The sequence below is a fragment of the Pseudonaja textilis genome, chromosome 2 (assembly GCF_049901715.1).
Source record: "Pseudonaja textilis isolate UNSWEBS1 chromosome 2, rPseTex1.2, whole genome shotgun sequence".
Taxonomy (NCBI): domain Eukaryota; kingdom Metazoa; phylum Chordata; class Lepidosauria; order Squamata; family Elapidae; genus Pseudonaja; species Pseudonaja textilis.
Genome location: NC_141991.1, coordinates 181,843,040 through 181,952,040, shown reverse-complemented (window position 1 = coordinate 181,952,040; position 109,001 = coordinate 181,843,040). Strand labels below are relative to the sequence as shown.

General features: G+C 40.2%; 2 long non-coding RNA genes across 2 annotated transcripts; one reads left to right on the top strand and one right to left on the bottom strand.

The window, feature by feature from the left end:
- Nucleotides 1-11,686: 11,686 nt before the first annotated feature.
- Nucleotides 11,687-91,727, top strand: LOC148127264 (uncharacterized). Its single transcript, XR_015742145.1, has 3 exons — nt 11,687-11,830; nt 28,747-28,907; nt 89,558-91,727. It is a non-coding gene; the product is annotated as an uncharacterized LOC148127264 (long non-coding RNA).
- LOC148127265 (uncharacterized) lies at nt 31,765-48,403 on the bottom strand. Its single transcript, XR_015741481.1, has 3 exons — nt 48,293-48,403; nt 32,600-32,717; nt 31,765-31,986 (listed from the first exon to the last, which is right to left on the bottom strand). It is a non-coding gene; the product is annotated as an uncharacterized LOC148127265 (long non-coding RNA).
- Nucleotides 91,728-109,001: the final 17,274 nt, after the last annotated feature.

Genomic DNA, 109,001 nt, shown 5'->3' with positions numbered 1-109,001 from the left:
GGGGGGGGGGGGGGGGGGGGGGGGGGGGGGGGGGGGGGGGGGGGGGGGGGGGGGGGGGGGGGGGGGGGGGGGGGGGGGGGGGGGGGGGGGGGGGGGGGGGGGGGGGGGGGGGGGGGGGGGGGGGGGGGGGGGGGGGGGGGGGGGGGGGGGGGGGGGGGGGGGGGGGGGGGGGGGGGGGGGGGGGGGGGGGGGGGGGGGGGGGGGGGGGGGGGGGGGGGGGGGGGGGGGGGGGGGGGGGGGGGGGGGGGGGGGGGGGGGGGGGGGGGGGGGGGGGGGGGGGGGGGGGGGGGGGGGGGGGGGGGGGGGGGGGGGGGGGGGGGGGGGGGGGGGGGGGGGGGGGGGGGGGGGGGGGGGGGGGGGGGGGGGGGGGGGGGGGGGGGGGGGGGGGGGGGGGGGGGGGGGGGGGGGGGGGGGGGGGGGGGGGGGGGGGGGCCGGGGGGGCGGCCCCCCCCGGGGGGGGGGGCGCCCCCCCCCCGCGGGGGGGGGGGGGGGGGGGGGGGGGGGGGGGGGGGGGGGGGGGGGGGGGGGGGGGGGGGGGGGGGGGGGGGGGGGGGGGGGGGGGGGGGGGGGGGGGGGGGGGGGGGGGGCGGGGGGGGGGGGGGGAGAAACAAAAATTTTTTGGCCGTTGGGCTCCTCCAAAAGCATCTTCATGAACAGTGTTCCAAGTTTTGGTTTGGCCAAGCATGACCTGTCCAGAATGGTTTGGCTGAACTTCTAAGAACTTGTTTGGTTTCAGTTTTGAAACAAAATGTTTATGTTTTAAATGAATATTAAAAAACAATCATAATTAAACATAAATAAAGCAATTGTCATTGCTTGCTTATAAGAGGCTAAGTAGAAGGATCTAGCCTGAATTCTGTTACAGATGCTAGTAGCCATGGTCTGTATTTACATGACATGTTGAACCACATTTTAACCTAGTGTGTTGTGTGAACCTAGCCTGTGAACTAAGAAAAATGAAATAGTAAATATATGGGTCATGGGGATGCTGGTACTAAATAGGCCTTTGTTTATGCCACTACTAAATGTGCTTCTAAGAGGGCATGGAGGCTCAGTGGTTAAAGATGCTAAGCTTACCATCTGGAAAGCTGATAGCCCAGTTTGAGACCCGAGCACTCACAATGGGGCGAGCTCCCAGTTCCTGCCCATTTAACCATTTGAAACCATGCAAACGTGAGTAGATAAACAGGTACCACTTTGGTGGGACAATAAGAGCCTTTCATGCATCTTTGACATATAGTCATGCTGGCCACGTGACCTCTTTGGACAATGTTGGCTCCCTTCGTTAAGAAACAGAGATGAGAACCACCCCCTAAAGTCAGACACAACTAGACAGGGGAAATCTTTATCTTTAGATGTGCTTCCAATAGCAAGACTGAGCTAAGAATATCTCCCAAAGGCCTTAAAAGACCAGGTAGGTTTATTTGAGAGAATGCTATTGTTCAGAGAGTCTGATCTTGTGATGTATGTGACGCCAAACAAGATACAAAAAACAAAACAAAACAAAAAATCCTAACGGACAATGTAGCAGCATGTGCTGTGTTGCGATTTAACATCATGCCCTATGTGGGGTGTTTTGCTTATCCCTGAAAAAGTGATCCCAATGCCTTTGACTCAGTGTTCCCTCCTGAGAATACACGCAGGGGTGGGCTTCAAAATTTTTAGCAAAGGGTTCTCTGCCTGGTTGCTGGGTGGGCGTGGCCATGGTGGGCGTGGCCTAGTCAGCCTCCTGCATGGCCATGGCGGTGGGGGGGGCATTTTTGCCCTCTCCTGGCTCCAGAGGCTTTCCTCGAGCCTCCGGGAGGGTGAAAACGGCCTCCCCAAGCTCCGGAAGCTCTCTGGAAGCCAGAAATGGGCCCGTTTCCGGCCTCCCCAAACTTCCAGGAGGCCCGTTTTTCATCCTCCCCGAGCCTCCACGTGCACCCTGCACTTACTTGCATCCAAAACGGGCTACGTGGGGACTCCTAGGAGGCACGGGGTGGGGTGGGCAGGGGCAGCCAGAAGTGGGATTTTGGGGGTTCTCTGAACTGCACAGGATCTTAGCTAGGGGCTCTCCCGAACCCTTGAGAATCCCCAGAAGAATCCACCCCTGACTGCATGTCCATTTCCTTTGATTCGGCATAAAAAGATAATAAAACTGTGACAATTGCTACACCTTCTATGTCGGTTCTGTCAAGCAACAGCTCACTTACCTTTTGAAGGACTAGTTTTGAAGGACAGGCAGGGAGAGGGGTATTTCTTGCTTCTACCCGAGTGTCCCTGGTTCTATGAGTGGTGACAGGGAAAGATGTGTGCCAGTTCACATCTGATTCATGAGTAGCGCAGAGAGCTATTTGATACCTTCTAGGATGAGGTGCCCATTGTGGGGGAAGGAGTGCTGTCAGGTTGGTGTTTTCAGTTACGTAATTGTCATCTGATGCCTTTAAGTGTGGAAATTCCCCTGGCACTGGTTTCGATCTCTGAAACTTTCAATCCTTGAACTTTTGAACTTGAGAACAACCAGATTGACATCATCCTGAGCAATTAGCAGGAAACTGTATTTAATTTGGTGCCATAAAAAGTCCTGCAGCTGATCTGGCAGCTATAAAATATGTTTAAAGGTCCAGTTTAGGACACTATGTGTACATGTGAAGATGGTATTTAGAATCTGAAAATTCTTATAGTGCATGGTGAATGGGTATTGCCCTGATACCTCCATGTGAATTTCCAGGTTGCTGTACTGCATGTCACCTGGCTCTTACCTTTCAAGGAAGTAAAGGAAGAAGAGATGTGAGGCACTGTTGGAAGCACCCAGTCAAGCTGAAACCGAAAGATAATGGGCATCTTGACTCCATTAAATATTTTTCTTCATGCTCCACCCTAGGTCTTACTTTCGTTTGCTTGTTTGTATGGTAGAGTGATGATCAAGTCCACATAATTGGGATTTATTTAAAGATGCAGTTAGCAAAATTCTGGTTTGGTACAAAGTGGGAACTCAGCTGATATTTTATTACCGCTTCTCCATTAGCTCAGGGGGATGTGTAGTCAAAATGGATTCCTCTTTAGACACCGAGTATCAGAAAGAAAATAGGAAATGGTGGCTCTGCTCTGCATCTGATTTTCTTCTATGTGCTGCTTTATTTTCCTGTGTGCAACTGGAGTGTAAAACACTTTTGGAGTAAACATAGGTTAAAGCCCAGTTTTCACATGCAGTGAAGCAACTCAGCCCTCCCTGTAAGATTCTTCTTGACATGAATTATTTCCTTATTAGGGTGGAAATATAATGTTAGGTACAAAGAAGCAGAACAACACCATGAGTTGGTCAGAGAAGTTTCTTTATTGGTACTCGCCTATTTACAAGAATCTCACCAGACTGACTGCAATCTCCTGGGAATCACCAGATAAAGGCTCCAAGGGCTTTAGTGGTTTGTGTGTGTGTGTTTGTGTGTTTGTGGTGTGTGTGTGTGTGTGAGAGAGAGAGAGAGAGAGAGAGAGAGAGAGAAAAGAAAGAAAGAAAAAAGAGAAAAGAGAGACAAAGAAAAAGAAAAAGAGAGAAAGAAAAAAGAGAGAGATATCTGTCCATTTGTCTTCTGCAGAGATTCCAAACTAACCACCCTCTTAACTCCACCTCTTGCTCCAGCTGCAGATTTCACCACAATATTTATCTCTATACTGATAATCCTTAACTTACAACCATTCATTTAGTGACCATTCACAGTTACAAAAGCACCAAAAAAGTGACCTTTGACCATTTTTCACACTTATGACCTTTGCAGCATCCCCATGGTCACGTGAGCAAAATTTGGACAACTGGTAACTGGTTCATATTTGTGACCGTTGCAGTGTCCCGGGGTCATGGGATCCCCGTTTGTGACCTTCTGACAAGCAAAGTCAATGGGGAAGCCAGATTTACTTAACAACCGTGTGACTAACTTAACAACGGTGGCAAGAAAGTTCGTAAAATGCGGGAGACAACTGACTTGCTTAGCCACAAAAAAATTGGGCTCAATTGTGCTCATAAGTCGAGGACAACCTGTATGTCATGATGGGGGTAGGGCGTTGGAAGGGATATCTAAATAGAACAGCTATTTTCCTCTCTAAACTTTAACTCAATTGATGATGTATGATTTTTCATCGTGATAATAGCCTCATATAGGATATAATTTGTTATGTAGACAATGCAGCACATGAAGGTAACCTGGAGTCAACCCTGACACTTCATAGATATTTTTACAGCCTCGGAATTTTTGGAGGTCTGTCGTACATGTACCAACCAAGTCTAATCTTGTTTATTTTAGCCAAGATCAGAGAAGGATGGCCGCATCATATACCTAAAAGCAAAGATGAGCCAAAGATGAGCCCAACTTCTAATGATTTACTTTGACTCCTGTGGAGGTGTTTGACAAATCACTTTCCATCACTGTCTTCCAGGATGTTCTTTTTACTTCCCAGTTTAACCAGAGCTCTGGGATTTTCTAGCAGCTCCCCTATTAATCTTGATTAAATTGCAAGTTCAGTCAAATCAGCTAGATCAATTTTATTTGTCACCAGCTTGATCAGTTTTATATATGTACTATGCTTCAATAAGTCCTACTGAGTTTAATAAGATGTAAAGCTCAGTGAAATTTACTCCTGGGTAATGTGCATTGGGTTCAAATCTTTATTTGTCTGAGGTTCTTCATATTGTTCCCCCTGATGGCAGCATAGTTGGTTTAAACTCACTGACTTTAAACCTGTGCCAACAAATAATTCTTTAATTTTTATTAGTCATCTTATCCTTGTGTAGCAGATTTCACTGGAGAGAACTACCTATTAGATAGATTCAGTCCCATCTCTTTCCAGCTGTGTTTCTTACAGCAGTCATATGTTTGGATTTCCAGGAAAAATTGTATGGGATACAGCAGCAGCTCAAATACTGCATATGCCAGCTGGAAGCAGTTGATGAATAAGCTTGAGTTCAGAAGACCTGGAGATAGCTGGTAATTGCAGGTCTACCAGCTTGTCTACAGAAGTCAAGAGCCATGTGAAAGATTGATGAAAGGCTAGGACCCAAGTTGTAAAGTCACGCCAGGGGAGATCATAGCTTGCAAAATATTAGGATTCAGAGGAGTGAAACCTCATTCCTTATCCCCTCTCTATTTATTTCAGGAACCAAATAATGGAGTGTTGCCTTTTGGGCATGTCCCAAGTGATTACAAAAGTCAATTACAAAGAAGTCCATGTATTAGAACTGATTTCTGTTGGAGCAGTTGGATCATGAGCTGAAGGTGGGGAACATTGTCATCAATCCTTTATCATGGTCAGGTAAGTCACTGGTTTCCAAAGAGTTAACTGGCACTATAGATATCTGCAGGCAAGATGGATCTACAAGTAGTTCTAGTTTAGGGACTGCAATTGGGACCTGCAACTCAGTTGTTAAGTGAAGTGGCTATGCTCATGATTTTATTTCAACTTTCCTTTGCTTTACAGACCTGCACAGGCCATAAATGCAAGGGTTGATTGCAAGCTTAATTTTTCATCGCTGTTGTAACTGCTAAGGGCCACTGAACAAGGCTGTCACTAAATGAGGACTACATATATTTGGTAGCATTTTCCCAGGGTTTAATGGATCCCATGAATTTCTGAAGGATACCTAGAGATTTCCCCAAACCCTTGGCTGAATGATTAGTTGACTCTGGAATAAATGGGTGGCAGTGACCTTTGGCAGACTACTCCTAGCGACCTCTATCAGGGAACCACCAACCCAGGGAAGTTCCCGGTTTATGAACAAGCTCTGATAGATAACGGAAGGGACACTCGGAGCAATACTAAAACAGAACTAAGAATGAATGTGATTGAACCTGGATAAAAGCTCAGGCTGGACTTTACACCAAAAGTGGTGCGCAGGTCTTACTTCTGTGCTCATATTGTATCTGTGGATAGCTGCCCAACAATATTGTTTGAAACTACTTGGTCTCCCTTAAGGGAAGGGCTGCACTGGAAAATTAGAAGAAAAATTTGCCTCATCTAGATGATAAAACTGCTTATATTTGTTGGCAGCTGGATGTCAGCTGGGTAAATCTAGCTAAGTTGAAAGAAGCTTGCCTTATGAAATTATCTCAGATTGATTTGAGTCTGTGGAAACTGAAGAAGTAGATACAGTTCCCTCTGCTCCTAGCTCTGCTATTTGTAGGCTACATTTTTGCAGTATAGGTAGTCCTCGACCTACGACCACAATTGACCCTCAAATTTCTGTTGTTAAGTGAGACATCTGTTAAGTGAGTTTGGCCCCCATTTTACTACCTTTCTTGTCACGGTTGTTAAGCGAAGCCCTGCAGCTGAGAAATGGCTAACCCGGTTGTTAAGTGAATTCAGCTTCCCCATTGACTTTGCTTGTCAGAAAGTCACAATAGGGGATCACATAACATTGGGATGCAGCAATGGTCATCAATACGAGTCCGTTGCCGAGCACCTGGATTTCGATCGCATGACCACAGGGATGCTGCAAAAGTTGTGATTGTGAAAAAAGGTCATAAGTCACAGCCACAGCAACGCTTGGATCACCAAGGATGGAGATGTAAAACCGTGTATCATCAGTGTACTGATGATATCTCATCCCGTGATGACAGATGATCTCACTCAGTGATTTCATGAAGATGTTAAAAGGGAGAGGAGAGAATACTGAGTCCTGTGGCATCCCATAAAGGAGTGGCTATAGACTGGACCTATTGCTTCCCATAACACCGATTGCCACCAGCCTTGGAGAAAGGAGTTAAACCAGTGCAATATGTGCCACACAGCTCCAAACCCCATAGGCGGCTCAAAAGGATATCATGGTCAACGGTACTGAAAGCCACTGAGGGGTTATGGAGAGCAAGGATGGATGCACTACCCCCAAACCAGGTTGCATTTCCCTGAAGGGTTGTAACCTGTAGGGTCTACTCAGACTTACAGCTGTTACTTGGACACACTAAAGGTAAAGGTTCCCCTTGCACATACGTGCTAGTGGTTCCCGACCCTAAGGGGCGATGCTCATCCCTGTTACAAAGCCGAAGAGCCAGCGCTGTCCAAAGACGTCTCTGTGGTCATGTGGCCGGCATGATTATAAACGCTGGAGGCACATGGAACGCTGTTAAAAGTGGCCCCTATTTTTCTACTTGAATTTTTACATGCTTTTGAACTGCTAGGTTGGTAGAAGGTGGGACCGGTAACAGGAGCTTACTCCATTACACAGTGCTAGGGATTCAAACCGCTGAACTGCCAACCTTTCTGATCGACAAGCTCAGTGTCTTAGCCATGAGCCACCACGACCCCCTTTTTTTTAACAGCCTACTCCTGGACCCTTTTGGACTTCCAAGATTTAAAAGAGCTGTGAAAATATAAAGTGCATATTTGGGACCCGCTGATTATCACACTTCAGGTCTTTATTTTACTCAGTATTGGTTTATTATATAAGCCACTTAGAGCTTCCAGAATTGGAGCTTACAGTGTTTTATGATTTTTGTTTTGCTTTTTAAAGATTTGCTTTCTTACATCAGGTAGGCTCGAAGATACATAAAAGATCTTGTTTTTCTGGTTCTTAACAATAGCATACAAAATTCTTGGCACAGGATCACTTGTGCAAGATAAGAACAATGTGAAGTATGTCTGGGCAAAGGAATATAATAAGGGAGGATACCATTATGGAACAATTAAATAAAATTCAAAGTATAAATCACTGTTTCATACCAGAGATGTGATATAATTTTCCCAGGGTTAGAGTTTAGACTTCCAGTTTGTTAAAAACATGAAGATATAATATCATATGCAGAAGAACACCTGCTGTAATGTTTTTTAAAGCAATTTTATAAACAACTGTATGTATTTGCCAAGTATGACTAAGAAGCATTTTAAAAAAATTACGTTGGAAACTTAATCTTGGAAATAAGAGAAGATAAACAATTGTCGAAGAAGAATCTGAATAAAGATCAGAAATGCGATGGCACCGCTAGCTTTTCTGTTGCTAAGTTCAGGTATTTGTTTAAGAAAATATAGCTTCTTCAAGCTTTGACTCTTTTTAGGAGAACAGAACACCCCTGAAAGTACACAGAATAACTTCGTATCAAAACTGAGTAAACCCAACAGTTGTTTTCACCACACATCCTTTTCTGGAAGCTTTGACTCAACCTTTCCATACTTTCTCATTGATCAATCCACTTCCCCCCAAATGCTACCCTGTTTAGCTTGGAGTTGATAGCAGGTCAGAAAACATATTAGTACAATGGGAGAATTGATTACCAATTAACCAGGGCCCATGGCAAATTTGAAGATGATTCCTTTTCTATAGAATGAAAAGCTAGGAACCAGGGAATGCTCTGGAAAACACTGATCAATGAGTCAATGAAGATTCCCAGTCATCCAGATAAAGTTGTCTGAAACTTGAGTTGAGGCAACTGGACTTATTTTCTTATTGTCTTGAGACTTCTTGTTCATTGAAGCAGCGTCATCAGCCAGAACAAGTTAGTTAGGCAAAGAGTCATCGGAATATTCATTGATATATTGCCACACTCCCTGAGGTTGGCGCAGAAGGAGTTGGTATATTCTCTGCCTAGCTAATTTTCTCAGAGTAATGAAACTTCTTGGACGAGCAGCACAATGTCACAAACCAACAAGAATATAAGCACAATTGGCCTGACTCAAATTTCAGATTGTTCCTTGATGTACCAACATTTTTTTTTCTTTGTAGGTTTAGAGATAAAAACATGCTTGAGCTTGTTCCGTTTTTTTCCCCCCCATCATTGGGTAGAAGCCACTCATTTCCATTCCTTCCCTAACTGGAAGGAGGACAGAGGGAAGCATCTGGTGTGGTTGGGTGAATGTTTTAGAATCTTTGCACTGGGAGGAAAAAAAGCCATTAATGAAAACCAGATGGGGCTGGTCTTTACACAACCAATGAGAACTAAATAGGAGGAAACAGTGATGCAGTAATGACTCAGGGGTACAGGGGCGAGCAGCTTTTTGGTGAGGAGGGTGCTCTGACTTCAAAGGAGGCTTTTAAGTGCAACTGATTTAGACTGCTTTGCGGATTAGCAGAACTTTCATTCCTCAGGGTAATATTCCCTTTGGAGAAAAGTCTGCATATTGCAGGAAAAGGATGTGTGTGTGGATATGTTTTTTTTTTTTAAACTTACAGTACCAAGGACAGCTCCATTCCTGCTGATTCATGCGGATCTATTCTATGCAGTCCTAAAATTTGAAAGAGAATTGCTTCTGTGAAGTTTCGTGAATCAACTAAGTGAATGGTTACAATGCCTCTTGTCTCTCTATAGTTTATGGAACGGATGAGGAGTTATTTTTATAGCTAGGCTGTAAAAAATATACTTGAAGGAGAAGAATATTCATGGGTAGCCTGGTTCACATGTTAAACCAGAATGTGTTTGTGTTGTAAACCTTGTTTATGACAGTGCCAATTTCTTACTCTGGATGCTCTCCAGAGATCTGGATATCAACTCTCACAATGTATAGTCCAGCCTTGATATTTCGGAGGATCCTGGAGTTGTTGCAGACATCTGAAGGATGCCAAGATTAGGGAAGAACAGCACTGTGTTTTGCAAATCCCCAGCCAATGGGAGATTATTTAACAATCTTGTTAAATAGAACATGGCTTAGCATTATGTTTGACCCAGACAATGTAAAAGAACAGAGCAGATCCCAATGTGATGCCCTGGACAAGTAGATGCTACATTTTGTTGAGTTGTCTTTGTAGCTCAATGTTGTATATACTGACTATCAATTATTTTCATGACTTTAGGCAGGTTCTTTCTGGAAATAATAGAGCCAACTGCATGTGAATCAGATGTTCCTTCCCTGAGCTACTGCTCATTCTAAGTGAACATGCTTAGATATCTAGCAAACCTTGGTTGTCTTAAAAAACTAAGTAGGTCAGATGTGGTTACTACTACAATGAAATATCACCAGGTCACCAAGTTGTTAAGGTTGAGAATAGCAATAGCAGTAGCATTTAGACTTATATATCACTTCACAGTGCTTCATAGCCCTCTCTAAGTGGTTTACAGAGTCAGTCTCTTGCCCCCCAAAATCTGGGTCCTCATTTTATCCACCTCGGAAGGATGGAAGGCTGAGTCAACCTGGAGCCTGGTGAGATTCAATCTGCCAAATTGCAGGCAGCTGGCTGCAGCAGAAGTAGCTTGCAGTACTGGATTTTAACTACTGTGCCACCATGGCTCCATAAAACATTGTTTTAGTTCATATCAAAGGTGGATGGAAAGGTAAGGAGAGGGTTCTTAACAATATCTGAAAAATATTGAGACAAGAGCATTTTGATACACTCAAAAGCCTTTCCCCCCCATAGGTTATATATTCTTTTTTTGTCTTCCTGGGAAAGGGTAGAGAGAAAGATGTGATAGAACAGGGTATAATAGAATGAGTTCCAGCAATAAGAAATTGCATGTATTCAAAACAGGAACAAGACCAGGAACTATTTTCCTGCCTTTCAACTGTTTTACAGCAATTGGGCAGAATGTGCTGGACATTTGTTCCTGATTCTTCTTAAACACCAGTATCACGTTGTCAGTACATTGTTATGCCCCCTTTTTCCTTCTGTTCAATCATGTCTGATTCTCGGAGACTGCTTGGACGAGTCCTGCAGTTTTCATGGCAAATTGACTCTTGTTATGTCCTATTAAGCAAAGAACACAACAATAAAAACATCATAAAGATGGCAGGTTTTCTTTGATGTAAATTACTTCTGGGCAACAGACCACATGTTAGACAAGGTGCCTGCAGTAAGACCTACATGATGAAGAGATGGCACTGCAGCTAACAACACTGTGATGATCAGTGGGGCCCCTCCCCCCATCTTTTGCACCGTACCATTCCTCATGTAAAGCATAGCGACCCCACTGTTTTTTTTAGGAGCAATTGTGGCACTTTCTATGAACCAGAGATTTGAAATGCTGGAATTAGAAAATCCAATTAGAAAATTAGAGACTGTTGCCCTGTTCATCTTTGCATGGATGCGATTGCAAACACAGACATCTATAATATTGTGAAGTGCAGCGGAAACCCTGGAACTCCTCCCTGAAAGTCATCACAAGAGTATAATAATATGCATGTTAGGACATCTGCAATTTCTTCTATCCAATAGCCCAAGGATCACTGAATCTATTTCTGCTGTTCAGGCTTGCTGGGGAAAAACCGAGATTACACATTGATTCAATAACAAAGTACTAATTTAGTAAAATGCTTCATGGGCCAATAATCCTGCCTCTTCCATGATTCAACAAAGCCTTTGAAACCATCTCCTCACAGGGAAACCCAGAAGACCTTGCTTTCTGTGCCTGACAGGATTGCCCTTCTAGGATTCATCCCGCAGAATCTGTTTCCCTGTGTTCCTTTTCAAGCTCCTTTCATGTCACCAGCTAAACCTATTAGTCGGGAACAAGATGTGCTGATTGAAGACGGGTGATCATGGTTACATGACATACTTTTCCAGGAACTTGCTGGTATGTTGTACAAACCTTGCACCGGTCTTTATTAGGAACTCTGTGCTTCACATTTGAATATTGGTTTGTTTTCATAGAATGAATTATTAATTTAATGATGTTAAATGTGCAAACTGAGTCAATGTGAAGTACAATTTTTGACTGGCAACTGGCCTGGGGAAAGTTTGAAAAAAACAAAAAACCACCTGGGGTGGAGTTGCCAACCAGTTCTCTTTATCTTTTAGGCGGTGGCTTCTTGTCATCTGGGAAGTAGGAATTATGTTTTCAGGCAGCAGCAGAACTATTACAAAAAACCATGACCATTTGCTTAACTGTCTGGCATGAAGTACACAAAAAGCAGAATATATCTGGAGCAGGATGGCAGACAGGTGAATTATGGTACAAGTTGTTTTCTGAGGGATTCGGTGTCCCTTTTGAGTTGTATAAACATGACTCAATTTGGGTTCTGCAGAAGAAAACCATCAGATCATCAGGGAGACAGAATCAAATGTGTGCATCACCTTTTTGTTTACCTGAGGTCTGATGCAGAGCTATAATTCAGAAAAACAAATAGCAGGTAGCAGCTGGAAGATGAAGTCCCTGAATATTGACACACATAGGTGAATGGGTGTATTTGTGAGCAATGTGGGAGAAAAATTGCTTGTTGAATGCCGTCATCTATTTACCAAGAATGAAGGTCTTCTAGCCTTCCAGAAATGACTGAACTATTATTTCTCACAGCTCCAGCCAACATATTGTGCACTGGCAATATCTACAGACCAAAATGTTTGCTCCACTGCCTGCTTATATAATCTCGCTCGGTTCTTGTGACTGTATTCATATCTGCAATCTCAAGAAAGGCAGGTTTGCAAAATAATTCTTTGACTTTTGGGTTCTTCAACCTGGCTCTGATTGTCTAAGGCAAAATCTAAAGCTTGGCCGTTGGTTGCAATAGTTGGAGCAATGTTTCTAAATCTTGGCAATTTTAAGATGCGTGGAGTTCTTTTGTTTCAATTCCCCTGGGGAATTCTGGGAATTGAAGTTCACACATCTTAAAGATAGCAAAGTTGAGAAACTGGAATCAAGACTCCCACCCCCAAAAAAACTTCCCCATATGCCTACATATGGAGGAAGCATGGATGACATATGCATCCTGAGTGACGATGGTTATTTAATTTTTGTGTCTGGAATCACAGTGTGAGTTAGCAGAGCCGTATGCAGTCTGTTTCTCTTCTTTCTTCAGGAAGAGTGGGCGTCCCTTTAGCTGTAATTTGGTCCAAAGGGATGTCATTCAAAAGAAAAAGCTTCAATGTGTCATCTGTGAGGGCTGAAATCAGCAAGGCCAACTAGCAAAGCCTAAGACCTGAGATGGTTATCAAAATACTTTGAGCATGGGATCAATATCCAAGGCTGAGAAAGGAATGGCAGAAAGTCCAAATATCTTGTAAGAGCTGGAAAAAGGGACACAGGACTTTAAACCCTGGAACTCCTTGGCTGGCAGGCAGAGACAGAAACTCATTCTTTCTCTTTCTCTTTGTGTCTATATATAATTCTCTGAGAGAGATGGTTGTTAAGAAATAAAGAAATATAAATAAGTAATACAAATACGTAAGTAAGCAAGTGAGTAAGTAAATTCTCTTAGCTAAGATCTTCTCTCAGTCACTGAAAAATCTTTGCTTTGTGGTTTGAGATTACAGTAATTTCTCTTTATTCATGGTAGTCACATTCAACAAACTAATCACAAACACTGAATTAGCAAATGTTGAATCATTCTCCTAGAGAAATGCAAGTAGCCTTGGGTTGACGACCACTCAGCAACCATTTGAAGATATGATGGCACTGAATGAGTGGTGAGAATTATGGTCATCTTAGCATCCATGCAGCCCCATGATCGTGATCTGGACTTTTGTCAACTGGCTTGCCCTTATGAAAGTTGCAGCAAACTGCAGTCATGAGGTCAGCACTTACAATCTTCCCTGCCAGCTTCTCAGAATCAAAGTCAATGGGGAAGCCAACAAGGAAAGTTGCAAGTTGATCTTGTAAATGACTCATACTCTTCTCCATCTGGCAGCAGCCATCCCTTATATCCTGCTGCACTCACACCACACCAGCTACCACCTCACTCTCCCCCACCCAGCAGCTACCATTTATCTCCATGTCAGCCTGCTTGCAAGCCACTTGGGATTTACTTAACAATTGGTGATCCTTGCTTAATGAGAATAACAGGGACTCCTGTTGCTAAGTGATGTGGTCATGTGACATCATGCTTTATGATTATACAGTTTAGTGACTGAAATTGCAGTCCCAATTACTGTGGTTTAGTGAGGCCTACCTATACAGTTTTAGGTTCCTCTGAGATTCTGGTCATAACACTTTCTATTTGAAGAACCATTATTTAAGTAGCCTGCAGTACTGCACTCTAAACACTGTGGCACCGTGGGTCATATATTATATACTCCAACAGGTTTCTTCTTGGCACAAAGTCTATTATTAACTCTAATTTAGCACTTAACAATTCACAGAAATAAGAACCTAATTGGGAAAGATATGTTAAAGAATATACATACATATTGGAACAATGTGTGAATTAAAGTAGATATTAGGGGCTTGTTGTACGGGCCAGTAAAATTGGCTGATACCTGAATCCAGAGCTTTGGGAGTGATCAAAAATGTGGACTGAAATGTTGATACTTGTCTTGAACTGGAGTGAGATTTATTGTAAAAGAATGTACTTTGTTCCACTGTTTAGTATGTCACACAACTGATATGTTTTGTCTTTTGTTTTTTAAATAGAATTAAATGCAATTTGCAAGAAATTAAGTTTTATGTGAGGTTGAAGCTGATAGAATTTCATAGCAGCTCATAAAAGAGAGATTTCAGCTATTACATGGGGTTTTTTTTTGTAGAAAAAGGTTTTAGTGGTAATTATATTGAGGAACACTATGCTAAATTTCATCAGATGATTTTTGTGCAAAGGGAAGGAGCGTTCATAAGGAATGGCACTAGTTAATTACTGTCTGAGACAGAAATGTTAAGAGATAGTGATTATAGTGCCCTGATCATGATGGAGGTATACTCATGCTTGGGTGAAGTACACAAAGAGAGGGAGAGAGAGACAGAGAGACAGAGAGAGACGGAGACAGAGACAAACAGAGAAACAGAGAGAGAAAGAGAGAGAGAGACAGAGAGAAACAGAGACAGAGAGACAGAGACACTGGAAATAGGCAATTTGTCCAGAGCCCAATTGCTTCCAGGCAGCTTCTCTGTCTCTAGTTTTTTATACTGATGTGTTTTATACTTCAGTGAATTAAGTATCTTGACTATAAATATGTGTGAATGTAAATGACATTTGCTAGAAAACTTAAGCTACATTAAAGAGCAGATAGAAATGAGTTTCTAGGAAAAAATAAATAGCTGCGATACTGAGAAATACAGTTCCTAGAATGAATGAATCATTTTTTCTTAGAAACTTACTTTTCTTTTTGTGTATGTGCTACTTGAATAGGAAAAAAAAAATCACTTAATTTCATAAGGTCACACTTCCCCCAAGCTTGTTTATTTAAGACGTATTTGAACGAGAAATGCCAGAATGTCCCAAACAGCATAAACTCAACAGTTGTCCTCTACTTACAATACTTTATTTAGTGACTGTTCAAAGTTACACTACTGAAAAAGGGACTAATGACCATTTTTCACACTTACGACCATTGCAGCATCCCTATGGTCACATGATCAAAATTAAAACATTTGGCAAGTGACTCATATTTATAACCGTTACAGTGTCCTGGGGTCATGTGATCACCTTTTGTGACCTTCTGTCCAGCAAAGTCCATGGGAAAAGTCCATATTCACTTAACAGGCATGTTACTAACTTAACAACCCCAGCGATTCACTTAAAGAGTTGTGGCAAGAAAGATAGCAAAATGGGGCAAAACTTGCTTCCCAACTGTCTTGCTTACCAACAACAAATTTTGGGGTAAATTGTGGTCATAAGTCAAGGGCTTCCTATAGCCTTGAAGTATATGGATGGAGAAGAGCAGTCCTGTTTCCTTTTGAGGAGCTGAAAATAAAGGGATAATTACAATTACGATTTAAACATGACTTTTATTTTTAAAAAAAAGAAAAGAAAAGGTAATGCAAAAAAGTTCTTTAAGCAAGTTAAATGCCTACATTAGTGGGATGGAAACACAATTAGCATCTCAAAAATGAGTCTCCCATAAAATGCTCTTGGGGAGAATGGGCACAGATCTTCATGGAAGGGATCTAAGCTCAAACCGCTTAAGACAACACCAAACATACAGCATTAAGCGCTGCGGTGGCACAGTGGTTAGAGTACAGTACTGCAGGCTACTTCTGCTGACTGCTGTCTGCCTGCAATTTGGCAGTTCGAATCTCACCAGGCTCCAGGTTGACTCAGCCTTCCATCCTTCCGGGGTGGGTAAAAAGAGGACCCAGATTGTTGGGGGCAACAGGCTGACTTTGTGAACTGCTTAGAGAGGGCTGTAAAGCTCTGTGAAGCAGTATAGTGCTGCTGCTGTTAAAAGTGCTGATACAGAAAATGGAGGCAAATACTTTGAAACAGCTAGTAAGTAGATCCTTTCCAAATGTAGTCCATAAAGGAGACTAGAATGCCTGAAAATAAACAAGTTGAACCCAGATTCATCCTTTATTAAAGAGGAGGGATTACCTTCATGTACTTGGTCCTGACTACTGTACTCCTTGACTCTCCTAGTTTACAGTAGCAATAATTTTTTAGAAGCAGTTCTTTTTTAGGACCTGTTGATTCCCGCTCTTAAGCAATGTTTCTCCAACCTTGGCAACTTTAAGATGTGTGGACTTCAACTCCCTGAAGATTTTCTTGGCTTTCAGTTATAGCCCTTCTCACCTCTCTAGCATTGGAGAAGTTCAGTTTTGCTCCTACCAGATTCTTCCTACCTGACCTTTACTTAGCATGTGCTTCTCTGTGCATCTTATAAATAACCCGTAAAGGGGAAAAAAACATTGAAGGCGACAGTTGAATATAGTGAAAGAGCCAAACCACCTCAAACGGAGGTTTTTCTTGGACTGTTTTTGAAACAGCCAGAAGCAGTAATTTGGTACAACCCAAATATTCAAAACTTTTCAAATACACACACATGAGGTTTGCTAGGATTGTACCGAACAGTGTAAGTTTCAACTCTTACTGGATTACGAAGTTGTTATTGCAATTTACAGGGTTGATATTTCTTCATCAGCTTGCTTTTTGTCCTGGATCTACAGCTCTGGGGGGAACAATGTGATGCTGCCCTGGGTTGCTGTAACAGTAGGATAACAAAGCAACATCCCTTTGACATAGATTTGGATATTTATGACCTATATTAGCTAATGGAATTGTAGCACAGAGTAATATGGGACTGCACTTTTTTTTAAAAATGAACTTCTGGTTTAGCAATTTGATCTGTAAACTCAAGCATAACCATACTTCATAAAATGGGAACATTTGAATGTTCTCTTGATACCCAAGATAAACCTAGCAGCTGGAAAAATTGCTGAATTACCAGAGTGTGAACAACTATTAGGACTTAGTTTTGACGCACAGACGGGCTCCTCAGCTGTGGTTTTCTTTTCATTGAAAAGGAAGGCCAAACCCCTGATGACAAAACCGTTCTCCTTCTTTGCTCTTACTGCAGATAAATGCAAGAGTACTTTTTTTAATCACTTGCAGCTGGAAATAATTGATTCCGTTCCAAAACATTAAGCTTAAGAAGGCATGAAATGGACATAGAAGTACTTTTTATGGCATTCAACCCACGAATTCTTATTTGTATGTGCAAATTATGGTTCGTTTTGTGTTTTGCAGGAAATAAAAGTTCTCAGATTTTCATAATAATAATATAGAGATAGAGGGGAGATGGATTATTCCTTATAATTTTCCCAGCATTGATGTGACTATTGGAAAGCAAGCAAATGTGTCTATTCAGATTTGTTTGCAGACTTGATATTAATACAAGGAAGTCATAGGGAGAGCAGGTATGGCTGGAAACGAGAATATATGCTTCTGGGTTTTGTCTATATGTAGCTTTTTTTGAGCCCCTGAACCCCATGACTAATCATACACATGTGGACTGATTCATAAAATAGTTTGCTGTTTAAATCTAATTCAAATATTATAGAGTAGTCCTACTGCAGTGTTTCCCAACCGAAGCGACTTTACAATGCGTGGACTTCAACTTCCAGAATTCCCCATCCAGTATGGCCGGCTGGGGAATTCTGGGAGTTGAAGTACTGTACACACATCTCAAAGTTGCCAAGGTTGAGAAACACTATCCTTGAGTTAAAATTCACGGACAGGAATTTGAAGACTGTGTGCAAAGGTAACTCAAATAAAAGAGACATTCTTCCAGGAAAGAAGGCAAAGTTTGTTGAACAGTTCTGGCGAACTTTGTTTATACAAAGGAGAAAGAAGCTGAAAAAAAAAAATATGATCTTCGAATTATAGACTTGCTTGTTTAAACACAAAGTTCATTATAATAATAAATTATTTTTTTGGATTACGTCCTTGGGTTGGGATAAGCGTACAACAGCAAATATTCAAAACAGCTAGGAATCATCCTCATAATTTATATATTTCATATTTAAGATTTTGTGCAGGGCAATGACTTCTGAAAATTCAAAGCTCTGCAAAAAGAGTGCCTTGAAATCTAAATAAATAAATAAAAAATGTTGTTTCAAATGCTGTTGAAACTATTACAGGGAGTTGGCCTTTTAATATTATTGTTTCTTGGTAAAGCAAATGAATTGTAGTGATGCATTTAATACTAGAGAATCTTGCTACCGTACCTGCCTTTTGTACCTTTAGTAAGTTCAGTTTAATTATTATCTAATTATCTCTGTGCTGTATAGCAATCTTATACTGAAACATCTCAAAATGATACACTTGAAACCCAGTGAAAGTCAAAGAAGAAAATATTCTTAGAATTGTGGCAAGTAAAATGGCAATCTGCTTTTACTTATATTAAATATATATTAAAATGTGGGAATAAGGGCTAGAATAAGGAAAGAAGAAAGCATTTTATCAGCCTTTACGGCAGGCCCTGAAAACAAACTCTGCAGAAATTCTAGGAATGCTAGTTTATTGTTTATTACATGTAAAATATAATAACAAAATCATGAAAGTTTATCCAAATTTCCCTCTCCCCCTTTTTACCATATGCTAAATCAACAAATAAACCCTTTTCCAATACTGAACAACATTGAGCCAGGGTTACTTTGAGTTTCTTTCTCATACTTCCTTATATTTCTGGACCATGCAATCACTTCTCCAAGTCTCTGGTTAATATGTCCTTGTTAATGGTTCTTTCATATACTCTTCAAGATTAGCTTTTGTGAGATTTTCTACTCCAGTGTGGTTGCTATTTAAAGGCATGAAAAAGAAAAACAATTTAGATGTTTTAAGTTCTATTGACAAGGTGTAAATTCTAAATGCTAGTTCACCTTTATGGTTGGCCAGGTACCTGGAAAAAAAACCCCGAGATGTTTAGAGACTGAGATGTTTCAGGATACTCAATATTTAGTTTTGACTTCCTACTCAATGGTTACAAGCATGACAAGTTTTCAAATTGGTAGCTAAAAATGTCCTTGCTCTTCTTTTTTACCTCAAGGCTGTGTATCTCATCATGCTACAATATATATAGGGTAAATAACTTTTCTACTTTGGCTGTTAGTAAAAACAGGAAAACTGTGGGGGAAGAGAGAGAAATTAATGGTTACTTAGGGTAGGACAGGCAACTATTTTGGGATAAAGACTTGCCTGAGCTGAGGGCCACTCTCTTAATAGACAGGGGTAGTGCTGTTCCTTGGATCTGAATGGAAACACTTAGGAATGACACAAGACAACTTTTGCATAATCATGGACCCGGTTGGGAAGGGGAGTCTTGAAGATTCCTATTCCCTCTGGAAGTGATCGAAAAGTCACTGGGTGTGTACAACTTCCTGTCAGCAGTTTAATTTTCTTAAGCATGCCTGGGATATTAACTTTCACTTTTTGAATTTATGGTTTTATTTTGTTTGTTTTTTTGCATAATAGCCAGTGGCTTTGTGCTTGCAGGTTTTTGTTTCTTATTTTCCTTCAGCTGGGCTGTTACAATTTAGAAGCAAACACCCCATTGCTGAGGTTCAACCACAACTGTATTATTGTTGATATTTATTGATGCCACTGATTCTCAGTGGCAAATGTTGAATTTGGGAAGGGATTTGTGTTTGTATGTTGTGGGCCACCAGTGGAATAACCAACTCATGAAGAGCCTGAAGGAAATGCCAAGGAGACTTAAGTTAATGATTTCAATTATACATCACAGCATAGCCAAGTACAAATAAATAAATACGGTAGCAACATAAAATTCACTGGGTTTCTTGGAAATTGAGCTGTGATTGAGTATTGGTGTAATCTTGTGATATACTCCTTTGCTCTGTGATTCCTTCTGAATTTTACAAACAATAGTTTCTTGTATTTTAAATAGTCAGCAAATATGTGCTCTTTATAGAAACCATTTTATTTACATAGTTTTACTTTCTTACAGGTCAGTACAGTAAAGAGTCTCAAAGAAATACATGGAAGTCTGTTTTATATATAACTTAAAACGTCTCTGTATCTCTGAAAGTAGGCAATTGTTTTTATTTGTTTGGGTTTATTTTCTATTTTTTTTTTCAGTATTGCTTCAATAAGCCTAAATAGGAAAACAAATAACAATTATGTCCCCATACATATAAGTAACCATGTCGTTCTGTTCAGAACTTCTTGTTCAGGTAAAATTATATTGATTTTACAAGACAGAAACATTAAAAAGATATTTGAATCAGGGAAACATCACAATTATCATTGAAAACATATAATATTGCCAGTAAATATAAGCCAATGTTCCTAACCTATATTTATTATAATTCTAATTTAAGATGGAATCCACATTGCTTATAGTGTGCCTAATTTTATTTTTTTTCTTTTCTTTTCTTTTATATTTTGTATTTTACTTTTTATGATAAAAGAAAATAAATATACTTAAAGACATTGAGTTACTTTAAAAAATTGTCTGATGTTGAAATAGAAGTCAATCTTATAGGGAAAATACAAACTATGTGACATAATGCAGACTTCTCTGTGGGGTCAATCAATTATCCTGAAATACATAACATTTAAAGCAGAGAAGTTCAAATCTAAATTTTGAGAGCCTATCTATTCTCCAAATAGTTGGTAAAAAGCTTGATCCACATAAGAAAATCATGGGTCTAAGAGGGGAAAAAAAGCAAGTGAACAAAGCCAAATTATAAGTATTAATTTTCTATACATTTTCTATAATTTTCTATGTAGTTATTAAAAATTATACCAAAGTGGGAAAATTTGTGACACTATGGATGTTGTGTCATAATGTCTTTTTGGGAAGGGATCTGTAGATATGTTTGATGGGTTGCAACTTCTCTGAAGCTGTAGAGAAGCATTACATTTTTTAAAATATATGTGTAGATAGAAAACTATTTTTGAATGTTGGATTTTCTGTATTAGTCACGTAGACAGATGGGCATCAACCTCACAAAGAAGGAAAAAAAAACCCAGTTAGAAACAACATTTGTAGAGATTGGTTTTTTTTAAAAAAAAATATTCAAGACATTTCATTCCCTATCCAAAGGTGGAGGTGGATCTCAGTGCAGCTCATTGAGGAGTAAGCAGGACTTTCTAGGCCATTGGCAAAATATAGATACAGTCAGTCTTCGGCTTAGAACCATTTGTTTAGTGACTATTGAAGTTACAATGGCATTGAAAACAGTGACTTACAACCAATTCTTGCACATATGACTGTGACAGCACTCCCACATTCACATGATCAAAATTTGGGTGCTTGCAACCAACAAGTACTTATGACAGCTGCATAGTCCCCAGATCATATGACCACTGTTTGTGACTTCCCAGATGGCTTCCAACTAGCGAAGTCAATGAGGGAAGATGGATTCGCTTAATGACCACATTTCACTTAACTTCTCACATGCAAAATTAATTTTATTCGGATGTGATAGGGAAAGCTGGTTTGTGGTGGTGGTGGTGGGGGAGGGAATGAGCCTTGGGGAGAGATCCTGAAGATATCAGCCAGAAGAACAACAATGCTAGCAGGGTAATGACAACACCTGCCTGATCATCAAGCAGCCCCATGGCAAGAAAATGCCATGTTTGCTAGACCTAGTAAACAAATATACTTTGCTAGGACCCCTGGCATACTGAAATGGAATACTGACATTTTTAAAAAAATGTTCCCTTTGACACAAACATGCATAATATGTTCTTTTGCTTTGACTGGCAAGGGGTGCAGCTGTTGACCAGGCTAAAGTGGAATGTAACCTTTTCTCTTAAGAATTGGCAGTGACAGGATATATCTCCTACTACAGTACTTTAAATTTGAACATGAGTACTTCTCTAGTATTTGTAAAATTCCTATGGTCTCCTTGTGAAGATTTTTTTCCATACATATACATTTTTCCATACATATGTTTGTTCTCAGTGTGTAGTGTGCAATTCCTCACATTCTATAAAAATGGATCCCATGTCTTAGAGTGCTTGGACAAAATTAGTCTGCTCTTGGAAGTCTTAACAATCTTCAGACTGCAAAATAGAGTCCTGTTTCTGATTCACACACCCTTTGTACAAAATTCATCTCACGTTGTAATATCTATGGGCACAGTCAAGTACACTCCTAAAAAGAAATAGTGCCATTAAAATATTTTCTTTTGAATAAGGCCTGGGCTCCAAAACCATACTCCAAATCCAATTTGCCAAGCTTGTTTAGTGCAGCTGGATTATCTTGGGGGTTATTTTGGATTTGGATTTTTTTTTTTGGTCAGCCACAACAACAAAAAAGCCCTACTTCAGTTGTTTATGCAGAGTAATATAGATTTTTGTATTCAAACATCACCTAGCCTCAATGTTTTGCAAGATGTGGTGAGTGAGTCATTGACTGGGAAAAAGTGTGAAATATTTCTAAGGAAAACAGAACAAGAGGATGCAAAGACAATTGTATCATGGTTTGAGTCTAGAATGCCAGGTATATACACCCCTGGTCACATCTAAGGTATCTGAAAATCACTGCCACCATCCTTATTCTATTTTGGAGTCCCATCTGCTGAAGAACTCAGAACCCAGGAGTGTAAATGTTACACAACCATGTTCTTATTCTTTCTTCAGAGATATGTCCTTGGCTCATTCATGGCCAAGTTACAGATGAACGCAAGAGCGTATGACATTAACCTTAGCTCAATGTCACCAGCAATCCTATCTGTGAGACTCAGGAACATGGCAAGAAGTCACAAGAGGGGTCCAGCACTAAATTGCTGGGCATCTGGAGACATTGAATTTTAATTTCCACTCTGCCTTAATTTCTTAGTCCACTTCCAACAATGTCCCCTACAACCTTGATATTTTGCATGAAGTAAGGCAGTTTATTCTCCCTCACTGTCACGATCTTTTATAGAAATTCATTTACTCCTTGCATAAAAAGACGTAAAAATATAAGCACGGAGCCAAAAACTGGCCTGCTATTATTGACAAATTCTGTCTTGTGGATTTTTCTTTCTTTTAAGTACGTATTTTTTTCTGTTGATTTTTCTCTCCAGGTTTTTCACTCAGCACTGTAACTACATAATGTCTGGTCTGCACAGAAATGTTTTTATTATTTCTTGCTGCTTTACATATATATTTTTGGAAAATATGTTTGTATTCCTACAAATCTTTGCATTCTTCTGTTAGTGACCCAGTTCCGGCAACAAGGCTAACCCCTAACCCCTGGGTTTATTAAGGGAGGGAAGGCTAAATAGTAAACTACAACTTTCTCAGAAAAATAATATACTCAGGTTGAGGGGGGAAAAAGTATTCTAAGAGAAGCAGAGTCTAACCCGCCACTCTTTTGCATGGAGGAATCTGAAAGCGTTTTTGATTTCTACCACAAAAATAGACTTCCAGATCATGCAGTGCCGTAGTCCTTGGTGTAGGGAGCAGGCAGCAAAAACTGAAGGTAAAGAACAGAATGGGGTTGCTGGAAAGGCAGTTTTGCTCCCCAAGTTGCTCAGATTCTGGCTGTGGTCTACTCTAAACCAACAACTTTGAACTCAAAAACCAGTCATACTGAATGAATGACGTAGTTCCCCACAAACCTGTTTTTTCTTCCTGGATGACCTGGTTGGATAGTCTTGAACATGATTGTGCCTTTAAAAGTGCTTTTTCAAGAGGCAACTGGACTTTCTGGTTTTTCTTTGAAGACATTTGGCTTCTCATCTAAGAAGCTTCTTCCACTCTGAAATGTCTTCAGAGAAAAAAAATCACGTCCAGTCGCCTCTTGAAAAAGGCACCTTTGGGACAATGCTGACCTGCATGACTGAGAATCGCCATAGAAGATTGTGCTTTAAACACTTGCTCTTTCATGCTTTTTGTAGCTTTTTTCTTTCATGCTTTTACTTGGGAACAATTCTGCGTCGTGCACGCGTGCGTGTGTGTGTGTGTGTGTTGTCTGCTGCTGAGCCTGTTAGAAGAATTCTTAAGATGATGATTTAGCCAGAATTTTTGAAAAGCCAGCGAGAAAACAAATGGGCAAGAAATGGGCACTTTTCATTTTTCCAGCCTGACACGATTTCTAGAAAGCTGCTGCCCTCTGCTGAGTCACAGAAAATACGACTGGACAAGGCCCGATCAGACCAGCCTTTTCCTCCAATCAGGCCTGAGCTGAGCAATCAGCCCAGCTGTAGTAGTTGTCATTCCAAATCCATCTGTTCTGTGAGGTAGATGGGCGTGTTAAAAACAGAAATGCGATAAATAAAAAAAATAAAGATTTTTTTTGGGGGGAGGGGGGGTTTAACTTGCTGAAGTTTACTTCCTGAAGTTTTCTTTGTGTTAAACAACAATGAGTAATATGTTCTCTCTTTAAAATTGCTAGAAAGTTTAATCCAGGGGACTTTCATCTAATCTATAACTAACAATAGATCGTGGCAGTAAAGCCAGAAAGGACCAACAACAACAACAAAAAGACAAAGTCGAAAAATAATGTTGAATTAATATATTGTATGTACACCTGTATAAAACAGGAGTCTCCAAATTGGCAACTTTGAGACTTGTGGATTTCAGCTCCCAGAATTCCTCAGCCAGCCATGCTGAGTTGAAACCCACAAGTCTTAAAGTTGCCAATTTGGAGACCCCTGTTCTATACACATATGCATAAGATATATTAATTCAACATTATTTTTCGACTTTGCCATGGGGGGCGGGGTTGGTCCTTTCTGGCTTTATTGTCACGATCCATTGTTAGTTATAGATTAGATGAAAGTCCCCTGGATTAAACTTTCCAGCAATTTTAAAGAGAGTGAATGCTTTGAAGGAAACGTGAAGCATATTACGTATTGTTCTTTCACACAAAGAAAACTTCAGCAAGTCCACAAGTTTTCCAGTTGCCAAGTTTGGAAAACCCCGGTATAGAACATCTAACCATTTTCATTTTTCTTTCTTTCTTTGATTCCCATCCCCTCCTTGTCATTGCTTTGTTAATTTACTACGTCTTCTGCTGTGATCTGCCTGCTGAACGGAAAAAAAAAAAACCACAATGGAGCTTGTTATGATCTTGATCCTTTCCCTGAAAACATACTTCTATCTATTTTAAGGCAGTTAATGGTGAGTGGATTTAGTGTGAAGAAAGTGTAAGCTTGTAGGAAGAATATCAAAATGACCACACCCTTGTTTTACTGAAACCCACAGAAGAACATGGGGCATGCATTTCTCTGTACTCTAAAAATCTCTTATGCTACTTGTTGCAGCCACTACCTATAACAAACCGACCACATCTGCTGATTGCCAGTCAATCCACCCACATTCCTTAATGTTAATTTGTTCAAGAAACTAATTTTGTCATGAAAATCAGTTCCTGTTTTTAGTCAAAATCATTCCTACTTCTTTTTAGGACATTTTTAGTTCCTGAAAGTCAAATAAAACAGGATAAAAAGCTGTATAAGTCAATCCATAGTTTAAAACTGTATTAGCTAATTAAACCCTTTACTGCATGGTATTTCACTGGAGCTGTTGCATATCTTTAAATCCTAGGTTAGGTCATGAGGCATCTTCTATGTACATAAAGTACAGTTCACTACAAAGCACAATATACCATATTTATAGCTCATTCACACTCAGTTGAACATGAAAGCCTTGTGAAAAGAATGTATTTAGGCTTGCATAGTCTCAGCATTATATTTAAAAAAGTAGTACACTAGAGCAGTGGTGGGATTCAAATTTTTTTATTACCGGTTCTGTGGGCACGGCTTGGTGGGCATGGCAGGGGAAGGTTACTGTAAAACCTCCAGTCAGAGGTGGTATTTGCTGGTTCTCTGAACTGCTCAAAATTTCCACTACTGGTTCTCAAGAACTGGTCAGAACCTTCTGAATACCACCTCTGCACTAGAGCCAACATGAATAACATTTATGTAAAGGGGCCTGTGGTTTTGATATTTCTATTTTATTCATGTAAAATACCAGCTAATAAGAATCCTAAGTAGTAATATTTTCCATTTATGTTCAATATCTTGTAAATTGATTTTTAGCAGGGAACAGCTGTACCAAACCACAAATCTTAACAGTGCTATCTGCTAATCAATCACATGGATCTTTTTGAGGAAATTAATGTGCTAATTTGCAGAAAGAAAACAGAAGTTGCATCCCCACCTGGGATGAATATTCATTTGAAACTGAGATTGTGATCACAGCTTTCTTGCAGTCAGGAGTTTAATGCTCTTTCTCTCTCTTCTCTCTCCCTCCCCACTCCCTCCTCTCTCTTTCTCTTTCTCTTTCTTTTGTCTTCTAAACGCTACCAAGGATGTGAGGTACTAAGTGGATAGAGCCACAATTCACAAAAGTCTTTTTTTTAAAGTATGAATTGTGGAAAAAATAGAATTGGGTATAATGCAAATTGTTACACCAAGTCTGTATGCCAAGATAGATAACAAAATCATACATTTTATATAGTACCATATTTCTCTTCATGGTAGAAAGTACCTATGTGGGGAAAAAAAGGCAATAAGAACTTGGACTTTTGATCTTGCCACCATCAGCTAATAAGACAGTCACCTGGCAGATATTTTTAACCAAACCAGGAAACATACTGGAGGAAAAAAAAAGTTATGTGATTACATAACATGCAAAAATATATTTAATTGCTTACTAAAGTGTGTATCTTTTATTGCTTACTAGAATTTTGAATGTTTTTGTTTATTATTCCTGGTGCAAATATCAAAGTACTCGCCTTTGATCCCTCACCTCAAACCACTTTCCTTAGGCTATTGTCCTTGAGATGTTTTACACTTCTCTGAGAATTACTTACCAGCAATTCTGGTGGGAATTTAAAAATGGTTAACCTGCTTGGGCACAAAACAGAAGGGGAAAAACATGTGGTAAATTTTTACCAATCTGACTAACATTTATATTTTGGTCCTTGCCCATATCCGGGAAAATGAAACACTTAATAACAAAGCACTAGGCCAAACCCAACCACCATTTTAAATTTTACAAAATCAGTTGAATGTATGTATGTAAGTATGTATTATATCTATTACGTGATTTAGAACACCCATGCCCGCTTTAGCGAAAGGGGAAAAAAGTCCCAATATGTCACGTGACACCACTGTGACAATGTGAATTTGACACTCCTGATTTAGAGGTTACTCCCCTCTAAGTATCTCTGGGAGGTTACGTTTTAAAAAGCAGGAAACAAAAAATATATACTGTAGATCAGGAGTGTCAAACTCGGTTTTATTGAGGGCCGTCTCAGGGTTGTGTTTAAACTTGGGAGGCTGGAGTGGGTGTGACCAGCATGACATCACTTGTGTTGGGGGGGCACCTGTGGTAGCCCAAGTGCTCTGCTAACAAAAATGGGCTCCCAAGCTCCGTTTTCGACTGCAACGGCTTCCTACAACCTTCTGCCAGCAAAACTGGAGCTTGGGAAAGCTGCATACAGCCTTCGCAAGCTCTGTTTTCACTGGCAGAGGCACCGTGGGCCAATCCTTCCAGGGCGGCCCTGTGGGATAGATCTAAGCACCCCACGGGATCCTGCCCCTGGGCCTTGAGTTGGACATGCATAGATCATACGCATAGAATAGTAACTATGCATAGCAAGTAAAACATCTTAGAGTTGGATGAGTTAATCAAACAAGTTGAAATAAAGCTGATTGTATATCACTATGAAGCTGAATACACAGTCTTCGACTTATGATCATAATTGGGCCCAGAACTTATGTTGCTAAGTGAGAAATTTGTTAATTTAGTTTTATCCCATTTTACGACTTTTCTTGCCACATTTGTTAAGTGAATCACTGCAATTGTTAAATTAGCAACACAGTTGTTAGGTGATCTGGTTTTGCTGGTCAGGTCACAAAAAGAGCATCACATGACCCTGGAACACCGCAACCATCATAAATATGAACCAGTTGTCAAGCGTCTGAATGCAAGTCATGACCCTGGGGATGCTGCGACGGTCGTAAGTGTGAAAAATGGTCATAAGTCACTTTTTTTTCAGTGCTGTTGTAACTCTGAACAGTTGCTTAATGAACTGTTGTGGGTCAAGGACTACCTGTATATTCTGCCAGTATTTTCTACCACTAGTAAATAGCTTTTCTTTGACAATCCTAATTCAGGATAAAGACTTTTTAAGCTTACCTATGTTGAGATGAGGAATGTGAGGTTTCTTGCAAGGTGAAAAAGAAAAGTCTGATTTTTCAGATCAGACTGGACATTTTTTTTGTACATTCATGGGAGGATGAAGAATCATCTGGCAGCTTTTGCTTGCCACTAGCAATCCAACCCGAGTTTCTCAGTGACAGCCTGTGATTTATTGTAGGTAGAGAAGCTTTTGTTTGTTTTTTTCCACTAGCTTTGGAAAATGTGATTCACATCATATGATTACTGCAGGCATCTGCTGAGAAATAGAGGCCTTTTTTTTTTTTTTTTTGGCTTGCAAGAAGAACTCATCACCACTGCTTGGCATGCTCTAACCTTTTAGAAACTTAAAAAAGAAGTGGGAAGTGGAACAATTCTTCATCCATTCCAGAGCATACGTTGGGAAAAAGTAAACAGAGAGTCCCAGCCAGGTGCTTTTCTTAGCTAGGAAAAAAAAAAAACAGTCTCTATCAGACTTTAGTTACCATTGTAGTAAATGACAGGTGGCAAAATTTCCTAGTCAGTAGTTTTTGCGATCAATGTCAGGTACGGTATATGTGTTTGGGAAAATGAGGTAATTTGTCAAAACACTTTTGCCTCCAACAGGTAAATTGAGATGGAGACCTGGAATCGATTGAGAAACTGCCTGTCCACAGCGGATAACCCACCCGAATTGCTGCTAATCTTCTTTAGGCGTGTGTAGGTATACGTACTCCGTCACCATCTGAAGCATTTGAAGGAAGAAGAAAAAAAACGCCATTCCTAAGGTAGATCTCAAAGGATTTCTCAAGTGTATTTTCTGTGAGAATTGTGTACAGGTAACCCTCAACTTATGACCACAATTGAGCCCAAAAGTTTCTGTTGCTAAGTGAGACAGCTGTTCAGTGGATTTTGCCCTATTTTACCATCTCTCTTGCCACAGTGGTTAAGTGACTCCCTGCAGTTGTTACGTTAGTCGCTATTGAGAGTGTTTGCAGCGATGATTCAGTGCCAGAAAAGTAAACAAAGACGGCTGATGCTTCATTTTACATCTTTATAAACAGAAGTAGATTTTACAAACCAGTTGTAGATTTCTCCAAAATGGAGAAAACTCAAAACAGAAACATGTTGCAAGTTCAGAGCAGAACTTCAGTCTTCAGCAAGCAAGCAAGTTAGTTTCATCTTCAATACACAGACTCAGAGCTCAACATAACTGCAGACTTGCAGAGCTTAACATAGAGCCAGGTCTAAGCTACTTTTAGTTTCAGTTTCCAGCCTAGGCTACTTCTAGTTTCAATGTCCAAACTATCCTCATTGGCTGTTTTAGTTGCTATGGCTACTCATTGGCTGACCTTATTACCACACTCTATTCCAGTTCATGAATATACTGACAGTCACGTGGTTGTTAAATGAATCTGGCTTCCCCATTGACTTTGCTTGCTAAAGGTTGCAAAAGTTGATCACATGACCCCCGTCATAAATATGGGTCAACTGCCAAGCATCTGAATTTTGATCACGTGACCATGGGGAGGCTGTGATAGTTGTAAGTGTGAAAGATGGTCATAAGTCATTTTTTAACCCCAGTGGTGGTGTAACTTTGAACAGTCATTAATGAACTGTTGTAAGTCAAGGACTGCCTGTATTTAAAATGTATAAATAGTGGATGTAATTATAAATCTGGTGAGCCCTTTTTCAATTTTTTCATGCTAACACATGGACTGTGTTTGCAAGAAAAGGCCAATCAGGTCATTTCCTCCCACCCACAACCAAAGAGACCCCTTTGTCATCCATCTACAATCGCTTCCTTTCCTACTCTCCATTGGCTTCCCTAGCAAACTGAAATTATATCCAAATGTCACCTGTTGGGACATCACAGTGGATGTCACATTTATGTACTTCCATGCCAACATCTGATGCAAGCAGTAAGTTACAGTGTTTGTGTTATGCAGTACATTTGGTTCTTGTCTCCCATAGATGTCAATTCCTGCAAAATCTCTCCCTTCCAATATTTGCCCCTTCCAAAAGATCCTTTCTTTCCAAAAAGTGAGCACGGTTAATAGAAGACATTTGCTTAACACATAGGCAAATATTTGCATGAGTTTTGACTTCCTGTGGAAATCCTTTTCCCTTTGCTTGCTCATTATGTTCAGGAGCTAGTATATTGTACTTTACGGAATTAAAAAGGTCTTTTATTAAAACTCTCGGAGCTGGCTTCTTTCCAGAGAACAATGACATTACTAAGCAGACAGGATACTATGCTGGAATAAGATCACTATTTGAGTAATGTGTTTGTTCTGCCGGGTGTTACCTATACATATAGTTGCTGAGTGTCTTAATTATAAATTTGTGGTGAACATTGCCTAAATTACTGGAGCCAGATACACACCAGACAATGCAAAAAGTATTAAATAAATTTTCTCATGAACATTTACAGGACTAGAACATTTGTTATCTTCTCCAGATATAAGAAATCCACCCAGTTTTCAATGGGAGTTTCCTGATACAATGTACTCAAACAGGTTTCTTTTTGGCACAGAGTCTATTATTATTTCTCATTTGTCACTTAACAATTTACAGAAATAAGAACCTAATTGGGAAAGATACGTTAAAGAATATATATACACATTAGGAATGTGTGAATTAAAATAGATATTAGGGGCTTGTAGTACGGACCAGTAAAATTGGCTGATATTTGAATCCAGAGCTTTGTGAGTGATCAAAAATGTGGACTGAAATGTTGATACTTGTCTTGATTTGGAATGAGATTTATTGTCAAAGAATGTACTTTGGTCCACTATTTAGTATGAGAGTCATGATATATTTTGTCATTTGTTTTTTTAGTAGAATTAAATACAATTTGTGGGAAATTAAGTTTTATGTGAGGTTGAAGCTGATAGAATTTCATAGCAGTTCATATAAGAGAGATTTGAGCTATTACATGTGTGTGTGTGTTGTTTTTTAGAAAAAGGTTTTAGTGGTAATTATATTGAGGAATACTATGCTAAATTTCAGCAGAGGATTTTTGTGCAAAGGAAGTGAACGTTCATAATGAATGGGCACTAATTAATTACTGTCTGAGACAGAAGTGTAAGACAGTGGCCCCCAACCTTTTTTGTGCCACGGCCCGGTACCGGCATCACAAAATGATCCGCGGCCCAGTACCGGCATCAGCACGCATGGCAAGGCGAGCCGAGCGACCGGCCAGCCAGCCATCCCCCGCTTCTCCCCATCACCTTCAACTCCTCCTTTGTACCTTTGTTGATGGGCTTTGGGACGGTTGCTCGGCTCGCCTTGCCTTGGGTGCTGAAAGAATCCTCGCGCCTTAGTTTCGTTTGAAGCTGCCCCCCCCTTCGATGAAACTAAGGCGCGAGGATTCCTTCAGGACCCAAACGCCGCTTTCCAACCGGAAAAGCTCACCGGAAGCACTTTCTCATCAAAACAAGATGGCGGCGCCCAGCAAACCGGCGGCCCGGTAGAAAATGTTTCACGGACCGGTACCGGTCCGGGGCCGGTGTAAGAGATTGTGATAATGGTGCTGTGATCATGATGGAGGTATCCTTATGCTTGGGTGAAGTACAGAGAGAGAAAGAGAGAGACAAACAGACAGAGAGACACTAGACTTGGTATATTATGAGGCCACACAGAAGATATTAGGAAAACAGAATAATGGAAACTTTAATAAGCAAAAGAATAAGCCCTGTATAAACAAAGGAAAAGGAAAAAATAACACTGGATGAAACTTGGAAGAGAAGATAAGTTCCAAAACAGACTACTCTATGATGCTTACTTACATCAGTGTGAAAATAATTTGATTTTCTTGTTGAATTCAAGGGAGGAAATAGTTCAAGCCTCAGAAAGGAAAACAAACTGAAAAGGAAAAGAAAAGGTGTATTAAATTGAGGGAGGGAAAGGAAATGCATTAGGACTAGGATTGATTGATTATGTGGCATCAAGTTGAAATCATCTCTGAACAACTACATAGAGGAGGATCTATTTCCAACCTGGTTTTACTTGCACTGCTATAATTGACTCCATCCACCTTAGACTCCATCCTGGTCTCTTTCCTTCCACCCATCCCTTCATTAAAGCCTCCTCTAGAGAGCCAGGTCTTCATGTACTGTGTCCAAAGTATGGTAATCTAAACTTGATCTTTTATGCCTTGAGTGAGAACTCTGCACTGGACTCTGTATTCATTTGCTTGGCTATTCCTGATTTTCTCTAACACTAAAGTTCAAAAGCATCACTATTCTTTCTATTCTCTCCACCTAAAAACAAAACCCTAATGTTGCATGTAAGACTTCATAAATGATGTAAAGTTATGAACAAGAAAAACACCTGAATTTTCCAGTTATTTTATTAAAACAAATATATGGGAAGAATATGGGAAAATCTGTCAAAAGATATATGATCTTGATATAAAATCATACTCACATTTCTAGTTTCTTGAATAATATTTGTTTTCACTGAAAGTTAAACTAACCTTTCTTGTAAATGCTGTCCTGTTTTTTTTTTTAACATTTGGATATAACAAAATCAATTGGATAGCAGAATGCTTGGGAACATTCTGTGACATCAAGATTTCAGTACGGCATTTCAATCTGCATTAAGAAAGACGATTAGAACTCACATTAGAGGATGACTTTAAACTCTGAATTTAGTTTGCTAAATCTTAAAAGCAAAGAAATAATTCTAAATTCTTTTTTTATAATTAAACAAAATACGAGATTGCCATTAAAATCTCTATTTCTCTCATCTTTACTTAGTCACAGTTTCACACCACCTACACTGCTGTATACCAGTGTCAAATGTTTTTCCATGAGTCTAGTCATAATAGAATGGGACAATAATTTATAAAAAAAATAATTGCTGGTTGCTCTGTGAATGCATGTATGCCATGGTCTAGTCTTTGTTCTAAAAATATGATGTACTCCAAGCAAGACTTAACACCCAACAAACATTTTTACCTTTTATGGTAAATATGAAACTAGTGCATCTGACACAGATGTTCAGAAAAGATCAGGTTTAAGCCTAAATAGATGTTATCTGGAAGAAGAAATTATTTTTCCTTTAATCTCTAACAAATAAATGAGCTAAAATGAATTGCATGTTTTTACTTCCTGAACATTGTAGGATAAGCAAAAAAAAAAAACCCAGAAGGACAGATTAAACCAAATGATCTACTGTTATTCTTGTGTCTGTCTCTAGTGCTTCCTTTTCTAATGCAGCTGTTTAGATACCGTCAGCGTAGGAATTACAATGTATGTAACAGTAGATGATTGCTACTCATTTTTTAAAAAGTGGAAATCTGTGGCATGTGGACATCGATTATACCTCAAAGAATTCTTGGTAAAATTGTAAGATGTTATGGACATTTACATTATGGTTTGTAATAAGCTCTTTTGTTCTAGTGTCTTAAGATCTGAAATATTTGCCTTTAGAGTCCTATTGGGGTTGCCGTAGCCATCTCTCCCAAATCAAGTTTATTACTAAGATTGTCTATCTCTGTCTGTCTCTTGAAGTTTCATCCTTGTAGAAAGAATGTGAACCTAAATAAGATTTGTATGTTTGCTTGCTATGACAGTTCAAATAATTTCAGACAGCTACAATAGAATGTACATTAGGGTCCCTTCTACTCGTTGTGGCTCAAAGATGCTTCACTACACATGCTTTAAAGATATACTTTATTTTCATGGCACAGCCATATTATGTTATGTAGAATAGATTGGCCCAGGCCTTAATGGCCCATTAACGGGTGGGGTGGGGTGTGTGAGTTTCTACTTCTCTGAGTTTCTACTTCTCTTTTAGGGGAAATATTCTGCCTTTTTAATATATCCTAAAATATTTCATTTTTCTAGGAAAGGGGTAGGTTTTAACTTCCAACAAAACAATGTTTTGGAAATGAAATCTTTCCATCTTCACTTTTAGCTTATACAACGTGGAAAATCTCTTGGCTTTCTTCATATTACAGATGAAACTCGAAAACTTAGAATATCGTGCAAAAGTTCATTTATTTCAGTAATGCAACTTAAAAGGTCAAACTAAGTGTTAGATCGGTGGATCGGGTCACATAAGAGGCGAGACGCGAAAGTGAACAATCAGCTCTTTATTTCAGCTCTGAACAAGGACAGCTTAAAGTGTGCGAGCCGCTTGGCTTTATACAGCCGGCCGGCGGCTCGGCGGCCAATGGCAGCGCTTTGAATCTCCCGCGATCGGCTCGGCCAATCGCGGTAGATTCTTAGCGCTCCAATCACAGGCGTTCCGCGAACCAATCGGATTGCGGTCTGGGTGGACCAATCAGAATGCGAGCCTCCAAGAATGTTAATACAGAACACCCCTCCCCTCATGGTTTCGTCCGACGCAGTGTCGTGACGTAGTCGCGCAGGTAGGTGGGGCTTCAAACCTGTCTGGCTGACCTGCGTGGCTCAGTCGGTGTGTGGTCGTCGGCCGGTTCGGCCGGGCTCCGCGTCGCTCTCCACTTCGCTGATGGAACCGCCTGGAAGGGTGAGCCGGGCCTGTCGCCGCAGCTCCCGCCCGGGCTGCCTGGGTTGGTCGAGTTGCGGTTCCTGTTGCTCTCGCTCGGTCTTTCCGGGCTGGCTGAGCTGGCTTGGCTGTACCTTCCAGGTGAAGATCCCGTCTGCGACAGTTCGAGGTCTGCTGGTGAGTATGGCTGGTTTGTTTGGGTGTTTCTGTCTTCTGGTGGGGGGTGTTCGGCTTGCGTTGGGGGGTGTGCCGTTGATGCTTCCAGCCTGCCGTTGTTTACCGGCTTGGATGTTGGGGCTTCCCCTCCCTCTCTGCTTTCCTTGGTTGTTGTTGTTGAGGTGTCGGGGGTGCTGGTGGCTAGTCTGGACCGTAGCTGGTCGATGTGCCGCTTCCAGTTCCTTCCGTCTGTCGTTTGGAGTCTGTATGATCGGGGCCCGGTTACCTGTGTTATTGGCGCAGGTACCCAGATGGGGTCTCCCGTGAAGTTCTTCGCATAGACCGTGTCCCCGATGTTGAATGCCCGGTTCCGGCTGGAGGAGTCCGGGGGTTTCTCAGGGTTGTAGGTGGGGTGTAGGCGGTCCAGTGGGGACCTCAGTTTCCTTCCCATTAGTAACTCCGCTGGGCTCTTGTTCGTGGTCGAGCTCGGCGTGATGTGCTGTATGAAGAGTAGCTTGTTTATTTTTTCCTGGATGTCGCCGGTTTTGATTTTTTGGATGGCCTTTTTTGTGTATTGGACCATCCGTTCCGCCCTACCGTTCGCCGCCGGGTGAGCCGTCGAGGTCAAGGCGTGTCGGATGCCTCGTTCGGCCAGGTATTTCTCAAATGCCACTGCCGTGAACTGTGGCCCGTTGTCCGACACTATGACATCTGGTAGCCCGTGCGTTGCAAAGAGTTTGTTGAGCTTGTCGATGACCGCCTCTGTTGTTGTTGCCCTCATAGCGCTTACCTCCAGCCAGTTGGAGTAAGCATCTACGGTGATGAGGAATGTATGCCCCTTGGTTGGCCCGGCGAAGTCTATGTGTATTCGCGACCATGGTCCTCTCGGGGTCTCCCATTCCAGGACCGGGGCGGTGGGGGGGTTGGCTCTCGACTCTTGGCACCTGCTGCAGCCGGCGACCCATGTCTCGATTTGTTTGTCCATCCCTGGCCACCAAGCGTAGCTTCTGGCCAGGGCTTTCATCTTGACGATCCCCGGGTGTCCCTCATGCAGCATTGCCAATACTCTGTTTTGCAGCGCTTCCGGTATGACTACCCGGTCGCCCCAGAGTATGCACCCCCTTTGTGAGAACAGCTCAGTTTGGCGGTTTCGGAAGGCTTTGAACTGCTCGCCGCCATCATTTTCTGGCCACCCCCGCTCTACCCAGCTCAATACCCGCGCCAGCTGTTTGCCTTTATTTGTTTCATGGGCAATGTCTGGCGCGGTTACGGGCGTGCTGGGTAGGGTCTCGATTTGCAGGGTCGTCATTGTGGGCGCTGGGTCGTCGTCTAGGTCGGGTAGTGGTGACCGGCTTAGTGTGTCAGCGTGCGGAATGTTTTTTCTGGGCCGGTGTGACAGTTCGTATGAGTATGCGGCAAGGAACTCGGACCACCTCGTCATCCGGGGTGACAGGATGTTCGGGGTAGCCTTGTTCCCTGCGAGTATCCCGAGCAGGGGCTTGTGGTCTGTTATGATTGAAAAGTTCCTACCGTAAAGGTACTCGTGGAACCTTTTCACCCCGGCGACGATGGCAAGGGCTTCTTTGTCCAGTTGACTGTAATTTCTTTCTGGCTTGGCCAGCATTCGGGAGAAAAAGGCGATGGGTGCTTCCTTCCCGTCGGGTAGGGTGTGGCTGAGGACTGCTCCGATGCCGAAAGGTGATGCGTCGCACGTTACCGTGAGCGGGAGGGTCTCGCTATACTGGATCAGGACTGCGTCCGATGTCAGCAGGTTTTTTGTTCGTTGGAACGCAGTCTCCTCCTGCTTCCCCCAGGTCCAGATGGCCGCTTTATCTAGTAACCGGTGCAGGGGTTCCGCCACGGTCGCCTTTTGGGGTAGGAAAACATTGTAAAAGTTAAGCAGTCTCAAAAATGCCTGTAGTTCCGCCTTGTTTGTTGGTGTGGGGGCTTCCTTGATGGCTCTGAGTTTCTTCCCGGTTGGGTGTATTCCATGCCAGTCCAGGAGGTACCCCAGGAACTCGACCCTCTCGGTGTGGAGTTGGCATTTGTTTCTTTTGACTTTAAGGCCGGCGTCTTTGAATTTGTTAAGCACCGCCCTTAAACGGGTCTCCAATTGTTCTTTGTTGGCGGCTGCGATCAGCACATCATCGAAGTAGGGAACCACCCCTTTTATTCCCTGGAGGAGCCTCTCCATGAGACTTTGGAAGACTCCTGGGGCGACGCTGACTCCAAATTGGAGTCGGTTGCACTGAAAAGCCCCCCGGTGTGTAACAATCGTTTGCGCTTCGGCTGTCTCCGCATCGACCGGCAATTGCTGATACGCTTGTGCCAAGTCGAGTTTTGCGAAGACCCGGCCTCCCCCCAGTGAGTGCAGAAGGTGCTGTACTACTGGGACTGGGTAGGCGCTTTGCTGCAGCGCGTGATTGAGGGTGGCCTTGTAGTCCCCGCAAATCCTTATGGAGCCATCGGGCTTGATGGGGGTGACTATTGGCGTTTCCCAACGGGCATGGTCGATGGGCTCTAGTACCCCTTGCGCGACGAGCTTGTCTAGTTGCTTGTCAATTTTCGGCTTGAGCGCAAAAGGCACTCGCCGGGGTTTGAGGCGGATTGGGGCGACGTTAGGGTTAAGGTTGAAAGATATAGGGGGCCCTCGGTACTTGCCTAGCGAGTTGTCGAAGACCTCCTGGAATTCTTTTACGAGCGGCGCTTCCCAATCGGCCTCGTCTGTGTGATGGATGCCCCTCACTTCGATGCCCAGCGGGGCGAACCATTGCAGGCCGAGCAAGCTGGGGCGGTCCCGGTCCATGATTGTGAGTGGCAAGATGTCGGTGTGGTCCTTGAACGTGACCTTAAAGTGCCCGATGCCGACCACAGGGATGCGATTTCCCTGATAGTCTTTCAGGATCAGCTTCTGGTCGTCTAGTTCGTTGCGGTGAATGGTAGGGACTAGGCGCTTGATTGTGCACCAAGAAACCATTGAGAGGTAGGACCTGGAGTCCACTTCCATCTCGCAGGGCTGGTCCTCGATGCACAGGGCCACGTGTACCTTTCGGGCGTCCATGGTTGACGAATGGCCGATGACGACCGTCTGGTAGGTTTCCTCGCGCCTCTGTGCTTCGCTGAGTCGTCTGCTGCGGCTGTCGCGGCTCCACCGGCTCTCAGTCGGTCGGTCTCGGTGCCTGGGGGTGCCGTCTCGTCGTCCGTGGGCTGTTTCCACGTCGCTGCGGGCTGTAGCTCTTTTTGTTGCGGCACACCTTGGCGATGTGCCCCGCTTCTCACAATGCCTGCAGATGGCGTCGAAAACGGCATTCGGAGTGGGGGTGATCGCTGCCGCAACCGACGCAGTGGAAACCCGACTTACGTCCCCTGTGGTCCTGGCAGTCGCGCTCGGTCTGTAGCAGATGGATTTCCTCGTCCTCGGTGTCGGATTGGGGTTCGAGGTCACCATGATGAGTGGTTGTTTCTCGATGGCTGGATTCCCCAGGCTTCGCGGTAGTGGGGGTCGCTTCGTTGGTCACTGGCCGTTCGGTCGTGTTGGCTTGCCTCATCCGGGCTGCTGACTGGCGGGTGGCCTCGGCGGCGGTGGCCTCGGCGAGGGCGTCGGTGAGGGAGATGTTGCCTTTGGCCATCAGCCGGCTCTGCAGCACGGGGTCTCGGAGTCCAAGGACGACTCGGTCCCGAAGTGCCTGGTCCAGGTCGGGGAATTCGCAGGGGCCTCCCAGGTTTCATAGCTGGGCCACGAAGTCGCCGATGGTCTCGCCTTCGCGCTGATCTCGGCGGTAGAAGTCGTGCCTACGAATGAGGATGGGCACGGTAGGGGCGTAATGGCGTCGCAAGATGGGCTCGAGGTCAGCCCAGTCCATCTCCTTGACGTCGACGGGCTTTGCCAGCACCTTGGCCATTTTGAACACTGCGGGCCCGCAGTGTGTGAGGAATACTGCCCGTTTCCTCTGGCCGTTGGCGTCTTTGAGGTTGCTGCATTCCAGAAACATCTGGAAGCGGTCGATGTATGACTCCCAGTCTTCGGTTGCTGGGTCGAATGGAGCGGGCGGCAGGGTGCTGGCCATTGTGCAGGGCGCCGATCACCGTTTGCCACGTGCTAGTTGGTCCTCGCCTCACGATCCCACCCTCGTCGCCAGTGTTAGATCGGTGGATCGGGTCACATAAGAGGCGAGACGCGAAAGTGAACAATCAGCTCTTTATTTCAGCTCTGAACAAGGACAGCTTAAAGTGTGCAAGCCGCTTGGCTTTATACAGCCGGCCGGCGGCTCGGCGGCCAATGGCAGCGCTTTGAATCTCCCGCGATCGGCTCGGCCAATCGCGGTAGATTCTTAGCGCTCCAATCACAGGTGTTCCACGAACCAATCGGATTGCGGTCTGGGTGGACCAATCAGAATGCGAGTCTCCAAGAATGTTAATACAGAACACTAATATATGAGATAGACTCATTACATGCAAAGCAAGATAGTTCAAGCTGTGATTTGTCATAATTGAGATGATTATGGCTTACAGCTCATGAAAACCACAAATCTACAATCTTAGAAAATTAGAATACTACATGCAATCAATAAGACAAGGATTGTACATAGAACAATATCAGACCTCTGAAAAATATAAACATGCATACATACTCAGTACTTGGTTTGGGCCTCTTTTGCAGCAATTACTGCCTCAGTGCGGCGTGGCATGGAAGCTATCAGCCTGTGGCACTGCTGAGGTGTTATGGAAGACCAGGATGCTTCAGTAGTGGCCTTCAGCTCTTCTGCATTGTTCGGTCTCATGTTCTCTTGGCAATGCCCATAGATTCTCTGTGGGGTTCAGGTCAGGCGAGTTTACTGGCCAATCAATCACAGTAATCCCACGGTCATTGAACCAGGTTTTGGTGCTTTTGGCAGTGTGGGCAGGTGCCAAGTCCTGCTGGAAAATGAAGTCAGCATCCCCATAAAGCTCATCTGCGGAAGGAAGCATGAAGTGCTCCAAAATCTCCTGGTAGACGGCTGTGTTGACCCTGGACTTAATGAAGCACAGTGGACCAACACCAGCAGATGACATGGCTCCCCAAATCAACACAGATTGTGGAAACTTCACACTGGACTTCAAGCATCTTGCAGTGTGTGCCTCTCCATTCTTCCTCCAGACTCTGGGTCCTTGGTTTCCAAATGAGATGCAAAAGTTGCTCTTATCAGAAAAGAGGACTTTGGACCATTGAGCAACAGACCAGCTCTATTTTTCTTTACCCCAGGTAAGACGCTTCTGATCTTGTTTGTTGTTCAGGAGCGGCTTGACAAAAGGAATATGACATTTGAAGCCCATGTCCAGGATCCGTCTGTGTGTGGTGGCTCTTGATGCACTGACTCCAGCCTCAGTCCACCCCTTGTGAAAGTTCCCAACACTTTTAAATGGCCTTTTCCTGACAATCCTCTCCAAGCTGTGGTCATCCCTGCTGCTTGTGCACCTTTTTCTTCCACACTTTTCCCTTCCACATAACTTTCTATTAATGTGCTTTGATACAGCACTTTGGGAACATCCAACTTCTTTTGCAATTACCTTTTGAGGCTTTCCCTCCTTATGGAGGGTGTCAATGATGGTTTTCTGCACAACTGTTAGGTCAGCAGTCTTTCCCATGATTGTGCTTCCTACTGAACCAGACTGAGGGACCATTTAAAGGCTCAGGAACCCTTTGCAGGTGTTATGGCTTAATTAGCTGATTAGAGTGGGACACTTTGAGCCTAGAATATTGAACCTTTTCACAATATTCTAATATTCTGAGATTATGGATTTGGGGTTTTCATGAGCTGTAAGACATGATCATCTCAATTATGACACATCACAGCTTGAACTATCTTGCTTTGCATGTAATGAGTCTATCTCATACAGTATATTAGGTTCACCTTTTAAGTTGCATTACTGAAATAAATGAACTTTTGCACGATATTCTAATTTTTCGAGTTTCACCTGTATTATTCTAAAACATATTATTATTCAATTTCTTAGAAGACCAAAGGGAGACTTACGGTAATTACTCTTCAGCAATATCTGAAGTGCTGTTATTCACCGCCTCTGCATTCTACGAATATCTGTCAAGCAGTGCCACTTGTTTTTGAACTAAACACCAGTAACACTCAATCAGAGAAAATCTACTTTCAGTCTTAGAAAGCTCCAATACAAGAGCTTTTGAGCATGCCCATTCCCTTTCAGACTTCTGAATGCATGTAATCTACCATTTCTTCTTGATCATGTCTGCATATTTTTCTTAAAGAAATTTATTTCCAATGAAAGCAAGTTGGAGAGATATTTTTATAGCTCCAGGACTGACACTGATTATGCTAGTTTAGAAGCAAGTTGGGAAGGATTTTAATTGAACATGCTTCTTTTCCAACTTCTGCTGTGCTACCTTTTTTTCTTTCTTTCTTTCCTTCCTTCCTTCCTTCCTTCCTTCCTTCCTTCCTTCCTTCCTTCCTTCCTTCCTTCCTTCCTTCCTTCCTTCCTTCCTTTTGAATTTCCAAGGTCAGAAAGAAGCAGATTAACAGAGTCCAGACCAGTTTGATGATTTATCCTATCCTCAGAAAGGGACATTCAAATATTTCTGTGCTTCCTGAGACACCCTCCCAAAGGCCATTGTAGCTTAATTGTCGCAGTCTACAAAAATAACATCATCCCTATACAATTATTTAGTGGGAAAATGAAAATGAACCAAAATAATTTGCATCAATAATTCATTTTTTGGAATAAATAGAGATTCTGCACTAGGAGTTTAGATCACAGCAACATGCATTCCTATAATCAAAATCTCCTTGGAGTCGCTCTCTCAAGGTATATTGACAAATAACTCATTCATTGTCCACTGAATAGTTTCTCATAGGACTCTGGAAGTCACTGTCTACCTAAGAAAATGCTTTGATAATATCCCATGACATAATATCCCATGATTTATTTAGCTTATGGCGTATCATACATGGGCTAGCAATATATGTTAACTTTTCATTTAGCTTAATAAAACACAATAAAATATAAATGTTAAAAAGATCTGTATTGAAATGTCAATGTCCAAGCCATCTAACATTGAAGTGCAGTATTATTTTGATTTAAAAAAATCAGATACTGGACCAGCATATGTCCTTAGCTTTCAGTGGGTCACAATGGGATGTACAGTTTGGCGTGGGACTCCACAGTCACACTGAGGGGAGGATATACTACGCCCTATTTGTACAGGGAGTCCCAGCAGATGCTGTGTGAGGTGCGAATCCTAATCCTAATTGCTGAAGAATAACAGAAACAGACAACCATAGTTATGCTTAATGTGTTGTGCAAATTCTGCCCCAGTGATTAGTTTAATTCAACATGTCATATGAACCTAGATAATGGGTTAATTGAATAAATCTAGTCAAATATGAGTAAATGTATCATAAGAACATAGTCCTTGTCTCTTCAACTCAGTGTTCTTTGCTCTGAGTGGCAACAAAATTGTAGGGTTTAAGCTACAAGCATTTTGTGTTATCTAGTATCTTATCTTATGTATGTTGAATAGAATAGAATAGAATAGAATAGAATAGAATAGAATAGAATTCTTTATTGGCCAAGTGTGGTTGGACACACAAGGAATTTGTCTTGGTGTAAATACTCTCAGTATATATAAAAGAAAGAATACATTCATCAGGAGTCGAGAATCATAAGGTATGACACTTAATGATACATAGGGTACAATGAGCAATCAATCATACTAGGAAACAGTCAATATAAATTGTAAGTATACAAGCGACAAAGTTACGGTCATACAGTCACAAGTGGGAGGGGATGGGTACTTTTAGTTGGAAGTTAAATGGTAATTTTTAGTATCTCCTTTGAAAAGGGATGCCATGTACTGTTTGTTATAATGTTATAAAATAACTAAAGATATATTGGGAAACATTTTAGATTCCATATTTATTTATTTGTATTTTTCTAATCAACCGTACTTTTCTAATCTTTTCATATGTCTTTTCATAGTTTTTATTTTCCAAAAACTATAATAAAAATATAAAGTCGCTAAAAATGGAGCTTCATCTGACCTGTGGCAATGGGATACGCATTTTCTCTACTATAGGTTATTTCAGTTAAATTCATACTTTGTATTATGGATTTACCTCATTATTCAATATTTTAATAATAATTTTCCCCATTTGAAGGATAACACAACAGATGGCTAACCCAAAATATAGACGTAGTTTCACTGATTGCGTCTACAAATTACTTTGCAAATTTTAGATTTTTGTAATTTCAAGGATTCAAAGTAAATCCTTGAAGTCAGTAATACTTTGAAGCATATTTAAGTACAACTGTTTTCCCAAACACACTTAATTTGGATAATTAATCTAAATTATTATGTTATATTTTAGATAATGAGTTTCAATCAGCTAAGGATAATTATTTTATTGTACATATTTTACATCAATCCTTTTATAATTCCCTGCTTAAAATCTGGAAGACTTTTAAAAGTAGTTTTCAGCTCTGATGCATCTCTGACCACGGAATGCCTCTTATCACTTGGAAATAATCTGATGAATGCAGCACAGCTATCCACCCTGTTTACAGATTTTTTTAAAAGATGTATTTCTTTGGAATGGAATGTACTATTTCGCTAGCCCTTGTACATCAATCGTATATTACGTTCTGAATTACAGAGAATATTGTTTAGTCTTTGTTGTGTGTTTTCTTCTTTCCCCAGCAAGAGGAAAAATAACATTCCTTGATTCCCTGACATATGATGAATTGCTCCTCAATAAGGAACCATTATTAGGTTGATGGTAGCTTATTGTAAGGCAGAGTCACTGTACACACAGTATCTTGTGGAGGATACAGAACTATACACAAAGTACCTATTCAATAAAAATAGAGTTAAATACAGGCTGTATTCTGCAGCCTCTCAAAAACGTATTGCTCCTTCCCTGCTCCAAAGCTATTCCTATTGGAGTAAATATGTAATGTTAATAATAGGATCCAAATAAATTCAGACTATGTAGCACTATTTTTGAACAAAAGGCTGCAGCTGGCTTTTTAGTGGCATGTCAAGAGGCACACTCCAAAACATAGCTGGGCCTAGGTCAACCCTACCCTCCTAAATATAGTTATTTTCCATGTCATTAATAATTTTCTCCTTCTGTTATATATTGGAAAAATCAGGTGCAGCTTTGGGGCAGGCTGTAGGGGCCATATTCAAGTACATTAAAAGCTGCGGTATGTACCCGTCTGCCTTAAAGCAAGTGCACAAAGCCATCCAGGTGGCCTTGAGCCAGTTACGCTCTCTCAGCCCTAGGAACAAATCATATTGTGAAGTATGCAGATGACATGGTAGTGGTGGATCTTACCCAGGACAACAATGAAGATGCATCTAGGGAAGAAGTGAATGCAGAGGTGGTATTCAGCAGGTTTTGACCAGTTCTGGAGAACCGGTAGCGGAAATTTTGAGTAGTTTGAAGAACCGGCAAATACCACCTCTGACTGGAGATTTTACAGTATCCTTCCCCTGCTACGCCCAAGCCATGCCCACAGAACCTGTAGTAACAAAATTTGAATCCCACTACTGGGTGAAGGCTGTGGTGGACTGGTGCAATAAAAGTAACCTGGTTCTAAATGTTAATAAAACAAAGGAGATCATCATAGATTTTTGAAAGAGCCAGCATATGGTAGTAATACTCCACTCAGTATCAAGGATGCAGCTGTAGAGGTGCAATATCAACAATATTACGTATCTGGGAGTGCAGATAACTGACAACCTGAATTGGTTTCTCCACACGTCATCCTTAGTGAAGCGTGCAAACCAATGTCTCCATTTCCTGCATTGGATGAGGAGAGCACATCTCTGTCCTTCCGTCCTGGCCACTTTTTACAGAGGCACGTTTGAGAGCATTTGAACAAAGTGCATCACTGTTTGGTTTGGTGGGTGCAGTGCCTCAGATAGAAAGTCCATTGAGAGAGTGGTGAGGACAGCTGAGAAGATTATAGGAAGCTCGCTTCCTGTTATTCTGGATACTGCTTATACGCACTATGGAACTTAGAGCTCAAAGCATTGCTAGAGACCCCACACACCCACTTCATGGTCTGTTTCTGTTGCTCCTCTCTGGGAGAAGGTTTCGAAGTATTTCTAGCAGGACTACCAGATTCTGTAACAGCTTTGTTTCCTATGCCATCCATTTCTCTTGTATACATCTGAACTAGACTGCGTTGTTTCTCCATGTCAAATAACATATGTGGGTATATGGATAATTTTGTATGTATGTATGTATGTATGTATGTATGTATTTATTTATTTATTTATTTATTTATTTATTTATTTATTTATTTATTTATCTCTTCAGGTTTATGTAATGCATATTAGAGGTAGAGACCCTTTGAAAGCTGTATGCAACAAAATTTTATTTTAATGTATGCTGATTAGTGTCCATTCCAAGAGACAATAAAGTTATTCTAAGTTCTAAGGAAGAAAGCAATGGCAAGCCACTTCTGAAAAACCTTGCAAAGAAAATTTCTGGGACTAGTTCAGGTAGTTGTCAGGAGTCAAAACTGACTTGAGGGTAGTCCAAAAAGGAAAAGGTACTTCAATGTCAGAATAGATTAACATATTTATATATCACCAGAGTTGTGGTGGCACAGTGGTTAGAATGCTGTATTGCAGGCTAATGCTGCTGACTGCCAGGGATTCAATACTCACTGGCTCATGGTTGACTCAGCCTTCCATCCTTCTACGGTCAGTAAAATGAGGACCCAGAGTGTTGGGGGCAATCTGCTGACTCTGTAAACTGCTTAGAGAGAGCTATAAAACACTGTAAAGCGGTAAATAAGTCTAAGTGCTATTGCTTAGAATCAAAAGCACCAGGCATTTTCTTATATTCAGTGCACAAATGCAAAAACATTCATTTTCTAAACTGACATTTTAAAAAATCCCAATTCCATACTGAATGTTTAAATCAACTTCCTGTATAAATACTTCTAGAGCAGGGGTTCCCAACCTGGGGTGCTCGCACCCCCTGGGGATGCGAGACGATATTCCAGGGGGTGTGAGAAAAGTCCAGGTAAATAATAGGATATTGGCTATATGTTGGCATTTTTATTTATTATTTATTTCAGGGGGTGCGAGGTTCGAGTGAAATTTCTTTAGGGGTGCGGGGCGAAAAAAAGGTTGGGAACCACTGGTCTAGAGTGATATTAACCTGGGGTAAGAAATTGACACTGAAAGTGGATCTTCACTGCCAAGTCATTGGTCACCTACTTTATCCTCAGCCAGAAAGTCAGAGATTGATCCATAAGTGTACAGAGAGAAGAAAGGGACTTGGCCATGTGTAGACGAACAAACAAATTCTGTTATTGAACAGAGTAAACTAAAACACAACATGCACGGGAAATTTGAAGAAGAAAGAACACAGTGACATTCTTGGAATGTGACATGGCTGCTTATTCTGTTTACCCTGTGCTCCATGTATTGCAAATTCCAACCTGCCCTACTTGTATCTAGCAACAGCTATGAAAATGAAATAAAATTAAATAGCTATGTGACTTTTTTTTGTTTCACTAAACCAGAACACCAAAGGGGATGCCATTTATCTATCACAGTGCAGCAAACGGGCTAAATACGTAATACTCAAGCTGAACTGCATTTTTGTGGTTTCACTTCCTGCCGAGAATTCGATCGACTGTATAAAAGCCAAATATAGAGAAGACCTTTTAGAACTGGTCCAGGTCCAAATGGATTTGCATCCCTAGTTTAAACATGAATTATTTTATTTCTTTATGTCACGGTTTGAGCATACGATGCTTAGATTAAAATATTTTCAGACAACCCAGAAATGAATTGATCTCATTAATACAGTATATTAAAGGGATATAATATTTGCTGCAGCATGTTTCCCTTATTAAACTACCATGGAGGTGCTTAATATAAAACCAATAACAAATGAAAGTTGTTCAAATAATAACAGGGTTGTTAAGTGAATCTGGCTTCCTCATTGATTTTGCTTGTCAGAAGGTCACAAATGGGGAATCACATGATCCAGGGCTACTGCAATCATCTTAAATATGAACCTGTTGTCCAGGGGTGGGATTCAAATTTCATAACAACCGGTTCTGTGGGTGTGGCCTAATTTGTGGGTATGGCTTGGTGGTCATGTGACTGGGGTGGGAGTGGCTTGTTGATTGGGAGTGGCTAGGTGGTCATGTGACTGGGGTGGGCATGGTTAGGTGGTCATGTGACTCTGGGTGGGCGTGGGCATGTGACTGGCAAACCAAATGCAAGTTCTCCTCGCTTAATGACCAGGTCTTTGCTTAATGGCCAGTTCCTTAGCAAGTGTTTTTTGCCAGTTTCCATGGCCTGGAGAGCCCTGGAGAGGGCAGGGCAAGGCCCAGGCAGGTGGCTAGGTTACTGGCAAACCTAATGTAAGTGGTCCTCACTTAATGACCAGTCCTTGGTTAATGGCCAGTTGCTTAGCAAGTGTTTTTTGCCAATTTCCAAGGCCTGAGGAGCCCTGGAGAGGGCAGGGTGAGGCCCGGGCAGCTACGAGGAGCTACGGGGAGGGCTGCAGAGGGCTGGGCGTACATTTGGTTTGCCAGTAACCTGGCCACCTGCCTGGGCCTCGCCCTGCCCTCCCCAGGGCTCTCTGGGCATGGCCAAATCAACATCCTCATGTCAAGGGTTACTTCTCCTCTCCTGACCTCTCATGACAGTGGGGATGCTGCAACTGTCATAAGTGTGAAAAGCAATCATAAGTCACTTTTTTCAGTGCCACTGTAACTGAAGGGTCACTAAATGAACTGTTGTAAGTCAAGGATTACCTGTACAAATATACAAAAAGCTTCTTTGCTTGCAAAAAACTGCCCTAAATACCAATCATTAGATTAAAAATACCCCCATGCTGGAGTTACAAATCAGGCAGGGTGCCAGAGCATCTTAAGGAATGAAAATATTTAAAATGCAATGATAACTATCAAACAGCCAACTGTTGCTCATAAAGTGAAACCCTTTAGTAGAGAGTCATTTAAGCTCTCCAGAAAAAGCACACCCAGGAGAAGCAATCCTTAGATCCATTTGCACCTTTTAAAGATACCAGCTGGTCTCACTCACCTCACAAGATATCCTAAGGAAATCACCCAAATTTAAGGAAAGGTCACATGCCCCACAGAAAGGCAGTTTAAAAAAATCAGTGCCAGGCCTGCATCCTGCCTCTTAGAAGTATACCCCAAAAGCACAGTGCCAGATAGTACTAAAGCAGTGAGGAAGACCCCCTCCCCAGATAGAAAAAGAAACCACGAGGCAAGAAAAAATTGAAACACAATGCAAATAATTAAATCACAACAGTAACTGTTGCTTGTTGAAGCTCAATAGAGAAAATTATCCCATCAATAAACACAGGATTAAACTTTATCAAGCACAGAATCATAAGTCAAAATTATAATCATAAATCTAAATTATCCCATCAATAAACACAGGATTAAACTTTACCAAGCACCAAATTAACCTTCACCAAAAACCAATTTTAGACCAAAACTCAGAAAGAGTATGTAAACTCACGTTTGAATGTTAATCTTTCGAGCTAGCCAAGAAACCTTGCTGAATATCACTCATCTTGGTTCCCTGTCACTAAAAGCTCTGCTTCATTATTTCTTCAAAGTGCTGATTGTCCAGGGAAGTATTTCCTCCCAACAGCCATGTAAAAATCTTAAAACAACCCTTTCCCCTTTAAGAAAGCCTCAGAAGCTCTCCTAGCGGTAGAAAAAGCTGCTATCAGTTCATGAGTTCTAGGTATGAATGGAGGGAAACCTCCCCCAACTCACCAAGGGTCAATTCAGTGACCAATCAGGATTACAGATGTGGTCACGTGACATGGACTACATTTCCCAGGATGCCTTTAACTACATTTACCAAGATGCATTCCCTTAAGGGGACAGCTCTAATTCCTAGGTAACTATCCAACTCCCATAGACTGGCTGGGACAGCATAGTATTCTTATCTTTCTGGTTACCTTTTCAGAGACATCTGGTTGATTACTGTGGTAAAATAATGCTGAACTAGATAGTTTTTTTGTGTGTATTAACTTTCAGATCTTGTGTTTGGAAAATTACAGCCATGTTTATTTGAATTAAGAGCTTCGTGTGGTTATGAGTCAAAAGCGTAAGAATTACTCATTTTCGGCAGGCTGCCCATGCTTTTGTCAAATTCTGGAGATAAAATATTCCTCAAAATATATCTCATGGGCCCTGCAACATAATCAATGTTTTGGGGGTTTAGGAGTAGTTCCAGTTAAAAGGAGTTTAGTAGTATCCCAGTTCAATCTACCTTTCAGAGATGTTGAAAAGATGAAACTGGGTAACCCAGCCTATATTGCTTTGAGTTCTTGCTGGAAAGCTAGGCTATATGTATCATTTACATACTTCATGGAAGTATGTAACCATTTACATTTACCATTTACGTACTCCGTGGAAATGAGAGATGTACTTTTCAAGAATGAACTTTTTATACATTTTAAGTGCTTGGAACATTTTTCATAAAAACCAAAGAGGTCACAGCAAATTATGCTAGAAGCCAAATTGGCATTATTTAACCTTTCTTGCCTCTCTTTGAATCAAGTGTTCAGAAGTAATTGTTGCAAGCTGTGGTTGAGATTTTAAACCATGGCTGCTTGAAGTTGAAGACCCGATTAGATTTTTTTTTTTTTCATGACAACTGATTCTAGTTCAAAAGAAACTTCTCTTGGTCACCTCAAAATCTTTGCTGTTGCTTCTGGAATCTCCCTTTCCTTCTTTCAAAATGATGTTTGGAACATTGTTTTACCTAACAGACAACATTTGGGATGTTTGAGAGGCAGCTGGAACATTGTAACGGGAGACTGAACAATGATGATTTGTGGAGTGGGAGAATGAAACCGTAAGGCACGCTGGAGAGGAAGGAAGGAAGGAAGGAAGGAAACTATATGAAACTGCAGGTGGAAACCCCCTAGAAAGCAACGAGGGAGCTTAGATGACTCAGAGGGTGACCAATGTATGAACTAGAAAAAGAGGGGAGCATGTTTATGTGTTTTGAAAGTAGGATGTCTGAATAAAAGATACTGTTTTGAAGAGTAATCCTGAAAGAGATAAGGAAATGAGTAATTCAAGTAATTATATCTTGTGTTCTGGGCATATGGGAAGGTTGAATCTTATGGGATGGTTGGATCTTATGTGTCAGGACTGTGCTTTGATCCGCTTATTATGTCACTGCCCCTCTCCAGGAAACAGATATGAAATACTCATCATCATGGTCATCTTCATGATGAGTGGTGCGGTGGCCTAGAGATGGGAGCTCTTGCCTCACAATCAAGAGGCTGTGAGTTTGATCCTAGGTAGAGGCAGATATTTCTCTCTCTGGGCCCAATGAGAATATATATCTGCTGAAAAAAAAAGCTCTGCATTGGTGACAGGAAGGGCATCCAGCCAGTAAACACTCAGCTCCGTTCAGTTGCCCAGACCCCACCCCGCAAGGGATTATGGGATCATTAAATGATGATGATGGTCATCCTCATGATCATCCTATCATCATCATCACAAAATGACAGACTAGCAGAAGGGGCTTTGGAGATCTTCTAGTCCAACGCACTGCTCAAGCAGGAAACCCTAATACCATTTCAGACAAATGGTTGTCCAATTTCTTCTTTAAAGCCTCCAGTGGAGCACCTACAACTTCTGGTGGCAAGTTTGGATTAATTGTTCTGTCAGGAAATTCCTCTTTAGTTCTAGGTTGGTTCTCCCCTTGATTAATTTCCATCCATTGCTTCTTCTCCTGCCCAGGTGCTTTTGGAGAATAGGCTGACAGTTCCTCTTTGTGGCAGCCCCTCAAATATTGGAACACTGCTATCATGTCACTCCCTAGACCAGGGTGTCAAACTGGTGGCCCATGGGTCAGATGTGTCATGTGTAGGCTACGCCCACCCCAGCTCTGCAAAGGCAAAAAAACCATCACGATATGTCACATGACATCAACATGACGCAGAAAGTTTGACACCTGTGTCCTAGGCCTTCCCTTCATTAAACTAGACATACCCAATTGCTACAACTGTTCTTCATGTTTTAGCCTCCAGTCCCCTAATCATCTTTGTTGCTCTTCTCTGCATTCTTTCTAGAGTCTCAATATCTTTTTTTACATTGCAGCAATCAAAACTGGATGCAATATTTCAAGTATGGTCTTACCAAGGCATTATAAATTACTACTACCTCTTCAGCCTAGGGATAGATTCATCGTCATCATCATCATCACCATCCAACAACTAAAACAGTTGTGTCAGCAGTTAATCAACATACTATAAGAATAGCTAAATATTTAAGTATCTTAAATATATAAACATAGTCTTAACCCTAGATTCATAAGTATTATTAGGATTTCAGTCTCTTTTTCAGCCTTAGGAAGGAGGTGATGGCAAATCATTTCTGAAAAACCTTGTCAATAAAACTGAAGGGACTGGCCCAGGTAGTCAACAAGAGTCAAAAGCTAAGTTGAATACATAAAAAAGTGACTGGTAAATCTGATTGGTTTGGCTCATGGAAGCAGACATTCCGTTTTATGAAGTGTGGGGCTTTTGCCTGGAGAATTAGGGAAATATAATTCTAATGAAAGTTTCTGTATCCTGGTGTTCTAAGTCCTACATAACTCATGAATCTATTTGGTTTAACTTCCTGGAAAATGGATGTCCTTGCATTTTTGCCTTGTTCCAGATAGTTATTAGGAGTTAAGGGAATCATAAAAATACATTGAAATGCTTAAATATTGTTTCAATTTATTTCTAACACAATATATTCCATTCTTTACTACATTGTGAAGGTGATAGAACTGTCCACCTGCAAACATCCCTTCCAGCCATTTTTTTAACAGGAGTGGAGTTTTCCATCAATTGTAAATAAATAGGCAAAGTCGCCTATTCACGGGCATGTGAGAGAAATTGTTTAGGGAAGATGACCTTATAGGTACCATCTGTGGTTCTCCAATTGTGCGCAATTCTGCAATGAAGTATAGGGTTATTTTCTGATTAGGCACACCTATGATTGCATTATTAAGCATATTATTTAGATAAACTGTCCTGTGTCTCAGGCAAGCAGTTGGGTGGGTCCTAGTTTATTATTTAATACAGGGCATACTTGGCCAGTTGGTATCCTATTGTCACCTGTGGGAGTATTTTATTATAGTATACTTTCACATGTAATTGGAAATTGGCGTAAGTAAGCCATACATTCTCCCTACTGGATAGGGTCAATTGGATATTTGCAGACAGTGATAAATTATCAGTTGGCAAACATGCAAGCATTTCCCCCCAGAAAATTAGTTTAAAAAGAGAGCTTTGGTTTAATGAAGTCTGGAGAAAAGGAATATTTTGTGAAATTGCTATGCACAGTAGAAATGTTCAAGTGAACAAGCAGGGTTTTCAAAAACAATAACAAAGGCAAATGCACATATTTCCTATTGTAGATATTCACCCCAAATAAATAAAAAAATGTCATGCTGATTACCTACATTCTCTTAAGAATGAAGTGTCCCTTGTTCTATATTTTATCTCTCAACAGTTCTTCTGCTTCTAATTTACATTATTTGGCTCAGTTGTGCTTCATTAAACTGCTTCCTCTCTTTTTAAAGATATGCTGAACTACTTCTTTCTTCCTGGTTTTTTTTTTAAATGAAACTTTCCGGAGTTAGAAGTCATAGCCTCTTAATAATGAAGTAAAGCGGAAGCATCACTCATGTCCAGTTCCTTGTGGTTAGAATTACTATATTTGCACTGAATACTTGCATCCTGAATTCTCCTCTTTATCTTCATCTTAGACAACAGAACTGTTGTAGTGGGATTTGGTGATTGTGGCAATAGGTTGATTAAATGTGCACATAATCCATACTGCTAAGGTAATTAAAAATAACACAATTAAAATATATGTGTTCACTCCAGCCTTCTGGTTTTCATTTTCTTTTGTGTGTTTTTTAATAACATACATTGGGTTAACACATTTTGTAAAGCCATATTCTGTTTATTTAGCCATATTTGAGAATGGTGCATTAATCTAGTCAATTATAGTTTATTTAAGACTTTCCACAATCATGCACATGGGTTTACAGGTCATTCTGCTAAGCCATGGCTTGTTTAACCAGGGCTTACACACTTATAACCCCAACTTTTTGGACCTGGTGGACATGTTTGGAATTTTGAGAATGTCATGGGCTATCATGTAAGGGTGGACACTAAAAAATCCATTTATCAGATTGCAAAACACTGAAATTGTTCCTCTTAACCCTTTTGTGCATCCCATGATACATTATATCTGGTCATATCACCCCTGTCCTCTTTCTGTACAAATGAACACACTTAAGGAAGACATCAGATGTAGCTACCTACTATTTTGTTTCCTAAGAATGCCTCTGGAATTATGTGGGGCCTTTTGGTACTATTTGGAATAACAATTATGCCTGGGACTCATACTTTGCTTTGCAATATGCTAATTGCATCCATCATTTCTCTCTCCATATGCTAGCTATGAAAGGGAGACTAGCTGGAATCAAAGGAGATACTGCTGGATCAGAGGTGGTATTCATCAGGTTCTGACCAGTTCTGGAGAACCGGTAGTGGAAATTTTGAGTAGTTCGGAGAACCGGAAAATACCGCCTCTGACTGGCCCCACCCCCATCTATGTTCTGCCTCCCGAGTCCCAGCTGATTGGCTAGGTCTTCTTTTGTTGCCCTGTACAGGAGAATGGAGCTGAAGAGCAGGTTAGTGGGGTTGGGAGGGAATGGGGATTTTGCAGTAATCTTGCCCCAGGAGTAGGGAGGGAAAGGGGATTTTACAGTATCCTTCCCCTGCTGTGCCCACCAAGCCATGTCACGCCCACTAAGCCACATTCACAGAACCGGTAGTAAAAAATTTTGAATCCCACCACTATGCTGGAGATATATATATATATATTTGTTTTCTGAGGTTCTCGCGGGTATTTGTATGTGGATCTTTGGTTGTTCGGGTTTTCTCCCGCATAAGATTCAAAGTATCTAGGCAACGTTTCGATGAAATTCATCGAGATCATAAAGAAACAAAACTTACAACCCAGCGACCTACTAGTAAGCTTCGATGTCATATCCCTCTTCACCCAAGTACCAATAAAAGAAGCCTTGACAGCCATCCAAAACAAATACAACCCCCTCAAGCACATCCTAGATCTGACCAACCACTGCCTATCCAATACATACTTCACCTACAATGGACAAAAATACAAACAAATAGAAGGAGCACCCATGGGATCACCCCTCTCACCTGTCATCACAAACCTCTACATGGAACACTTTGAAACACAAGCTCTAGAAAAATACGACCACAAACCCAAACTCTGGCTCAGATACGTAGATGACACCTTCATAATCTGGCCACATGGGAAAGAAAAACTGAACAACTTCCTCACACACCTCAACAGCCTACACCCCAAAATACAATTCACCATGGAAACAGAAGCCAACGATCAACTTCCCTTCCTAGATGTCTTGGTATACAAAAGATCCAATGGCTCCCTAGGACACACCATCTACCAGAAGAAAACACATACAAACCACTATCTACATGCACTCTCACACCACCACCCAGCACAGATCAATTCCGTAACCAAAACACTCATCTCCAGAACAAAATGCTTAGCCGATGAACAACACCAAAAAACCGAACTACACACTCTCACCAACGTACTTACAGCCAATGGATTCCAAAGACACAAGATTACCCACCTAATCCAAAAAGAAACCCCAACCAAAATCCAAGACAGAGAACAAGAAAACGGCAAAGCCCTCCTCCCATATATAAAAGGCACTACAGACAGAATTAGCAAGATCCTCCAAAAACACAACATTAAAACAGCATTCTGCACAAACAGAAAAATATCCACCATCCTAAGAAACCCCAAAGACAAAGTCGAATTAGAAAACCAAGGAGTATACGAAATCCCCTGCACTGCCTGCCCTGCCACATACATTGGACAGACTAACAGAAGAATAAGTGCACGCATTGAAGAACATAAGAACTCAATCAAAAAAGAAGAAACGACCTCTTCCCTGGTCCAACACCTCAAAGCCACAGGACATGAAATTGACTTTAAAAATACCAGAACTATTGCCAAAACCGAACACTTCAACAGCAGAATAATCAGAGAAGCCATAGAAATAGAAAAACGCCCACACAGCATGAACAAACGAGATGATACCTCCCACCTCCCAGCCATTTGGAAACCCGCCCTCATGAACAGACGAGTACCTAACATGAAGAATGACACCAGACCCACACCCATCAGAGCCACACAAGATGCCACCACCACACTCCCATATAGAAAACAGACTCACACCCACTCAGAAGATGAGACACGACCAGGGACCAGAAGCTACACTGCAACCTCATCACTGCCCACTTCAAACCCCTCCGAGCCATACATGAAGCAGGCCGACACCCACTATGGAGATGCAGCGCGACCTCGAACTCGAAGCCGGGCAGCAGGAAATCCAGCCAATCAGAACACGGCCAACCCCCAACCAATCAAAACACAGCCAGGCCCCCCACCAATGAGAAGACACCCCACCCAATCAGAACACAGTCAAGCCCCACCCAATCAAGTCCCACCCCCACTGGCAGTTGGAAAGAAAAAGCAGCTGCAATTTCACATCACTCTGAAAAGCAAGAACCGAAGACAGAGGCCTGATGATGATGAATGAGACTTCATCAAACGTTGCCTAGATACTTTGAATCTTACGCGGGAGAAACCCGAACAACCAAAGATCCACACACACACACACATATATATATATATATATATATATATATATATATATATATATATATATATATATATATATATATATATATATATATATTTGTTTTCTGAGGTTCTCGCGGGTATTTGTATGTGGATCTTTGGTTGTTCGGGTTTTCCCGCGTAAGATTGAAGTATCTAGGCAACGTTTGATGAAGTCTCATTCATCATCTTCAGGCTTCTGTCTCCGGCTCTGTGCTTCTCAGAGTAATGTGAGATTGCAGCTGCTTCCTCATTTTAACTGCCAGTGGGGTGGGACTTGATTGGGAGGGGCTTGGCTGTGTTCTGATTGGGTGGGGGTGTGTTCTCATTGGTAGGGGGTTTGGCTGTGTTCTGATTGGTTGGGGGTTAGCCGTATTCTGATTGGTTGGAGGCGTGTTCTGTTCAGGTGGGGCTTGGTTGTGCTCAGGTTAGTCTTAGTTGTTGGGGATTTGAGCTGGTGAGTTGTGATCTTGCTGTTTGGCTTCTAGTACGTGGTCCTGCTGCATCTTCATAGTGGGTGTCGGTTTGCTTCATGTATGGCTCAGAGGGGTTTGAAGTGGGTAGTGATGCAGCTGCAGTGCAGCTTCTGGTCCATGGTCGTGTCTCATTTTCTGAATGGGTGGGAGTCTGTTTTCTATATGGAAGTGTGGTGGTGGCATCTTGTGTGGCTCTCATGGGTGTGGGTCTGGTGTCCTTCTTCATGTTAGGTACTCGTCTGTTCATGAGGGCGGGTTTCCAAATGGCTGGAAGGCGGGAGGTGTCATCTCGTTTGTTCATGCTGTGTGGGCGTTTTTCTATCTCTATGGCTTCTCTGATTATTCTGCTGTTGAAGTGTTCGGTTTTGGCGATAGTTCTGGTATTTTTAAAATCAATTTTATGTCCTGTGGCAAAGCGGCAAAGCCCTCCTCCCATATATAAAAGGCACTACAGACAAAATTAGCAAGATCCTCCAAAAACACAACATCAAAACAGCATTCTGCACAAACAGAAAAATATCCACCATCCTAAGAAACCCCAAAGACAAAATCAATTAGAAAACCAAGGAGTATACGTAAATCCTGCACTGCCTGCCCTACCACATACATTGGACAAACTAACAGAAGAATAAGTGCACGCATTGAAGAACATAAGAACTCAATCAAAAAAGAAGAAACGACCTCTTCCTGGTCCAACACCTCAAAGCCACAGGACATAAAATTGATTTTAAAAATACCAGAACTATCGCCAAAACCGAACACTTCAACAGCAGAATAATCAGAGAAGCCATAGAGATAGAAAAACGCCCACACAGCATGAACAAACGAGATGACACCTCCCCGCCTTCCAGCCATTTGGAAACCCGCCTCATGAACAGACGAGTACCTAACATGAAGAAGGACACCAGACCCACACCCATGAGAGCCACACAAGATGCCACCACCACACTTCCATATAGAAAACAGACTCCCACCCATTCAGAAAATGAGACACGACCATGGACCAGAAGCTGCACTGCAGCTGCATCACTACCCACTTCAAACCCCTCTGAGCCATACATGAAGCAAACCGACACCCACTATGAAGATGCAGCAGGACCACGTACTAGAAGCCAAACAGCAAGATCACAACTCACCAGCTCAAATCCCCAACAACTAAGACTAACCTGAGCACAACCAAGCCCCCACCTGAACAGAACACGCCTCCAACCAATCAGAACACGGCTAACCCCCAACCAATCAGAACACAGCCAAACCCCTACCAATGAGAACACACCCCACCCAATCAGAACACAGCCAAGCCCCCTCCAATCAAGTCCCACCCCCACTGGCAGTTAAAATGAGGAAGCAGCTGCAATCTCACATTACTCTGAGAAGCACAGAGCCGGAGACAGAAGCCTGAAGATGATGAATGAGACTTCATCGAAACGTTGCCTAGATACTTCGAATCTTACGCGGGAGAAAACCCGAACAACCAAAGATCCATATATATATATATATATATTTATTTATTTATTTATTTATTTATTTATAATATATAAATATTAAAATATGTTAAAAATATGCTTGAATGTTCCAGCTTCATATTTATTTCCATCCTCACATAGTAAAGAAGGGAATTACAAGTGAAAAGTGTACTTTTTGGGAATGCTCATCCATCTTGACTCATGACTTAGTTGAAAAACCCTTGATAAGGTTCAAAGGAAACAATTGCCTGATATAGTTTGCAGTTATAGTTTAACATAATTGATTTCAATTATGTTCTAGATTCTGAGTAAGTAATACATGGCCCTTCAGAAGTTGTCATATCTTTCGAGATCCGGTTTGAGCTTCTTTGGCGACAGACCGAAATCTGCAATTGTGTGCAGTTTCAATCTGTGCTCGCCGCTGGAGCACCCTGAGCTGGCTGGTTTGGAGGCTAAGCCACCCCTTAGAGGTGGTGAAGAAGGGGGAAACTTCCAGCAGGGTCGAGGAGAGCCGCATCTCTCCTCCCCAGCTGGCCATTACTCCCTTTTCCAAAGGTGGTTGCAGCAGTGGTCAGAAATGGCCACCTCAGAGAAGAACTCGACCGGAAAAGAATGTGTAGGAGGAAGATAAGAAGAGAAAGTTTTTGGCTGACCTGGTCGAACTGGAAAAACAGCAGTACAAAGTACCCTGGAATTTGAATTATAAAGAACAACATTGTTCCCAAAGAAGACTTTGAAGCTGCAAATGAGAGAGAGAAGGGAAAGGATTTGGTTTTTTTTCTTTTCTTCCCTATATTGACAACTGAGATTTAAGCAAGAAATTGGCAAAAATCTACTTTGACAGTAACAGGTATTTAAGCTGAAAATAAAATGTCAAAGGGATAATAAAGATTTCTGGATTCTCAAAAACTTTTAAAAGAAGGAAAAAAACAAAAGGGTGGGATCTGGAAAAAGGGAGGAGACCACCTGGAAGTGAAAGTAATTAACAGTGTAACTTTAACAAGATTCCTAAAATATACATTTTAACTGAAACTTTGTAACAAGATAAGAGAACCTCAGAAAGAGAAAGTGGGGAAAAAAAGCAAGAAGAAACAGCTTTGGATTATTTTGATTACTTGGTGATTTTTGGATTTTTGGCTATTGGATCTAAAGGACTAAAATTAATCAGGTGATTGTTTAAAAGTTTTTAAAATTGTATCACTTTTGGAAGAATTGAGAATGGAACTTAAAAAACAGAAAGAAGATGCACAAGAAGGAAGAGGTTCTTTTGGCTTCGTATTTCAATTTTTAGAAATGGAGATCCTGAACTATGAGAAACAACAAGAAATGCCTGTAGAACAAGAAGGGTGGGACAAAGAAGAAGCCATCTTCAATGACCAAGTATTTCTATGTGGGGAAAAGAAAGGAAAGGGGGGAAAGAGAGTGAAAAATTTAAGATCCAAAAAACAAATCCAAAAAAAGAATAGTTTGAAAAGTAATTATAACATTAGGAAGAAACAGAAGAGAGGATTACAGAAGAGAGAATCAGAATTAGAGAGAGAAGGTGTTAAAAAGGGAAGGAAGAAGAAGAGGGAGAAGAGGGAAAGGAAAAGAAATTATAAAGGACAGAACCAGGACATAGAGAAACAGGGAAAATGTACAAGACACAGAGATAATGGGTGAAAACTTAATTGAAAGGAGGATTCTGCAAGGGTACATAAGATAGTATTGTTATATTAGAAATAGAAATGAACTTTGAAAATATGAAACAAGTGTGCTTAAAATGATAAATAAAATACTAATTGTAATGTAATGTTTAATAAATAAATGAAATAAAGAGAATGAGAGAATGAAATTAGGAAAAGAGGGGAACATTTTAATTATTATAAATGTGTTATAAAAATTAAGTGAAGAGGAATATGAAAGAAACATGAAAAAATTATGGAAACATTATAAATGTTCCTAGAAGTATGATATCCTATTGAAAAGGAATGTTAAAGATGTCAAAGATTATAACTAACATTAATGATAGAGCTGAATTGGAATAGAATAAGTATTTTATTTATTATTGTTATATATATATTTTCTCTTTAAGAACTTAGTGCGTATTTTAAGAATGTACCAAGCAGAATTCGACTGGAAGTTATGTGTTATATTGAATGTTATAATTGTAAAGGCATAAATTGAAGTTTAAATAAGATTTTGTTTAATGAGAAAAGAAAATATGAAATTGAAATAGGACAGTCAAAAGTATAAATATGATGACTAGAAAGTTATTGAAACTTAGAAAAAGAAATATATATAATTGAATTTAGAAAGGAATGAGATAATTAAAAGTGAGATTGAGAAAACTAAGGAAAGGGAAAAATTATTTAGAAAATGTTAAAATAGTAATAAGATATGGAATAGAACACAAAGATGAATATGAAATTGAATTTGTGTCTGTATGGAGAAGTCTGTCAGGGAATTGTTCAGCAGTGTCCAAATGGAGTCAGAGATGCTGACACGAACTTGCAGTTTTATATAAATAAATATATTTACAGTAAATAAGATAGGCAAACAGGAACATCACCAGGTAAATCAGGAGGAACATTATGAGGTAAATCGCACACAGGAAAAAGGCGGGAAACAAGAAAATTCCTTTTTTTCATTCACAGCAACCAAGCACAGCTAAGATTCCCTCATGCAGTGGTCAGCTCTCTTCAACCAATTAGCTGTAATGGTGTGTTTTTACTCATTGTCCAACCCTTCACTGCTCCAGCTATTAAATTTTAAATAACTTAACACAGTTGTTCAGATCTGCTTGGATGTGGACTCCAACTAGGCAGCTCCAAACGAAATGCTTAGAGGATAACCTTGTGCAATTATCTGAATTGAATTTCTGATTCCTGAAATAGTGGGAAAAGTCTTCTAAGCTGTGAATTGGCTTCTTGTTTATTAGTTCCAGGTCTTCACTGGATTGTGAAGATGGCTTGAGAATTTATCTATATTTGGGTCCATGTGATGGTTACAGACCCACCAAAGGAAGGACTGATCCCTCAGGCTTAAAAACCTTATCAAGGAGCCATAGCTGGATCCAACTCTTCTGGACAGCTATCATCTCTAACAATCCCAAGGTTGTTGAGAAGGTAGTCAAACAACAGTGCCAGGGGTTCTTAGTAGAGACCGATGATCTGGACATATTTAAGTCAGGTTTTAAATCAAGACACAGGAGATAGCATTGGTTGCACTTGTCAATGAACTTTGGCAGCTTTTCATACTGTCAACCATGGTACCCTTCTGGCCAACTGTGGAGGTTGGGAGTGGGAGATGGTTGGGGTCAGTTCTCTCCTTCCTCTATGGTTGGTTCCAGTTAGATTGGGGGAGAAGGGGAAAAATCATATCCCCTGCCCATTAATTATGGATGCCTTGGGGCTTAACACTCACACTGATCCTATTCAACAGTCAATGAGGTCATCCATAGATCCTAGCCTGGTACCCTCAATATGGAGATGATATCCAATTGTAAATCTTGACCCTGGCCATCTGCTATCAATATCCTATCCAAGTGTCTGGATGCTGTCGTTTCTAGATGAGAAGTAACAGTTTCAGGTACAATCCTGCTGAAACTAAACAGCTGCTCCCTTGGATTTTTTTTTTCCAGCTTTGGTCTCAGATGGGGTAAATAGTTCCCTCTTTGAGATTAGCATACACCTTAGGGTCATTCCTGAACTCACAACACCTGCTCAAAAAGCAGGTAGCAGCTATGGCCACAAAGATTTTGCACAGGTCTACCTTGTGTACCAATTGTGATCATTCTTGACAGTCCCCCATGCCTTAATCACCTCATGGTTGTCCTACTGCAACATGCTTTACAAGGGACACCCTTGAAGATCACCCAGAAGCTATAGCTTCTTCAAAGTGTAGTAGCATGAGAAGTGATTTGGTGCATCTCAATATGTCCGTGTGTCATTCCATGCTTCATGAGCTGCCTTGGTTGTCCTTTCGCTTCCAGGTATGATTCAAAGTGCTGGTTGCTACCTAAAAAGCCCTTCGTGCCACAGAGCTTGGATATTTGAGGGACTGCCTGTTTTCAGTGGTATCTGCCCATCCACAAAACCAGGCACAATTGGGGGGTTCTGGGTCCTCTCTATCAACCAATATCCTGTATTATATCCCCTAAGCCTACGTTTTCTGCTGTGGCATCTGCCCTCTGGATATTTGCTCAGCTCCCATCCTACAAGAGTTCTGTTAAGTTGTGGAAAACATGATTGGGCTCCTAGGCTTGGGGTTGGGTCAGGTTCTTGAGCCGCTAAAGGATTTTTGTGTGTGATGCAATGTGTGTTCATTCAGGGCACGCATACTCTTTTCTTTTCATTTTCTCTTTGTAAGTCTCCCAGAGAGTTAGGTCAAATTTAGGAACAGTAGTGGGGGTGAATTTAAAATTGTTTAAAGGAGTTTGCTATCAGAAAGTACTGTTTCCTCATTCTACAGCATCTGAACGCATTTTCCTAGTTATTCTAAAATGCAGGTTTATTTTGTTTCTCTAAAACTTCTTTAAACTGAATTGGTGAAAAATAAAACCAGCATGCTAATAAATACTGTTTGAAAATAATACACGTATTGCTAAAACTAAACAGGTGAGGAAATGCACAGATTTGAAAACCCTTCACTAGATTTAGATTAATATCCCAATTTTAGTTTCAAGGTACTACATATAGTATGAGGGTCTTGCCTCCTAATTTCCCTACAACGACGATCCAGTGAGATGAGTTGGGCCAAGAAAAAGTGACTGACTCAAGGTCACTTGGATAGCTTTTATTTATTTATTTTATTTATTTGATTTGTCAATTGCTTACAAGATAATAGGTATAAGTATATACATAGCTATGAATACATGAAATGGGTACATATAAGAAAAATAAAAGAAACAATAGGACAGGGACGGTAGGCACGTTGGTGCGCTTATGCACGCCCCCTATAGACCTCTTAGGAAAGGGGTGAGGTCAATAGTAGACAGTCTAAGGTTAAAGTTTTTGGGGTTTGAGGAAGAAACCACAGAGTCAGGTAGAGTATTCCAGACATTGACCACTCTGTTGCTGAAATAGTATTTCCTGCAATCAAGTTTGGTGCGGTTAACCTTGAGTTATTATCTATTGTGCGCTCTTGTATTGTTATGGTTGAAGCTGAAGTATTCATTGACAGGTAGGACATTGCAATGTATGATTTTATATACCATACTTAGATCAGACCGAAGACGGCGTAATTCAAAGTTTTCTAGGTCTAGAATTTCAAGTCTGGTGGCAGAAGGTATTCTACAATGAGTAGAGTGGTGAACTCTTCTTGTGAAATATTTCTGGACTTTCTCAACTGTGCTAATATCAGATATGTAATATGGGTTCTAGACTGATGAGCTGTATTCGAGTATTGGTCTAGCAAATGTTTTGTATGCTCTAGTTAGTAGTGTGATATTACCAGAGAAAAAGCTACGTAGGATTAGGTTAACAACTCTTAATGCCTTTTTGGCTATGTAGTTACAGTGGGCTCTAGCACTTAGATCATTAGAGATGAGTATTCCAAGGTCCTTTACAGCAGGGGTCCCCAACCACCAGGCCGCAGACCGGTACCGGTCTGTGGAACATTTCCTACTGGGCCGCCGGTTTGCTGGGCGCTGCCATCTTGTTTGACGAGAAAGTGCTTCCGGGTGAGCTTTTCCGGTTGGAAAGCGGCGTTTGGGTCCTGAAGGAATCCTCGCACCTTAGTTTCATTGAAGGGGCGGGCTTCGAACGAAACTAAGGCGCGAGAATTCTTTCAGCACCCAAGGCAAGGCGAGCCGAGCGACCGTCCCAAAGCTGTCCCAAAGTGAAGCCCATCAACAAAGGTACAAAGGAGGAGTTGAAGGTGGCGGGGAGAAGTGGGGGGCGGCTGGCTGGCCGGTCGCTCGGCTCGCCTTGCCCTGTCATGCATGCTGATGCCGGTACCGGGCTGTGGATCATTTTGTGATGCCGGTACCAGGCCGTGGCACAAAAAAGGTTGGGGGCCACTGCTTTACAGAGCTTGGATCATCAACAAGATCTTGACTATTCAGTTTGTATTTTATTTTCTGTTTTTTTTTTTGCCAATATGTAACACAGAGCATTTATTTTTTGAGATTTGAAGTTGCCATTTGTTTGACCATTCTGATACATAGTCAAGATCTTTTTGAAGGGTAGCAGTATTGTCTGTGGTATTGAACAGCTTTACATCATCAGTGAAAAGAATGCAGTTGCTCTTAATATGATCACAGAGGTCATTTATGTAGAGTATGAAGAGAGTTGGTCCTAGAACACTGCCTTTAGTAGCTTTTAGGCCTAATGAAAGTCTAAAATGCCTAGTCTCACAATGTCTAGTTCAACATCTTCACGACTGCATTAAATGGGCTCTCAGATGTTAATAAACATATAGATATAGTACATGTGCATTGAAATGTCTTTATCCCACCTCATGTAATGGCCTTTTCACATTGCTGGAACGAAGTGCTAGCTTCTTATCCTTGAGCTGGCAGAAAAAGATATCCCCATGACATTTGCTGTTCCTTTGGTTGACCTGTCCTCTTCCATGGCCTCAGTTTCAAGCTGCTGGGAGGCAGGTAACAACTTGAAAGACATCCTGGACCTTGAGGCTTTCATTGGGCTGTGTTGGGGAAACATTTCTCTATATTGGTATGGGTGTATGTGCAATGGCTCAGCAGTAAAAAGATGCCAAACTTGTCAGCTGGAAAGCTGACTCCCTGGGTTCGAGACCCAAGCGCCAGATGACAGGATGAGTGCCCATTACTCACCCCAGTTCCCGGCAACCTAGCAGTTCGAAAGCATGCAAATGTGAGTAGATAAATAGGTATTACTTTGGTGGGAAGGTAATTGCATTCCATGTGCCTTGGGGTATAGTCATGCTTGCCACATGACCACGGGAAATGTCTTGGAAAATGCTGAGTCGACTACGAAACAGAGATGAGCCCCGCCCCCTAGAGTTGGACATGACTGAACAGGGGAAAACTTTTACCTTTATCTTTTTTATATATTTATAGCTCAGTGTCTCATAAACATGGGAATGTGGATGAAATGAAGGCTACGTCATGAGGGCGTAGCCAGAAAAAAAAAGTGACCTGGGAATGTTTGCCCTGTTGAGGTAAAAGGAGGGAAAGCCCCTGAAACTGGTTAAACAGAACAATTCAGATTATAATCTAATTGTAGTATCGGATTTATTATCAAGGAATGTCACATGACTGCAAATGAATCACTAAAGGAAGACCAAGAAAGCAAATATCAGTTTAATACATTGAAAATTTCACAGCAGTTACAGTAATAAACAGTGAACTATCTCTCACTGTGATGTAAAAAGAGACTCAAAATATTTATGATATGATTCATTTTGCAGAAACTCGTTCAAATGTCTCCACAGAGTGTGGACTGTTTTCACATTCTCTAGAATTATTTTTTAATTAGGCTTGATAGTGGGGGGGGGGGGGGGAGGAAGGAAGGAAGGAAGGAAGGAAGGAAGGAAGGAAGACTATACGTGTGTTGTGTGTCCCTCTTTGTCTAGAGACAGACTGAGCTTTCATTTCAGACATGAAGGGCTTAGATGTGGAGTTTTCTTTCAAAGTCTTAAGTTTCGTCTTATATTTGCAGTGACTAATTAATTGACTTTCAAGTTTCCATCTAAAAATTCAGTCAAGTAAAAAATCCTCTGGCAAAAATAACTGCCTTCATGTTTATATTCCACCCGCTCCTATCTTTAACAAAGAAATACTGTCCAACAGTGGACTTTTGGACTCTATCTTACCTACAGCAAAACCAAGCAAAGCTGATACTGTCCAATGCCAGCAAAGACCTTTTCAGAGCATTTCCCTGTTGCTAAATTGTCACTTCCAAGAGTAACTAAATGAATGTCTGTAAGATGAAGGCTTCCTGTATATCTGCTGCACTGAGCTCACTCACTACTGGCCTCTAATCTTTTCTCTGACATAATAGATCGCCAAACCTAAAAGATTTTACAGACTTTGTGGCATTTAGTAACGCTGTCCCATTAGGGAGGAAAATTCTATGCTGACACTAATGGTTTAAGGATCCTTCCCTCATGGGCTGGGAAAGAGATGAAGACAGTATCATAGGAACGTGGCAGAAAACAGGGCATTCATCTCTTAAACCATGACGATGCAGGGATTGTCTGCTTTCTGTCACCCTCCCATATGGGAAGAGGGGGCTTCTGTACTTCCGAGTCAGAACTAGGAAAACTGCAGAGTCTCAAAGGTGGTGTAGAGGTTAAGGTGTGTGACTTAGGACATGGGGGTCATGGAAAATCACTGGGGGACTTTGGGTTAGCCACTTTCTCTTAGTCTGACCCACATTGTGGGTAACGGTGGAAGAAGAGGCAGGATTACCTCCTTGAGCAGCCCAAGGAATGGCAAGATATAAGGAAGAAATACAGAATAACGGAAGGGACTTTGGAGGTCTTCTAGTCCAACCTTCTGCTCAAGCAGGAGATCTGGACAAATTTATAAAGCGGCAAAACATGTATTCACTCTGTGGTCTCTTTCTCTCCTGTTTTTTTTTGCAGCAGAAAGAAACAGCTTATGACCACAATTGAGCACAGAATTTATGTTGCTAACTGAGAAATTTGTTAAGTGAGTTTTGCCCCATTTTACCGCTTTCCTTGCCACTGTTGTTAAGTGAATCACTGTAGTTGCTAAATTAGCAACATGGTTGTTTAAGTGAACCTGGCTTCCCCATTGACTTAGCTTGTCACTGACCCCGGTAATCACATGACCCTGGGACCCTGCAACCATCATAAATATGAGCCAGTCCACAAACATCCGAGTGTTAATCACCCGGATGCAATGAACCTAAGTGTGAAAAATGGTGATAAGTCGCTTTTCTTCAGTGCCGTGGTAATTTTGAACGGTCACTAAAGCAACTGTTATATGTTGAGGATTGCTCATATTATGATGGAGGAGAGACCTGAGCTAACCTATTAATCCCATCTCCTCTTATGCGTCCAAGATCCATGATTTCAAAGCCTTCTCTGTCTTGGTTCTGTGATTCACTTTGGAAAACAGAAGGATTAACAAATGCGGTGGCAGCAGGAAAAAATATTTTGCTTTTGTGTTTGGGTAGTGTCACTGTATATATTGTTATAAGAATGTTTTTGTAGAGATTAAGTACTTTGCCCTCTTGCTGAGTGTTTTGCAAAAAGCACATGGACTTTACAGGACATCCGGACTCCTGTTTAAGTTTATTGCTCTAACGGGGGTGGAAAAGCCATGAATCATTTTGGAATTCATTCAGACTGTTAATATAATAATGCATGTGCAAAATAAAAACATGACCCTTTTATTGATTGTAAACTATAAATCACCAGGCAGTACCCATTATTTTCAGCTTTTAATATATATTTTTTTAATGTGAACTCATTGAGATTGTCTGCCTGCAGTTTTCCTAACCTCAAAACTTTAAAACGTGTCCTAAATTAAAAATACTTTGTTCAGAACACGATAGATATTGAAGATGAACTCTCTTAAAAGCCATTTAAACCGTGAAACTGACAGGTCCAACCACAGTTGTTGCTATTATTCAAGGAGGCATAGGATCCCTTTGCCACTTTTCTTTGACATCAACAATTAAGTACGTGTAGCTTGGATAAGAGAGGTGGTCTTTTTCTTAATTTGGCAGTTATTGCTAGATAACTGTAATTATTTCTTCATGGTAAAAAAAAGTCCATTTTTTTCCTGCACAGGTAGCTGCCCATAACTTGCATGATTTTTAAAAAAAATGGCAAGCTGGGTAAACTAGATGCATAATAAAATATTTTCTCCCCCTTCCTATGTTTTAAAAATATATTCTCTGTATTGCTTCCTAAACTGGCAAAGCATTCCATATTGACATTTTGGTAGCAGGACTGATTTATTGAAAACATCAACTACAGCTGCAACTGCGGAGAACAATTCTTTCCCAGATGTACCTGTTCTTTTCTTTTTTGAATATAGAACATGATCTTTGTGTATAGGGGATTATTGTTACTTGATCAGTTGTAATATTAATCACTCCTATATTCACAATCTATTTTGCTCCTGCTCAATTATGTCAACAGAAAGCTTAACTAAATACAGTAGTAGTGGAGTTTCACATCCATCTGTCAAAATATGGGAGGTAATCCAGAAATCAGTTTTTTTAAAAAAAAAAATCTCAATATTAACTACAGAATTTTTTTTTAAGAAAAAAAATACATTTGTGCAAATTTCTCTTTCTGGAAGAATTATGTCCAAGATGTGTTTATATCTGCTTGGTATCAGAATTGGCAGGAAGTTTTTCAGAAAAACCCCTGTGTCCTTCCGTCCTTGGAACATTAAAAAACTCCTTCTGGAATGAGTCACTGGTCTCTGTGGTTAGTCTCTCCTCAATAGAGAAAAGATTTTGTGTGATCCCCATGTAGTTAAGCAGCTCAGATATATTCTACTTTGTACCTAACTTCCTGTGGAGGTTTTTCTTTCTTTTTGGGGGGGAGCGGGGGGGAAGGTAAGAAGGTTATTTTTACAGTAAGCATACTTTTTTTAAAAAAAAAAGTGTCACCAATTATGCTTGTTCTCTGCATGATATCGTTAAGAAAAGCAATGAGTGCTGAAAATGAATGTTCTTGATGAAAAGCACAACTTACTGTTGTGGTTTGCTGGCAGCCTGTGCAGACAGTGGCGGAATTGGACAGTGGGGAAGAAAGGGGATCAGTCCTGGAGTCTGGAGAGGACTCGGATGAGGGTCCTGCAACCAATGCAGAGGTGAGGCCAGGACCATCTGGGAGTGCTGCCTCCGGAGCCTTTGAAGTTTGGCAGCAGCGAGGCAGAGGACCCAGGGGAGCCTGTTCCCAGTGCATGTGTGTGCAGAGCTGCTAGAAGGCGAGAGCAGCTGAAACAAAAGGGGCGACTTGGGAGTAAGGCTGGGAGGTGATTGCCCCTCCCATAAGGGATAAAGGACAGGCAAAGATGTTGAAATCTTTGCAGGAAGCAAAGTCATTCGTTTGGTTCAGATTCATTCTTGAAGCTCTTTGTACTTCGGTTGTTTTTTTTTTTCTAGTTCATTTGACACTTCTGTTATTGGCAGGACATCACAGGAAAGAAAGGTGGGTGCTTATCTCGAGGGACTGTTTGAGATTCCTTACCGGCTGGGAATGAAAATAATTCCCAGAATTGCAATAAAACAAGACTTGTTTTTAAAATAAGCGTATGCATAATTACAGTCTCAGAAGCCTTGGTCAGAACACTTACATTATAAGAACATAAGTACAACTCTGGTAGATTGGACCCATGGCCAACCAGCTGCCTAAGGAAGCCCAGGAGATGGCCTTCAGGAGCAGTCACTCTGCTATCAAGGCTCATAGCATTGTCCCTCCTGATTTCCACGAATTGGTTGTATCGTGAAAAACAAAAACAAAACAAAGCACCAAGCTGGTAGCCAGCATCACATCTTTTGGTAGCAAATTCCAAAGAAATTCCCATTTCTTTTCAGAGAATGGTATATCTGTTTAACACAGTCGGTAAGAACTTTCTTCACTTAGTAGGCAAATTTTGAGACTGTTGTGATTGCCCACACAAAATGTCTTCATGGAAAGGATTGAAGGGGATGGGTGTGATGGAAAATACAACTCTCAAGCCAGACAGTAGGTCAGAGAAACGGTTTCTTCTCAGACTTTTGGTCCTCTCTTCCTCAATTGCTTTCTGTTATCAAGATTACACGTATCTTATTCTGAGCATGTGGACACACTTTCTACACAGACTAGTTGAAAGCACCCCTCTGTAGGAGATGACCACAGTGAGCCAGAGGGCAGGGTCAAGTGCATCATCAGTACATTGTGTCAACAAGAGAACTTTACAATACATCTTTATATATATATATCCATTTGAACTATCTGGATCTCCTGATTTTCCTGGCACTTGACACCATCATTGTGACCTTCTAAGAATGGGCAATCAAATATAAATCTGGATAATTTTGCTGAACATTTCAGTGTGCAAGCTACTCATTTCTTAATCAAACAATTGTTTACCAAAAAGTCAAATCTGGTATGGTGGGAAGGTGTTACAGAGGGAGTCTTTGGGCACACTTGTAACCAGAGGCACAAGGTTTAGTTAGAGCAACAAATAGGCAGACAATTACTAAATGGTAGTCAATAGATCTAGAAAACCTCACAAGTAGACATCTTATGGAGATAATGTTACTATTGATACAGTCGTAAATAGTAATAGCACTTAGACTTGTAAACTGTGTCACAGTGCTTTCCAGCCCTCTCTTAATGGTTTACAGAGTCAGCAGATTGCCCCTAACAATCTTGGGTGCTCATTTTACTGATCATTCAAGGATGGAAGGCTGAGTCAACCTTGAGCCGGTGAGATTCGAACTCGTGGCTGCAGGCAGACTTTCCCTGTAATACTGCAATCTAACCACTGCACCACCCTGGCTCTTAAAGAGCAAAGTCTGCAAAGAGAAGTAAAACAACTGTGGTAAAGAAGGAAGAAATAGTACAAACAGTAATAAGCACCGTGCAATCCCAAAACAAGTGGACCAACACTTGAGCCCCATCAGCATGGGCAAAATCACTATTAGCTGATTGCAAAAGGCCACTTGCATTCTGTGAGGATACTTTTAATATGGTCAAATAACAACAACCGCCTACCCCAGGTCCATGGGAAGGACTCCATGCGTGTCTAAAAATGCCAAATCCAGGCAAAAATCCGGCTGACTCTGTGATGAGTCAAAATAATAATACATTACTTTTGGATACCATAAAGGGATGTGCAAATGTGAAGCAATATGAGTTGTATCAAAGAAAAAATGAAGTCTGGTCTCTGTGAAAAGAGAAATTCCTCAAGGAGTGTTTTGTTAAGCAATACAAGATCCTCTTTGTCAACCAGCCACAGCAGACACTGACTCATCTCTAAAGACTGGAGCACCTGGAAAGACAAAAACTCAGGTGCTGGGTAGGTAAAAAGGTGCCTTTCCGTTGTGGGGAAAATACATGGAGAGCGGAATCAAACATGAATATTCAGTTGTTTTCTTGCCTGCTCTGGTTTTATAGTCCTTTTGGTTATTCAGTTGCTCAGGGTGTTACTCCTTTGACTAATTTATGGACTCCTTGACTTACAACAGTTCATTTAATGACCATTCAAAACAGTGGTGGGTTTCCAACTTTTTTCCTACTGATTCTAAGAGTGGTTCTATGTGCGCGGGGGCGCAGGGCTCAAAGACTGACCTCTGTCCGAATGCTGGTGACCTGAGCTGTTTTTCAGCTCAGCTGAGGTGCGGCAATTTGCTCTGCCACACGAATCAGCTGAGCTAAAAAACAAGGGAATATAGGAGAGGTAACGGCGGGTGCGGGTGGGTGGAGCCCAGTCAGAGGTGGTATTTGCCGGTTCTCCAAACTAGTCTAAATTTCTGCTACCAGTTTGGTAGAACCGATCCGAACCAGCTGAATACCTCCTCTGGTTCAAAGTTACAACAGCACTGTAAAAAGTGACATGACAGTTTTTCACATTTATGACCATTGCAGCATCCTCATGGTCATGTGATCCAAAGTCAGATGCTTGGCAACCAGTTCATATTGATGACCATTGCTGTGTCCCAAGGTCATGGGATCACTTTTTGCAACCATCTGACAAGCAAAGTCAATGGAGAAGCCAGATTCAGTTAATAATTGTATTACCAAAATTGGGCTCAATTGTGGTCATAGCTCAAGGACTATCTATACTAGTTAATGCAACTTCTGAAAACTATTACATATTGATAAGAGCTACTTAGTGCAGAGGTCTCCAACCTTGGCCACTTTAAGACTTGTGGACTTCAACTCCCAGAGTTCCTAACCCAGCTGGCTGAGGAACTCTGGGAGTTGAAGTCCACAAGTCTTAAAGTGGCCAAGGTTGAAGATCTCTGACCTAGTGTATGCAGCCATTAGTAAGCCTCAGTGAATTCTATCGGAATTCCATGCAAAGGGGGAAACTTAAAAGAAGCATTGAGAGATTTATGTGTGAGTTTGGCTGGGTTTTGCATTTCCTACAATTGTAATTGTACGACCAAGAAAGGGACTGTGGTCCTTTTTAAAGGTAAAGATAGCATCGACACTGCTTTCAAGAGCATGCAAGGTATAGCAGTTAAAGTGTTGAACTGTGACCAGAAGCCCACTGAGGTGGGGTGACTTTGAGTCAGTCACTCTTGCAGCCAATTCTTGCTTGTTATTGTACCGAAAATAGAAGGCGGATCCTTATTTCATGTCCCCAAAAACATAAGAAAAATGGGGTATAAATTCCACCTAGGGAAGAGCTAATTGAAGAGTGGGAACTAAGGAAGGAAGGAAGGAAGGAAGAAAGAAAGGGAGGGAGGGAGGAAGGAAGGAAGGAAGGAAGGAAGGAAGGAAGGAAGGAAGGAAGGAAGGAAGGAAGGAAGGAAGGGGAAAGAGGGAAAGTGAAGAAAAGGAGAGGAGGAGAGGAGAAGAAAAGAGGTGAAGAGGAGAGAAGGAAAGAAGGAAAGAAAGAAGGGGAAAAAAAGAAAAAAAGAAAGGAGAAAGTTTTAAAAATTAACCCATTCTGTTTAAATATTTATTAAAGTTGTACACTGATAATTTCAATGAACTGACTCAGTAGTTTATAGCAAAAACATAAAACATCCATGTTAAGGAAAACTAAAACATCAGTGGGGACAGGCCTCAAACAATTACATCAGTAAAATCTCCACCTGCAGATGATTTCACTGTTTTAGAAAGCCTGGTTTGTTTTATAGTATAGATGTGACCTTGGAGAAACTAGGCTGCGGCATTTATAAAAAGATGTTTTAAGCCTAGGAAATGAAGGTACCTTTAAAAAGAAACTCGTACTGAGTCTGCCTTAACTCATGGGGATACAAGAGGGAGGGAGGGAAGGGGAAAATACAGCCAGTTTTTCAAGATTCAGTTTGGTTTACACCCGTGTTTCACAACCTCAGCAACTTATGTGTGGACTTCAATTCCCAGAATTCACCATCCAGCATGCTGGCACCAAAATGAACTCTGGTTTCTGTGGAAAGAGAAATTCCCTAAGGAGCATTTTGTTGTCCTTCTTTTTCAACCAGCCACAGGAGGCACCGACTCATCTTTAAAGTCTGTTGCACTTGGAAAGCCAAGAACTCAGATGTCACAGGTACAACAATGTGCACAACTGAGCATGGTGACTGAGGAATTCTGGGAATTGAAGTCCCCAGCTCAGTGTTGGCTGAAATTGAGAAACACTGGCCTACGCCATATCAATTCAGGTAGTCCTCGCCTTCCAACAGTTTATTTAATGACAGTTCAAAGTTATGACTTTGAAAAAAGTGACCTATGACCATTTTTCACACTTACAGCTATTGTAGTGTCCCTGAAGTCACGTGATCAAAATTCAGACCCTTGGCAACTGGCTCATATTTATGATGGTTGCGGTGTCCTGAGGTCATGTCTTATTTTTTTAAAAAAACAAGTTTTATTCAATTTTTCCAAAACAAAGAGAAATAAAAAAGCTCTTTTCGGTGTACAACATAACTCCACTTTTACATGCAAATATGACAATAATTATCTATTCATTTCCTACATTCAGCTTCTTATCTTATCCATTTTTAACTTAATTCTCCAAATTTTACATAAGAAAAGGAACAAACAAATTAATCCTGTTCACTAATATTACTTTCATTCTAAATATCTTCTCAGTTGATTTCAATTTATTTCAAATATTTCTTAAACATTAACGTTTCTTTTAAGCATGACCTTTTCCATAATACTCTTTTCTCATTTAAGTCACTAATAATTCCCATATATTCATACTTGTTAACTTTTAATTCTTTTACTTGTCAGGTTTGCAATTCCATCGCATATTCTTTCCATAAATTCTAGATTTATACAAGCTTTTACACACAAAATAAAACATGGATTTCCTCTCCCCTTTTACTAATTTGGGAGTGTCACCTCAGTGGTTTAAATATACCTTAATTCCCTCATCTTAATTCCCAATATACATTTATTTTAATTAGTTATAATAATAATTCCTTAAAAAAGAACTACATAACATTGTACTTTTCAGTCCGATTCTGCAATATATTTTCCTCTTTTACTTCCACAGAGTTTTATTTATAATACCAAAAGAAAAATAGCAGAAAGAAAAGCAATTAATCCATTTAGCTAGTCCTGGTCACTGATATTAATCTCATTTTAAAACATCCTTGCAATTCATTTCAATTATTTCAATATATATATATATATAAAACATTAACCTTTCTTGTAACAATAAAAATAAGAACATACATTCATCTATTCAAAAAAAAATCAGTGCCCTTCCCCCTCTCAATGGTCTATATTCCCTTATTGTCTAAATAACTTGTAATTGCAAATACATTCTTATTACTCCTCATATCAATGTGGAATCCCCTTTCTTAATTCATTAACCATTATCCCTATGTATTCTAAATAAACAATTTTTCCATTATTTCACAATTCCCATATTTCTTTCTTTCCTGTTCCTGTTCCTCATTACCTCTCTTCTCTTTTACTTTCCCAATCCTTTTCTCCCTCTGATTTATATCCCTCTCCCTCTTTATATCTTCCTTCCCCTTTTTATTTTTTTGCTGTTTCTTCCTGTCTTTCCCACTTTTACAGGTATTCCCCTTTTTAGTTACTTTTTGGAATCTCCTATTTTTAACCCCCCTTCTTTTCCTTCTTTGTTGTATTCTTTGCATTGATTGTCTATTTAAAATGGCTTCTTCTTGTTCTGACTCCTCCTTCTCTGAAGTTTCTTCTTCATGTTCTTCAATCGCCATTTCCATGGCTTTTAACACCAAGCAAAATGGTTCACCTCTTGCATCTAGTAGTTCTTTCATATTTTTAAGCATCATTTTTAATTCCCACAGAGATATCATCATTGCACACTCTTGTATCTTATAATTTTAAAATCCACAAAGCAGCTTCTCTTTTCTTTCTTCTTCTTCAGGCTTTCTGAATTCACAACTATACCAACACTGGGTTTATACCATAGTTACCAAATCAGTCCAACAGTTCATCTTTTCTTACTTTTTTTTTATTCTAGTTCAGCTTTCACTTTCTGGGGTACTTGTTTTGTTGTTTCAATATTTCCTTTTCATTGTATCAGATCAAGTTCATAGAGAAACAGAAGTTTTTTCTTTATATTATCCAGTTTAAATTATTGTCCGCAAGATGGCACTCTACGTTATATAAAATCCTCACCCTTTTTTTTCCCCTCTCCCTGTTTTAAGGCTTTCCGAGCCTTAATATTCCAAAACAATCAAGTCTCCAATTTGTATATTTCCCCCTTCTTTTTAATACTCTTAAATCCAGCTTTAGTTTATGCCTGTTTGTTGCCAATGTATTTTAATTCAATTTATTTAAGTTTCTTGTTCCGGCTTCTTCGTCTCCCGGTTCGAAGCCCCATTCAGCTGTCAAAGTTATTTTCTCTCTTTTTTCCCCCCTTCTCTTTTTAATTCCACCACTTTCTTTTCTTTCTTAAAAGTTCTTAAAGCATCAATCCTGGGGTACCTTTTATTTAGTTGTTGCGTCAAATTGTCCCAGTTCTTATGTTGTCCACCTCCTTCTCCACTCCTGCACAAATCTTAGTCCAGCTGAGTTGTCCTCTTCAGGATGGCCATTTTGGACCACTGCTCAGTCACCTTTGGGGGGGAAAATGCCAAGCCCAGAGGGGGGAGATGTGGCTCCCTCAACCTGGCTGGCAGCTTCCCCTTACTCCACCACCCCTCCGAAGCAGCTTCAGCCCCTAACCACAATGATTGGGGCTCTCCGGCGAAATAGCACGAGCCGAAGCAGCGGACAGTCACAGTCTCCAGTCCGTCAGCGAGAAGGGCTTAACCGCAACAAGTGTCTTATTTAACTACATACATTTTGGGCTCCATTGTGGTCATAAGTTGAGGACTAGCTATATAGTACTAATATACTGTATTAGTACTGCTTTACAAAGCCTTAGAAGAACCACACATGGAATACTGCATCCAGTTTTGGTCACCACAATATAAAAAAGATGTTGAGACTCTGGAAAGACTACAAAAAAGCACAACAAAGATGATTAGAGGGTTGGAGGCTAAGACATATGAAAAACAGTTGCCGAAATTGAGTATGTCTAATTAATGAAAAGAAGGACTGGGGAGACTTCCGGTGGCGTTTCCATCATGGACGGACTGAAGACCGCAATTGTGCGCTGCTTCAATCTGTGCTGTTTCCGTTAGAGTGCTCTGAATGGGGCCAGAACTACCCTGGAGGGGTGGGGAAGAAGGGGGAGTCCACCTGTCGAGTTGAGGGGAGCCACATCTCCTCTCCCTGGCTAGGTAAACCCTGAAGATGGACTGCAGCAGTGGCTAAATATGGTCACCCTGAAGATGGAGAGCTATCCGGGATAAAGATCATGCATGAGTGGTGAAGAAGTGGACAGTGTGGAGACCAAGAAAACCAGGCACAATATTTGAATATAAAGGTACCCTGGATTTAAAATTTTAAAAGATTTTTAAGAAAGGCTCTAAAAGCGGCAACCAGAGAGAGTGAAAAAGTATTGGACATAAATGAAAGGAGTTAAATTGAAAGAGGAAGTCAGAAGAAAATATTTGTTTAGATTGGACAACTATATGATTTTGGCACTAAAGAGGCATACTAAAAGCTAAACTTGAAAGAGCCGAAAAGAAATAATATTTAATAATTGGACTTATTGGATTATTGAAACTTAAAAGCCCTAAATAGGGAAAAGAAAGTGAAAAGAAAAGGTGGAATTTGGGCATAACAGAAAGCACCACCTAATGGTAAAGGAAAATTTCAGTAACTATTTTAAAAAGTGCTTGGTTCTCTTGAAATTGCAACTTGATACAAAATAAGAAGAACTTTGATACAATAATATAGAAACCCTGAAAAGTGAAATTAGAATATTATAAAGGAAGAAGAAAGAAGCAGGAACCCTAGGAACACTAGGTGACTTTGAAAAAATCCAAAACCCAACAGAAGGAATTTAATCAGAGGCGCTATTCAGCAGGTTCTGACCAGTTCTGGAGAACCGTTAGTGGAAATTTTGAGTAGTTCAAAGAACCAGCAAATACCACCTCTGACTGGTGATTTTACAGTATCTTTCCCCTGCCACGTCCACCAAGCCACGCTCACAGAACCGGTAGTAAAAAAATTTGAATCCCACCACTGCATTTAATAATAAAAACTTATGAACATTGGACTATTTTGACCCTGGAAAATTTAAACAGGATTTAACAGAAGTTGATTGCTAGAAGCTGGTTTAAATAAACTATTGGATAACTGGACCGACTTAAATATTGAGGAAAGATTAAAATTAAATTAAACTTGAAAGAGGTGCACAAAAATGGCAGAATTTGTTTGGAAATAAAATCAGACTTAAGAAGCATAAGGGAAATGATACATGAAAGAGCTGAATTATGCAATATTGCCTTACAAATATTAAAAATGGCGATATTGGAGAACAAAGAAGAACAAGGAGAGCCAGAAGGGGAGGGGCTGATAGAAGAAGAGGCAGCCCCAATGAACAAATGGAACAATGAAAGGGGTAAAAGGGATAAAAAGCATAGAAATTAAAACTTGGAGGTTTGAGGGGATAATTAAGGAGGTAATTGATTGGAAAGTCAAACAAAGAAAAAGGAAACAGCAGAAAAGGGAATTACAGAAGAAAGCTCAAAAGAGGGAAGGGAATAAAAATCAGAGTCATAAATGGAGGAGAAAAAGAAAGGGAAAGGGGAATAAGTGAAAGAACCAGAAAAGAAGGGGATATAGAAAGCCAAAAAAATTGAAAAGAAACTATATGGCTAGAAGACCTTGAGATAATGGGTATATAAAGAATAAGAAAGGGGATTCTGCAAGGTAATGTGTAGCAATGTACAAAAATATAGATTTTAAAAATGGAAAGTTTGGAAGTGATGCTTTTTCTTTTTTTAATTTGATTATTTCTTAAGAATTATTGTTAAATTTATATTATAGATATAACTGAAATAAATGTTAAAGTGGGAAACTATGATAAGAATGTTAATTAAACTTAATGAAATTAAGAATGCAGCTAAAACAAACTATGAGAATTGTACTTAAAAGATTGACACTAGTTTCTATAATTAGTTGAAAAGATTAATGTATTTGAAATAACACATCTAGAATATAAAGGAAAGAATACCATGTGGAATGTAGCCTAAAATGTATATGTGACATGTAGTACTTAGGAGATTATGGCTACTAACCTGGAAAGTGATAAATAAAAAATGATTATATTATGGTAATTTTTAATATGAGCTAAAAGGGAGTAAACTGAGTGATAAAAGGGTGGTACACTCAAATTGGCAATTAAGGGGGAAATGTTTGGAACTGCTTAAATTAAGATGGATTTTATTGAATAATGAAATAAGAGTATGTGATGAAATTGCAAATATGACAGATAAAAGCATAAAAGTATAATGAACATAGAATAAGATATACTTTTTTTTTAGATATTATATAAAGAAGATATGAGCACAATTAAAGAAAAATGGAATAAGCTAAGATATGAATTGAAAATGGATAAAATGAGTGTAAAGAATATAAGAATATTTGTGACAACTTACAGAAAATAGAAAATGTAATGATATGATAAGAAGTTGAATATAAAAAGATAATTATGCAATTAAGGTCATGTTTGTATGGAAATGTAAAAACCTAGAACCATATTGTTCACCAAAAGAGACGTTTGTAAAATAAAAAAAATAAAAAACCTTTTACAAAAAAAAGGACTAGGGGAGACATGATAGCAATGTTCCAGTATATGTGGGGCTGCCCCAAAGAAGAGGGGGTCAAGCTATTCTCCAAAGCACCCGAAGGCAGGACAAGAAGCAATGGGCAGAAATTGAACGAGGAGTGAAGCAACCTAGAACTGAGGAAAAATTTCCTAACAGGGAGAAAAATAACCAGTGGAATGGCTTGCCTTCAGAAGTTGTGGGTTCCCCATTGCTGGAGACTTTTAAGAAGAGATGGAACAGCCACTTTCTAAAATGGTTAGGGTCTCCTGCTTGAGCAGTGCATTGGACAGAAGACCCCCAAGGTCTCTGTTATTCTATGTTTTACATTTTAATAAAGTAGAATTCCAGCATTCAAGTGAAGTCTAGTCTACCTTGAAGAGTTGACTGATAGCATTCGATGTGATGGAGCTCATTCAGGAAGCAAACAGGAAAACTGACTGGAGGTTGAAGGGAAGGGATCCTGTGAATCCTGTGAGGGAAGGAGGAGAAATCCTATAAGATGGTGCAACAAAGAAGGACTGGGACTAAGACTGGGAGAGATGTGCAGGACGTAGGAGGCATCCAGTAATGAACTCATAAATACAGAAAAGAATAGATGAAGTACACATGATTCAGGAATTCTAGAAATGCACAGTGTATAGGGAATGATCGGAGGAGTTATAGGTCTTATAGTAGGAAAATGACTATGGTCAGACGGTCAGACAAGGAGACCAGGAATGGGATCTGATCGATATAACTACTGCTTCTGTCGCTCTGTGTCGCACGTGCATGCGCACGAGTCGCGCAAGTGCAACTTACGACCTGCTGAGCTGCCCAGACAGCTGAGCAGCACTGTGTGCAAGTGCGCAGTGGTTGGAAAAGCCCCTTTTTTTCCTGCTTTTTCAACCACAGCTGTGTTGCACAAAGCAGCTGTGGTTGAAAAAGCAGGAAATAAAGGTCAGGTAAGACCACGGGCGAGCAGGTGGGCCAAAACAGCAGCAGACATAGAACCAGTTTTATGTATGCTCTCTGTCTGCTGCTCTTCAGAACTACTGGTTCTACAGGGGTGGACAGAACCGGTAGAATCCCACCCCTGAAGGAGACCTGAAGTCATCGGTAGCTTCACATTTCAATAAACAAGCACATGCATTCAATTTTGCAGTTACAAAGATTGTTGGCGGTGCAAGTACAAAGACAGCTAGGGAAATGATTGAAGCCTGGGGAATGGGCACCTTGTCAGTCAACAGAAGAGCTGATTTATCACCAGCTTATCAGGCACTTAGAAGCTGAGGGCACTGCAATGACTCACTTAACAACTGTGGCAAGAAAAGTAATATGGGACAATGCTCACTTAACAAATGTACTCAGCAGCCTAAATTTTGGGCGTAATTGTGGTTGTAAGTCAGGGACTAGCTGTAGCTGAAAGGCTGTCATGAAGAAGAAGAGGCAGAATTCTTTGGAGTTGATCAAAAGAAGGATGAGAATAAATGTACTTAAATTATAAGGAAACAGAATTTACCCTAGTTGGATCTGAAGGACAATTTCCTAAGAACAAGATTTGTTCCATGATGGAACATCTGGTGATGGGTCTCCCGCACCCACCCCCAGACATGCTGAAGCAATGTCTTCATGGTCATAGTCAGGCATGCTGTTATAAAGTTAGAATAGACCAGTGGTTTTCAAACTTGGCAACTTTAGGGCCTATCAGCTTGAACTCTCCAAATTCCATAGCCAGCATGATGGTGGCGGGGGAAGTCGGGAATTTGAAGTCTACACCACTGCCAAGTTTGAAAAACACTAAATGTTTGTTAAGGTCTTTTTCAAACTTTTATATTCTTTGATTTCATGATAATGCAGGCATTTTTGTAGGGTGTGTAGCTTTTGTGAGCTGAGAACTGTACTTCATAAAACAGTGGTAGGATGAAGGGAAAAAAATATATATTTATTTTAGTTCCTTTACATAGAAGTTTAATTTAAATCCTATCTGATTAACACGACTATTCTGCAGTCAGGTGTTTAATGATTTCTCTCTTTCATAGATTAAAAACTGCAACTAAATACTTTTTAGATCTTTGGGGGAAGCAATCAAGACTTCTGGAGACTATCTGTTGCTTTGTATCACTTAATTAATGCATCCAACATGAAGAATCTACATAAGTATTGCTATATTTAACAACTTTTAAAATTGATATCTTTGAACACAACCAATTCATTTGCTTGTCTAAAGCAATACTGCTGTAAATTGAAATATTGCCCTTTTAAAAATATTTTCAAATTTCTACATATTTATAACATTATAACCACTTTTTTCCTTATGTTTTTCAATAGTGACACCTAGTGGCAATGTGGAATCTGTTGCAAGGAGTGTCACACAATGAGATCACTTTTTCATTTATTGCTCAACTTTATTTATTATTTGAAAAGACTGGAAGGGACTTTCCATGAGGCATTCACCATGTGACCGGACAATGAAAAGGTTTCAGTATTAATAATGAAGCTTCACTTTATTTGAAAGAGGAATATTGGAGGTTCTGTATGAGTGAATTTTGCAGAATGTTTATAAGCAGTTATTATTGTTAGTCTCATAGCCAAATCTTTAGACTGGATTTGGCATTTTTATCCACCTATCTAGCTCTTCTCAAGGAACTGGGGTCTTTGATGGTATTAGAAGTATTATTGTAGAATGATTTAGCCCATTAATTTTTTTTTTCCTGCTAGGTTGCCTCTTGCAGAATTTCTCCTAACATAAGAAAAGATTTTAAACTGGTATTCACCATGTTTCTTTAGAAAATATTCAATCTCGAACCATATTAGAGCCTTCACCTCTTTATTAAAAAGAGCATTGCAGTTGTTATTAAAAAGAAACTTAAGCTTTTCACATATTTATGCATATGTGTGGTATAACTAGTGCAATTATCAAGCAGGTCCGTTCAGATCTTGATCTTCTATGAACAAACATTAAAAGGAATCTGCATAAAACAGAGCCTGAATAAACTTGAAAATTTAGTATTGAAAACAATGCATCTGAAGAACTCACTAGGCACTTAATAGTAATGGCATGGTGAATACCTCATGGAAAGTCCCTTCCAGGCTTGTCAAATAAATAAAGTTATGTAATGAAATGTCTGCTACTATATATTTACATGAAAGAAGTGCTGAGGTTACAGAAAATATACATGTTACGTGAACGATGTATTCTGGGTCAGTAACCTATAATTAAGGAAATTCTCTTGACTGGATGATTATGGGTGTCCAGGATGACAACAATTAGAGGGAAAATAGTATATATTTTCAACAGGGTAAAGATAAGTAGATCTACAGTCAGTTGGTTATGCCTTTCAATAAACAATAATTTATTTAATGCAGTGTTCTTTGTTAAAAAGAGCATTGCATCTGTTATTAAAAAGAAATTTAAGCTTTTCACACATTCATGCATACTTATTTCAGTATATTTAATGTAGCATAGACAGTAATCTATAGACAAACAACTTGGTGCTCTCCAGATAATTTGAATTACAATTTCCAAATCCCTTGTCACTGGCCATGTTGGCTAAAGTGTATAATATTTAAAGCCCAAACATCTAGTAGTAGCCTTCCCGTAGTTCAGGATATTCACCAAATGTGTTAATTTCATATTTCAAGAATAATTTGCAATGCTGTCTGGAGATTTCTTAGAGTATCAGTTACTCTAGTCATCTCTTGTTTGGATTATTACCGTGCACTCTACTTGGGGCTACCCTTGAAGAGTATTCAGAAGCTACAGTGCAATACAAATGCATGGGCATTTCTGGAGGCCTAGAGTGACATGTGTAATACCACTGTTATGCAAGCTGCACTGGTTGCCAGTTTGCTTGTGGGTCCAATTTAAGGTGTTGGTTATCTCTCATAAATTTCCTTACATTTAATCTTTTTAATTGTTTTTATATTTATAATTGTTTTTATATCTTCATGATTTATTATATTGTAAGCTTCCTGGAGTCATCTCGAACCACAGGATAGGCAGCATATAAATTTAATCAATAAATAAATTGAAGTTTGCCTATCTGCAGGAGATCCAGTTGTTGGAGATAGTTGATAGGGAAACACCCATCCTCCCCAAATAGACACATAATCACTAGTCATTTTAAGGAAGGAAGAGAGGGAGGGAGAGGGAGGAAGGAAGGTGCAAAAGAAGTCAAAACATTTATGGCTCATAACTCTAACCCACTGAAAGTCTCATGATTGTGATGGACAAATGTGATGAATAAATAGACGACAAAGGATGATTCCTAAGTTTCAAAATGAATTCCTACCTAAAGTTGCAGGCATGTTTTTTTTTTAATGGGGTGGTGGGAGGTAGCAGAAAGCTGGGGAAGACAGAAAGAGTGGTGAGTACCAGACTTGTTGGACATCTTTTTAATGTCAGAGTACAGAGGAAATATTGCAACGTACAGTGAAGTACAAGGTTAACGAAGCAAGGATAAATCCTTTTGCTGGCGTTGTAAATGTTCTTATTCTATTACATGTAATTGTATTGATAGAAGAAAGTATCTGTAGCTCAGGGTTGAATTGTGAGGTCTTTGGTGCTTTCTGAGCTTGTTGGCTTTCTTGCAGATGTTCCATTACCAAACTAGGCAACATCATCAGAGCAATAATATAAGCGTATATTACATATAGTTATTGTGTCATATACTTTACAGAAGATAAAGGGAACATAAAACAAATCCCTGTAAAATAAAGGGATTTGTTTTCCAAAGTATGCTGTGCTTTGAATTTTTTAAAGAGTTGCTAGGAGTGCTATGTGCACATATTGCCCATGGGTTTGGAAGAAAAAAAAATTGCTTATGAAAATGAAGCTCTGAGATTCCTCTTTGTCTTGAGCTTTTTGTCTTCTGGCCTGGATTTTTTTTCTTGCTGAGTTTTCTATGGATCATCTTAGGATCTACAATCATATCAGAGGTATTCAGGACAAAAATGTAGATCAAAAGTGTCATCCAACTAAGACAGATGCCAGAAGAAAAAGGAATCTTTAATAATCCCTTATGTGTTTGTTTTCAGAAGTTTCATTTCTCTATTAGCAATATATAATGTATAACAATAGAATAGCATTTAGGCTTATATACTGTCTTTATTGCTCCTCAAAATCAGGGCCCTCATTTTACTGACCTCCGAAGGCTGGAAGGCTGAGTCAACCCTGAGTCCTGTCAAGATTGAATTCCAAGCTGTCAGCAGACTCTGCCTGCAATATTAAACTTTAACTACTGTACCACCAGGGTCAAAGATGGAAACAGAGATAAAGTTTTGCATTTATGTTACTTACATTATTAATTCTTTCATACATTTATAACTTTCAGTTTTTGCACAAAATAGAGACTAAATAGTGTGGCTAATGAAGTATATAGAAAATATGGTCAACACAGTCAAAGGATCCTTCCTAGAATCCACTCAGCAATACAAATACTGAAATGAAACCCACAAAAACAGAGCAAAAGAAAATAAGAAAAAAAACCTAATCAAAATGTAAGAGACCAGAGCCATATTTATTTTAACTTATTTATGGCCTAAATCAGCGAAGAGAGTGAGATTGGTGAGTTTTCTTGATATAGTACATTCCATAAGATGGACATTTCTTCTGGAATAGCACATTGTGCTATGGCAGGTGGAGCTCAACAGAGAGATAACAACTAAAAGATACAAAAATTTGCTGCTATCTATTGTGTTAGAGTTAGGGCTTTTCTTGGACAGTCACCGGAGGTCACATAACAGAAGGCAAGCTCCCCCCCCCAATTATTTTGGGTTTTAAAATTGATGATGAGGATGTTGAACTGGATTTGGAAGTACTGATGGAAATGGATGCATCACGTTACATACAGTAGCATTATAACTAAAAACAAATACCCAAGTATCTGTTAGGAATTCCTTTAGAGCTAAAAAAAATGTTAACAGATAATCAGAGTTGGAAGGGACCTTGTAGGTCATCTAGTCCAACCCCCTGCCCAAGCAGGAGACCCTACACCATTTCTGACAAATGGCAGCCCAATCTCTTCTTGAAAGTCTCAAGTGATTACGCCGCCGCCACAACTTCCGAGGGCAAGCTGTTCCATGTTTGAAAATAGCCTCATAGAACTTATATAGAACTTATATTTAAATAAAATCTTTTGAGATTCCCTCAGAACATATGTAACTATGACAAGATTGGCCTTTTCCACAAGATGAAGAATTACGTTGCATTACTGATATTCTTTGATAAGCACATATGGTCTTCACGTTTTCTCCTGGCCTGTACTGGATGATGTACTTGGTGCTTTCCTGAAGTTCTTAACTGTCTGATATTTGAGGAGGGAAAGTCCCTAACTTTCCTATCCTTATTTGTCCTCCTCCTCCTCTGAGAGTAAGATGTGGTAATTGAGGTATTTAGAAGTCATTTCTCCCCTTTTGAAATTTGTTATCTTAATATTTTCTTAGTTCAGGCAGGAAGGGAATAAAGATCAAATGGATGAAAGCTACATCGGAACCTTTTTCTGTGCAACTGGTGGTTAGCGTGGTATCTCAGACTGGACTTTCTGCTTCAAAGAGTTTCAAAAAAAAAACAAGCTTTCTTTTTTTGGCGAACAAAGCCTTTCATAATTTAAATTCCTTCATGATTAAAGGGATAGTTTGTTGTTACAAGTGTGTATGATGGAATCTTTTCGGATAATCCTGAAGAGGGGCATGCATTTCAACTAAAAATTTACCAACTTGTTCTTGTAAAGTGACATTGGGAAACCTCATAAAAGCAATGGGGAAACATCAATTTACATTATGTTCTCTTTTTATTGGGGGAACATAACTTTCATATGACTCCTCACAATAATAACATAGCAACATACAATGTAAAGCATGAGCCTGTGGCATTCTTCCTCTGGGTTCATTAAAATTGTTCTTGCAAAATAATAACAACAACAACAACAACAACAATTAAGCAAGAAAGAGAGGGCATGAGTTAAAAAGGGTATGTAGAGACTGAGAATATTTTAGCAACAAATCTAGCTTGAATTTTTCATAATATTACTATTCATTGCTTATTTGTATTGTTTTTCTGCTCTGAAAGGATGTTGGGTTAGAAGAAGAATTATTTCTTTTATACAACAAAGAAATCTACAGTGTACAGGTAGCCCTCAACTTACCACAGTTCATTTAGTGACCATTTAAAGTTACAACGGCACTGAAAAAAGTGACTTATGACCATTTTTCACACTTATGACCATTGCAGCCTCCCCAGGGTCATGTGATCAAAATTCAGATGCTTGGCAACTGACTCATATTTATGACAGTTGCAGTGTCCCGGGGGGGGGGGGAATCATGTGATCCCATTTTGCGACCTTCTGACAAACACAGTTCATGAGTAAGCCAGATTCCTTTAACAATCATGTTACTAACTTAACAACTGATTCACTTAACAAATGTGGCAAGAAAGGTAGTGAAAAGAAAACTCACTTAACATATGTTTTACTTAGTAACCAAAATTTTGGGCTCAACTGTGGTCATAAGTCGAGGACTACCTGTATTCTATAAAATGGCATCTGCATATATGCTTTGTTAGACTAGAATCCAGTAGATGTCTACTTAACGGGATTCTAGCCTGTGGAAGTTTAGTTGAAAACAATTCCTGGTTAAATCTACATAATACACTGTAGATTTTCCTCCAACATGTCAATATGGCTACCTTTCTGATAGTTCTTTTAAGGCCAGTTTTTAAACAATGGCCTCAAAGACTAATAAGGAAAACACATTATGTGCATCAATATATTATAACCTAATAAAATAATCTAAAAATATTCAGATGATAGTAGCAGTGCTATTAATCATACGCTTGAACGCTAAAGGTTTATTTTGATTCCAGAATCCTATAGTAGTAGGGAACTGTCATCCGAGATATTTGAAATTCAGCAAAATAGTAGATATATTACCAGCATGTCACACATGCCTGTGGAAGAACTGAAATGAAGCAGTATTGTGATAAAAGACATGGAAAGCAAAGCAGTTTAGGCCATGTTCGTATCTCTCAAAAAAAATACTGTATTATGTCAGACCAGATATAGTGTAGAAATTTCTCTCTCTCACTGACTTCAACAGGAAAACAAATACGTAAATCACATCAACAAGTTTTCCCAGGATAAGAACGTAAGATAGATACCCTCATTCGCGAATATAAGATCTTTTGTAACTCAGCATACCCAGTCTAAGTTGGGATATGGTCACAAAATGTTGGTTGGGAATGCTGAGTTGTAGATGACACACATTTAAAAGACCCCCAATTAAGGAGGGATGCTCTTATTTAAATATAGTACCTGCCAGACTTCTTGCAGGGCACAGCAATAATTCTAGGTTGCCCTCTATTGGAGAACATGCTTACAGCAAAATCAGGTGACTAGGACAGCTTAATGTCCTTCATGAAGAAATAGAGATTTGACTATGATTCACCTCAGGCTCGGTCCAAAAATCTAACTAAATCCAAGCCAGGCTTCTTACCTTCTATAATCTATAGTGCAGATGTGGCAGAAACAGAAGCTGAAAGACATGTAGCTTGCCAAAAACCTCTAATAAGTTAAAAATGAGTTTAAATTATTTCAACTAGCAGGGACTTCCTGTTTCATAGGTCATGATGTTTGCCCAGGGAGAAGTAGAGTCCAGTGGGGCTTACTCCTAAGCCAAATCTGGCCCTAGGTTCTGCTTCAGTTTAACTTCCCAATAAGCAACTGAGTTAGAAGATCATTTAAAAGCAGTTTATTAGGGTACCCTGATAAAGTGGGGTCTCTCTATGAAAAAAGGGGAGAGAGAACCCTTGTTTCACTCCTTTTTATACTTAACACAACAAAGAAAATGCAAGAGGAAAGGTGATTGGACAGAATACAGGTAACTTCCCCTTTGCATAGGCAATCAGTCACACATAGCCAAACATGTTACATATTTGCATCCTGTAATATCACACATGTTCATTAAAATGTGGTCTGACATCAAAAGAAGGGCAATTGTAAGGGAAAAGGTTGTTTAGATTTTATGAAAGAGATAAGCCAGAGCCTAATTTGTACTAATTTGAACTTTTTCTTATCTGAAGCTAGTCTCCAGCTTGTTTATCAGTTTAGGAACATTAAAAGCTAATAAATCTGAACATCTCTTTAAAAGAAAGAATATAAATAGATTAAAATACAAAATAACTGTGTTAGTTAACCAATTACAAAACCCATGTCATTTGCATTGAAAATAAGTTGCGGCATTGATGGCAAATGTTTCAAAGTAAGCATGGGAAAACCTCTGTGCTTAGAGCATTTCACTACTTACTTAACAACAATTTTAAAAAGCCAATGGAAATATTTGTTCTTAATGCTTCTAGCATAGCAAATGTTAAAGCTGATAGGAATTTTTTTTGGGGGGAAAGGAGCACTAGATGGTGCCAGTGAGCCTTTCACAAATTTGCAGAAAACCTGCAACAGGGAGTGTGTCTGACGGAGTTTTATAAATAATTCTTTTAATTTGAAAATTGCTCCCATATGGTAATCATTTAATTACAATTTTTCTAATTAACAGGATATTAATATACTGTCCAGTTTGTGAATGTATGGATTCCTCTCCTCTTTTTGTTTTTTCCCTACATAAAAACAATATGTCTTGAGTATTCTGATGAAACTATGGATCAAGACTTAACCGTTCTCTATGCTGCCTGGGGCAGATGACCGGTTTAGCAACATCTGGTGGTCCACAGTTCTTCTATTTCTTTTGCATGTTGCAAAAACCCAACCTGACTGCAACAATTCTAGGCCAGATGTTCCACATTCCAAATAGGTTTAGCCGAGCTCCTGTACCTGTGTCTTGTTATAATCAGAGTGATATTTGCAAAACAATTTAAAAAGGCAATAAAAGCATCCTTTTCCTGACTCCTGTATGGGTGATTATGGAGAAAAGGATCAGGGTCCGTGCTTTAAGTCCTTTGGCATCTTATTTATTTTCTACTATCATGATTTTTTTGAGACAAATCTATCTATCTATATAAAAGCCAAGTACCACTCACTCATCACGAAATCTCCAGAACCGTAAAGTGTGCAAACATATTTTCCTCTTGGCTTCTAGGTGCTCGCTAAGAAAGGATTTTTCTAAATGACCGTCAAATTATTACTATTTCTTAAAACAGTAATTAACACGCTCTGATGCTAAGGAGTTAGACATTCTACTCCCCCGACCACCTGAAAAGAACTCTGTCCCAACTGCCAGTTGCCTCACATTCCGTTACCTCAGTTCAAACTGGCAGACATTCCACTCTTTCACTCAGGAGCGGTCTGGAGTTCCGTACAGTACTAAATGTCGATACCTCACCAAAATGTCTACACCTTTCACCTGTGGAACTGCTTCCAGACTCAAGGTGGCGGGAGTGATATTCCCTTATGTGTTTCAATCACCAACCACTACTGAGCCAATGGATTGTGAACCAGATTTCTTCTGCATAGCCGGATCACATAGTGTCGTCCGAGGCACGGGTATCCAGCTAGTGATTCTATAACACTAGAGAAAACATATTCATACACACTTTAAAATATAGGGAAAGTAGAGATATTCAGAGACCTCTGCGTTAAGTCACCCTGACTTGATGCCAGATCTGGAATGAAAGGGAACTTTACTCTCCCATAGAATAGAATAGAATTCTTTATTGGCCAAGTGTGATTGGACATAGAAAAACAAAAACGGTTATTCAGCAGAATGAATAAATATTGATATGAAAACTATTTTAGGGGAAGAAACATATGTCATAGGAGTTTTCACTTAATTTCATTTAAGATTTTTCAAAATTGCTTATAATATTAAGCTATGACAGATTCAGTCAAAATAGGCAGTAATAGTAACCCCTTGTTCTGTACCTGTGTTGCTGATGGTTAGAGCTTGGGAAGGAAGTGTAAGAGATACACTCTTGCTCCTAAAACTTCTGGTCAGATCTGGGCATCCCCAGGGGAGCAGAGGGAAGCAAATTAGATGCATGTGAGATGTCACCACACAAATGTGACTACATCAGTTGTCAGAACCCAAGTCTATAGGGTCAGCAAGTGCCTAATGCCATCGCTACATGGAAGTCATCACTTTGCAGTATTTCTCAGTTGTTCTCAATATATGTACACTGTGAGCTTATGCACTGGATACAAATTCTTAGTGCGTTCAATTACACTTGGCCAATAAAGAATTCTATTCTGTTCTGTTCTGTTCTGTTCAATCCTATTTCTGGCAGATGCCACTGAGTCATTAAATCCAATATAATAGCCACTCCCACTTGTTGTGCTTTATGTTAATGAAACATAAAATTCTTTTGATTTTGCAGCAGTGCTAAACAATCTGGGGAGCAGAAATGGAGCATGAAGGGGTCTTAGAACTGAAGCAAGTCAGTTCAAATTCTTCTGTTTCATCTGAGTGGCTAAAAACTGGCCCTGCTCTGTACTGCATTTTGGACTTCAGTCAAAACTATGACTCTAATTAAAAACATATGTTAGCTTCAATCTTTAAAATAATTTTTTTTATTACATTTCTCATCTACTCTTTAATTTCTAGACTCCAATGATATTTATAACAAAAATGTAAATATAGTGTAACCAATACAAACTTACAAACACAAACAAAGCAACTGTGCAGAAAACCCAGTGGTGAAATCAAGTGATACAACTTCAAATAGCGTGCTGTGGTGTGCTTTAAAAATTGACAATTTTTCTGGTACCCTCTCCAGAAAAAGATTGCTTTAGATCTGCCAGCTCATACCACAATGACAGTTGTAATTAACAGGATGTGGTTTCTGAGATCTGTGATTATCTCTGCTTTCCCTGTATTGGGTGGTGGTTAATTTCTAAAAATGATGTTCAGCCTCATTCTCTTTGTTCAGAAATTTCACCTTTGATCAGTTTGGTCTAGTGGTTAGGGCACCAGGCTAGAAAATGTAAAACCATGACTTCAGGTGTCACCTTAGCCATGAAAGCCAGGTGGGTGACTTTGGGCCAACTACCCTCTCTCAGCCCAACTCATCTCACAGGGTTGTTGTTGGAGGGAAAATAGAAGGAAGAAGATGTGTCAGATATGTCTGCTGCCTTGAGTTATTTATAAAAAAATAATAAAGGTGAGATACAAATAAACAAATTAAAAAAATGAGTTGTGCCAATTCAGCAACAATGACTCACACTTTCCTCATGTGTACAAGCTAATTACTGTATTTCACACATTTCACACACATACTGAAAAAAAAATAGTTTCATGATTTTTTTTGAAAGATATTGCACAGATGCATTTTGTTCACAAAGCAATGGGAAAATGAGATTAATTAATCAAAAAACAAACTTTTCCACTCAACCCTGATTTAATTGAGGAGAGATGGAGGGCAATAAATAGCAGAGCCTTCTCTGTCATCGCCCGCTGAATTAGTACGTTTCCTATTTTTGATAGATTACAGATGCCAGAACACCTGACACCTTGTAACCAGCCAAAATGAATCAAGTTTAGCCTTCTTTAATTGTAATTTTGATGATGGTCTTTAGAAGGCTATTTCCAAAACTGTTGCATGGTTCTTTATACAATGCAAGCCAAAATAGACTTCATAAGAAGTGAGCGTATGGAATCCAGGAGCCTTTAACATCTGTTAGCATGCCTAGAATTTTATTAAGATGGGCTTAGCTTGCTGAGTCCTGTCTAACCAGCACCTGGTAGTTTAGGAGGCATTTGTCATATGCAGGAAACCCAGTTTAGCTTTCCTGTTTGTCCTTGCCAATAAAGCTTAGCACAATTGCTCCAGGGACTCACTTTCTGCTAGTTAAGGTAAGCTTAGAAAAAGGAAGCACAAGATATACTTACTACTACTACTACTTCTACTACTACTATTACTACTATTAAGAACAACAACAACAACAACAATCGCACAAACTGATTACAAAGCTAGACATGACTGAGTTGCTAAATTAATTCACTGGTCATTATGTAAAAAATACGCCTTACCTGTATCCAAAAAGTCATGTGAACATAAAGTGGAAAAAGTTGTCAAATATGAGAAGGTGGGACTTTTGTGGGACTTGTGGGACTTTTGAATGCAGACAGATCATCATTTGGAACACAACAATATCACACAGTAATATCACGGTTACTGACCAGGAGACGCCAGAGTCAAAGAAAAAGAACTGGAAAAAAAATCACAAAATATCGCGACCTGGCTATTGAAACTTCACAGTTATGGATGAAACATATAACAGTGACATCCATTGTCATCGGGACACTTGGTACCATGTCCAAGAATTTTACAAAACACATCAAGAAATTGCAGCTTCCTGCAATAACACTAGCAGAACTGCAAAAAACTGCACTACTCGGAACATGGTATATTTTAAGAAGATACTTGGTTGATACCTAGGATGCTGGCAGCAACCCGTATCAACCAAGAGCACCAATCAATAACATTTGTGATACATTTTTAAATGTTCAGTTGACTGAGTTTCATGTTTAATGAATAAAAGAGATATAAAAATTAAAAAAAAAACACATTTTGATTCTGACCCAGAGATGGGCAAGAGGAACATAGCTTGTTTCTAATGGTGGTATGATTTCTCTGATGTTAGATATTTTTTTTATAGCTAAGTCTGTCAAATGGTTGTTTTTAATGGTATTGGAAGTGGCCTTGGAAAACAAATCTCAGAAGTGGTGATATATAAACATTCCCCATCCAGAAATGAAACTTAACTTGGCTAATTTCCCTAAGGTTGCTTGTGTATGTAAATGAATGTAAATAGTTGTCAGTAGAACACAAATAAAAAAGGGCTGAAAAAGAATTGGGAGTCTGCACAGATTTAGAAACACCATAGTTGAAACTGACCAGCAACAGCTTCTGGTTATTGCAAATACTAATTGCCCTACCACCAGCTTATTCAGTTTTGCAATGCCATCAATCTAAAAATGGACTATTTGCTCAAATTTCCGTTTTGCAAAACAAAAGCAGCTTTTTAGAAATGAACTGTTTTGAAATGTACTTGCTTCAATGTGTGCAAGTAGCATGGGGCCATTCCAGTGGCAACTTTTTGTTTGGAAGTAACAGAGTAGGCCCACAGCTGTATAAAATGAATCACCTGGCCCTTTTATGCTACACTGCTTAATGTGAGAGAAGCAAAGATCCAATAGAATTTAAATGCTTAACGGTTAATGAAGCAACGATCCAAACAGAATAGTTCCTTTGGTTAGGGAGTCTTCAAGAAAAGATACCTGCTTAAAAAAAGAACATAATTTGGTAAATAGTTTGCCCCCCTCATCTTTGGGGCAGCCCCTCAAATATTGGAATGCTGCTATCACATCTCCCCTACTCCTTCTTTTTACTAGACAAGACATACCCAATTCCTGAAAGTTCTTCATATGTCTTCATCTCCAGCCTCCTAATCATCTTTGTTGCTCTTTTCTGCACTCTTTCCAGCCCTGTTCCTTCAAATCCAAAAGATAGGGTTGGCAACCAGTGGCTCTGGAGCTGCATGTGGCTCTTTCATCCGTCTTCTGTGTCTCCCTGTCACCAGTCAGTGCCACAATTTTGAGAGGAGCTTCCAGTTAGGGGGAGGGAAAGCACAAGGTGCCAGGAGGAGACTCTTAGGCAAGGGGCGGGTTTTCCGGTCAGCTCCACAATTGTTAGGGCTTTTGGTTAGGACAGGTAGAGGAAAAAGGACTCTGTGCTAGGAGATTCTATGGTGGGGGAATCGGTCTTCTGGTTTGCTCCAGAATTGAAGGGGGAGGTGTTCTAGTTAGGACCTTTGTGGCTTTTTGAGTGTTTAAGGTTGCCTATACCTGGCCTAGTTCCTTCAAATTGCCTACACTCACACATACTTACTCAAGATTGCCTCACAAAAAACTCCCCCTCCTCAACATTTCCTTTGCAGGAAGTCAGAGCCCCAAAGGAGTTTGCTATTGGTCCCAAGTCATTCTTTGTCCTTCAAATTTACAACCACCGTCCATTCATTCATCCATAGTTAGATCTTTGAAGGTTGGTGTCCATAATTCATAATGAAAATAATAGGCACATAATGTGCTCAATTATCTATGCAACATAAAATTTTTCAGTAAACATTTCACGTTTAGAAAAAAAAATTGAACATATAAACTATAACTTTGCCAACAATAGTTGCTATACACTTTAAAAGGAAAGGAAGAATCTTAATAACTTTTTGAGTGCTGCTCACAACTTCATCAAACCATTGAAGGGCTGCCTTGCTTGACAAGCTGGGATAAAGTATATATGTAGCTTTCATCCAAATGTAAGAGAAATATAAGATATGCTTGTCCCAAACTCGTGTAAATATATCAATTTTCCATCCATCTATGACTAGAAAGGTAAAAGGGCATAATTCAAGCTGTAACGTGCAGTTTTGGTCCAAGGATCTCATTTCTCCATTGTCAGTCAATGTTATGCAATGTCATCTACAGACAAAATATGAGATTATGACATGAAATAGAGTTCAGTCTCTAGGAATAAAGTAGTATTTCATAGCCAGTTTTCCAGAATGTTTCATAGGCGGTAATATTGCAAATTTCAGCAAAGACCCAGTACTTAATATACTTGAAAAGGTTATTTTAAAATTTTATTTGTACATATTTTTTTGTCACAAAAAAAGCACCAAGGGCATTTTCATACGTGAGGTTAGAACCTCTCTACACTGTTTCTGTTAACATCGGATTGCTAATGCTGCAGAAGATCAATAGGGCAACCATTTGTAATGCAAATGATGCATTTCTCTGGCTTTGCAGAATAATTCAGAACAATTTGTATGATAATAATATCATATCATTGTTATAAAAGAGATGGTTACTGCAGCTGGCCTTCTTTATCAAGCAGGGTAGGGTTACTAAGGCTGGTCTTCTTTATCAAGCTGGGTAGAAGGCCATCAGAGAAGCCCACAAAATCAGCCCAAATCTTTGGCACGGTTGTGGAGAGGATACAGCAATACTGGTGTTGTGGCCAGTTGGCCACTGCCCCCTGCAGCAGCCAAGGAGCAGGCATGGGAGCCAGGGCCATCATCAAGGAAACCTGAGAGGTCTGAGGGGAAAGAGGGAATGGAGCTGAAAGAGAGAAAGAGAGACAGAGGCGGAGCCTGTGCCATCCATCAGCCCTCAGATGGAGAGCCAACAGCCCCCAGGTCTGGAGGTGGCTGATGAGGAAGAGGAGGAACAGCTGGATCCAGTGCCTGATGCACGGATGCACAGAAGGCAGAGGAGAGGAGAGCAGTGGAAATCTATGGGCTGATCCTTGGGATGGAAGAGCTACCACTGCTAGCAAAGCTCCACTCTAGCACTGGGGATAAAAGGCAGAGGGTGGAGATGAATAGATGTGGCAGACATTCATTCCCTTCTGGACAGACTTGTTAGCCTGCTGTGTGTGAGAGACAGTCTTTTTGCTGGTGTTGCTGGCATTCCTAATAAAGGGAACATTTATTTAATTACAGAGTGTTTGTTGTGTTTGGGAGTTGGGTTAGAACAGCTGGGTTTTAACATCAACATAGAAGCAATGTTTTAGTGAACAGTTGTGGATGATGGAACAAAATGATGATGCAAAGCTATGCTAGAGCACAAAAGCTAGGCACAAAATGTTGGGTTTGATTAAAAAAAATACCCACCCCCAAAATCTTTCCATCAGACCAATTCCTGGCTCTTGTTCTCACTGATCTTCTATATCTACTGGCTTTGAACTCTTTGAAAGATCAGAGTGTCACCCTGTCAGAGAAGTTTAACTACTTCCCAAGAAAACAACTCCTTGGAAAGATAAGTTAAAATAATTAGCTGATGCTAAACATCTTGATGAGGGTGGGACAGACACTGAGAAAGCAGCCAGACTTCAAACATCTCTTTGAAACGCTGATTGAAAACTAGAATTTCAAGTGCCTCTATAAGCCAAAATCAAGTCCATGAAAATTCATGTTTGCCATTGATTCCTGCAGGATTTAAGGCACAGAGAAGGACAGATAGTGGCATTTTATCCTAGCTTGCAAGTTTTCCTACATCATCTTTTGCTCCCACTTTATTGAAAACAAATGTAGAAAGATGGTGCATTCAGCAGCCTTGCTTGGAAAAAATAAAAAATAAAGTAAAAGGAACTTTTTAAAAACGTCCATGTCTATGCTTTAAAATCAAAGCTAACATTAGAGACTTGATTGCTAATTAATCTGACAATCTCCTATTCATTATTTCACCTAGCAGGGTGCCTTTTGGCTCATAGAGCCTGTAAACTCATTAATGCACATTAATCAGTAGAATGTAATTGCTTGTTGTTGCCTGCAGACTGGATGTGCATTGGATAAATGGAGTGATATATGCAATTAGCCTTAGGACTGGCTCTTCACTTCTAGCCTAGCCAACGGAAAAATGAGCATTGAAATAACAGAGCAAATAACAGTCTTGGGCCCTGCTGTTAGTGTCCTTGACAATGGTAAGGGAATGCCATTCTGCTGCTCCACTTTTAATTTTCTTAAATATACTGCTGGATAAATTGCTATTTGATGTGCCAGGATTTATAACATTAGTGAGAAACTTGGTCATTAGTACAACATAAAGTGGGCTGTGTGTCTGTATTTCCATAGGCATCGGCAATCAGTACTGTGAAGAGTATTAAGACACACTGGGAAGCTCAACAAAAGCTAAATTAAATGTCATTTAAAAAAAAAACACCCCAAGCATTAAAAATACCTCTAAATCTAGTATCCCCCCACAGTTAAAACGACCACATCTTTGACATGAAGAAGTATCAGACCAATTTGTCTCTCCAAGACAAGTCAATGATGTCCTGGATTCATTCTGTGAAGGCTCCAACACATTTTAAATAAGAGATTGGACAACCATTTGGACACTTTTAAGAAGAGATTGAACAACCATTTGTTTGAAGTGGTGTAGGGTTTCCTGCCTAAGCAGAAGGTTGGACTAGAAGACCTCCAAGGTCCCTTCCAACTCTGTTGTTCTATTCACTGGCTGCTGCTTCCCAGTTCTAATGGAGGGAAAGGATCAATTGATTGCCGAACTTACCAAGAACCTTGTAATATCTGCACAATCCATCCACAAACAGTCGAAATTCCTTCAACGGTACAGAAGCAAGCCGTAACTTAGCCACTTCTGAGAAATTTTACTTTCATCAATCAGAAATGTGAAGTGATGAAAGATAAGCAAATTTGCCCTCAATATATTGTACAGGCTTGTTCCTGTTGAGAACACTTGTTCCCGTTTGCAAAGGAAGGCTCAACAGCATCACCATAAGAATGACGCTTTGGAAGACTCCCAATTGCTTAGAAAATACACGTTGGATAATACTAAGAGGATACAATATTGATGGATTCACGGTTATAATTTACAGCAGGGTTCTCAACCTCTCTTCGATATCACAGTGGGTCCTTGAAGGCTTGAAGAAATGTTATGATTTACACCTTGAGTTAAGTCTTGGGGGTGATCTGGTGGTCCATGGCCACAAAAGGTATTTAAAGAGAGTCCTTCATGAAGAAAAGGTTGAGAACTACCGATTTACAGATGTCTATGGTGATTAATAGGATGCAGTGTCTCAGTGGCTAAGACTCTGAGCTTGTTTATCAGAAAGGTAAGCAGTTCAGTGGTTTGAATCCCTAGCACTGTGTAACAGAATGAGCTCCTGTTGCTGGTCTAGTTTCTGCCAACCTAGCAGTTCGAAAGCATGTAAAAATGTAAGTATAAAAATAGGGACCACATGTGGTGGGAAGGTAACAGTGTTTCATGCGCCTTCAGCATTTAGTCATGCCGGCCACATGACCACGGAGACGTCTTTGGACAGCGCTGGCTCTTCGGCTTTGGAACTGAGATGAGCACCACCTCCTAGAACTGGGAACGACTAGCACGTATGTGTGAGGGGAACCTTTACCTTATGGTGATTCTCAGTCATCCAGGTCATGGTTGTCCCAAAGGCGCTTTTTTAAAGAGGCAACTGGACGTTCTGGTTTTTCTTTGCAGCTTCATCCAAGAAGCTGAAGAAGCTTCTTGGATGGGAAGCAAAACGTCTTCAAAGAAAAAACAGAAATCCAGTTGTTTCTTGAAAAAAGCCCCTTTGGGACAATAATTTACTGCAAGTTCTGCAATAGGTTATTTTAAATATTAACTGGTTATTTAAATAAAATGGGTTGCCGGGTTGTTTTTGGATCCAATTCAAGGTGTTGGTTATTTAAGGCCCTTCATGGCATGGGTCCAGGCTATCTGAGGAATCAGCTCATCCTAATAGGATATGCCCACTCCATCCATGCTGGCAGGAAAGACATGCTATGGATTTTGTTGGTCAAGAAATTTCAATTGGCAGGGTCCAGGAGAAGAGCTTTTTCTGCTGTGGCTCCCATCTTCTGGAACATCCTGACCTCTGAGGTGAAATCCTCCCCAACCTTCTATCTCTCTGAAAGGCCTTGAAAATCTGGCTCTACCAGCTGTCCTGGGGCCTAAATAATAGAATGGCACCTTGGAGGTGGTTAATGGATTAAGACAGCTTCTTCCCCAAGTGCACATTGTTCCTTACCATGATTGTTAATCAAATTAATCTGAATTTTTAAATATAATAATCAATATTGGTCCTTATTTATTGCTTTGAGGGTTTTATATTGTATTTTAATTATATGACTGTGAACCACTTAGAGCAGGGGTCTCCAACCTTGGCAACTTTAAGACTTGGGGACTTCAACTCCCAGAATACCTCAGCAAGCAAACTCTAGATCCCTGACCTAGAGTGTCATCTCAGCAAGATGGGCAGAATAGAAGTTGAATAATAAAATAAATAAATAAATAAAAACCTGCACACCCCTGATTTTCTATATAGGTGGTGTTTGCTGTTTTTGTTGCACAACTTAAATAAGGGTTGAGAGTCCTTTGAGGACAGTTGAATAATATGCTCTAATCATCACCTATCTTCCTCTGAGGCATTTAACAAACAAATCAGCAATAACAGCCCCAAAATTGTGAGTTGTATTGTTTACAATCTCCAAGAATTTATTTGTAGCGTTAAGGTAAACAGGGCTAGTAGTGAAATGTATTGCTATTTTTTTTTCTTTTTACCCCATCCCTGTAATCTCCCCCCACTTTTTTTTGTGAGGTAGAGTTGGGGCAACGGAATGGAGCTGAGCATTTACTTCCCGAATGCCCTTCCTGACACCTATGCAGAGCTCGCAGCAGATATTTTCTCTTTGTGTCCTGATAGAGAAACATCTGTCTCGCTGCCTAGGATTGAACTCTCAACCTCACGAATGGGAGGCGAGCGTCTTCACTTCTAGGCCACTGCATTGCTCACTGAAATATATTGCTATAGTACTTTGGAATGACAACAAATCTAATTCATTAAAAAACATATATTAAATGTCGTAGCTTTGTGTCAGTTCAACAAAGTGAGAAGAAGGATGTAATATCCACTAAATCAAAGAAAAATGTGTTGTGTGATCATGCCTTAGATTGCTTAAATTTTATTTTGCTGTGCAGGGATATAGACATGAGACCCCTAAGGCTTTATCTCCGCTCCCTAAAAAGTTGCCTATGAATTGAATTTCTTAATGTGAATACAAATAAACCGTATTTTATAAATAATAATTTTAAACAAAATGGAATTGATTTTTTTTCTGGGCCCAATCTACCTTTTTTAATTGTCCTGGCTTCATCTACTTTCCCAATTGAGTCCAGATTTATTTTCTCAAAAAAAACAAATGTAGCTTTCAGCATTCCTCCTTTGCTTGGATTAGCAACACCCCCCAAAATGAAACCCTCTTAGTAAGTTTCTTTTTCTAGGTTTCTTTCTTCAGTTCATGCACGCCCTACTTTTCTGCTCAAGGAAGAATTAAGTGTCTCTTTTTATGCAATGGTCTTGTTAGCTGTTGTCCAGCAGGTGGAGATATGTTTTAACAAAGAACCTTTTATTGTATTTTAATCCATAACTGGTTTGTTTCAAAACGTAGCACAGTTTATCAAAAGGGCTGAGAATTAGAGAACCCCAATGCCCTTGTCAACCCCCCCCCCACCCTAAAAATAGGAAATCTTATGACAAGTCTGTAAATCCAATAGTATTAAGGCTTGTCTGGCATCTGGAAAGTGGCAAACTTAATCATTTCAAATTAAAGACAATTTTAAATTGATGGAGTAAGATAAATAGAATAACAATAAGACGAACAAAAAGAAGCAACATACCCAACTGGCATGGTACTTGGGTGGTACTAGGACTTTAAATTCAAATGATTTGAGAAAAGGTTGGAATATTGCTTTAACTGTGGAGGATTATAAGATGGGAAGCTTTAACCTAGAACCTGGGCATGTCTGACACTCTGCTGGTTTATATAAATATAATCTTTTGAAAGGTTGATCTCAGCAAAAGGAAAATGTTTCAGAAGAAGCAAGAATTGACCAAGAGTTACATATTTATGAGAATGTAATTACAATTTGAATTCAACAGTTATAAAGTTGAACAACTTTAAGTATGACCATATAATTAGAGTCACAGAAATTTGGAATGGAAATGTTAAACGATGTTCATATGCACACGCACATAGGAATAGGCTTATGCTGTTGATTGGATAGGTATATATGCTCAATGCAGGTAGTCCTTGACTTATCAGCAGAGTGGAGCCCAGAATTGAGGTTGCTAAGTGAAAAAATTGTTAAGTGAATTTTGTCCCACTTTACGACTCTTCTTACCACATTCGCTAAGTGAATCAATGCAGTTGTTAAATTACTAACATGGTTGTTAAGTGAATCTGGCTTCCCCATTGATTTTGCTTATCAGATGGTCGCAAAAGATGTTCATTCGCACGACCGAGAAGTCAAAGTTAAGTAAATCAGAATTACATCTTAGTCCTGTGGCTTATAAAAATAGTTTGTGGAAATTGATTAGTCCAGTTTTTAAATGGTAAACTGAAGGCTATCTATCCTAAAACAAGATCTATGTTTCATTCTCAATGGCTTCAAAGCAAGTGCTATATGGATAGGAATTATATTTCATCCTTAAGGTTAAAAACAAAACTGAAATTATGGTAAACATTACCACTATCATAGTGGGTAATAAAATCTATAGTCACAAAAAATTCTCTCTCTCTCTCTCTCTCTCTCCCTCCCTCCCTCCCTCCCTCCCTATGTATATATCTATGTAACTATCTATGTATCTATCTATGTATCGTATCCATCCATATCTACCTACCTACCTACCTACCTACCTACCTACTATTTCATTTAGAAGGCTGCCAAACCCAAACAATGTTACTCTGTGTCAGGGATATCAAACTGGTGGCCTGGGAGCCATGTGTGTCATGCACATCAGGCTACACCCACCCCAGCTCTGCAAAGGCAAAAATCTTTGTGAAACGTCATGTGACATCAATGTGAGGCGGCAAGTTTGACACCCATGCTCTGGATGGTCTGCAACGGGGTCCCAAACCCCCTGTTGGTGGACCAGCACTGGTCCGTAGCATGCCAGAAATCTGTCCGTGCAAACAAGCAAAGTCTCATCCCCGGGAATGAAGGCAGCACCCAAAACCACACTCCCTCTGGCCCATGGAAAAACCTCTCACCATGGAACCAGCCTCTACTGCCCAAAAGGTTGAGGCTCCCTGGTCTACAACACAATAAACAAACAATGGCTTTATGAAAACCTGTTCAAACTTTACAAAGACAAACAAACATTAAAGTCTTTTAGAGGCTAATAATTATCCAGGTTATCACAGAAACAGGGAATCTATAACTGCCGAGAGAATGAAATGTATCTTTTGAGAAAAAAAAAGCCAGAATCAAAAACATTAAAAAGGCAACAAAATATTGTTATTATACCAGAGAATCAGGATTTTATAGAACAGTACAGGTTCAACATAGAACAGTTCATTTAGTGATCATTCAAAGTTACAACACTGCTGAAAAAGTGACTTATGATTATTTTTCACACTTACGACTGTTGCAGCATCCCCATAGTCATGTAATCAAAATTCAGATGCTTGGTAGCTGACTCATATTTATGACGATTGCAGTGCCCCAGGGTCATGGGATCACCTTTTGCGACCTTATCGCAAGCAAAGTCAATGGGGGAAGCCACATTCACTTAACAGCTGTGTTGCTAATTTAACCACTGCAGCCCACCATGAACGCCTTTCTTATCTCCCGCTCATTTCCCTTGACCGCCAGTTGGTCAGATTCTTGTGGAGAGCTGAAGTTTGCAACAAGCCTTTATACTCATTTGAACTGCCTGAATCACCTGATTTCTCCCCCTGGTTGACATTAGTTGAAGTTGAGTCCCTGGGGCAGATTTCCTTCTTGTTGGGAAAAAGCCATGACAGAAGGTAACAAATAGATAGAGTTCACCAATGAATGCCTTCCTGGAGAAAACATGATAATTTAGGAGGAAATTGGTAAAAGGCAACTTGGAAAAAGTGGATGGAGAACGTATTAAGAAGGTTGTTTAGATATTGACTCATCATTCTGGAGTCACTAGTGATTTTAAAGAACACATAAATCTTAAACAGTTGGGCCTGTAAAGTCCATGTTACAAGTTAGGTGGAAAAATTGTCATTAACATTCCTTACTAATTGGGGTGGCTAGATCTTGCAAGCTATATCAACCTGGTTATGTACCAAATAACTTAGTCTAAATGAATGGTTAGGAATCAAACATTTACCTCCAAGGGACATGATGTCACATTCAATTAGTATCCAAAACTGGAGACTATAAAATTATGGCTTGGGGGGGAAAAAGGAACATTTTTTTCCCTAAGCCATAATTTTGCAGCCTCCAGTTTTGGATACCAACTGAATGTTCCTTTCCCATTTCCAAATTGGATTATAGAACAGAAAAATATTGAAGTTGTTCTATATCTTGTAAGCTTAAAATAAAGTTTCACTATAACTCTACAAAAAGAGAAGTTCTGTCTTTTGACAAGGTCAACATAGAACCTAAAACAGTTAATAAGAATCAGATTATTAGAGTTTTTCCTTATTCTGGAAAAAACAAAGTAGTAATGTATCATTGAAATGTAGCCAACCGCCTCACTTTTGATGAGCTAGATTTAAGATATTATACACTATCTAATCAATTTGTGGAAGATTTCCTTCTGAGGCTTAAGGCTCAGAATGGATGGGCCAAATATAACATTTGGAGCTTGTAATCATGTCTTCTTTCCCACATCTGAAATAACATTGTAGACTATATTCTCATTACCATCGCTTAATGATGCTTAGTTTTAATACCAATAACATAAATTAGTATGAATTACCATTAAGTATATACATTATTACTCTGTCAAAGTCCCAAAGTTGTCTTCCCGAACTTAATATCTTCTTCAGCAGAAAGTCATCACAATTTAGAGATTTCTCAACTCCTACCCATGAGGTAAGAACTAATTAATATTTGGGGAAAATTATGACTGCTTAATATGCATTCATGCTGCTGAAATGTTTGATTGACAGTTTGTGAAAACAACATTCCCTTCTATATTTGAGTATAAAAAGTGTAGGCTGTGAAATGGAAATTTTCAGCCCATGCCTCCAAGTAGTTTCACTTAGTACTTAAATGATGTCTTGGGATTGTTTGAATGTAGGGGAGCTTGTGAATGTGAGTTGTGAAAGGAAGGTGACGGTCATTATACATCAATGTAATTTTTACTGAAAGTTTGAAAAGAATGAAAGTTATTGAAATCTAAATATACTGAATCCAAGCATTTCCTTAATTTTGGGCTCATTCATGATCTGTTTCTGTTTGTCATTAATCTTTGTTATTTGTTTTTTTTTATGGCCCTTTTTATCAGGGTGGAGTCAGGGTGACTGCATTGACCCGAGCATTTACCAGCTGGATTATCTTCCTGATGCCTAAGCATAGTTCACAGCAGATATTTTCGTTTTGTGCCCCAATAGAGAAATTTCTGTCGCTGCCTAGGATTGAACTCTCAACCTTCTGAATGGGAGACTAGTATCTTCAACTCTAGGCCACCATGCCGCTAAACTTTGGTAAATATTGGTTCTTTCCATATTTATCTATTTTCAGCTTTCTTGTCTTTTATATGCATTTTAATAATATTGATGAAATACTTTTTCTATATTATGATTACAATATCTCCCTCTTACAATTTCACTATTATTTCCTCTTTTCTTTTTTTTGTAATTTGTATGCCATTTGCTTCCATGGCTTATGTGCAAAAAAATTTGTTTTACATAATTTATTTTTATTTACATTTCTCTTATGTTAACATAGATAATTATTGCTTTAGAACCTTAACTTGTTCAGAAATATTTCTTTTCTCTTGAAACTTTAATTCCTCTTCTTTTCTTTTTATATTCAAAATAGTTTGTGTTTTCTCTTGCCTCTTATTTTTGAGTTCACTTTTCTAAAGTAACCTCATATGAAAACTTTTCTTGCATCGCAAACTTTCTTATATCTGTAGCTTTATTAAGTTTTTTTTTAATGATTATTTTCATTATTTAATTTCTTTTACAGTTCACCCCTATTGCTTCTTTCTGAAGAGCATTTTCACATAACCTCCACCTGAAAGAATTGAGTTTCAATTTAAAAACCGAACTCAACACTAATCAGAGTGTGGATTTGATCACATGGTTGTGGCCATTATTATGCCTTTTTTTTACTCCCCTGCTAACACCCCTGGTAGAATGTTTGTGTGGATTTTGGGTGGATTGCTATTACATATTACATCCAAAAACACTTTAAGCAATAGTGGGATTCAATTTTTTTTACTAGTGGTTCTGTGGGCGTGGCTTGGTGGGCGTGGTCTGGCTTAGTGGGCGTGGCTTGGTGGGCATAGCAGAGAAAGGATATTGTAAAATCCCCTTTCCCTCCCCAACTCCTGGGGGAAGGATACTGCAAAATCTCCATTCCCTCCCCACCCCACTAACCTGCTTTCCAGCTCCGTTCTCCAGGGCAACAAAAGAAGACCCAGCTGATCAGCTGGGACTTGGGAGATGGAGAATAGATGGGGGCGGGGACAGTCAGAGGTGGTATTTCTGGTTCTCCAACTACTCAAAATTTCCGCTACCGGTTCTCCAGAATTGGTCAGAACTGCTGAATACCATTTCTGACTTTAAGGGAGAGGTGAAGGAGAATGTTCTAGATAGGCTTCAGGCAGATGAGTGTTTTTCAAACTTGGCAATTTTGAATGAGCTTCAGCTCCCAGAATTGCATGCTGGGAAATTTTGAGTGTATTGTGAGTTGGCCTGAGAAAGAGAGAGAGAGAGTGATTGGTTCAAAATCACCCAGCCAACTTTCATGCCTCAGGCAGAACTAGAATTCACTGTCTCCTGGTTTCTAGCCTGGTGCCTTAACCACTCGATCAAACTAATCATGCTTATCGAATGAAATTAGTCAGAGGCACCCACTGTACTGGTTCCAATAGATGTTTATACAGGTAGATCTCAACTTACAATAGTTCATTTAGTGACCATTCAAAGTTACAATGGAAGTGAAAAAAGCGACTTATGACCGTTTTTCACACTTATGACTATTGCAGCATTCCACATGGTCATGTGATCAAAATTCAGATGCTTGGCAACTGACTCATATTTGTGACGGTTGCATTGTTCCAGGGTCATGTGATCCCATTTTGCAACAAGCAAAATCAGTGGGGAAGCCAGATTCATTTCACGACCGTGTCACTAATCGAACAGTTGCAATGATTCCCTTAACAGCTGTGGCAAGACAGGTCATAAAATGGGGCAAAATTCACTTAACAAATGTCTCACTTAGCAGCCAAAATTTGGGGCTTAAGTTGAGGACCACCTATGAAGCCTAGTTAGCACTGGCTCTCGAGGCATTTCTGGAAATTTTGGGAATTATTTCTGCAGTTGTTGCAGTCATGAAATGCAAGGTCAAAGATACAAATATTGTCTGATAAACAACTATTATATCCCTTCTGAAAGATCAGTGATTAGGTTAAAAAAAAAAAAAACCAAACTTCTCCAGTTGGAATTGTTACCTGCAAAACTGTGGCTCTTTTTCTCTATATTTACGTTTTTATCCTTTTTTCTTATACGGGGAGTTCACAAAAACTACAGAAGGTCTGCATAAACGTAACATGTATTTCTGTCTGCTTCTCAGCCTTCACGTGGCACTTAGAAGTTTGGAAGGAGCCAAAATTTGGTTTGGGCAGATTCAGAATACACAAACTCAGTTTTGAGGAATACTGGGTTTCTCTGAACAAGCTTAATTTAATTTGGGATCTGTCCAGAATGAATACACAGTCCTGTACAATATGCTAGGGTTAAAGAGAGTACAAAGCAAATTCAGAAGCAACAGGGAAAAGAAAATATTATTAGTAATTGGAAGCTACAGATATAAACTCCCTATTTTCTTTAAGTTGAGTGCCAACTATAGTTAGCATTGTTGTGTCCCAAGATGATGTTAGCTGAAGTCAAGTTTGGATGAAGGCCAACTGTAATGGTCTGTGAGAATGATCTTGGGAATCAGAAGGGAGATGGACACCGATTGAATAAGAGAGATCTCACCCACACAAGAAATGAAGGTGTTGTGGCCTGCCAGCAGCCAACGGACTCGGATAGTGAGGAAGTTGGGGAGGAACATGGACCAGTCCTGGAATCTGGGGAAGGCTCTGATGAATGCTCTGCATCAGAGGTAGAGATGGGGCCAGGGCCGTCTGACAGTTATCAGCTGCCTTTGGAGTCAGACATCAGTGGGGCAGAAGAACAGCTGGAGCCTTTTCCCGGTGTGCGCATGCACAGAGCTGCCAGAAGAAGGGAAGAGTTAAGGAAAAAGGGTCGATTCGGGAGTAAAGCCACAGGTGGACGGTGAATGGCCCCTCCCATAGGGAATAAAGAAGAGTGAAAGGGGAGTGTGGTTTTGCAGGAGTCAATTAGTTTAATTTATTAGGGTGAAGATCTGTTCCTGACTTCTTGCCAAGTAATTGCTGCTATAGCGTGGTGTTTGGAAGATACCAGCCTGGCAACTCTCCAAGCCTGATAAAGGTCTGTAGTTGTGAAATCTCATGAAAGACTGTTTGGTGGGACTTTGCTGGAGAGGAATTCACTTTAACCTCAATAAAAGGGGTCTTATTGGGACGAGGGGTCTGCTTCATGATCTTGGGAAGCCTAGGTCAGAACACTTTCCCACTGTTTCTATGCAGGAAAGAGGGGTGGGATACACCTGTCTTCCTAGGCACAAGATGGAACTCTTTGTCCATGATTACAGGAGACACTTTCCAAGGAGAAGATGTGCTCCCAAGGTCTGGCCTTTATATATGGAGAAACCCTGTTCAAACACGTAAACACTGTTGAAGAGACAGCAGGGGAATATGAAAGAATTAAAGAAGTACAAGAGACACACACACACCCCAAGCAGTAATTCTTGATAGCCAAAGTGCTCAAACAGGTGTTTTTACTATAGACAAATTTAGCTCCTGTTGTAGGTTGGGCTAGGGATCTCTCTCTCCACATAATGATTATTCTTAAACACTTTTAAATGAGAATAATGGCTTAAGCATTGCCACCATCTGTCCATAGAAGATGTAATTGCTAAGGAATACATATTCCCCTGTCCCATAGAAGAAACAGCACATTTACTCTATATAGAAACTAATTGTAGTAAAGTTTTTTTTTTCCAAAGCAAAGCAAACTAAAACAAAAAACCCACCTTGTCCTCTAATTATTGGTTTGGAGACAATAGATGGTAATAAGAAACTGCCATAGAAGCAAATGTTGTCATGCCTATGATAATTGCATACTTTGCCAAAATAACCCATTTTCTGGTATTTAATATCTGACTCATTGTTTAGGAACGTTATTAATTTTTGGTTGCAACAGGGCTTTTAACAGCATTAACAAGAGACTAGATTTCTTCCAGTATTCAATCACTTCAGTAAGTTAGATAACATTGTGAAATGATGAATAAGGTGACCCTTGTTTTCAAATATGGTACAATATATGAAACCCTATTGGGAGGAGGGTTTATGGTATCAGTAGCAGAACTGCAGTAGATTCTGTAATAGCTTTGTAACATATATCAACCCTAACTTTCAAGACTCTTTTTTCTAATATGTATTCAAATTGGACTATAGTTAATACAGTGTGTGTGTGTGTGTGTGTGTGTGTGTGTGTGTGTGTTTGTGTTCTTTTGAGAGCGGGCTTCAGAATTTCATTTTAATGTGCGTCTTTGAGACATTATCTTATCTCTTATGAACATTATCTTATCTCTTATCTTATTTTTTTCTATATTGGCAATAAAAAAACTATTTTATTCTTCTATGACACCATGGACATTAAGAAGTAGGATTTTTCCTTAATAAAACCCAAAACAACCTTACTATTTTTGAATCTTTATCTTTTTTATACTCTTGCATTTTGCATTCCTTCTAAACTGATTCAAAAATGGCTTGGGATATTTATTTATTTATTTATTAAGAAAGTATACATGATCCCCAATTCACTCACAATGACTCAAGGAAGCTCCCAGAAATAAAACTCCAAATACAAAATCCAATAAAACCGCATCTCCCTGGGGATAACGAGCAAACAAGCTACTTGAAGCGCTCCATATCACCCTGGGACTCCCAGACCCCCTGCAAACCAATGTTTTTGTGACCTTTTGAAACATGTCAAGGTCTTGTCTTATCTCTGTGGGGGTGATGTTCTACAGAGAGGGAGACACCCTTCTTCTTGGTCCCACCAGATGACCTCCTTAGTGTTATATAAAGCAGACAAGTAAGAAACAGAGAAGGAGTAAGAAACAGAGAACAGCAACAAAGATGATTGGGGGCTGGAGGCTAAAACATATAAAGGATGGTTGTTGGAACTGGGTATGTCTAGTTTGATGAAAAGAAGGATTAGGGAGGTGACATGATAGCAGTGTTCCAATATCTCAAGGGCTGCATGATGACCCGGGGTGTGGCACAAAGGCAACACAGTCAGATAATCAATAAGAATCCCTTTATTATATCCAACTTTGCCCCCAATGTCCGAGTTACCTTCTGGCTGGAGAAAAACTGTCCCAGGAACAGCCTTTGGCTGCAGAAAATTAAGTCCAAACTGAAGTAATTAGTTTGGCAGGGCAGGGGCAAGAATTTCAGACTTGAAGGCACGGCAAAACTCACATGGTTGGGAAGAAGCCAGGAACACAGATAAACCACAACAACACCAGGTAAAGTCACGTTTGCTCCCAGCAGCCTGCCGCATGCAGCCTGCCTTTCTTATAAACTGCCTTCCCAGGTGTGGCTAATGAAGGGAATCAGGGCCCTTTCGTCCCCCATAAGCCATGCAACCCACATTGCTCTCGTCTCCGTTCCTCCCTGCGTGCCCTAGGATGAGGAGGGGGTGGGCCTGGATCTTCCTCTGAACTCCCTCTCCCTTGTTCTATCTCTTCCCTGCTCTGCCCAGATGGACTTTGCCCTTCCCCAGCCTCCTCCACAGCCAATGGAGTCATACTCCCATTCCCTGTCAGCTGTTCAGCTTCCCCCTCGGATTCAGACTGACAGGGGCCATGACAGGCTGCCACAAAGAAGAGTGAGTCAAGCTCTTCTCCAAAGCACCTGAATGCAGGACAAGAAGCAATGGGTGGAAACTAATCAAGGAGAACTTTTCTGACAGTTAGAACAATTAACCAGTGGAACAACTTGCCTCCAGAAATTGTGATTTCTCCAACACTGGAGGTTTTTAAGAAGAGATTGGGCAACTATTTGTCTGAAAAGATATAGGGTTTCCTGCCTGAGCAGGGGGTTGGACTAGAAGACCTCCAAGGTCCCTTCCAACTCTGTTATTCTATAAATATTCTATAAACATAAATGTTCATGTTTTCTTTTCTTCTCT